The sequence below is a fragment of the Strix uralensis genome, chromosome 4, assembly GCF_047716275.1.
Source record: "Strix uralensis isolate ZFMK-TIS-50842 chromosome 4, bStrUra1, whole genome shotgun sequence".
In the NCBI taxonomy this organism is placed as follows: Eukaryota; Metazoa; Chordata; class Aves; order Strigiformes; family Strigidae; genus Strix; species Strix uralensis.
Window position 1 is genome coordinate 46,546,537 of NC_133975.1, and position 144,179 is coordinate 46,690,715.

At 36.3% G+C, this 144,179-nt stretch overlaps 3 long non-coding RNA genes across 7 annotated transcripts; all 3 read right to left on the reverse strand.

Annotated features, from left to right (window-relative positions):
* Positions 1 to 7,291: 7,291 nt before the first annotated feature.
* Positions 7,292 to 52,280, reverse strand: LOC141942717 (uncharacterized). Of its 4 annotated transcripts, none has more exons than XR_012628719.1 (10): positions 50,666 to 52,280; positions 24,577 to 24,725; positions 22,018 to 22,077; positions 21,812 to 21,876; positions 21,610 to 21,701; positions 18,871 to 18,924; positions 15,473 to 15,676; positions 10,070 to 10,183; positions 8,898 to 8,967; positions 7,292 to 8,186 (listed from the first exon to the last, which is right to left on the reverse strand). It is a non-coding gene; the product is annotated as an uncharacterized LOC141942717 (long non-coding RNA). The 4 variants fall into 4 exon arrangements; XR_012628720.1 differs by having other exon boundaries at positions 8,846 to 8,967; XR_012628718.1 differs by lacking the exon at positions 8,898 to 8,967.
* A 1,084-nt stretch (positions 52,281 to 53,364) lies between these two features.
* On the reverse strand, positions 53,365 to 62,119 carry LOC141942719 (uncharacterized). The gene is made up of 3 exons (XR_012628724.1): positions 62,037 to 62,119; positions 56,557 to 56,611; positions 53,365 to 53,547 (listed from the first exon to the last, which is right to left on the reverse strand). It is a non-coding gene; the product is annotated as an uncharacterized LOC141942719 (long non-coding RNA).
* Positions 62,120 to 75,877: 13,758 nt separating this feature from the next.
* LOC141942718 (uncharacterized) lies at positions 75,878 to 109,572 on the reverse strand. 2 transcript variants are annotated; one of them, XR_012628722.1, is made up of 5 exons: positions 109,259 to 109,572; positions 106,550 to 106,635; positions 97,235 to 97,400; positions 77,542 to 77,628; positions 75,878 to 75,895 (listed from the first exon to the last, which is right to left on the reverse strand). It is a non-coding gene; the product is annotated as an uncharacterized LOC141942718 (long non-coding RNA). The 2 variants fall into 2 exon arrangements; XR_012628723.1 differs by lacking the exons at positions 75,878 to 75,895; positions 77,542 to 77,628 and adding an exon at positions 96,268 to 96,360.
* Between the last annotated feature and the right edge of the window lie 34,607 nt (positions 109,573 to 144,179).

Genomic DNA, 144,179 nt, shown 5'->3' on the forward strand with positions numbered 1-144,179 from the left:
TGTGGAACTTCTTGTGGGAATAAACATTCACAGCTGATTCACAAACAAAGAGTGGGAAAACACATGTCTATACAGACGCATACAAACATCTCTTCTTATGCAAGTGGACATTCAGAGACAGTTAAACCCCACAGAAATGTATTCTTCAATCTTTGACACCATATTCAGGAATTCACTCATTCTCACTGGTTTCCTCTTCTGTAGCTCCTGAGAAACCAGTTCCAAAGAGGTCACTGGTGTAAACACAGCAAGAGTTGTTAGAATACATGTTCTCTTGGCAAACCCTATTTTCCACTACTCTAAACCTGTTGTTTTGACCACCACTGCTTAATCCATCAATGCTTACTAACAGTAAAACATATCCCTTAATCTTTATTAAACATTCTTTTTCCACATTCTAGATGCTGTACCAAGTGAACATATGGCTCAAAAAAATTGCATCCCTTATATTCAGCATATAGAGGATTATGCTTAAACAATTTCTTATTTTCCAACTAGCACACACATGCTCCTGAAGTCATACGACATCAGACTTTTAATAGCCTTGTCTGTGAAAGCTGACAGTACTTACAGTCTGAAATTGATGCTACCAGGTCCTTGATATAGCATAGGCCCTGATAGTTGGAGCAGAAGTTTCAGTACCCTAAAACTCAGATAGTCATCACACTAGTCAAGCAGCCACGGGCAAGCACGCTAAAATATGCTTTACTGCCACCATGTTATGACATCAGGCTTTGGCGAGAAATACAAATAGGTCATTCTGAAGAATGTACAGTGCTTTCACCTTCAGCATTTTCAATGTATACCTACTTCAGTGGGTAGTGGGTTCTAGTTCCTTCTTTAAAAGGAGACACCTTGCCTTTAAAAAAGGTTTTATATGCTTGTCTCAGGCTGGTTATAATCAGTCATTACTGTGGAAGGATGGGAAGAGCTGATGATAATTTCTACACAGCTTCCCACATTACCTGTAGAAAAGATTGAGGCTGTCGTGAATCAGAAGTTACTCATCTGATTGGAGCTCCTGCAACAGTTCCTAGTGCTAATCTTAAGTAAGGTTCAACTTTGCAGATGACGACAAGTTTAAACTTGACAAATACTGTGTTATCCATAATAGACCATGAGGTTTTCAGAGTAATAACTTACCAATAATAGAATGGCAGTAAATAAAAACATACAACATTGAAAAGCAAAAAAACCACAGCTGTTTTATATGATCTTATATCTAAAAATCCTTACCTACTAAGGAGGTGATTTTCTTTTTTTTCAAAGAAGACACCAGGTCATTTTCATGATAAAAAATCAGTGTTTCTGTGTATGTAATATCTGATTGAAATTTATGAATTTATAACTCTAATTAATATTACAAGTTTGGTGCAAGGATGGAATGATTATGGTTAACTAAAAGCACACAAACACATCTTTAAGAAATGTAGCACTTACAGATATTGCATTTCTGAACCATTCTGAGTCAATTCTTGTGAGTGAAGAGAAGAATGTGAACATAATGAGAAAAAATCAATAGCCCGCAGAATTATTTCAGGTGAGTAACATATAAAAAAGTGTATTTTTTTAAAGTGTAATTCGCTTTGAAGGTTTTAACTGAACTGCAGAAGGTCATGATTTTTATTATGGTTACTTACAGGATGTTGCTAGAAAGTCACTAATCTTTGTTACTAACACCTATTATACTAGAGCAAAAAAGCTACCCTTCTTCATCTGTAGTTCTTACTGTAATCTGTACTATTTCTTTTCAAAAGATTTAGTTATCAATAACATATATTATGTGAAGAAATCCCAGAAATCTGGTACCATTACTGAACATTCTACGGTGTTTAAGATAGTCTCAGCACTTACTCTATAAACCCTTGCTTTCAGAGGTTTATGACTAAGCCATAAAAATCAGTCCATTGTATAACTTCACTTATTAACTCTTATTTTAGGAGTCCGTTCCCTCCCCCCTTTCCCCCTCACTAAATATCCAGAAAATTTTCTTTACCTAAGTTACAGAAAGTTATTTTTAGAAATACTCTTTTATGAGTGATTTTCTTCCAGTTCCTTTCCCTTCACAATTACACAGCATGATAACAAACCTTTTAATATAAATGTAAGATGATCTCTCAGCTTTCAAAGACATAGATTATTAATAACTCAATGATTCTAATACATTTAATCCCCAAATCCTGAGCTTCTATTTTAGCTTGCCTCATTCATTATTGAGAAATAAGGCCCTTAGCTGTTGCTTCTCTTTGCTGTTGTCACAAGCCTCAGCAGCATCCCCGCCTGATTCTGTATCAGCCTGCCAACATATATAGAAAGCTGTGAAACAGAACCACATTTTCATGAAATATTTGCAGAATTTCCACATCTTGGTGCTTGCCTTGTCACTTTGTATCTCTGTGACACAGACACAGGCCACAACACTAGCCTCACATAGTCTTAGCAGATTTTGGTGTTACCATAGCACCAGCATGTCTGTGTGATATCTGAGTGATGCCCTCTATATTGTGAAGAATTTCATTAGATTTCATATGGTATCAGAAATTCTTAGCATTTCAACTCCTCAGCTGCAGGCCACCCAAATGGCTGTCAGCCAGCCATAGCTACAGTAATCTCCCACATATATGTTCCTGCACACATAGGGTCTGGATCCTACATGATTGCCAAGCACTCAGATTCATATTATCCAGAATGCCCAGCAACTCTCTTTGGTTATTCTGTCACAATCATCACTGTAAGGCAGAGACTGACCTGATTGCTGCTGTCTCAGTCGAGAACTGCCCTGCAGGATAGTGCTAGTAGAACTACTGCCTGGCCTACATCACCCCACTCTTTGCAGAATATCTGCAAAGGATTTACTTGTCAGCAGCAGTCCATTCTGATCTTCTGAAAGAGCAAAACAAAGTGAATAGCCCTGAAATACACAAAAATCTGCCTGACCTGGAGTTATTGGTGAGGCAGGGCGAAGGGTGGGAGGATAAAAATGTTCTCATATAAATAGGTCTCATCAAAGACAGATGCTTATGTGGTAATCCTTGTCCTCTTAACTCTTAAGAGGAGCTCTTAGCCTTCATGAGAATCCATGTCATTCTTCTTCCTGGTGTTAGTTTGTTCAAAAAACCTCTAGAATGAATAAACTAACTCTTCACTGTGTCCAGCACTGGCATCCAAAGTAGGCGAGTTTCCTGTTTTGTGCAAGCTATTGCACACTTAGCCTCATTTGACAGATCTGGTACATTGTCACAAACGGGTTTTGAGAAGCAGTGGGAAAGTTCTTCGTCTGACTTTTAATCCATTTTTTTCTCCCTATCATTCTGTGATGGCACTGTTGAATAATAGGCAAAGACTGGTAGGGCTCCTTTTGACCAGCATTAGCAAGGGATGCATATGAAAACTGACCAAAGGGGCAGTGTGCAGGCTCTAGAAGAGTCTAGCTTTTTCATGTGTGCTGCTGGGTGAGAGCTGTGGAGAGACCCTGTGGGTCTGAAGAAGGACATGGCTGAGCGTTATTACACGTTCAGTCCCATTGCTGCATTCTTAAGTGATCTAACAGAGCACTGGTCCTTTCTCAAGGAGTATGCTGATGTAGTGTAATAAAAAGTGTATTGATTTGGCTGTCAAACACAAAGACAAACTCATGGACGTTCCCAGAAATAAGGCAAAGTTCTCTTGTCCCTTTCTGTCTGAAGAGAAGAAAAAACACATCACACTTCCAGAGAGAAACTTCCTGTTTTCATTCTTTCTTATTTACTTATCTATTTATTTGCTTTCATCCATTTCTTTTTTTTTTTTTTTTTTTACTGCTTTCTTCATGTTGTCTCAACTTTCTTCCCTGAGGCTTGATGCTTTCAGCTGGCCTGTTGAACCTAGTTCTTTTCTCAAGCAAATGATAACTGAAAGCAAGTAAAATCAGACTGTCTACTTAGTTGCTTATGATATATTGGCACTCTCCTAGATTAAGCCCTCTTAGGAAAGAGAGATTCATATGTCTATATTGTCCCAATGTTTCTAAATAACTATCTGGGGAACTGACATAAAATCAAATAGACTGATTGCTTTTAGTTTCTTTACCCTCTTCTGCTCATGTAGTTCAATGAAGAGTTTAAACTCCACCAGGAAGGGCATCAGATTTGTTTATAGTATTTCTAATAGCACACATATGGCTCAGTGAAAACCAGAAATAACAAGATATTCTAGACTCTCATTGCTTTTCACTTAGTGTGACCTACAGAGGCTGCACAGCTTGGATTCTTTTTGTAAGAGTATCACTAACTTTCAGAGTAACCTTCAGTAAATCTTTGAACCCCATTTTTCCTTAATTATGAAATGATGATAGTAATATTCCATAAACCACAAAACACTAAGTGTGATCATTATTATCTAATTAACTTCAAATTTTGTCATTTCCCTCCCAGAAATATATACATACTAAAACAAAACAAAAAAAATCTGCAATATTTATAACCTTCTTCAAGGCCTTTTCCCAGCAAGTGAAAGACACCAATCCACTAGTCTTTATCATGTGGAACAAGGATTCTACATTTACAAGTCATCATCAAATAGCAGGGGAGGAATCTGAAGAAAGTTACTGGTTTCAGAAGTCCTTGGATGAGGCCACGTATTTTTATTTAACTACTTAACAGGACACAAGAGATAGTTTCCATTAGATTATAGAGTCAGAACACTTGGTCTTCAATTGCATCTCCCATTCTGAGAGATTAAAATTACTTTGCTTCTATGGGAAACTGCTCAGCTATAGCTGCAAGGTTATGTTCTTTCTAAGAGCACAAGAAACCTCAACATGGGCATTTCTATAAATGGATGTGTACACTGGATATGTCATGTCTGTGAAAAAGGAAAATTAAAATTGAAGCTGATACTAAACTTTCATACTAACACTTCCACTGAACAATCAGATTTCAGGATGAAATGCAAGTGAAATAATTTTCTCTTAATTTTCTTATCAAGTTTAAAGTTCAACAAACTGCATCCACTGTTTAGAAATGCTAAAATTATAACTGGTAATTCTGGATCATTTATTAATGGCAGTCACTTTTCTAAAAATAATGTTATCCGGACTCTAACAAAACAGGAACTTTTTAATTATAGACTCAAAGTACACATCAGTTGGCTGGGATACAAGAAAGCATACGAAACAACTGTTTAATTTTTGAAACATTTTCCTAATTGCAGAGAGAATTAAAGAGACAAAGGAATCAAGTTTCACAGACAAAATTTTCCTGCACTAACATCAATAGACATTTCTCTTTTAGCAAGTCATCAACCAAAAGAAGCTGGTTCTGCTCTGAACCATCTGCTTTATTGTATTTAAAATTACATATAATGATTATATGTATTTGAACATTTAACATTTCTAGCTACCTTGAGAGAAAAATGCAATTTCTTAGCCCAACTTTTAATTTATATTTTGGCTCATGCACTCACAAGGGAGAGAACGGCTGCTCTGTAGCAGTTTTTGAGGCCCCCAATCATAAAGTTAGTCAAGATTTTGGAGAATTACATAGAAGAGCTTCAGGATTGCTTCAGCCTACACTGCCAGTAGTTACCAACTGAACATACAAGTAGCCACAAATGAGACCATTTTGTCCCCTTTGTCAGGGAAATGACTCAGAGCCTGTGCCCAATTCGATCAGATAAACTAAAGTTATAGTAGCCATTATTAGGGACTTAGTGTAGTTAAGAATGTGACTTTTAAATATTTATTTCTACAGATAAATCATTACTTTGAAGTCTAGCCAAGTCCAAAGCTATGTCTGAAAACAATATCAGGCATTATATACGAGTCTTTCTCGTCTTTATTTTCTTTATTTCCATTTTAGTTTGTTTCCTTCTCATCCTGTCCACTCTAAATATCACCAAAAGTACTTGAATAAAGGACATTTTCAAAAGAAATCCATCCAAGTGCATTGCCAGCAATAACGCAAGTCAAGTAGTTGCTAGCTATTTTATTTCTGACTTTTAATTCCAGCAATCCTAGAAGTACACCAAATCAAAACACTTTTTTCTTTTTTTATTTGAAATATCTCTGTGAACATTTTTGTTTCTAATTTTTACTTTGAGTAATGTAGTTAAATCAATGTTTAGTTAGGTGTCCTAATATTACTTTGTATCTGAGCAAAAGTATTCTTACTTTGAATTCTATTATGAGTTTGATGAAGTGCTACTGCAGATTAATAAATTTACTGTGAATAAAGGAAGTGCAGCACAGCACGGGGGTTCACTGCATGGATGTATTGATAGTCGGTAACTTATTTAATTACTGGTTTAACAAACTTTGTTGGTGAGTCAAAAGAAGCCAGAAGGTACTTTGGGCACTAATAAAAGCCTTCTAAGAAGACCTGCACATTATGGCTAGTTATTTGTTGAGATTGTGAAGAAGATTTGGTGCAGGAGTTGATGTAGTCAGGGAACTGTTCTTTGAAAAACCTTCTCATCAACTCAGGGTAGGGATGCTCCATGAAATACTGCCAACTTTTTGCATAAGGGGAAATTTCTATCCATGCATGCATGCTACATATTATTCCCACATTTTTCACTTTTTTATGATTACATTTAAATATTCTGTTAAATATTTCCTTGTCTTTATATGATTAGAGTATATTTCCAAGGGAGGAATTTCTTTCTGCTGCAAGGAAATTCCAGAGTACAGTTAGTTTTGCTGGGATGGTGAGGCACAAAGCAGTTTATTTATTGATTAGGAGCCAATAAGGGGTTTTGATAAGGCTTTTTGTCTGTTTCTGTGTGGCAAAAGAGCTACATATATGAGGTTTTCTCATAAAATATTTATTGGTAGAGTGTTCTGGACATTATATTTATTATAAAATGGTAATATAATACAGTAGTGGAACTATAATATTGTTTCACAGAAGAGAAAATAATTACTAAAGAAAATATATCCATTGCCCATTTTAGAGTGCTTAAGCACTGTTTTTTGGAAAAACGTTATGATCTTTACCCTGATATGTTGCACAGTACAAATGAGTAAAGGAGTTATAAAACTTCTCTGGATTAGCAGCTAAGGGGATCCCCTAATGATGTGTTGATGGCACAGATGTCACTACAACATTCACTTTTTGTCGCAATGAAATAGAAGTGAAAACTTGATGGCAGAGGCATACCACAGTGCCACTTCACTCTAGCTGACCTCTAACATGTGTAATGACACTTTGGATACACTTAGAGACTGCCATAATTTATTACAATGGTACCAAAATGAGGCTAACAGAAGATTGGAACAAAAGTTTTGCCCCTAGTTGAATAAATTCAAAATGTGTTGTAGCTGTTTCTGAATTTATTTTAAGATTTTACAATGCATAGTGAAACTGAATTAAAATTCTAAGGACTTCTCAGAACTTTTTCCAAAATAACATTATTTAAACATTTTGCTTCAAACATCATGTTTAAAGTATCCAGTGTACATAAGAAAGAATTAGGATAATGATGAACACATAATCTAAATGCAGGAACAGAGAGGAAGTTAACTAACACAGATTAATTTAGAGGATTAATGGGTTGTTTCCTCACTATATTTTTGTAATCTTCTAATGTGTCACAACACTCAACTATCTCAGGGAGAGTACTATTTTCTGTCTCATCTGAGAGAAGTAAAGAGTCACTTGAAAATGTTGCTTATAAAACTATATTTCTCTTTCAGGGATCTTGTCAGTGCTTTTACAAATCGTTGATCTCCTACTGCATATTTTCACATTTGATACACAATTATTATTTACAAGCAGTATGAATTCATTAGCTTTATGAAACTGATAGTTATTATGCATGAGTTGCTTCCTGTCCCCCAGGACTGAAATGAAAGTGAGATACTGCATCTCTAAAGGCTTCCCTAAAAAGAACATTCATAAGTAAATAGTATAACTAAGCATTTGTTAGATTGACACTAATGTATACTGAAACACGTCTTACTTAATTTGAAGAAAAGATGATCTGGCTCCTTAATTTCCAGTATCAGTCTAGAAGACCTACATGTAGTGATGAGCTTGCTCAGAATGATTTTTTTTTGTCTGTGACTGCAGACTTGTTGACACCAGAAGTCCTTCTCATATTGCTCTTATGGTTACTAACATATTTCTTTGTATCGAAGCAACATGTTTCTCAGAGTTGTATCAACTTTGAAAGTTTCTGACTGGAAAGTTTCTGAAGTTGGATGTTTTCTGAGGAGAGGAATAGAGAGAGATCTAAATAAGAAACCTGTCTGTTTCCAAACAGAATAAATATTTTGACATGAATCTTTCATGAAAATAATTCATTATTTCCACCATTGAGCAAAAATAAATATAAGCCATCACAAAAATTTTACAGCTACCTTTTCCAATGAATGGCCTTGCGACAACTGATCAGGTAGTTAAAAACAAAACCTTGTAGAATGGTTTTCAATAAAGTCACAGCTGGTACTCTCATTACAGGTACCAGGAAATAGTTTCATGTAACATGACTTAGTTTATATCTTAAAAACCAGTATGCTTTCATTCCAACTAAGACACTACAGTCTGGGGAAACTTATATTACTTGCATGAATCAAGTCTGGCTTCTAACTTTCAAAGCTTCTTTTACATATTTTTCCATTTTCCTTAGCTTATGTTCAGCTATTGCAGCACAGGAATATATTTGCTAAGGTAATATGAATCTTGAAAGCCAGGACTAGTACCTCCCATAGAAGGTTTAAGAGAAAAAGCCATTTAACTGTGTTTTTCGAAGCTGCACAAATGACTTAAGAAAGTAGGGGAAACTGAGTGTTTCTGACTGCTCAGTTAAGTTAGCAATTTTAATTAGGTGTACTAACATATTTCGTTTATGAGGAATGTCTTCTGACCTCATAACTAAACAGTGTGAACAAGATAAGCAGGAATATTTGTCTAGCAGACCTTGAGAGCATCCACCATCTCCCTGTCACATTCAAGAAAGTACCAGCCATATCTCCCAGCCTACATCCTCCTGTGACAGAAAGGAAACAAATGCAAGGGTTTGATGAGATATAGGGCATACCCCAGGTAGGTTCGCAGTCCTGATAAGCAGTGAATGTGGATTTGTAGGTCATCCACAGATGTCTTGAACTCTACATAAAGCCTTTCCCTACTTTCATCTTCTTTCTAATGTCTTTGCCTTACTCTAACACTCAGCATCATAAATATTAATTACTTACCATCATGGACACTCACTAACTCATTAATGATCACAGTATAATCACACTCAACAATTCAACAGAAGAGAACAAGCAAAACAAATTCAACATACAAATAAACAAGCATTTTCAAAAAACAGAAAAAGAAAAAAAAGTCACAAGCACAAAAAAATCCTAAATAAAAAGACCAGTTCAAAAGCAAGTAAGACATCCAGATAAACTGGGTATTGATAAATCAGTTTCACAGATTGACAGCTGAATGGGTTGACAACTGACCCTTATTATATAAAACAATGTTCTAGAACTAGTATTGCTAATCTTATTTCTAACGCTTCAAGCAGTATTAAAACTTATGCTTACACTGGTGACATACGCAGTCTCACAGGCACAAGGGCATGCTACCTGACCCATTCCTACAACGCTCATCACCTTCCTGGCCACCAGCCACACCATGTAGCAATGACAGGGAAGTTGTACTCCTGCACACTGCCTGCTGGGTGGCTGGGAGAGGGTACACATGCTCACGAAGCTAGAGAACTGATCTGACCTCAGGAGACACTCTTACAGATGTAGACAAAGGTCCATACAGAGAGCTTCTTTGCCTCAGGCTCACCACTATAGTAAGCTCTTCTCTCCTCCCATCAGCAGTCAGTGCTGCCATCAGGCATCCTCCAGGATCTTAAAAAGATCTGCAGCCAAGCATCTGCCATGGACTGTGATTCTGGTCTAGGTAACTCATGAGTTCACTCAGTCAAGTAACTCCTCATTCATCTCACCATGACCTTATACAGCCATCCTCAGTGCTTAGCAAACCATACCCCTCTGCTATTAGTTTCAATCAACCACCACTAAGATCAGCAGTTAATTTCCTCTTTGGTTACACCAAAACCTTACAGTTTCTTTCAGTTCTATTACCATCATTTTAAAGCTGTGGGTTACACATTTGTCTCTGGCAGACTTCAGGCATCAAGAGATAGGTAAGCAGCCTCTCCCACACAAATATCTTGAGTACTGTGGACAGTCCTGCACCTGAAGAAAACATCATGGAGTTAGAAAGGTACAGAGAAGGAGTAATTACCTTACAGAGAGAGGTGAAAAGGCTGGAATTCTTCCATCTGGAGAGAAGGATGATGGGGTATGCTTGAGGGTCTGTAAAATCACAAGAGTGAATGCAGAACTATTTATTCAACAACTCCACAACAGAACCAGCCAGCACTCAATGAATTTATTAGATCAGTTTAAAACAGTTAAAAGAAAAGATGTCTGTACACAGCAGCAAGTGACCTCCCGAAATTTGTTGCCTCAGAAGCCTCTTGGAGGCAGCAGATTCAAAAAGGAATTAGAAAAAATTAAAGACAACAGGTCCATAAACAGGTACTAAAGTGAATAAGCAAAAAAGCACCTTCTAATATCCTTAATCTAATAACTGTGGATTTCTAATTTCTTCAATATGAAGAACTCATTAATTCTTACAAGTTCTTACCATTCTTATTCTCTTCCTATAAGTTTTTATAAGGTTTTCAACACCTGGTTGCATAAAGCCCTGGGTAACCTGGTCACCCCTCATAGCTGAGACTGCTTTGAGTAGGAGGCTGTATGAGATAGGAGCTTGGATGAGGATGGCTCATGAGGTCCCTTCCAGTCTGAAATATCCTATGAATTTATGACTGCAATAAATTTAAGAATTCAGGAAAAATAAAATTGATAGCCTTCTGGTGCCAGTAATCTTTTCAACAGAAAGGCCTTATCACAGGAAAAAGTACAGCTATATTGAAAGACAGAAAGTTAAAATTCTGCTACAATGTTTAGCACATATTAAAGTTAATGGGGCATATTTTGAAACAGCTTAAAGTCCATTCATCCCCACTGTTATAGTTAAAAAGAATAGAGCATCAGTCATAACTTGGTGAGATTTCAGGTGTCTACCTGGAGAGCAAATCTTAGCCCACAGAACTGTTCCCTTTCATTTGGAAGGAAAACAGTTGAGCTTGCTTGCTTGACAATAACTTCATTAATAAAGCTCCAAAGTGAGAAACTTGCTTGTGCACTGATCTAAGGGTAATGTAAATGGAGAAACCAGGCCATTCATGAAATAAAACTCTTTCACATCTTGTGTAAGCAGGATTCATAAAGGTCCATCACTCTTGTTTTCCAGTGAAGGGATGAGATAATTCTGCTGTGTCCCATATTTGCTTTTTTCCCTCCCTGCTCATCTTGATGTTAAAAAGTTAAAACAGCACGTTTTACTTTTTTAGTTTTTTCATGAATAGTGCCAAGTAAAACACAAAATTCCTATAAATTATTTCACCTTTGGCCAATCAATGATTCTCATTATAATTATTATGGAAAATTATATGGTGATCATTAAGTTAAACCTTCATTACAATATAGCTGTAACCAATATTGCAATGGTCATAAATAAATCCTTTCAATTCAGTTACAAATTTTAATGATAAATCTGTGGGGAAGATAGACAATATAATTCTGGCTCTCTTAGACTTAACAACTAATCAAAAGAGATAATTCTCAGAAAAAATGTATCTTAAGTAGACTACTAAATTTATGTTTTAAAATGTATTGGATAACTTACTTCCAGGCATAGAGCTGATTTCACATATTCAGTCACAAAAAACCCTGACATAACAGCCTAAATATCACTGAAAGTAAAGAATCTGCTTTCTTTCCATTTTACTGTCACTTTACATTTGAAATGTACAACTTGTGAAAAAACTACAGACAAGTCACGTAACAAAATATGAGCCAGCATATGTCAGTAGCATGCTTTATTTTTTCAAATTAAATAAATCATGCTATTTAACTTCCTATATTATTCACAATAATAATGACTAGAGTTTACTGACAGATATGAAACTCTTGACTCATGTATAACAGCAACCTTTTAAAAAGTTCCAAGTATAGACATTGTAGAGTTAGGAGTTAGCATTGCCAGTTGTTCCTCTGCTTACAACCCCTGCACCAGAGGAAGCAAAAGCCCGTGGAAAAATTACAAATGTATATTCATCATTAGTAACAACTTACCCTCCCAGCAAATTTAATTCATGTTCCAGAGACCACCACGTACGAGTACTTTACAAGGAACAGTGATATTCAAAATCACAGCTATAATATACACGATTGTACGACTGACCTAGTTTAATGATCTTTCACCATAATACTGTAGACTTGGCAGTGTTGGCAGACAAGCACAGGGAAAGGTACACATACCTGCAGGGATAGCCAAAAAATGGCCTCTTCCATTCTCTAAATTTCAGATAAATCAACTATGTTTCTGCTTCTTATTCTAGATTTTGTTTGCTTGGTGGCTTCCTGAGCTCGTAGTAGGAACTCGTAAAATCTGAAATTGGTTCTAGAAAAATCCAAAGCTGCTTTCCCTTCTTTCCAAACCCATTCAGGCATCCTCACACATGGATTTGATTGCTGCTATTGCCCCATTCAGTTTGGAAAATGGCATCCCACACCTACCTTGCAGTAAAATGACAGAAAGTGACATGCATATTATCAGCTTAAATGGTTTTGCTGAACTTCGTAGTTACAGCATCTGTCAATAGGCATATTGCTGACAAGGACTTGTAGTACAATTCAATATGTCTCATGAGGAATGAAGGGGAAAATATTTGATTTTCCCCTTCTCTGCTGGAGTATTTAAGAAAAGCCAGACTTCATCCTAATGCTATGCAGCAGCCCACAGTTTACTCCACAGCTACAAGAAACTTCATATTATTCAGCTAAGTTTGAGTATGAGTCAGGGTCAAAGCAATACTGGATGACAGTGAGAAAACTTATGGATTCTCTCAAATCCAAAATATAATATCTCAAATTGTCTCATATTTTGAATACCAGCATCTATCCTTGCCATGTCAATAGTTCAGCCTAAAAGACTTGTGTCTGAAACATTCATATTAACCATTTTATTTTCCCTGGGAGTGAGTCACAAGCTAGTGGAGAAAACTGGTGTCTTTCCATTGATTTTAATGGAGCCATGACAGCTGGCACACACCTAAAAGTTTCATGACTTATCTCAGATTCCACAGTCAATATGCCTTAATTCACGAACAAAGTAAAAGCTTGTGGGAAGAGGCCATGCCTCTCTACTGCACTGTCTCATTACCAACACTTATGGAAGATTTGGTTTTAGAATTCATGACCTGCTATTACTTCAGAAAGAAATAAAGCTAAAACAGCAATGCAAAAAAAAAAAAAAAATAAAGCTGGTTTTATTACCTGGATTGTGTGTGTATTGCGTATTCAGCATCTTGGCTTCTCAGTCCAAAAGTATAGAAATAAACAGATGGCAAATAAAATTCTTAAAGCATCTTTAAAACACTATTGTTACATCCAGAAAAGATATATTTCCCAAGGTCACCTACGTCATAAAACGTTAAAGAGGAGTGAAGAAATAACTTGGAAGAACCTCTAACTAATCTCTCAAAGTACAGCAGCCCAAATTTTACAATGCATTTTTAGATAATCTCCAAATTTGTAGGATCAATTTGAACTAAATATTTTGACTGGACTGTAATTTCTGTTGTTTAATGAGGTAGAGAAATCTAGACTATATGTGTTTATTTTTTCTATGTCTTTTTTTCCCAGTTATGGCTATTCTTGAAGAATTCATTATTACGTAAAGGTTTTATATTTGAGTCAGATCTTAGGTCCATATCTAAGAGTGATTAAATTCCACAGCACTGAAACATTTAGCTTTACTTGCTTGCTTCCTTTAACAAAATCTATACCTATGACTTAGTTTCCTAAATTCAAGAAGTACAGGGACAAAAAGAAGTCTCAAAACCACAAAAATCAGGGTACAGCTGGAAGCCAACCCCATATAATGTTTCTAAAGTGGACAAGACAAAAAAATATTCTGTAGCTTAGAATGTGGGCTACAAGGAAAGATACATTTCAGGCCATATTCTGACTACCTGAAGTAAAATCCATGGAGTCAGTCGTCTTGTCTAAGGCCACATCCTCCAATACAACAAATATCCAGGATGCAGTTGTACTTGCATTCAGTCCAACTCTTCTCTTTCCCTATATCATGTCTCCATGCCTTCCACTTTGCCCTCTTCCCCTTCCACACAGACTTAGGAACTCACGCTTCAAAGTTGTAGTCCTTTAAGGTCACTTCCACCAAGTTAATCAGATACAGAACTGGTATACAATCAAATATACATCTGATACACAGATAATACAGAATTCTTCAGTGTCCCATCACACAAGTTGTAAAACACCCCTCAAGGCACAAAACGTGCCTCAACATCCAATCACAGAATAGGGCCTTTAATATAAAAGGACAAAAGCCTATAAAATGAAACATGCTAGAGAAGGAAGTCTGCAGTAATTAAGGATACTGCCTACATCTTGAGATTCTGCAATAGAATGGAACTTTTTGGTGAAAATACCCAGAGGATCCCTGAAACAAGACTGTATAAAGCACTCCAGAGTAAATCAGCCTGGCATAAGGGAAAATTCCTTCTTTTCCCTAATTCTGGCCATAGGTTTAATGTGGGCAGCAAATCAAAGACTGCCACACCAATCAGATACAGGCAAGTAAAGAGTTTCCCAGCATGCCTGGAATAACAGGCTTTCCGTGGCATCTGTCCTTGTCAACCCCTAAGGTAGCTCTATTCTTTCAAAGGAAAGCAGCACAAGCTCTTACCCCAGCTACTACCCCAGCACTTCTCCCCAAAACAAATCACATATCAAAGGAGAGGATATTCTTTCTATCTGGGTCAGAAACCTTTAAAGACAGCAGTAATTGAATGCAACACTGGTATGAGGCAAGAAAAAAAGAGTGATCATATCTCATTTCAATTTCTGTTTGGTGTTCATATACAGGATCTGGAGCAAGTTACACTGTGCCATCCAAACTAATTGACAATGAAGAAAGATAAAAGGAGGCACTAAAAACTATTGATTGTTCAATGTGTCGTTACAGTCAAGAAATGATCATATATCCATCTAAAATGCCATCTACTCCAGAATAATATGTGCAGCATTGACCACTGTGTTTCAAAAAAACGTGTTAAAGAACTGGCAGAGGTTCAGAAAAAGGAGTTCAAATCTCAGAGAAAGATTCAAAGAAATGATCAAAGGGAGGGGAAAATGCTCAGAAAAGTTGGAATTCTTTTACTTAAAAAGGTGATGGAAAAGGTTACTCTTTCTTATCATGTATACCCATCACAATAAAGACATATGCACTGACAGTTTGGAAATGGTTGGGAGCTTCTGATCTCCATTTCTTGCAGTAATTGAACAGGAAATAATTCAATTAAAGGGTGGCAAATTAATCATAAACACCTTTTCTTCTACACAGCAGAATAGAAGTCACTGTTCCTGGAAGCTGCTGAGATCAAAATCTGAGATCCAAAAGAACATATGTATCTGATGAACATCCTGAATTCTTACAAGTATCAATAACCTTTATTTTGGAATATGTATAAAACTTCAGGACTAAGGGTAAAAACTTTGAAACTTTGTATCCAGCAGAATTCAGTTTAAGACCTAGAGGAACAGAAAGAAAGAAAAAAAAAAAAGTAAATTATTTTAGATTAACCAAGCCAGAAATTCTCACCTTTTTTTTTTTTTTCTTTTTTTTTTTTTTTTTAATGTAGCTACAGATCCAGTAAACAATATCTTACAATATCTTTCCTAAGGTCAGAATGAAAATACTGGATGAGACAGACCTCTGTCTAGTCCATTATGGAAATTCCTAAAACAACGGAGATTAAAATTATCTAGAAAATAAGTGTCATTAAATTTTTCAACAGAAATAGATCAATAGCAACAATGGTACCTTTCAAGTAATCCTACTGCTTAAATACCCAGGTAAACTGAATGTTATGTGACAAGTTTAATTTTTTTATTAAGCAATACTTTTTATCTAATTTTATTTTTCCACTTTCAGGTATGATTTTTTTTTTTTTGCATTACAGTTTAACTATGTGTCATATACTCTACCTTTGCCTTAGCTCTATTTTGATGCAAACTTTATCCTGAAAGACAGCTTGCTGCATGATTAGGTAAATTATAATTCATGGTGCATACTTTATTGCACATACTCATCTATACATTGCAGATATTAGGCATTTCATTGTTTTAATGGCAGTATAGCTATTGAATAAAAAACAACGAGATGTCATTTAGTAGGTAAAGGAAACATTTATGGTCCCACTTCCAAAAGTTATATCCCAATAAATATGAAGAATAGGAGAATAAAGTGTCATGAATTCTACAGTCATTTGCTGATATTACGGTATGCCTGTGATAAACAAGGTTAACCAGACTGTTAAAAACACTATTTTCATACTCTTCAAAATCATGTGCTTTTGTACAATGATTCATTTTAATTAAATGTAAATTTAAAGTCTTCTTTTTCCATTTGCTAGTACATTACTAGAACATTTTTCATATGTCCATTATAACATTTTATTTCCCTTGTCATTAAAACATTAATTCTTCATCAATATATCTCTGTTTCCTCAACAAATTTATTTTGTTTAGATTTGTGTATTTTACTTATATGTATCCAAATTGGTTTTACTATTAAGAAAAGACATAAATAAGCTCAAATGCACCAAATTTCCCAACATTTTGCAAAACTACTTTTATTTTTCTTCAGTCACTTCAAAACATATAACAGCATCATTCCCTTTGGATAACTAGAAAGTTCTAAGCCTGCCTGCAAAGAATTGTATAGTCAAATTGACTTTGGCATGCAAAAACATCCCAGACACTATGTATTGTATTGTGGTCACCATGGACCCCAATTAGAGATTATTATTCCTGAATTACGGTTCATTTCTTAAATGTCAGATGAAAATATCAGCAGTTGGTGAGATGTTTATATATCCTGAAACATCTTATAAAAGGAAGCTTTTGATTTTTAAAAAAAATAAGAATGGCTGAAAGATTATTGTCACAAAACTTTATTCTTTATAGATTTTATTTGAAAGTAACTAAAGTGAAACAATCTCCCTGTGCAGCTCAGTTGGCATACAGTCACAGAATCATCAATGTTGGAAAAGACCTTGAAGATCATCTAGTCCAAACATTAACCTAACACTGACAGTTCTCAACCTCACCATATCCCTAAGCGCTATGTCACAATCTTTCTTAAATTAACATTTAAGCAGGTACAGCTTTGACTTTATATCATGCTGCATTTCTGAATGCTTGGTAATGTGGCATCAATGCTTTTTTTTCCTTAATGCAATATTATCAAACTTTAATTTTAAAAACACAAATACAGAACACCTACTGGCCTCTTTTAATTTTATTTTTTAAGGAAGCAGAGCAATCTCCCAGACTTGATATGTCATTAGAGAGAGAGGTGTTTTCTCACTTTTCCCCCCTGTTAATTTATTTTAAAAAATACCAATAACATTTACAAAATGTTATTGTATTGTTAACACATCATTATATGTTAATTTTTACAATTAAAAATTGAAAGGGTTTAATTTTGAAAACTTTATGCATGACCTCTGCTACTCTTTAGAAAATTAAAACTGGGAAATCGTATTCAGATATATTTCTTTAGTAATATTTTTAAGTTTTTCTATACATGCAGTAACAATTCTGCATAGTATTCACTGAATTTGTCCAGAATGCCATCATGCATAATCTCTGGATAAGCATGTGAGTTTCAAAGTGATCTTGAGAATTAGTCCGGTCACACTCACAGATGAGAGTTACAGAGTAGTGAAAGGATGAGAGTGTCTGCTCTCTCACAGTAGCTGTAATTGAGTCCAGACTGGACTAGTGAAAAAAACCTTGATCTCACTCTAATCAATGACAGAATTTTCACTGTAGTGATGAGACTACAGAGTGTTCATTGATGTAACATACACATTACACAGAGTAGAATAATATGCAATTTCCATAAATTGGGTTTGCTCTGTTTTATTCATATTACATTGAAAATTATTTCAAAGGTATCTTTCTAAAGATCACTACCTCTCTTTCCTAAAGCATTTTTTAGCAGCCCACTTTTCTTCCCCTTTATGTTCTTTTATTTGTTAAATAGTATTTCTGTCTCTGAGTGGCAGTCTCCATTGGCAGACCTTCCTGAGACTTTATTTTCACCCATATTAGCACTCAAATGCACTATGCAAGGTATAACCTGAATATAGGCAGTTTCTGCAACTGTAAAAGAAGTATGCCCAGCAGAAGTATGACTAACTTGGAAATTAATCACACCTACTTCTGTTGTACTTCCAATCTAAAACTTCCATTCTCCTTCAGATTATAACTCAGCAATTCAGGTACACAGGCATTAACATGGCTCAGGATTTTAGAGTCAGAATACTCAGCATGGTGGTGTTTTAAACTAAACCCTTTTACTTGTCACTTGAGCCAGATTAGGAACATACAGACTTGTCTGTTATTACACTGCAGGTAACACAAGAGGGGACAAGGTTTTCTTTGCTGTTGGGCTCTGCCAGTCTGCCTGCTGGCTCCACACCAAAGCACCTCTGCACCACATTCAAAGAGAACAATATCCCTCTGAGGAAGCTGGGCAAGGGCTTCTCAACATCTGCAGAGAGAAAGAACCATTTCTGCCACCACAGAAGTCTCAACGGGCTTTTGAATTTCACAAACGCATCTTCTGATTGCTCCTGCTACAAATACAGAGAAGAGCTATAGATCTGATGGAGAAATTGATACTATGGGAGAAAAGAACTAGGTTTTTAGCCTACCAAAAATCCAAAGGTTTGATACGATTGCCCTCTGCAGACATATCAAGAGGCAACCTATCAAAAAGAGAGAAATGTTATTTCATATCAAGGGTAATGTGGCACAAGAAAAAATGAGTATAAATTGGGCATGAAGAATTGAAATTATTCTAGAAATTCAAATCAAGTTCTTTGTTATGGGTCGCTGTTCTGAAATACTGGGAAGACCAAACATCAAATCTGTTTTTAATGTGGACTTTAATAAATTGATTAATGGCATTACATGATACAATTTCTTGTAATATTAAAAACCAGAAAAAAATAAAAAAGAAAGGAAAAAAAAGAATTCATGCTTAGCTAAGCAGGATATAAATAAGAACGTCTGATATTTCATTGTTTGCCTCACAAACTGCAATGATTAAAGTCGCTGATTCAGGCACCTGTACCTTCAAGTTGATCACCCTACTTGCTTTAAGACACCAATGTTTCAATTTGTTTATCAGTGTTCCTATTCTGATATGCATCATCTTCACCTTTTCAAGTAGTAAATATGCAGCACAAGAAGGATTCACATTTCCGTTCTGTTATCAATAATTGTTAAGTAATATAAGACTCTATATTTATTAAAGCCTATAAAGGTAAAAAACAGTAGCACTAGGTCACTCGCTTTCTATATGTAAGTGGATTTCCCCCCCCCCCCCCCCCCCCCCCACTGAGTGTTCTTATGAGAAGGAAAAACTAGATCTCACCATCTTTGATGATAATGCAGTACAGATTTGGAGTCTTCAGGAACTCAATTTAAAACAGCAAGAGTTGTTTACAGAAAGTTTCTTTGTAAATGTATCACTCCAAGCCCTGTCTTCTGATGTGATCTTTAAAATTGTCTTTTCCACTGAATATTTTGTCTTAGTTATATATGTTTACTATACACTAACGGTATAAATTATACCTCTTGCCCCCTAGTGTGTATTTTTCATATGAAAGCTCAATATCTTGGATTCATTAGGAATTAAGTAAATAAGTTTTGCAGAAGTACAGGAGTCCTACAGGCAGTATCCTAGAAACCAATTGGATTTTCTAGAGAATTATGTTTTTTCTATAGAGTGTGCTGAAGAATATATACAATTAACAGCAGAATTTTATACAAAAGTTGAAACAACACACTGGGAAAGGTGTCAGTTTTCTCAAATTCCCGAGGACATTTCTACAAGGTAACCACACAGCAGCATATTAAAGTAATTATTCTTCATTTATTACATTTCGGTCCCAGTACAAGTCGATTGCACTTTGTGATAAACATTCATTTCTTTATAACACTGAGTTTATTCAACATTTCAGACACATACAATCTTTTTGACCATGGTGTATTATCAATATTGAAAAGACTACATAGATTTGGGGGTCAATCATTCTCAATCTGGTTCAATGATTATATCATAAAAGAAATTGGAGATAGTTTGGTGACCAATGAGTAGACAAAATTAATTAAATGAGAAAGAAATTTTAGTAATATATGTAAAATTGAGTTCAGAAGGGAAACATGTTTGAAGATGGCTATAAAATGGAAGTATAGGCATATATCAAGCATTGTTAGAGACAGTCAGTTTATCAATTGTGCTAATCACATCCAGAGGAAAATTATCTAAATAGGTAAGTAAACTATACTGGACACAAAACATTGGACTATGTTTATTAGCTCAGTACACACTATCTCATTGGTCTTCAGCCATGAGACAACCTTTATTTTTGGCACCTGTAAAACTGCCATTTTATAAATCACAGTAATCCATAAAGATGAAAACAAACATATGTATGATTAAATAGGGAAATCTTGTATAACGAAAATAATGGAAACAACTTTGTTCAATAGCTGATGCCTATACAGATGCTCCGACTCAAAGGAATAATTACAATGACATAAATTATGTAAATTTAAAGACAGGCATATAGAAGCAGAGATTTCTAAAATTTTATAATTATATAGGAAAAAAACTTCTGAAAATAAAATTGATTTTCAAATCTGTAGACCAAATCTAGAAACAGACAAGTTGGTAACACAAATTAAAAGCTCTGAAAAATAAGACACATTATAATTGTTACATGAATTGTATAATCTTCATGCAAATTTATAATCTAGCTTTGAAATTGGCATTCATTGGCACTGAGACAACTAGTAATTATCTATAATGCTTACTGACAAGTTGGAGCATTAAAACCACTAGGTGCCACTTTTTTTTTTTTTTTATTCTCTAGGTCACACAATATAAAAAGAAAAACTCTGCTTTCCAGCAGGTTTGAAATACATGACAGCACCTCTTTAATGCATATCTGTAAAGGTGACATACATTTCACAGAACATTAAATGTACCATTTAAATCTATTCATTCTTAAGAATACTGATTTTAGAGTTGAGATGTCTTTTACCCTATTGCCAAATCTGATCTTTGTTTTCTTTTCCTTGGTTTGGCGGAATAGAGATTGAATTCAATCTGTCTGATATAAGACACTTTTCATCAAAACCTATTTTAATTGTTCCTTTAAGGTACCTGAAAAAGTGAGACTTTTTTGGTTCTTAAATTAGTGGCAATATTGCCATTGATCTCAATGGAGACTGAAGAAAGGAGTGTCATTGACTAGACTCTTTTAAGAAAGAGGAAAAAAAAATTACACAAAATCCATGAAGTATTGACAAGTTCTATATTGATGAAGAAATATGTGCTTCACACACAAAGAAGCAAAAATAAATTAGGATCAGCATCTCACCTGTCTCAGGTTTCCAGTAATGATTATCTCCAATCTATTTTTATGCAGTGGATAATGGAACTGGGGCTCAGTATCCTGTTTTGGATCCTTGGCTTAAAGATTTCAAAAACACAAATGTCTGAAATCAGTATAAGTCCTTAGTGATACAGGTTTTTGTACAGAAAGAGCTAAGTATCGTTAGCACTTAACCATCAGTACTTACATAACAGTTTTCAGTGTTCAAGGGCACATTGGCAACTGTTTCAAATCACCTGCAAGTTAGAGGTACTGCATGAGAAGGAAAAAAAAAAAGGGGGGGGGGGGGAGTAAGAACAGCAAAGATTACATAAATTCACAATAAAGTATTCAGTTATATAAAGAATATATTCAAATCATAGAGGCCTATGAAAAAGATGACTGTAAAAGCACCTGGCAACTTTTATCTCTGCAGACAAAAGTCTGTGCATTTCTCTTGGTGGTAAATTTTACCTGTGGGGAAAAAAAAAAAATGAGATTCAGTTAAAAATACCTTTTTTTCAAGATTGAAGAATAGGTTAAGTCAAGTATGTCAGCTGATAACTGGGACTGAAGAGAAAAAAATAAAGTAATTTTACATTGTTTAAAAAACCTGTTTCTTAATTAGTTTATAACTGTATTTTGAAATGAAACAATCTTTTAGAACCACTGGTGTAAGTAATAAAGTCAAAGTGATACCTTCCATCAGCAGCCCAGATTGCATGTCTGACTGTCCCCATCTTAAAGCTAATGGAGCAAATGCTCCACCTTTACAGGGATCCCCTTTATTGTATTAACAGCCAGTGTAACATCAGGAGAAAAGCACAGCAGTAATAGCAGTATTCCTGTCTTGAGAGGCAAGAGGATATGAAGGAGGGGTGTTTCTTGTTATGGAGGAACATGCTCCTGCTCTGTGGTACAACCTGACTGTCACTGTTACATCTCTTTCAGCTGAGGATTAAGCTACAACAGAATTTCTCTCTTTAACCAACCTTTTCCTCTCCCTTCCATCTCCTACCTCCATCTACACGAAAGGTGCTGATCAAGTAACTGACAGAACTGTGAAAGAAGAGAGCAAAAGATCTAGAGATTAATGTATTGATCTGTTCCCTACTACCAACGTTTTTGTTAATTTTATACCATTTGACTTGTTTTATCTAGAAAACACCTTCCCCATATTATCTAGCCTAGGAAAGTGATGTTACATATTCATGTACACATATCACTTCACAGGGGTTTCAAAGGTCTTTACAAATTGAATGTATAGCACACAAGAATCTTTTCAGATACCGGGGAATTGCAGTTAGTTTTAGGGTAAATTTCAGAGACTATAGTGATTTTGCACAATATTACGTAGTAGGAATTGAAGACTGCATCCATTTGGAACTGCAGGTGAAGTTAGGTAAGGAGAAATTAATTACCAAAAATGGAATTTTAATAGAGTGCTAACAACTCCATTCTTGTAGAACAATACTGACATGCTTTTGCTTTTGTCACTCATGTGAAGAACATAATCAACTCTATAATATGGAGCCCCTTACTCACTGCTGAGTCATAGATTCAGAATTGACTCAAATGTGTACAAGGTTTTTTAAAAAAAAATCTACCACTTGATTTTCTTTGTGGTTTTACCAGGAGGAAACCAGCCTCTTTGATCACAGGGTTGTTGCTTTTTTATTTCCTCAGGAACAGGCCTGTTTGATTACACAACTGAAAAAATACAGACCAAAATGGATTTTACAAATGGAAAAAACATTTTAGATGAATTTCAGCGGTTGAGCCCAGTTGTCTGTTGCATCACTAACATTGTTTTCTTTGTTTTTGGAACAATCCCAGAAGGAAATGCTTTCTGTATGTACAGCACAGGAGCAAGATATGACTAATGAGTCTGTACTGTCTTTTAGGGCTGTCATAAGATTGCTGTCAACAGTAGACTCATGATCTGACAGTGAGTGCTGAAAATCCAGGATCAGGTGAAGGACTGGGGTTCAGGACCTTCCCACACCTAATCAAATTAATACTCTGATCGACATGCAGACATGTCCAGTTTGTCAAGGTAGAGAACAGGAGGGTTAGCCTGCTGGTAGTTTAGTTGTAAAGATTGTTCTGGCTAAACACTGCAAACTCTCTGTACGCCTTACAAATATCCATATTTTTTTATGTGCAAGGAATTAGTTGTGATTTTCCTACAAACTTTAACTGTAATTTAAAAGACATCAAATTTCCATTAAATAAGTCAAAACTTTTGTTTTGTTTTGTTTTGTTTTCTTTTAGTTTTGCCTTTACCTAAACTCAAGAATCATTCTTCTCATCCAGAGCAAGAGCCTTTGGTGCTGATGAATACTGTATCAGAATTTTACACTTAACATTTCATAGAATGTTAAAATCACATATTTTTTTTTTCTGTCTCTGAGAAAGCCATAATTGTAGTTAAGCTGAAAATTAACAAAATCTTTAAACATTACCAGCAATTATACTGAAAAAAGCTTCTTGTTTTGGTGGTAATAAGCAAGACCATGAAAGTCCCAGGCATACTTTTTCAGATCCCTTCTGGCAGTTATGCTGTCTGAATTAGATACAGCCATTGCAATTATCCTATAGATTATAAGTACTGAAAGGAAGCTACAGCCTGAATACAGACAGCATATATGATTTAGAGACAGGGCTTCCAAGATTGAGTACCAAATAACTGGAGCATCTACATCATGTTTTATTGGTGTTGAAACAGAGAGGGTAATATTTACCCCATCACCTATTCACGGGAGGTGAAGACAAATATATCTGTGTCCCTGAAGTCTAGAGACTTGAGAACAGCTGCAGAAGAGCTCAGAAATAGGAGGAGTTTGTCAACTTTCTCATTAACCAAAACCTGAAGACACATTTTCACATATCAGAAAGAAACGTTCTGAGATTCAACAGCAGAAGCTCTCTACTAATTTCTATTCATCCCATCTTCTGATGGGATTGTCTCACCATGAAGAAGCTGTTGTAATCCACTCCTGCTAAGTGGGACTAGGACCCAGCAGATGCCCTTTGTCTCTGTTGTGCCAGGTCACGCGGGTACTTTGAAGCTGGTGCAGAGAAGGCTCCCAAAGGAACAGTGTGCTCAGGGATTCACATCTCTTCATGAATTTTTAGACCCAATTAGAGCAGGAGGATGAAGCACAGAATAGAAAAGAGGCTGTTACGAGTTATTATACATCATAATAGTTGCTTCTGCTTCTGCCTTTCATAACATATAACACAAGATAGCATTAGAATATTATTCAACTTTCCTATACAAATCTTAGGATCAATACTACAGCAATCCAAAGAATCTATAACTATCTACTTCTGCTATTGTCCTTCAAGATTTTTACATATTTTCCAATCATCACATTAAACTAGCCTATTAACTTGATCAGTTAATGTTACAAGTACTTTTCTGGCCACTTTCCCACTGCCTTGACACTCTTCTAAAAGAATAAGGCAAAACTTTAACAAAAAGCTATGTATAAAATATAATCGGCCTATCACTGAGAGTTCAAATTACTTTAAGATGTAATATTGGACTGAGTCGGGGTCTTAACACACTTCAGCTAATGATACCCACTGAAATCAGAAGTAAAATTCCCACTGACTTCTTAGGGAGGGGAATTAGTCTGATGCTAAGCAGTTTTAGCAGATTAACTACAACTACACCTTTCCTCCCATAGTCTACAATTTTTTCTATTCCAACTGCTCTCCTGCCTTTTCTTCTCCTTAGGATGAGTTGCATTCTCTGACCTACATCAGTTTAATGTTATTTCACTTGGACTGTCCCTAATCTAATCTAATCTAATCTTTTAATTCATGTTTAAATTGATAATCAGATGTTAAACATCAATACATGACTGTGCATGATGAAGGGTATATTTTAAAGTTGTTATCTTCACTGTCTTGCATGTTCTCTCATCTCCCCATCTAAAAACTAAATTAGAATAATTAGCAATCAACACCCATATGGAATTTACTTGTGACTGACAGGTGAATTGTGCAATTTTATGATGGGTGAACTGATATAAAATGGAAAAGAGAGAAGACTATCAATTCTGTTCCCTAGGATTAACTTATCAGTGAATAAATATTCTGTAAGAGAAACAGCTCCATCCCAGTTTAAAAGATTTTTCTGCTAAATAGAACATGTGAAATAATTTAACTATCTAACATTCAGATTAGGCCCCTAGTATGGATTTCTGAACAATGCCACACATTCATCTTTCCTAGAAATGCTACTACTGAAATTTTTCTTCAACCTCCTGTTTTCTGTCTTTCCAATTTAGAATTTTGGTACTTCCAGTTAAAAAAGATCTTCATTTTCCTGGAACTTTTGATTCTGGACTGTCCAGATATAAACCTCAATACAGCACACCTTAATTAATTTTCTTGTTTGAGTTTTAGGTTCACATTTTCCAAAAAGTGAAAGCCTCCACATTTTGGGCTTGAATTCACAAATGCAAATGACTCTCTTAGAAAATGTTAGACTGAATGCAAGGAAAGTAATTTTTCTTTACAATTACAGTACAAGTCTCATATGTGCAGTATACTAATCTTCACTTCATTACACAACTGCAGTTATATAAAGTACTTTACACCCAGAAAAACAATAATTTGGATGTGATTTCATGCAAAAGAACAATTGCATCTACAAGATATTTTCTATTTGAACTAAGTGCACTCTAAATGGGTTTAATTTTGGAGCTACAACTAGAAGAGCTGCTGTTTAAATATTGTTTCCTAACCAAAACTCTACAGTACATATCTCTTTTTTACCTAAAATATAACAACGGAAATTAATGTTTTATGTAGAATGCTTGTTATATTCTATTGCCTCTTGTTCACAGTTAAGTACAGTCGGGGAACAGAGTGAGATGGAGCACCCTTGTCGTCAAACCCAGCAAATAAATATAGTTACTCAACTGACAGGAGAAGTATTGGTCCTTGCCAGAACTAACCCTAGCAATTTTCTGTGGATCTATTGGGAGTCAAAAATAAAGTCCTCCATAGACAAGTAATTTCCAGAATTAGTGTAAGATTCAGGAAGAATTAGGAAAAAGATTTTCTGGGATATACTCAAGTGAGATATTGTAAGATGTGTTAGAGTTAAATCTATGGCTACAGAGTGAAAAATGAGATGCTTGTTCTAAGTCAAACCTAGACTGGATTCAGATTGGAGATTTTTTCTTAACATTCTTAATCACACTTGAAGCCAGAGCTGAGTCATGCACACTTAAAAGGCAAAATTCAGAGCACAAGAGGTAGAGACATATAATAGATCTGTCTCAAAGTCTGTATCGGAGGTTTTAAGATAGGTTTGTATCAGAGAGTTTCAAATTAACTGGAGATAGCTTCCTGTAAGTTCTTAAACTCAAGAGAAAAAAAATGGAGTTTGTAGCAATTAAAATGATTCTACAGGATTGTAATAGTCAAGGGTTGGATTTTTTTTTAGATTTTTACTAGCACTGTATTTGTTGGCCTTATTAACATGCTGGAAAAAAACATCTTGAATGCTAGAGAACTTCTTAAAAATCAGAAGCTTTTGAGAATGGCATTAAATCCCCTGACAGTTTGTGTGTTTGCCTTTTGATTTTTTTCTTTTAAAATTATTCTCTTTCAAATCTGGATGAAAATTGAAAGACCTACTTATTGAACATAGGGCTAACACGGGACAAGAAAGAAGTCAATAGAACTGAAGCTGACAGACCCTTTGGTAAGTAAGTTCAAAGAAGAAGGTTTAAGGCAGAAAATAAGGATACACTATCACACAGACAAAAGGCTATCTGCTTTCAATGTCTTCTAAACAGGTTGATGTAAGTGGTGCACCTTTTTCATTGGCCTTCTCCAGAGGACGCAAACTGGGAAAGGAAAGATTAAAAAGCTATATTTCTATCTAAATAGCCCGGAGTTATTATATTTGTGGGGAATCTTCAGGGTCTGTGCTGACTGAGTATAGTTAAAGAAAACACAGGAAACCAGAAGAGTAGAGCTGTTGAGAAAAGCTGATCTCTTAAAATTTATGATGATCGTCAATGCCCAGTGTGAACACTGTTTGCTGTTGCCACCGCAAGACACAAACCTACTGGCAGTTATGTCAAACATACACTCAAGGAGAAAATGTCCACGGAGAATGGGACTGTGTCCTCCAACAATTTTACTGGGGGCCTGTGGTCACTCATAGGCATGTAGATCACCATAGGTCAGTAATCAAAAATCAAATAATCACTGAGGACTAGTTTGGAAAAAAAAATCTTGTTGATTACTGTTGTTTAACTGAGTCTTTATGCAGTAGTGCGAGTATAAGATAATTTGGTACATAGACCTAGAAGTGGAGTTCTGCAAATCTTCACAGCCATGCAAAACAATTTCAAAATCTAAACATGGAAAAACATATAATCTATTATTTAAATCAACGAAGTTCTGTTAGAACCTATCACATATTCTGGTGTATGACAAATATCTACTGAGCCTTAGCTGACATATATGTGACACAAACTTTTGCATAACAACTAACTCCAAACAGCTTAGACAAGAGCCTCATAGTTATATAACCTTCCACCCCACCTACCTATCAGCTATTTGAGGCTTAAGTGCTGCAAAGGTCATACACTTTCTTCTTTAATGAGGAATAAGCTACCCTATGTACACATGTGTTCTTATTCAGTTAATTAAATTTCTCTTCAATTGATTTACTTGTTGACATATAATATCTTGAAGACCTTACAAGCTATACGACAAATTGCGAGATGTGCACATATAAAGAAACACACTGTTGGCAGGAGTGAAATACAAATTTCAGGGGTAGGTAAACAGCAAGATGCATCACCATTTTTAACTCCAGGCTTAAGAAAAGATGGATTTGAATATGGGCCACAAGCACTATTGAATTTGTCAAGATAAATTATAAAATATAATACTATTACCTTTGGGATACAAATAAGAAGAATTAAAATGGTGAACTGGGCACAGTCAGTGCTGCAAAAGGAGTAAAAGGCAACATTTTATATTCTCCACACCTTCTAAAATTTAAGATGACAAAATACCAGAGGAGAAATTTACACAAAAAGCAGCTGCACTTGAATAGACGGATGGGGTGCGCAAGCATGATCAGAAGCTGTCTGCATAACAAAGTGGACGGAAAACAAAAAAATATTCTACTGGAAACAAACTCTACAGAACAACTGTACTCTGTGGACACTTAGGTGATGAATTAATGGTTTGCACATACAATAAATATACTCTCAAGAGGCAAAGTGGCATGAACACTACAGGTCTAATTGAAAGGTTTAGAAAGGGTATGAAACCTCCAGAACATCATGTTTCCACACTGCTGTAAGGAGTCATCCAGTAGCAAAAAGAATTGGATTCCTTCATCCCCATTTCCAAGACACTTGCAATTTATCCATCTCAGACACCAGGCATGCAAACACCAGATTTAAGTCAATTGATTAACTACGCACTACTTAAGATCTGCTTTGAGTTTCAGTGCAAATACAAAGAGGGCGTAAGGGTTATGTGAATACTTTTAACCTGACTGCTCAGTGGGTCTCCCATAGCAGAAATCAAAGCTGAAAGAAGTGTGAGCACAGTATTTTAGTGAGGCACAAATCAGTCCAATGGAGGCTACTGATTTGTATAGTCCCAAGCTACCAAACTGTCCTTATTGGGAACAATAGGTCATCTGCCTCAGGAACTCATCAGGAGCCAAAAGCTGCTACCCTAATACAATTCAGTGGCTCTCACGGAGTTCTGAGTGATGGAAACTTGTGCAGCATACAGCAATTTGTTTTACAGCTCCTTTGGTAATTCAGCAGGAGCCAAGAGCAATTGCTTTATACAAAGGCAAGATGATGGCCCATTAATCAGTAAATCAGTGCTGTCAAGGTGGAAGAGTGACAATTTTTAAGTTATTGAGGGTAGCAAAATACCTCACACTAGCCATGCCTTTTCTTCAATTGAACTTTAGGACCAAAAGCATGTGTTTTTGAAAGTCTGAATGGATGAAAAATACAGGAAGAGTGTACAAAGGTGAGGAGAAACATTTCTCTTATGTTGAGAAATTGTCATGGGCAGATTTCTAGGAATATTTACAGAAATATAATTCCTGCAAAAGCAGTAGAAATTAATTTCAGTCATTATTGGATGTGAGGACACTCACTACACCAAACCACAAAATTGCACATAAATATCATAGTAGATGGCACCTAATCAAAATGCCAAAATAACCTCTCAGACTAATCATTATTTAAGATAATTATCACAGAATCATAGAATCGTCTAGGTTGGAAAAGACCTTGAAGATCATCCAATCCAACCATCAACCCAACATTAACAGTTCCCAACTAAACCATATCCCTCAGCGCTATGTTGACCCTACTCTTAAACACCTCCAGGGATGGGGAATCCACCACCTCCCTGGGCAGCCCATTCCAACGCCTCACAACCCGTTCTGTAAAGAACTACTTCCTAATATCCAGTCTAAACCTTCCCTGGCGCAACTTGAGGCCATTCCCTCTTGTCCTATTGCTTGTTACTTGGTTAAAGAGGCTCATCCCCAGTTCTCTGCAACCTCCTTTCAGGTAGTTGTAGAGGGCGATGAGGTCTCCCCTCAGCCTCCTCTTCTCCAGACTAAACAACCCCAGTTCCCTCAGCCGCTCCTCATAAGACATGAGCTCCAGAACCTTCACCAGCTTCGTTGCCCTTCTCTGGACACATCGAGTAATTCAATGTCCTTTTTGTAGTGAGGGGCCCAAAACCGAACACAGTCATCGAGGTGCGGCCTCACCAGTGCCGAGTACAGGGGTAAGATCACTTCCCTGTCCCTGCTGGCCACGCTATTTCTGATACAAGCCAGGATACCATTGGCCTTCTTGGCCACCTGGGCACACTGCTGGCTCCTGTTCAGCCGGCTGTCAATCAACACCCCCAGGTCCCTCTCTGACTGGCAGCTCTCCAGCCACTCCTCCCCAAGCCTGTAGCGCTGCTGGGGGTTGTTGTGGCCCAAGTGCAGCACCCGGCATTTGGCCTTATTGAAGCTCCTACAGTTGGCCTTAGCCCATTGCTCCAGCCTGTCCAGATCTCTCTGCAGAGCCTCCCTACCCTCGAGCAGATCAACACTCCCACCCAACTTGGTGTCATCTGCAAACTTACTGAGGGTGCACTCGATCCCCTCGTCTAGATCATCAATAAAGATGTTAAACAGGAGCAGCCCCAAAACTGAGCCCTGGGGGACACCACTCATGACCGGCCACCAACTGCATTTAACTCCGTTCACCACAACTCTTTGGGCCCGGCCGTCCAGACAGTTTTTTATCAGATACAAACCAAAACTAAACAAAACAGTATAAATCCAGTGAAGAAGATTCAAAAGCTTTAAGTTTCATCAAGGCCCAGCACAGAGTGAAGATTGTCATTACAGTTCTTTATACATTAAAATAACCCAAGACATGCCATGTTAATTTTCACTGCTAAACTATTCTCTTAGCTGGAGGGTTCAATGCTTAGCAGCCTCTCCCATTGCTCTCGTAAACCAGCCACTTATTTAACTATATTCCAACATTCTCTGTGCTGGCTTGCAAAACAGCAAATACTGGGTGCACCCAAGCCTTGATAGTGTCTGGTAGTCACATACAAGGGGACCACTGACCATAGTGACAGCTGCATGACAGCACTGTTGGTTTACACTTCGTTCCTCCAGGAACTGCTGAGCAAATCACTGAGAAATAACATCACAGCTGGAAGTTGCCCATGTCACTGCATGTCTCTGTATGAGATTCAAAACTGCTACAAATCTTATTTAGATCTCATGAAAATATTTCCACAGACAGCTGGTGAGCACTGCCTGATCTGCATTTTGTTTTTCAATGAATCACTGCACTGAACTCAACCAATTCAGGTTGTTCAGAGCTGATAAAAATGCTCCCAACTGTATTACTGACAGCTCTTTTTTGTAGTAAATCCCTAGACATGAAATCAGGGTAAAATGGAAAGGGCCAAACAAACCACAGACTTACCTTGTCGGCCTTAAGATTCCAGGACCACAGGAGAGGCAAATTTCATGTGAACCCTTAGGTCTCCTACTGCAAATGTGACCTACTCTGTACCTTCCTGTTGTATATGAGGCAGAGTGCCAGGTGTCACTGACTGTTTCACAGATGGCACAAAAACCAGCACTGTACGTTAGCCACTTTTGTTCTGTCTTGCTGTTAATGAATGTGTGTGACACCTAGTTTTGCTATGCTATTCACAAAATCTATGCTGACACAGTAGAAACAGCTGGCAAGACTGCATCCTTAGACATGTTGCATATATTTTTACCATCCTCAGATTAAATTTAAAGTTAATTATATTGTGCCTCACCTGATTTATTAATCCTTTCCTTACTATTACTATTGTATTCATAAACATCCAGAGCCCATTTTAAGTTATAAAAAATGTTTTACCTCCTTGTGCTCCCTAGATTTCCAGCTTGTAAATTAAAAAGTAATATAGCAGCTCTTCATTCCATTCTGAAGAAATTAAAGTTACAGCATTATGATTACAATTATTAATGAAACCATTTCCCAAAATTACTTTTTTATGATGTACATGAAAAAAAGCATATAACAGCATAACAAATAGATGAAACAAATGTTGAATGGAGCGTGCCCAGCATTTGATTCTGATAATTAGAAATACTGAAGAAGAGATTTATCAAACTAGGGAAAAAACCCATGATGTTAGAAGCCAAAGTATCTTAATATTTGCAAGAGAAACACAGAACAAATTCTTCTGCTGTTACAAGCTTTGTGCATAATTTGGGTTTCAACAGGCATAGTCCTCAAAAATGAAGGGAAACTTCATTTAAAGGGCTGCAGTTTGCATAAGAAGCTGTTGTCTTTAGAAGAGATAGAAGTTTCACTGGATGCAGAGACTCCATTGAGTCGGTTTTCCTCATTATGATGGCACCTGCTGAAAGACTTTATTATATTATGTTCTATCATAACTGCTTTCTCAGGAAGGTGAATTATGGTTTGTGGTACAATGATAGGTAGTTAATCACTGGTGGTATTTTGTGCTCAGTATTTTCTATACATCAGTGCACTGCACTGTCAATGGTTTATTATAGTGACTGATTTGATTTGATGAAGTGTGATGATTTATTAAATATTTTTTAAAATTTTCAGGTGATATTTCAACAGTTAGTGACACATTCTGTTGCCATTACCTTCAGCTAATTAGCACTCCTGGATATTTTTTTTTTACACAACTGACTGAAGATGAAACACAACACCACCAGGAAATTGCATGAAGGATGTGACACCAGAAAGACTGCAGTTCAAATGCTTTGGACTGAATTCAAATGTGGTATTTTAGCCACTGGAATTCTACTGGGGAACTGAAGATCCACTGAATGTACCACACCTGAATTTGGTTCCTTAATATTAAACTATGATGCTGCTCTTGATTCTTTCTATAGAAGAGCTCCACTGCCTGGGTAAAATTCACCTCAGCACAATAGGTCAACACAAAGCCTATGATTAATTGAGCCCCACTTATGTGTTACTCAAAATAGCACTATAACCTAAATGGTCTTTTAGTGACCCTCTATAGAAAAGTAAATTGTCTTCCCTTTGCCCCCCCCCCCCTGACCAATCTCTCTCTCTGGATATTCAGAGGTGTACTTTTCTGAATAACAGTTTGGATTTTTTTCACATTAATTGATATAACCAGATAATCTAGGACTAAGGGCATCAAACAACAACGATCAAATGAAATTCTCAAACAGGCAGGTTCAGTATTTGACAGGGGAATAAAAGGAAAGTGTTAGCAATATCGTTAATAGCATTCCTGTCAGTAGCAATAAGAAATGTGCCGTCATGACTAGCAAATACTTCACAGCTGAAAATATTTTATCTCTCTCTCCCATTTCTACTTGTATCTGTATCATCAAATGAACTGTTGATCTCAAAGGAAACATGATCAAAGCCTAAGCCTGGAGTGTGCATCTTATCTTCCATATATACTATGTCATTTTCTCTAACAGTTGTTGTAACTACATTGTGTTTTGTGTTACTTTTTCCTTCAGAAATGTGTATGAATAGATTGTTACCTTATGCTTCCATTACATTGCCTTTAAATTGGCTTTTCTTTTCCTGTTACCTCTTACACTGGCAAGAAAAATAATAAGTATAATAGAAACTCAACATACTGTGATCAAATCCCTGCCCTTTCCTGTTCCATTCTTGCTTGTTCAGTTTTGCTCAATCAAGGCACAGCATCATACAGTCAATTTTATAATCCCTGGGTATTTTCCTCTAAAGCTGCAGAATGGCCACAGGCAACATACTTAAATCCACAAGCAGTATCAGACACTTGATATACCAGCTTTATAGATTTTTAAAAAATAAATATTCCACTAATATAATATTTCTTTATTTGGATAGCATTTAGTTAATAAATATACTTTATTACAGTAACATATTCTCAGCTATGTTTATATGTAATATTGATGACATTTTATAGATATAGGAAACCTTGACCTTTATTTCCAAACTTGCTTGTAATATTTAACAGTAGACAATACAAATAACATATTTATGCTCATAGTACATTTATTTTTATCACTGTAATATACTCTCTGATGGTGATGTCACTGCTATGACGTCTTTTACCAAAGTCAACACCAGGGTTTTTTTGTTAAAATTATCAGTGAGGAGGAAAAAACAAACAAACAAAACAAAAAAACAAAGGATGATTGTGAAACAAATGCTTTTGTGATTCCTTTTTGTATGACATGAAATGTCAGGGAAGGGATTAAAGATAATGTTATAATTTAACAAATACAAGAAGAACAAAGATCCTTATTGTTTTAAAGCTAATGGTAAATTATCTTTAGCTCAGAATCAGTTTCCAAATTGGAAAAACCTCCAAATATTGCATATACTTCTGGTCCCTTTTCATTTAAGAAATGTGAATTTAAATTGGAATGGGTTTCATAGCAGGACTAATACAATGATTAGATGACTGGAAATATTTTTTTTAATTGAAATATAGATTAAAAGAACCTGTATTGTTTTGTCTGCAGAAATGAAACTGGAAAGGGAAGCTGAGGAGGTCTGCAAATATTGTAGGGACAGGAGTGTACATTAAGATGAGAGATGAATTATTTCAGTTACGAGACATAATGGTCTATGGTCACACTGATATGAAGTTTCCTTGTAATAACTCCGTAGATATGAAAGGTGTTTTCCAGGCCTCCACAGACAGAACTTTTAAAATGGAATTTAAAATAGTTAGGGAGCATTTATGCTCTTTACAGATGAGAGAAAATGTCAGAGAATATAAGTGGATCATGGAGTAAAAAGGAAAGCTTGTGTTTAAAAGCCTTTCCTAGCCATCTTTTTCACCTCAAAGGTAATGTTTGCAGGACACTGAACTGCTGTTTGAATGTCTAATCTCTCCTGCTTTAATTTTGTGAAAAATTACAGTTGATGCTTTTCTTTTTTACTGTAGATCTCAAGTTTATCACAGTGCGTTAAAAAAACATTTTGTTAACTGTGATGAGGGAGAGGTAAATGTTTAGGAACATAAATGTATGTGTGGAAACCTGAGAGTGGCGAAGGGGACAGAGCTAAGTGCCTCAAGAAGTGCATTCCATCTTTGTTCTTTACATGATCTTTTTTTCTCCCTTTCTAGCTGTACATAAAAAATTTGTAATCTTCATCATCATGCCTTCCTCCCGCCCATACACATATGCTCTCAAAGTTTTGTTTTGATGTTAGGGAGTCAGAGCTGCAAGAGGAACCAACACGAACACATCAGTCTCCATCTCACACTCAGTGACAGAAATCCATAACAATTTGCTAATCTTACAAGCAGAAAAAAAACCCTTTCTTCCCTTCTAATCCATGAACAGCTGACAAGTTTCCCTTTTCTCCTACTGTATAGTGGTGTGTGCGGCTGTGATAGAAAAAAATTACCCATCCAACTCAATGTTATCCACAGCTTATGTTTATTTACAGGCCAAATTATCAATTATCAGCTCTAGTAAGTTTTTCAGTCTCAGCATCAGTGCTCATATGCCTCACAAAAACAGAAGGAGAATTGTTCCTGAGGTCACAGGGACAGATTGCACAAACTAATTTATAAAACAGAGAGACATAAACCACCAAAAAGCAACAGTGTGCAATTTCACTGAACCAGAAGGAAAGGCAAACGTAAAAAGGCTTATTTGAATCTGGCCCAATAATTGACTTCTTCAATATGGTAATTATCAAAGATATCCATGCAATCATTCCCCTTCTTGATATATTCTCTATCAATTAGAAACTGAAGTCAATTCGCAGTACTGAAATCATTACTGTTTTTACCATTAGAGACTAGTGTGAAGTGGTGTCTCTAATTTTCCAATAGCAAATTGAGACAAAAAACTAGTAACGCAAAACCACTATTTACATAATATAGTCCCACCAATTTAAAGCAAAAATTCCTCTCCAAAAGAGTATGAACAAACTCAGGGTATAATAGATTTAGCAGTTCATGCAACTGTATAGGAAGCATTTTTCCTCCTTAAAGGTTTTTTTTTTTTTTTAAATTTCACATAATTTAACCACTTTTTAAATTAATTCCCTTCAAGAATGTTCAACACTATAGTTTTTATGGCAGAAGAAATTACTTTTCTAACTTACTCTATAAATAATGTAAATAAACATATTTTAACATTGGATATGATGGAGTACACAACAAATACGGCAAACACTCCAGGAATAGAATAAAATCTAGCCAGGTTTTTTTCAGTGAAGAAGAAAGTACGTTTTCTTTGAACACTGTTTGACATTAGCTTGATGAAATCTTTTTTGGATAAATGATTTGGACCAAGAGGACTCTTTTTTCCCCCCCCTGCAGTTTACCACACATGTATTTTCTTCCCTGTCACTGCTGTGGCTCTGAGCATTACAGCTGTCTAGGATGCAAAATGCCAGAAGCTAATTTACTGCTCTGCTTAATTAAAGTTGCTTTTACCATTGAAGGTAAAAGAAACTAGATCTCTGTTAGCTGCCATTAAAAATGATAAGATATTTGCATTTTTGTTCAGAAGTGCCCTTGCTCCCCTAACAGTTGCTGTAACCCACTAGAGAGATTTTACAAATTATTCAAATTTCCCCACGCAATTGCCAAATATCAACACCTGCTGGTTCACAAGTAATAGACTTCTGCTTTAGCATGGGCACCACAGTTAGCATGTAACTAAACTAGGCATACAGAAAAAAAGGCATGTTGCTGAAAGACTGACATGTTCACAAAACTCTCAGATGCAAAGACGCTTAAAGTTCCATGTTACAATCCTATTTTTTATGTTGAACCTCTCTGTCCTTAATAATAATAAAAAATACATCAATATGAAAGTAGGAAGAAGATACAGCAGGAAGGCATTAACATTTTCAATTCATTCCTCCCTGAAATATCTATCCAAAGATCGATCTTTCCAGAATTATTGCAGTTTGGTATTTTTCTTGATGCTTCTTCTCTTAGGCATTTGTGGGCTTTCAGAACAGTCACTAAATGTGTGGAACAGGATGCCTCCACTCACAGATGTATAATAAAAAGGGATAGCAAAATACAACCTGGCAGTAACCTCTCTGCATCATGTTCTTGTTGAACACTGATGGTATTAGAACCTAGTCAGCAAGGATCTGCCCACACATCCTAAGGCACTGTTGTTAAGGTCAACTGGAAAATAAATTAAAGCAATTCCAGCAGAAAAGGAACAATATTCAGAACATTTGTTCAGATTAAACAGGAAGGAAATTTATTCTCTGGATTTGTTTTTACTCATTTCTTGACACTAAAAATACTGACATTTTATGATATGTTGTTACCTGTTGAGAAAGCAGGAATGATGATAGGTTTGAGGGATTACAGAATCCAAACTGCTTGATCTGAAAGGGTTATGGTGACCTATGGCCCTTCTTGTCTCCCACTTGCCCCAGAAAACAGTATGAATAACAAACACTGCTTTACAACTGCAGGTCATTGCAGGTGTTTACAAGGCAAAGAAATAACAGCAGAGCTAGAATCTGAAAGTAAATAAATCCAGAAACAGTCTGTGTGGTAAAACTACTGCAGAAGCATGACTGGAAGATCACTATGACAGGCACATTTAATTAAATCACAAAGAAATAATTGCATCTCATTTGTTCAATTCCTTTTCTTATTTCTGCTAGCAGAAACACAAATGTTTACTATTATTTTAGCAAAACATATTTTAAAAAGAATGGATGCTCACTGTATGTATACCATGTCAAAGGTGATTTCTCTGATAGCAAGAAGTTATTTGATTGAGAAAGAGTTCTGTAATTCAATAGTTCAGAGAGAAGTAAAATATAATTAGAAATATAGGCATATTTTTAGAGAAATAAGGATCTCTATGAGTTATATTTTTAACGTATTTTATTTTCAAAGCCCAGGCTACTTACTAGTCTGTGAATCTATGTGAATCTCCACTGATTTGCAGGGTATCATGTTATCCCTCATAGGAGAATTAACTACAAAAACCTAAAGCTCATCCATTGCCTCCACAGATCACAATCATACTTGAACTATTCTGGTGTAATGGCAACAGTAAATAAAGGTTCTATATTAAGTGCTATTGCTCTTGAGAATGAAGTGAATTGCTTTTGTTCCAAACTCTTCTAACTGTCAATTTAAAATCTCAAGCTTGACTGCCTCAAAGCTTTAATATTCTACCAGAATTTTTATAGAGTTCTGAAACTTTTCAAAAACATAAAATATTTAAATCCTAATATGGTTAAAATACCTAATCTGAAAGTCTTTCTTTTTTAATCTGATGCAGTCTGATGGACTTTTTTCATTTTCAAATACATATTTTAATGCCAAATTGAAGATATGTGATAGCTTTCCAAAATTTAGGGACTGTTTCCCCAAAGTTCTTTACCTGTGTTGTAATGTAAGCACATTTATTTTCACTGACTTAAATCAAAAGTAATGAATTTTTAAGCAAATAATTCTTGTGTTTCTTAAAAAATGCTGAAATTAAATTAGAGCCATCCTTAAAACTAAATAATGGTTATCTGTGGATGTTTAAAGAAAATGTCAACTTCCCTCTAGATCATTTTAAATTTATGTCTAAACTAAAAGATTTATCAACACAGTACAACAAGGTTGGACAAGAGACCCAACACACATTAAAACTCTGAATGTGTCCTTTTTCACCTTGATTTCCAAAGGTAGGAAAGCTGTGCTTGATCTTTGAAACAGCTATGACACCTTCTGCCCAGGTTTACAACACAGCTGGCACAGAACCAGAAGGACAAGCTGCCATATACTGGAGTTGTAAACTGACTAAACTGACCAAATTTGAGGTAATAGGTATTTAAATTCCTCATCAATTCCCATGTTTCCACCTTTCCCTAATCTTGCCTAATGTAGGGTTTAAAAGTCCTCAAAAGACTTCGACACTGTTCCTGAGCTGCACTGTCCAGATTCTATTTTTGAATTTTCTGACAGCTGTATGAGAATTGTAATTCTAACTTTTCTATGGTAGTTAGAGTCCATGGTCCAAAATGTTGCAGAAATAATCTATTATCAGTTCACATAACCTACACAGTATCTGTCAAGCTTTTTTGGTTTTAAATTAATTCTACTAATCCCATAAACTTTAGACTTCTTCCAATAAGTTTGTGCACAGAGTTTTCCAAGTTCTTGTTCCCCATATTTCTCCTTCTCTTAATACAGCTGCAATATGTGTTGATCTGATCTCCTTCTGTCTAACCACCAGGATAGTCAGTCATATTTGTAATTGTGCTCTTCTGCTTCAGTCCAAATAACCTTAGTATTCTTTCCACTTTGGCCTAAGAAACCTGAGTTTGAATTGCTTCACACAAGATAGGGAAATGGTCCTGTGCCTCATACTGTTTCAATATGTATTCTAACCCCTAGTTTCCAAACAAAAGAAAATGTGGCTAGGAATCACCCATTTTTAAAAGAAAACCATTATCTTCCTCTTCAGTTTCTTTCTCCCACTTATCCCTGCTTCACTCATGGTTTCTGAAAGAAGATAGATCAGCATTTACCTTTCAAAAGGGTTCATGGGCCACAATGTGAGCATGACTGGGTATGTGCTGCTTCCTAGTCTCCTGCAGGTGTTAAATCCCTGTAGATTTCCTAGTCTTCTGTAGGAGCTAGATTTAAGACACATCTGCATGTAGTATTTTCCATTTACTATTAGAACATAGTTTACTTCTGAGACATCTAAGACTAAGTCAACACTGTTGATTCAACAGTTTTGAGATATCCAAGCTATCTGTGAAGAAGTATAATCTGAAGATGTTAGGACAGATGCTGCAAGCAGAATACTCATATCATCTTATCCTTACTGGTATGACTTCTAAAATCTTGTTTGCTAGTACGTAGTCTCCTATTTGAGTTAGTAAAAGTCACCCCCAAGTAAAACAAACATCAATAAAAAGGTTACTAACAGTACTTCTTCCTCAAATTTGTTTCATAATAACAAGAAAGCTAAAATACAGCACATTGAATCTAAGCCTAAACAACTCAGTGCAGCTGATGATTACCTACAAGTGGTGAGATGACAGCTCTAACCAAGACAGAAATTTTGAAAGGTAAAGTAAATCCTATAGTGAATGCACAAAATCCTTGTTTATTTACTTTCATAAAAGCATTAAAAATTAATTAAAACAAAAGCAGCAGATTTACTGCTGGCAGAGTCAGACACTAGAAGGCCCTAAATATGCAAAATAGGAATAAAATATAGTGGACTCAATTTCATGTTATTTGTTATCTATTTGTTGCCATTATGAAATAACCCAAATAGAATGAATTAAAAGCAAAAGATGAGCACATAGGGCTTAACAAGATTATGAGAGGAGAATGAGGGGTTTAAATGATGGGCATGCCAAAACTATAAAATATTCACGTTTCTGCAATACCAGAGTGCACAAGACAATTCTTTGCTTAATGGAGTTTTCCTTCTTTGTAATTACTTCAGTGTCTGGGTCCACAGAGAAAATACCTCTAGTACATGAGGATTTTGCCACTTCTTTCTTCATCTTTATGGTTTATTGTTGCTTGACTCTAGTTTTAGTAGTCAGTGCTCTACTTTCTACTGTGCATGTTGGCTGGGGCCTTCTCTTATGCAATGGTATGAGCAAAGGCAAATCTATTATAGTTCTTGAAGTGTTTTCTCTATAAATCAAAGAATTTCACTAGATTGAGAGTTGAAGTGATTTTGACTTTCTTAATTTTCTTTCTTAATAATTCTCTTTATTAGTTACAGATACTTTTTAAAAGTGTTGACTGTAGCCTGATTCATTATTTCTCATTAAATCTTGCTCTGCTTTCATGATATTAAATAACCACTTCATTTTAGTATTGAATGAAGTGATCTTGCTATCTTTTGCACCCCAGGTTAAGTACAAATACTGGCAGGTTCTTATTGCATTTGTAAGATGATCTATATTAATATTTAAATTAATGAAGAGATCTTCTCTAGCTTGCACCACTCAAATAGCTGCCTCCTCTCTTTATTGTACCATGTGCCCTGCACAAGCCAGCTCTTTTGCCTTATTTACAAAGGAGGCTTTTGCTACAAAACCATCTGTGAACTATATTCTAAATTCATCTGTACTTACAGAGGGAGAAAGAATAAGAACAGTGGAAAGCTGGAAGATGGGAACAAGGCTCATTGCTGATAACTCCATGCTGCAACTATAGACTAAATTTCAATCATTTCAGACAATTAACCTGCTCCCCAGTAGCAGAACACTGGGATCCAACTTCAGCTGGATACTGAATGTAGATGTATACGCTACAGGGAGTTGACAAGGTTCCATATGATCTTGTGTGTATACCAAAACTATGCAACACGCTGACTAGGAGCTACTTAGGAATTTGATCTGAGAATGATTGAAGAGAGATTTCAGTTTCTTCATAGTTTAAATTTTTCTGTGTTTTAAGGGTTTTTTTGTTTGTAGGTTGTTGGGTATTTTTTGTAATTTTACAAACATTGCATAAAATATGTTTTACAAACATTAAATTCTAAAAGAAGATTCTTTGTATATGGAAACTCAGGTTAATGCAGTATCACATTGCATTTCCCTATGGCATAATTGATAGAATTTACTGTGTATCAGAAGTGACTACAACTTCTCCTAAGCAATGTGATGAAACTAGAAAGCTACTACTACATTGTAGTAAAACTAGCCCAAAGAGCAAAAGTATATGCAATCTGAAAAAATGAGGGTCAGAGGTACCTGAACATAAATATCCAATCCTAAGTGAAAATAGAGTACTAAAATAATAGATATCTTAAAATCAATCTTAAGCAAGAAAAAATGTTTTGATTCATTAACTAAAGTGGACAAAAACATGGTCCTGAACTCTCTTTACAGCCTCCATCAAAAAAAAAAAAAAAACCAAGATTGCTTTTCAAAAAGTGTTTAGCATTTCCCCTCATTGCAAGGCTTGTCTGAAATAAAAGGCAATATAAAAAGAAATTACTAGTTACTACTAGGCTCAGTCAGCATTTTCCAAAGGGGGAAAACACAGGCTTCATCAAAGTATTCCCTATTACATCATCATTTCTCTAAAGCCAATGAAGTAATTCTTATTTTGCCAATGGAACTTAGTAGCAACTCTGATCTTTGCATTTCTAAATAATAAAGTGTAAAACATGCAATATGCAGCTCTACCAGACTATGTAATTTGCCTCAGGGAAAATAGAGTTGCAGAGTTTTCCCATAGATAGTACTGTTCTGAGCACAGGAATAGATATGGGATACTCAGAGCACTACTGTTCAAGAGGAAACATATGAGGATATATCCTACTCCACTCCATATTTTTCTTGCTTTTTATTGATTCATGGTGCTACTTCTCACTTTTTTTTTTTTTTTTGTCATTTATTTTTTTGCATAACAATGTTCAAATTCTGGCCGTATCTCTCTTCCTAATCTTTACACCTCCAGGTCTAGTGGTTTACACTCTAGATCCACTACAAAATTCTTTTTCATGACTTAGCATTTTATTCTCCTTCACAAAATAGTAATCTGAAGTAGTGAACTATGAGGAGTAGATTACAGTGGAATTCACAATTTTAATGATGATCATAAATCTTGCTCTGTGGTGATGTAAAAAATCACATATCTCCAAGCTGCAAAATGACCAGCAAAAAATTAGATGAAAGTGATAAATACATTAAAATAAAAGGAATTATATTAGAAGGAAGCTTCAGAAGGATAATCTCAGTCAGAGGAACCTATTTTTGTCAGCTGTTTTAATAATGTATCATCAAATCATTAAAGCCATATGGCTATGGTTGCAAGGTTTAGATTTTTGGTTTTGTTACCAACTAAAGCTGGATTATACACTATTGCATAAATTATTTGAACAGACCAGCAGTATTTGTTGTATAAATGGAAATTATTATTTCATGCAGTTAAACAATAATGATGGCTACCCTTATATGAACTGAGCATTTTCATATGCACATTTCAGATGAAGGTCACCTTAGTGTTAAGCTCTATGATTTTATTGCACTGTAAAACATTATTTGTAGAATCATTTAATAAATGAAATGGAATACTACCTATAAATAAGGCTGATAATTCTCAGAACAGTAAAACCAAAAAGTTCAGAAAACAGTGTGATTTATATTTTCTATCTTTTTACTGAAGCTGTGGACCACAAATCTACTGATACAGAAATCTAAATGAAGATGGTGTATCTCTAATAAATGGTCAATTAATTTTCAGCTAGTTAAATTTAACTTTCTATATTTTATGTTTTCAACAACAGATCTTAAAATCAGAATTACCTGAGAAATTTGTGGTTTATAATATTTCTATTTTATGTTCCTCTGTTGACAACTGCTCACTAGAAACAAACTTTGCAAATACATATAGCTCTATAATCAAACAAACCAGTACCAGCAAAGTAACTTTTTAACTTTAGTACTAAAATAGTATAACAGCAGTTGCAACAAATAATTTATAGTTAAATAGATATTTCAATTTGGTCTCTGGATATTATTCAAACCTTGTTGCAATTCTTAAATATGGTGACATTTTAGAGGGATTAAAATAAATGACATTTCATAATGACTGATTAAACAATCAATTAAACAATACTTTCTATTATTGCATAGAAAGTTAATATTTCTCTATTGTTACTATGATTGGAATAAAGGCTTTTACAGCTTCACATTATTTGAGATTGTTACAGGACTAATGGCAGGTTCAGAGTTTTCGTAAGAAATCAGACTCTTCAGACACCTTTGAGGATTGCCCTAATCTGACCTGCCAATAGAGTTTATGACTACATGGGATTTCTACTCTGTTATGAAAGCAACATCTGCTTCATAATGTAAATCAGCAAGTTATAAAGTTGTACATTAATGTGAGAAAACATCCTTTATTCTCCTGTAGTGACACAATGTAGATTGTATAATCACATCTCTCTCAGTACTATTCCATGGCTCATTCTCATTCCTTTACTGTCTGAAAAAAAAGATAATCTTAAATAGCCTCCCAAGAATTACATCCTTTACACTCAGAAAACGGACTCAGTACTTTCTGCTTGAGATAACATCTTTAGCTGACAATATTTTTTTAGTTTTATTGTCAAGCTACAAAATACAAGAATTTTAAGAACTGATCTTTGTTTCACATCTGAAAGCAGAAGTAGATATGAGTATTAAAGATCTTGTTGTCAATTCTATGATGTATATATGTTTGGGTGTATAATCTAGCCATAGGAACAAACATATATGCATGATATACTGCCACAATATGATGTGCAACAGCAACAAAAATTAACTTCTCTGAGTTCACGACTATGTGAAAAGAGTGAACAGAAAAAATACCACATGAAATTTAGTAAAAAGAATTCACCAATACTTTACCCAGATATAGCAATCATCTTTTTTTTTTTTTTTTTTCTGAACTAATGAATTTCTGGAATTCAACCAATACTTAAAAATAAGCCACCACCCAAATACAATTAAAGTGGATTGTTTACTTAGCATAAAATGTAGACACACCACTTCAAGGTTTGCTATTCTGAAGATGCAGAAGAGACCATATTGAAACCAGAGGCTTCAGAACATAACTACACATCTATTGTGTCAGGAGAAAAAAAAAAAAACAACAACTCTTTTTTTGTGAGCAAAGGTAGAAGGAACTGAGACACCTCATATTTCCCATTATCTTGTTCTCAACCTGCAGAAACTGCTATTGTGCTAGAAGAGGCTGAGACAGAGAGGTAGAAAAATACAGGAAAGAGACGAGGATAATTCCCCTTTCCTTTTATTGTCTTCCCCTCAAGGAAGCTGGTGGCACAAAGTTTGTTATCAACATCCATTGCGGAAAAATGTTCCAAAAAATATTTTAATGGCTTTGACTACTTTCAGTAGGAATATAGGTTTAGAGGTACCTATTGATCTGAGCAACAAAAGTACATTTTGGTCCCAAAGTGAAATCAGAATTTATGCAGAACTGGGGCTCAGTAACTATTTAAGTCAAGTCTGCAATGGAAATTCCACTGCCTTTTGGTATCTGAAAGAATATGAGTAGCAATAGCACACTACAGTCCTCTATCCCAAATATTTAGCTTGTGACAGGCAGCAAGCATCTCTAGCTATGTTTTCTACCATTTTAACATGTTTCAATAAACAAAACAAAAGAATATAGCAATTTGTTGTGCATACATCTGCAACCTTCACCTATGGGTAAAATACCCAAAGTTTGGCAGGATGGTGAAAATGTGACTTTTTCTTTTCTTTTTTTTTAAAGCTAAAATTAATTCTATTTTTAAAAAGAGAATGATGGTTAAAAGAAAAAGAAAATAAGCCCAAAATAATAAGTGCAGTCTATTTTCATTGCTTTTTCACCTTGTACATCTGAATGAAAAGACACTAAATTGCTTGGAGCAAATACTTATCAATTATATGTCACACTGTCCATTTAGAAGCAGTTTTATAAAACACATAGAGAACTGAACTTTCCTTTTACTTCTAAAACCTGTATTTTTTTGAAGTTACAATTAACTATCTTATTGTCTAAGTTTTAAACTACATGAAATCATAAATCCTCTCTAAAGGGCCTTAGAAAACCACTAAAATGTAAGAATTTCCTATACTGCTTTTTAATGTATTCATAATAAAACTAGGTTGGTAAAAAAATACTTAAACTGGTTAATATGAAGATCTGGATTTTTTTTTTTTTTTTTTTTTTTTTTTGATATATGGAAACAGTTCCTCTAAAGTCAATATTCTCCTAATAGCATAATATTATGTTCCCATTAAATCCTCATCTTAGATCCACCCCAAAACATAAGTATACTCCTTTGGACTGTAGCAATGATGGTTTTTATCTGGTAGGGTTTTGAGAGTGCACAGATGGCTATTATAGATTACTAAAATGGGACTGTGTAATAACAGTGCCAGCTGTGTAACAACCAGTCCATCTCTAAAAGAGATTGCAAATTCCAAGAGGGAATTCTTTCAGAAAAGGTCTGAGAGCTGCTTCAGAGGAGCTGAGACACTACATTAGGAGGACAGAATTCTGGTTTTACACAAAGAACAGAATGCTTCTAGCATATTTGCCATTAAAATTGTGTTTCAGCGAGTTGTTTAGGGAAATGAAAGAGCTGAAATACTCTCCTTTATATTACAGTGATTATACCATTAAACACTCAGCTCTGATTTGTCTTAATTTTTCTAATCTGACCATAAAAAAATTAACTCCAGACAGACTAGAGCAGTGGAGTTACTAGGAGGAAAGCTGATTTCCAGAACATTAGTCCTAGCTGTGATATCTAGGTCCACAGTGCCTGAAAACTATCTCTTGAGGAATCTTTGCTGGTTCATTTGAAAAGATAGTGTGTCTTTGCTCTACATCTCATTGAACTGAGGGAGGGCAGGAAAAAAACAACCACATTCAGAAGTTGGCCCCTGAATTCTTAAATATTGGGATCATTTTATATTTCTTTCAGGAGGCAGCAACTCCACACAAAACTGGTCATCTCTTTCATTTTTTTTTTCCCATTCCTTTTTTTCTGGCTCACTGATACATTTAGCAATTAGAGGTTCACATTAGGCTAAATGCCTTTTTGTTAATTACTGAAACAGTTATTGCATGTGTTTGGTATCCTAGGGTTCAGTTCAGTATGGATTGACAGTAATAAGTATCTTGCAGAGCATGTGTTTTGATATCAGCCACAATTAATTAAAGTAAAACTTTAAATAATTCTGTCATTATTATAAATACAGGGACATCTTTACAAAGATGTCAATAATGTCACATAAAACTTTGCACAAAGAAGAAGTCAATATTACAGTAGATACCACTTTCTGGTGTCTCAGCTGAAACACTGAAGACCAAAAAAAAATATAGTCATTTTTTTTCTCCTACATTCAGATTTAATCAAAATTCTTACTCTATACTGAAGCAGTGTAGTATTGTCAGTATATTTACTACATTTATACTTAACTAAATATATGAATCAAGCAAAACATCTTCCAGTTTTTTTGGCTTCTTTCCTCTCTCACAAAGAACTTGACTGAGTCCTTACTCAATACAAGGAACCTGATCCTGGGAAAAGATCAGTATTAACAATAAAAACGACTGGGTTAAGGATCCAGTTCTCACAAGGAGCTTAATCAGCTGAGGATTTTACAGTTTTTACTGTTTGCTTGAAAATCTGAAATAAAATTTGTCCTCACTGAATTTAAGGAGAGTTTTTTCATGAGATTTGAATTGAAACATCGTTTCACCAGAATTTGTCTCTTGAGATGCAGACTTCTTCAAATCACCACAGAAAAGTTGGTCTGAAACATGCACTGTAAACAATTAGCTACAGAATTCAGCACTTTGTGTTTTCTCATAAATGTGGAGACCCTACTCTAACATCTATGAAACGTTTACCTGTGCAAATCCATTGAGTTTGCACATAAATGTTTTTTTCTGCATATATGCAGATACTCCTACAAACATACATCAATTCAACAACTGTTTGTCAAATCAAAAATTCATTCTCTATTATACAATAATAGTGCACACAATTAGCAATTAGGAGGACCAATACACAAAACTGAACAGTTATGAGGAATTTAAAATTATGATAGCCACACCCTGGATAGCTCTTAGTCTAAATTTCTTTCTTCATTTATGTACTATCTAACACTATTTCTGGGCTATTTCACCCGTAAGTTGATCATTTTAATGCCAGGTACAACTAGTCCAGTTGTTTTCAAATAGGAAAGTAAAATGAGTAGCACTTACTTTTTAAGATACACTTTTTAACAAGTTTTAAAGAAGTTAAATCTGCAAGGAAAAAAATATTATAGGTAGAACCAGAGTGGGAAAAAAAATAGTATTGTCAACAAAAATAGCTGGGTTAAGGCCATAGCATGACAGTATGATTCTATCCTTTCAGAAGCTACAATTCATAAATGTACAGATAAAGCTAAAGGTGGAAGACACAAACAAGTTTAAAACCTCTTCATCAGATCATATATAAAATATATGGGTTGAGGGAATAGAAAATGTTCTTCTGGCTGGCTAAGCAGGGGAATTGCTTCAACTACCATCATTTCCTTCTAGTAGCAGAAAGAGTACTAAACATAAAACCTTACAATAGTTCCTGCAGCAATGTCAGCTGGAGTTCAAGTAGTACCAGAAACTGCTGAAGTGTCCTTTACAAGGTGAAGTTACTGTCCTGTTAATGATCTGTTGTGTTTTCTTGATAATGTCATTTGTCCTGGTTTATGCCTGACTTATACCATTATTAAGGAATAAAATCATATTTGTAACAATATAATATTTTAATACTAGTCTTTTTCCAAAAGTTCATATATTTTCAGTGAAGGAGGTCATTCTTTAGTGCTTCAATTAGGGTAGACTCTAGCTTCTGAGATGAGTTTTTTTGTTCAGATTTAATGGCTCTTTTATAGACAATTGTATCATAAATTGTTTTAACTATTCTGTTTGGTCCTTTTCTTTGTTAAGAATTATTATTGTGCCTCTGGCTTAGGAGCTTTACTTGCTAATTCTCCAGTTATCTTACATCAGTTTTAGGGCTCCACTTCCTGGAAGACTCCTAAGATTTTATGTGGTGACATTTTTCACGCTCCAACCTTCATATGTGAGGTGGCCTCTTTCCTAGTTTGAGGTGTATTGTTTAACTAGGGCATTAACATGACATACATTGAAGATCACTTTAAAAAAAATCTAGCGCACTCAGTCATTTCCTTCTAATCACCCCACAGAAGGAGCTATCAGAGCTGAAATTAGAAATAATTTTTTGGAAGTTGCATTAGATTCATGCCATTAAAGTATGCCTTTTTCTTTTCATGCAGGTGCAAAACAGTCTTTGAACAACTCTCTAATATTCTTAAAAAGTGTTTTATTCACTGGATATAATGATAAAAAAACCTCAACTGATTTGAAAACCATCATCTAGTACATTCTCTAGCTAGGACAACTAGATAGATGATAGCAAAGATAGATAGATAGATAGATAGATAGATAGATAGATAGATAGATAGATAGATAGATAGATAGAAGCCAGCTAGATAATTAAAAGCTGGCCAATGCACATGAAGGGGAAAACGGCTCTCGCAACATTTTTGCAGCCTAAAAGGTTGAAAAACACTGGGTGTTCCAATAGAAAATCCACCTAAATAAGAAGCCTTAAGAGCAACACTATTTTCTGTCCACTAGCTTCATTCATCTCCTCCTCATTTGCTTAAGTGGAAGAAGGTTGGAAATGAATAACTTTTGGTAGACTTTGAAGGAAACACCTGTTCTGATAAAACTGCTTTCAGGAAGAAGCAGGGTGGGAGACATAGCATAAGAGACCATTTCACATGATGCATAGAATTATGACTGAACTTTCCTAACAGCAAGAGAAGCTTCTGGCCACTTCTAAATTCATGACATCAGTGAAATTTCTCAAATCATTGCAACAGAAGATCAGACCCCTCATGTCTTTGGGTGTAATTACCACAATAGTATAACAGGATATACTCTGTAGAAAATAGATTGGAAAGGTCAGGGCTAGATTGCTGATTAAAAGGCTTTCCATACATTTTCACTGCATATTTTTTTCAGCAGAAATTCATTACAACTTGCCTTATCTGCTCTTAACATTCATGAAGAAGGGTAGGATTTTTTTCTACAAGCAAAACAGAAACAATCTAGAAAATATGCATATCAGATATTGTGCTTTTACATAGGTATTGGTGCAGTGGAAATAATAAAATGGCACATATTTAGTAAAAAAATAAGTTGTTTGCTTGAGGGGAGGGTATTTTTTGTTGTTGTTGTTGTCTTTTATCCCAGAAAATGCAGTCACTATCCTATTTATGTTTGGCTAGCTGACCTTACATAGTTGTTTTCCTTCATCTATCATATGACTTTTAATGGCTTGGCAGAGCACAACATTTCTAACGTATTTAGAACTATGTAAACACCCACTTCCTCTAGCTAGGATTTCTGATTGAACTTGGCTGGTATCTTTTGCAATTTCATGTGTTTATATATATATATATTTATAAATACATATTTCAAATATGGTGTAAATTCCAATTATCTTTTATCCATTAAAGCCAGTTAAGGGCTCTGAGATTAGAATCAGCTTCCTCTGTGATAATTTTTACCTTTTTTTAATGTACATTTCAAACTCAGATCAAAAAAAACCCCAAACAACATAACAAAACTTTCTGTTTTGGTACTTTCATTCTTATTACAAAGAATATAATGAAAAAAAGAATGTATGTTTAGAGGACAGAGACTACATATAACAGCCCAAGAGGTGTTTTCTTACAACTTGCTCAACAATATTCTGTAAGTACCAGGTACCATTTTTATTTAGACAGAGTCAAAAACACAGGTCTCATCTCCCTTTGGAATTCATAATGACACTTTATTTTGTTGTGGATACTTTAATTTTTTGTACAGATTTATATGCAGGGCTTTTAAAAAATTATAAATGTGTCCAATACTTTATGTACCAAGGTATAGATCTCACCTTAATAGTCTCAACTGGGCATAATGTAGATCCAAAACACCATCAGGAGCAGAAAGCAGAAATAGGATCCTAGGAAAAGAGTCAACTATTTCCTAGGTCCAGTGGTTAACATTTTTGAGCTGGAAAAGACTGCAACATATTTTAATGAGTTTAGAGCTTTGGCCAACACTCCCAAAGTGCTGTTATTCCCGATTTTACAAAATGACCGCAAAACTCTCAAAAATGGCACTAACTGCAGTGACAAAAAGTCTCCAATTGTATACTTATTTTGTTATCTTGGGTAACAAATTTACAGAACAACATTAATGGAAAAAAAGAATATATGCTATTGTCTGTGACAAGTTTGACAATGCCTGTATGCACCTAGGTAATGCTAAAAGCAGTGACCAAAACATAACATCCTGCAATAAACACCATCTATGATATTGCCTTTTGAACAAAAACTTCCTTCAGCTGAACCAATAGTTCTTCCTTGACTTTAATTTGTAGTTAAAACAAGCAAAGCTATGTCATAAATTGATTGTTTCAGTGATATTTTCACACATATACACACATACGTACACACATGTATCACAATATCCACAGTGGGACTAAATGGTACCATAGATGGCCATTGTAGCAATGGAGTGAAATCAGAAATAGTCAACCTTATCGAGACATTTCTTTTTTCAGCTGCCTTGGACCAAAACAAAGCAGCAACTGCTGTGGTTAATTCCCAGGGGAAAAAAAATCCACAAATCTGAATAACTTCAAAACTTACTGTACATGTTTCTTTGGTCCCAATTAACCCCATTGCCATAGCAAGATCAGCAGAACCAGGTAGATTCAATACAAAAAAAAAACCCACAAACTTTCTTGAGAAGGAAAAAATGAAAATAAGATAAATTTTCAAAACATATATGATAAATTTTTAACCAAATCACATTTTTTCCTAATTGTTATGTACAGGGGCATGATTTTGCAGAAGGTGAACCAGTAACTGACTGCAAAGGCAAGTGGTGAGGCACCGATTGTCTAGCTTTTACTGTACACATCTGTGCTAACACTTCTGCCAATGCAGCATTAGCGTTCATGATTCATCAACTCTCCTGGGTGGATCAGGAAAGGAGAAGGCATCTGTTTGCAACACAGTTGACAAGTGAGACTGGGATCCTGCAGGAATATTTTCAAAAATATACTCTTAAGAGGCACATATACTTTGATCCTTCCCCTTCCACCTTGACTTTTCTCCATTCTTTCCTCTCTTGCAGCATTTTACTAGCGAGTGATTTTATATCCTCACAGTAATAACAGTATGCTTTCCCAGGGTCTAGCAGTTTGTGGAAAAGCAAGTGCTTCAGCCCAGGAATAATGAAGGGAATGAACAGTATTACAGCACTGCACGGTGTCCTGCAGAGGCTCCAGAGATGTCTTATTCGGCAGTGTGCACCAGCAGCAGCACAGTATTGAGTTCAGATCAATCTGTCTTGCTTCTCAGCAAGGAAAATAGCCAGGACAGAATATCATGCTGTCACAAATTTAATCCTTTAAACTAAACTACCAGAGATACCTCTACTAGACACAGGACAGTGTACTCCACCTATCCAGAAAGTACAAGCAATCTCCTTCAACAGTACTATCTGCAAAGGTGCCACCTCCAGTACTAATGACAAGGCACTGCATAGGAGAAGTCATACCTTTCTTTCTCTTCAGTCATATCTCTTACCAACAGTACCTGTTTAGATTACCATGGCCTACTTTCTGAAAGCACTTTCTTTATCCTACTTTAATTTTTTTACATCACAGAAGACCATGGTTATCTGACATAAGAATAAGGGAACCCAATATCCAAGTAGTTCATATATTTAAGGACTTTACAAACCTTTGTTGTTTCTTTTCCATGTGTGGCTAGGATATCTTTAGAAGTAGCTCGTAAATGTTCAATAGACTTTCATTTTAACTAGTAGATACTTATTCTTCCAAATCAATTATGCATTTTTGCAAACAGTAGAAGATTTGGGAAAGAATCACATAAGTTTTGCATAGTGTGATGTGTGTCCTCCATTGGACCTAAACCCCACAGCAAATATCTTCCATAAGTGTTGGCAGGTCTAAGCTAGAGCCATTGTTCTCATCTTACAATACCTGAATAAAAATGTACTTTCAAAAACTATCTATACCTTGCTTGACAATTTTATTGTGAAAGAACAGAACAATCAAAGACATTTCCTAATAAAACTTTTTTCATATGTTAATCTCCTCTCCCCCAGCCTTTGACAGCTCATTAAGATTAGTAAGTATTGGTAGGTAAAAGTAGTTAGGAGAAGCTCACAGTTGCACCTCTGGTTTAATAGCAGATTATTTTCTCCCATGAGAATCCTTAGCCTGTTAAGGATACAGAAGCATGTGCCCTACTCAGTTTAGGGTTTGGCTTCTCTTAGGCAATGTGAGAAGGTGCAGATGGCTTTTATTGTAGTCATCTTTTCTGAAGGATGAGCTGTTACTATCAATGATGATAAAATAGTCTCATACTGTTATCTTTACCACCGTAGAGCTGTAAAAGTCAATTAGAAAAAACTGGTTACGTAAATTATGTTCTCAGTTTCTATCCCTACAGAACTCAACTGGTCAAGGAGGATGGCAGCCAGAATGAATCTTTTCTTCCTGGCAAACAGAAAAACCCTACTAAATGTGCAGTCTGCACTTACCAGACAGGGAATGTCAGATGTCAGTAAGACCACGCTGCAAACTGAAAGCCAGTAGAGAATGATCACTTGCCTTTTTGAATCACTCAAAATTCATGGTGAACAAATGGAGTCACAGACACTGAGCTTGTAAAAGCCTTTCAGATTTACACCATCATTTTTTTCTGGTTTATGATAGATATAAATATAGAATCTCACCTACAGAGAGAGAGAGAGTACAATCAGAAAACTAAAGGGATTTGCAAGAAAGACTTCAGGATGAAATTTTCTTTCCCACTGACCACTCTATAACAGACAACAGGTTATAGATGACATAGAAGCATAGAAGATTCTTTTAAGAAGCTGGTAATACTATTGAACTGCTGTGCTTTAAAACTAACAGTCCCATGTGCATACAAAGATATTCTTGAATCTATTTTTAAAAGCAAAAGTAATGAAACTCTTGGTAAATGTACAAGTTTTATATTTAATAATAAATAATAGAAAACATATAACTTTCAAATTGCAGTTAAGTGAAATATTTGCTAGCTAGTAGAGCAGGTATCAAAATTTTCAGTTTAATACCCAGTTTTACTACAGCAAGTACAAAAATCCAGTGATAAAGCAATGAAATATTAATTTATGCACATAAGCAACAAAATTTTTTATATGACTTTACCAAGAGCCCAGGCACAAAAAAGTTGTAGATATTTTTCCTACCAGTAGTATTTTATTCTAGAATATCAGCTGCTAAACATTTATTTCAAAGGTGAGGCATATCACACTAAAAACTTACACTATACATCAAAGTTTCTGGCCGAGTTCTTAGGTTTTCCATTTTCTAAGGTTATAAATAACTGCAAATGTAGTAGCTTCTACCATCTTCCTTGATTTACTTCCTTTCTCCAGTAGTGACTGCCAGTTTTTGGACACTAGTTTTAGTCATTAGATGACAAAAAAACATATGCTAGATTTATCTCTTCTATTCTTTCTCCCATATTCTACTTTTTCCACAAAATGCAACTTATAGCTAATGACATTTTCTTCATTTTAATGAAAGTGACAGGCCTAGTTGCTACCTCCAGCTTATGTGAGAGATCATGTGGCTCTAAAGAGTTTGTGTGAAAAGAGGACCTCAGTCAAAATATTGTTTGCAATTATATTACTGTAGACTTCTTACTAAGTCTGCTGAGGTGAATTAAAGAAAAACACTGGCCTCTCTCATGGTGCATCTTCTATGACACTGGCCTCATATCAGTCACCTAAAATGTCTCAGTTGTCTTAAAACTAATTTATGATTAACTTAGAATGCACACCTCCAGAAAACAGGGCTATCACAAATTTCACTTGATTTGATTCAGTGAAGCTCTGCAAGATAAACACTACATATGTGATTTTTAATTCAGATCTATTTCTAAGGCACATTGGATAGTGTTGACTCAAATAATTTACAAAGAGGGAATAAGATACATAACCAGTATGAAAGGAGAAAGATACACTTACTCACATTGCTACAGGAAAAAAACTTGAATTCATATGCTAATGTTTTTTATTTGAGTAAAAGAACTTGAATCTAGACTTACTAACTTTTCCTGAATCACCTAGTAAAAAACTGACACCCAAAGTGTTTGTCTGGCAAAACATACTTTCAGGTAGGGTGTGATTCTGAGAGAGTCTAAAAAGTCCTAGACTCTTTTAATCCTTGTAACCAGTCACAGAAGTATAACCCTGCACATAATCTAGGAAGTACAATTTTCTAAGGTGAGTCTTAGATAAGCAAAGTTCTAGAGCATAATTAATTGAGAAGTAATCTTAAAAAGTATCTGTCTTTTTGCAGAAAAAAAAATCCCTTTCAGTACATCAGGATGAGTATTCCACCATAACATGAGCACTATAGATGGAAATTCTTCTGCAAGACCATTTCCTCTCAGACTTATATTGTCTTTCAACAATTTCTACACGGTCTTGATTTCCTCCTTGTTCTTGTTGAACCCATTTCATTTTGTTTTGCAAGTATTTTGCTGACTCCTTCCCAGCAATTTTTTTCCATCCTGAAAGGATTCTATGCTGATCAGATAGGAGCAACCTAAGCTAACTTTCACAAGAGCTTGTATAATAACAGCATTTGGCTCACAGATTGTCTCAGCCTATAGCCCTGTTATGACAGCTGCTCCCATGACAAATGATAGGAGCTTACAAACAAGGCAGAGTTGCAAAGGACAGTGGATTTCAAGGAGCCATCCACTAAGTTGTTTGCAGATAGAGCAGCTATTTACAATGTCTAGCACAGTATTTACAGTGCAAAAATAGATATGAGATCCTTCAGTATTCCCTAGCCATACTGATGTTCTCATCTATTCTCACTCTTGGCTCCTCTTCTCTATCCTCTCCTCCTCATTCCCCACAACACCCACACATAAGCACACATAAAACTCTCTTCTGTTTGGAAACACTTTTCTAGGAAGTTTCATGAGGATAAATTCTGGGTAAAGACACAAGATACAAGAAAGTAATTACAGGAATAATAAGAAGAGTGCTTGTTAATTGTTTGTTGCATTGGTGTTGGATTACAATGAAAACTTTCTACTACTTCCTAACTACAGTACCATTTAATTTATAGGTGTAATAACAAATCTTCTGACATGAAATACAATCTAATTTCCATGGAGTAATTTATTCTTAATGTTTTAACTACCGTACTGACTATATTTTGACCAAGTCTGTACATATTGTTCATAACTGAATGATAAAAAAATAAAAATTTCTAAATTGTCAGCTAGTTTATACACATAAATCTTCAACAGGAAATGCTACATCTATACACGAATGACCTACAGTCCAAAGAAAGTTTTAACAAAAAAAAACCTAAAATCACTGATTGGTAGTTAAAATCCTAGAACAGCCTTGAAAGTCTGAAAAACTTGTTTCCATTTACTATACTATAAGCTGCAAAACAAAACATTACTTGGGTCTGAGAAACACAAAGTGGTCAGATAATCTGAGAACTCAATAGGTCTGCAAAACTTCCCCCCTTTAGGAAACACTTGCTAGGATTTAATCTTGCCCTTTCATCTATAATTTACTATATCTCAGACTAAGCAAATGCAATATTATTTTCCAAGCACAAAGAGATTTCTAAAATGTGATCAACCACAGGATTTCATTCTGTTTAATTATACGAGTAGTCACTCAAGGTGAATGACACAGAACAAAGAAAAAAATCCTTACATTTCTGCACTTCACGAAAGGACAAGGAGATATCTCGAAGATGACCAAAAGTATCCTAAGGACAAAAAAGTCTTAGTGTAAGTCCTTACTTTCCATACTTGAGTGACATATTGATTTCCCTTTCAAAGCTTTCAATTTTCTAGTCACTGAAACAGAATTAGAGATATTTGCACATTGACATGATGATTATTCATATACCCTAACTTTAAGAGTCTATCTGAGGCTGAAATTAAGATATTAGTCTCCTTAGACCTAGATTGCAGTCACTGGAGAAAAGGTCATTGTTTTGTAGAATTCAGAGAAACAGAATGAATCTCCTATTCTGAACATCTGGAGAAGTGAAGAACAAGTCCCAGTGCTGCAGGAAGTTTAGGGAGAGCAGCCTAACTTAGCCAGCCACAGTGGTGATGTGAATATATCCCCATTATTTTCTTTCCTCACAGCATTTTACATAACCAAATGCTTTTGTCAGCATACCCGTGACCTCAAAGACCAGACCGAGAGAAGCTGTTATTGACCACTGACATTCACAAATGTGGCACAGCAGTACAGATATGGGAAATTTTCGTGATAACTATATCTTTTCCTAATGCAAAATTAAAAGGAAGCAATAGCAAAATGTTCTGTGGAAAACTCTCTGCTTAGACCAAGCTCTCTAATTACATCATTTCAAATCAAAGTAAGAACAGCCAGCAGCTCAGGTTCAAGTATCTACACTGAAGCAGTTGGAGTATAGTCTTGGTAGATTATGGCATATTCCAGGTAGGTAGAGTTACTCTCTTCGGACCAATGCATAGTTAATTACCTATAGAAAATAAAGAACAGCTTGAAAACAACATATCCCAGTACAGTCGATTGCATGGTAGGAATGATATTCATCTATGATGTGGACTAAACATACAAATCAAATCTTGACTTTCAGCCTGGCAGAAACTTTAATTAAAGAAGCATCTAGTTTTCTAGGTGCAGCTAATCGTATAACTAATGCAATTAATAAGTACTAGAGAATGCCTCCACTGCTCAAACGTCTCTGAAAGCATTATGTAGGAAATGAGATATTGCCTGATAATGCATTGTTAAAGGCAGAAAAATATGGTAACTCATAACATAGATTCCTTGCATAAACTGAAAGGAAACCAGATTACTTGGTCTTAATACAGACAATCTAGTTAACTTTCAAGAGCTGTGGTACCGTGAAAAATATTTCTCCTCTTTCAACATTTCAGGCTGTCTGTACAAAAAGCCATGAAATTGTACAGATGGCAGAGTTTCACCTTGCACTTGAAGGCAGCACAAGATCAAGGGGAAAGGATTTATCTGTGGAGAGTTTTGTATGCTCTCACATGCTGGTGTTTTTTCTCACACACAGACAACTGGTACAGTGATCAGTAATGACATTTTTTTCTGTACCTTCTTATCAGGCATTCTCAAATCATCAGAAAACCTGGTGGGATCTTTTCCCTAATCACAGCCAAATTTGAGTGACCATTTCCCCACTGTATTTCATTTGCAACTGTAAGTTAACCTTACATTAATTTTGCACATCATCTCATGTGGCCTCATCAGGACTTTGGATGGCATTGTGACTTAGACTTGTTTACTGACCATACTCTACCCCAGACTACAAATCACCACTGAAAATGCCAAGTCCTTTTCTCCCTGGTGCATATACCAGAGCACAAATCACTTACAGATTCACCATGCTGATACACAAAAAGTCTTAAATGTGTTTTGAAAAGTAAATTACAGCAACACTGATTGTCCTTTGACTTCCAGCACTGTAAATCAAAAATAACTCTATTTTAGTCAGTTATACTACACAGATATAAAACTGGCCTAAGAGAACTGAAATTAAAAAACCCCACATGTTCTCTCCCACATCTCTGTGTGTGTGTGTAATAAATCACCTGGAAATGCCATGTTTTACCATAGGTTCTAAGGTGAAAGCCTCTTTTATAGCAAACAACACCAAAGTGCTATCAAAGCACTGCTGACATGTTTAGCCCAACAGAAAGAATTATCTGTTGTTTATGGATTTACTATAACAAGGAAAAGTATTAAAATTATTATCTCTTCATAATTGATTATGTTACAACAGACTCTCCCAGGGTGCATTAATATTGAGGTAAAAACCATATGTAAGTTTCTCGAGAATTTCCTGGTATTAAAAATCCTGCTGGAACAATCAGAGAGGCAGAATGGGATGCAGTATGTTCTTCAAAATAGTACATTTAGCTGCCCTGGTTGTGTCTGTGCTACTAGCATTTTCAGATACACAATGACAGTGTGTAGCTAATTGCAGTCATTGGCACAAGTCCAGCCAAGGATTTTGTCAAATGCTTTTTTTTCCATTAAATGAGCAACAAGAAGTAATGCGAGTTCAGAAAGTATCTGGCATTTATGCAGATAGGTTTTTGTGCTTTGCTATTTGCATTTTTTCTCTCATAGGTGGTGCTATAGCAACGGAAGGTGTGGTAACTCCCAAAAAAACAGAAGAAAAAGCACAGTATTCACGTTTTTAAAACATTAGCAAGCAAGCAAAAGTCCCAATCAGATATATTCATTTTTAAAATTATACTATTTTTTATAAAGAATTAGACTAATTTTTAAGAACTGCTTTCATAATAATTATGCACCTTTTGTTCATTATTTTAGCCACTAAACCAGAGTTAAATCTATATGTCAGTTCATCTTGGCCTATATTTGCAGAGTAATTAGTGAATTGAAGTGTTCTGATGCGGCTTTTCATTTGAAAAAATTTAATGGTCTTCCAAGACTGACAGGCAAAACTGGGGATCTCAGACTTGTGGTCATTTCTGTGGGAAAAACATAAGGGAAGACTAAAGGAGCAAATTTGGTTTTCGTTTAGAAAAAAAACTTTTTACTTTGTTAGGGAGTAGATAGAATTATTTACCTTGCAATGTTTATGGAAGACTACTAATAAAACCAAGAAGTACATCTTTGTAAAACTCACGAATATAAAAGGGAAATGCAAAGCATTGCTACAGAAGAGCTGAACGCCCATACAGAGATGGTATGTTACTAATCCCTAGGAGGGCTTTGATACTAAATCGGTTGTACAGAATCAACCATCTCTTCAAACACAGCTATCATGGAGGGAAGAAAATCTTAAATGCTTAAATGAGAACTCATAGAAAAGCATAAAGGATCACAGCATGCTTACAATTTGCAATTCCAAATCTTTTCACACCTCCTAAAAGCAAAACTCTGCAGCATCCAGACTGATAAAGTGGAAGGAAAGCAAATATAAAATGCAAAGAGATCGTTAGGATAATGACTTCATTTGAACAATTTGGTGAACAGATCAATGATTTTTTTAAATTATAAATTAAGTCAAGGCTGCATAACAAAGTGAAAAGTGACATGAGAATGCAGAACTCTGTCAGAGCTGATATTGTCAGGAAGGCAGAAAGAAAGACCAAAACTGCCTGAACTTTCAAAAATGAATATGACAAGTTATATTTATTAAGAGCATTAATGACCCATTCGTCATTCTACCACCAACTCAGCAGGGAGTTCGAATCTTTATTTGACATACTGAAACAATAATGACTAAAGACATTCACAGCTTTTACTGTTGTTGTTCTTATCTGGTATTGAATGGGAACAAGTATAAACTTTGCATGTGAAAAGAAGGATAGTAGGTAAGGAAAGTAACTGAACTGACCCACATTTTATGCAACTGGAGGCAAGGTCAGTGTTTCATTTCACCCTTCTGTTTAAAAATATATATGCTGAATTATTAATACCATACATGGTGATGTTGTCGCTAGAGTTGTGTAAGTAAAGTATGCAGAAGTTGTGAGTACTGGGCATCATCCAAACAGGTATTTGGTTCAACCTCTAGTTCAACATGTCTTATTACCAGAAGAAGGTAGAAAATTAAGTCAAAGTTGTGTCAAATAAACAAGAAGAAAATTGATATCAAGTACTATTTTAAGACAATAGAACTATTAGAATCACAACCAGTTTAACTAAAAGACTGCAAAATCCAGTGACAATTCATAATCCACTCTTGTCCTAAAAGACATAGATAGGTTACTTTACCCTTAGAAGGGTCCTGGTTTAGCTAGGATAGGGTTAAGTTTCCCCAGCAGTGGGGGGAAGCTCTAGCCAGGTTATTCATATACCATGCTGACATCACGTCCTGGCGCCAGAGCGCGGGAAGAATCAGTGACCATGTGGGTTGGCGCAGCCGGTTCTCTCACTGCTGTATCGGTACATACCTTGCTCTGTTCATTGTTATCACTGTTATTGTTATTGTTGTTGTTGTTTGTTGTGTTGCAGTTGCACTGTTGTATTAAACCTCTCCTTATCTCAGCCCCGGGGCTTTGTATTTCACTCCCTTTGTTGGGGAGGGGCAGCGGCCGCGTGGTCTTGGATCCTGGCAGCGACTAAACCACCACGGAAGGTTAGCTAATTACTCAGAGGCATTTCTGGGGGTTTTGAGCTTATACACATGGAGAAATTAAAATACAGTGATAACACCCATATAAATTGGAAAAAAAAAAGTTGTAGCTGACACTTCTGTGGTGTTAAGTACCTCTGAAAGCATGTCTAAGAGGAAGGTATATCTATTGCTTGGTCAGCAGAATCATAAAAAATTGTAAACCCAACCAAATAAAACTTCAGTGTAATCATGAAAGTTTGCCATGGGGCTCAAACCATGAGATTTCTATGCCTTTTTGGAAAAAAATAAGCTTTTGAGAAAATTAGTTTAAAGTCCTTCCTGTCAAAGGAATTTATTATAAGCCTGATAAGTTGGACTGCTCTGCTTATAATGATATTTCATTCCTTTCTTAATGTTTTCCAGCTGACTGCATGAAGATCAAATATTAGGACCAATAAAACCTACAATAAAAAGTTCATAAAGAAGCAATCTGCTATCAAGAAACATTAAGTATGAAGCAATGCATGACAACATTCCACGCCCTTGCAGGACAGGGAGACCACACAGGCCTATGCCAACATGTAAAAAGAAAATCTATTCTGACCAATGATAAGGGACAGCACTACGGCCTGCTCATACAATACCTGATATACATGGAAATAATACTGGCCTGACCAAGAAGAACCAGAAAGTTCTGTCAAAGGATAGTGTGAGCAGTGTGTGGTGGTGCTGACCCCCTGGGCCAAGTTACCATGTCGGGAGCCAGCCAATATTATGCTATTGTCTTGGCTACAAGTGCAGTGAGCTGAGATGATCTGGCACTTTCTTGTCATTTATACAAGTGCAGTAAGTTGGGATGCTTAGGGACAACTTGATCATACCCAAACCCCTGCTGCCTGACAGTGAGTTTGGATGATTAGGCCCTCCCTGACCATACCTGGAACTCCTGTTGCCTGGGAACAGTATGTATAACTCCTGTGTCCTGGATCGTAGCCTGCTCTGGAAGGTACCATAATTACCTGACAAGAATTGTGGCTGAAATGAAGAATTACTGACCAAACTCAGTTACCTTGCGATCCTAAATGAGACCCTTTGACCTCTCCAGGATCGCAGCAGACTGTGACCCAGTATCTCCCTCTCAGCTGGGATGCCTCTCAGAGCAGATTTTGCAAGGATCTTGAAGAATAGATTTCACAAAGACTTCCAAGATCATCCACTGGTAGATGCTGACAAAGGGAAAGGGTTTAAGATTGTCTGCTGACAAACACTTATGAAGGAAAATAGTAATTCATTACGATTAGCTTTTGCAATATTTCAATGATCAATTGTTACCAATAATTTACTATCATAGGTTAACCTTTATATCTCTCTGTGTGTGTTCATGTGTGTTTGATTTGGGAAGCCCTATAGTGTTGATTATAGCAAATGTTATTAAATCACCCTTAATAATCAGCCAATGACTAAGTGTTGTTAAAAATCATTCAACCTAATCCTGCGTTTTACTGTAATAGCGTTGATAAATCTTAAATTGCTGCTACCTCAGAAAACTGTGTATGAACCATAATCACTCATTCCTCAACAAATTAGCATAACAAGTCAACAAGATATTTTCCTTACCATTTATATCAATTCCATTAGACAAACCATTGACCAAGTCTGGGACTAGATTTGGATCTAGCTGCACCTAGACTCCTCTCTGAGAAGGAGTTTAGAAAGCAAGGGTGGCCAATCTGAACTTCGTGACTCAACAGGAGGGTCTTCTTACCCTTTATATTCCTTTCACTAGGCATAAATCATTGATCAAGCCTGGGACTAAGACTGGATCTAGCCTCACCTGGCCTTCTCTCTGAGAACAAGTTTAGAAAGCAAAGGGGTCCAGTCTGAACCTCGTGGCTCAACAGAAGAGTCTCACTTACCTTTTTACATCTTCAGTCCCTGTATAAATCATTTAAAATCAATCCTAACTTAAATTTCCTTTATATATTTCTTCTATGTAGTAAATAATAGAACGAACCCTACCACTGAAGTTTGTTAAGTCACTCTCACAAATTCACATTAAAATCACTTTTGCTAATACCTTTGACAGTGATTCTTTAAATGTTCTAAACCTCTCATCCACAACACAGTGTTAACATACATTCCACCTGCAGCTCCAGAAGATTTTCAGGTGACTGGGTGAAAATAGATGGAAAGCAAATATCAGAAAGTCAAACAACAAAAAGTTAGGAAAGTCTGTAATTAAGGCTGCACGTTTAAATTCATTCATCTGTCTACTCTGTATTTCTGAATTACGATACATTTAATTATATAATTACATACATTTCACTCATTCAATAAATAGCAAGTCACTGCTTTGAAGAGAACGATCTTGGTTTCATTTCCTTCAGGAGCTGGAAGGATTATGGCAAATCAAATAAGATACTGCACGAGAAGAAAGAACAATCATATGGCTTAAGAATTTTTACACTCTCCTGGAATATTGGATTTTACCCTGTCTCTGAAAGAAAGCTCCTGGAGGAATCTGGACAAAATGCTTCAAGTGAATCTTTTAGAAATCCTAACTAATCAGTCCCCATTATTTGGACATAGAAATTTGAGACCTGATGATAAAAATTGCAAACCCACTAAACACTTACTTGTGAAAACTATGTCAGTGGGATTTGATTGTATAAAATTGAATGTCAGTGTTTTGATTTTAAAAAATGTTCTGTCCAAACAAGTACCATGCAAGATTCTGAAATTTTCTGAACTAGAAATATCACTCCATGCACCCTGGATTAGCAGACAAAATAACTAATGTTTCATGTACTTTAATAAAGTTGATAAAATGGAGCCAATATTATATACTTACATCATATAAAAAAACATATGAATAAATAGAAATTCTCTCTTCAGAACAGGGCTTAAATATCATTCAGTACTTTAGATTGGGTTTGCATATTGAGAAACAAAGATAAAATAAAATATTGAAGCTGAGTGTCTGCTGCTTATCCTGTGCACTGAACAAGTCTTGAGGATGGGAAATCCAACATGTTATCATGCTCATGCCTTCTGCTTCAACAGTTTTTCTAAGTAGAAAGTGGCTGATAGACTTAAGGTATTAATAATGATTCCATTCAGTGCATCTCTTGATACACACAGGATGAGTTAACAATCCCTTCTTATCCTTAAGGATTCCAAATTGTTTACTATCCACTCTACTCTCTAATTTTGCTTCCAGCCAGTCTTACCAGCATACAAACTTATTTTTGTAGACTCAAATGACATAGGCTAAGAGACTTGGTGCTTGTTCAGTTTTAAATTTTTTAATTTCTCCTTAATTTTCTTAATATAGTTCAGTTAGACGTCAAAGAAACATGCAATGAACAAGCCATAAAGATGCAATCTGTACTGTTTATTGGACCAGGCTTACAGTAATTTGGAATATGAACTGAATGCTAAAAAAGTTAAATTGTCTGTAACAACAATTCAAATTACTAACAGTATTTTACCTAGAAAATTGAAAACTATATATGTATGTATATGAATTCATAATATAAGATGTTTTCTACTTCGAAGGAATGCTTCAGATTTGTTTTCCTCAGGCGTAAAATTGCCACTCCTGAATATTTTAAATAGTTGTGGGGAAGCTAACAGAGCCCAAGGTTAGTGAGCTTCACACACATGCACACGCACACATAAATAAAATAGTGAAACATATCACTTCTCAATTATAAGCTAAAGTTATTCTCATACTTATATACTTATACTGTGGTAATGTATGATACCACAATCTTTTCTATCTAAAAAAAAAAAAAATCTGGATTATTACAAATTGTTGAAATAAGATAACATGGATCTGGCTGATTTTTGATCAGAAATCTTAGTGAGTTCTGACAAGAAGTTTGATCCATATGATTTAATTTTAATAGAAATCTTTTACTGGCTTATACAGGAATTTTGGTTCAAATTTAAATCTAGATCAAGATATGGCAGTTGATAGAAACTGCACAGAATATTAATATACTGCACATTGACAGTGTGTTTGTTCCTGATGTAAACCAAATTTGCTTCAGTTTTTTACCAGCTGAGAATCTGACCAAAATATGTTGACAAACATTGAATTCATGCTGGGAGCCATCCACATACACCCATGACTTATGCTGTTGATACAGGTATGCTATCTTTCTTACAGGAAAAATACAGGGAAAAAAGATCAAATAATTGCAAACTTTTTCTTAGTTAAGTTAAAAAAACAAAACAAAACAAAACAAACCAACAATACCTTATGCTACATTCTTCTCTTGTTTCATTCTCTTGTTTCCTATTTCAGGTTATGTGTTGAGGAACAAGCATACCTGATTACATGCAAGTAGGAATTTAAAAAAAAAAAATCTTTCCTGTGCAATAACACATAAGCACTCCTTGTGTATTTGCATAAAGGTCCCTGTGGAGCAATCTGTACTCTGGATCTACTATTAATCTACTTTGATCTGAGAGCTAACACACTTGGCTCACCTATGAGTTATCTCTTTCTCACTCAGATGTCAGTGGTGCCAACTTCCTGGAAGAATTGAGTCTCCTCCTTGCCTGAAACAAGTCTAAACCTAGCCTGGAAAAAAACATTGCTGCCAAGGGAACCTGTGGATGGGCAATAAAGGTATGGTTTAGTGCAGTCTAGGATTTAAACACTTCAGTGTTGCACTCTTCTGTTTCCCAGTAAACAAACCTGAAAGAAGGGATTCCTTGAAGTAATACAAGGTGAGTATCATATAGAAAAAAACCCAAACTGCTACTCCAGAGTTGTGACATACTTCCAGGCAACAGGTAATAGACTACTCCAGGTCCAGGTGGACCTGTCCAGGATAATACTGTCAAGACATGTCCCTTAGGAGGTACTGATACCTCCTGGAGAAAAAGAAGGAAACATTAGACTGGGAACTATGTAGAGCTAAGGAAAAAGGACAAATTCAATTAACCCCTGCCAGAGAGGGTGTATTTTCCCTGTTGCTTCATTAGCAGTTATATCACTTTCAGTGTATATTGGCAGGACTTCAGCATAGGAGATTTTGGTAGGCAGTGGCCAGTTTTTGCATCACATTACCTTCTCAGCTCTAAAGCAGAAAGCCAACAGAGTAGTTTATAATAATGGTGGGAATAAAAGCAAGCCATATGATGCAGAGTCATCTACTGTAATCTTGATTTGTAGAACAATTAAATGCATTTCTTCACTTGACATTTGTTCCCTGGCATATATTTCGTATTGCTCTGCCATGCAGCAGAAAAGTATATCCAGATTTCACTGCATCTGGGGTATGGTCAAATGAAAGCAAAGTGAAAATTGTAGATGTAGAAATGAAAATCAACAGCTGAAATAAAACAACAGAAGTATTACACTGAAATCATCACCAGTTGGAGGCTTGGTGGCTGCTGTGGGATGAGTAATCACAAAGTCTAACACAACAATAGACACCCTTACTCTCTGAGACTCTGTCAATGCAGTGAAATACAAGCATACTCAGAAACGTTTCCTGATCAGATTAAATTCATTAGTGTAGCTGTAACCTCAGTGTATCACCTATGAACCATGGCCAAAAGACTGAAATCTTCTTGCATTTGTGCAAGTTTTAGCTAGTGTTGAGGTGTAATAATAGGCATTGTACAAAACTTTGAGGTCCAGAAATTATGCTTATTCAGAGAATCTGTCTTATTCAGTTCACTATCATCTTGATTACATGTTGTGTCATAGGACATGGCTATAATATTCAAACAAACAAATAAACAAACAAACAAATAAAAAACCCCACCAAAATTCAGAGTTACCCAAGTTGGCACTGACTGCACAAGTCAATTAGAAAGAGTACTGTGATGGCACTGGCAAAACTGTGACTGGGGGTGAATGCCCCTGCTCTGGAAGTACATCATTTCAGTGCACGTCACTGGCAGCAGATCAGGCACCCCTCCACAGAGAACTGTGTTGGTTTAGGCGGAGCGAACAACACATACAGCTGGCTTGAAGCACATACTCCCAGCTAGCTTGGAGCATCTTTGCACTGTGCTGCTAGGATGTTGTGGGAGAAAGGCAAGTCGACATCGGCCTGTCAGGTCTGCGCAGCCCCTGAGAAGCAGCAAGGATTTGATGAGAAACAGGCCTTGGGAGAAAGATAAGAAATGGCCGAGTTGTGCCAAGGTGGCAGGGAAAAACAACGGACAGCTGCAACACTGAACTGTGGAAAGTTACCACTGCATGAACAGTGCGTGAACAAGAAGTTGATTGGTCTGCACAGTGCGTGTTAGAGTGGTCTTATGCTGATAGGAGAACAGGTAGATAGCTGTCTAATTGCTGATCTGCTAATTATGAAGTAAGAGCTTTAATCATAGCATAAGTATGTACTATTGTAATAATAAAGGGTCTTTCCTTCTGCACTTCATGAAGAGTCCGTGCCTCAATTGTCACAGTATGCCCATGGTTTCCTTACAATCTTCATCTTGCCTATAACTGTCATTCTCATTGTTTCTTGAGAGCTCCAGGAAGGCTCAAGACATTTCAAAAGTTTTATTCCAGTTTCTTGGAGGCAGGGAACTTCTCTGTGTCCACTAAAATAGGTTCCTGAATATAAGTGAATTTTCTGAAAATCAGGGGGTGGATTTATTAGGCACTACTCTCCACTTCAACTTTATAACGTGAACTTCCAGGGCTGTGTCACAGAGAGTTTGCATCCTGAGATTACTTACTCCGTCTATCCTCACATAGGCCATGGTAGTAGAATAAAGGTTACATTACCTCTGCGTATGCTGTGCAGTAATGTGATCACTATTAGAGCACTACACCCAGGTATGACCTTCACATTTCAGGAAGAATATCATTAAATTGGAAAAAATTCAGAGAAAACCCCAAGAACAATTAAAGAATCATAAACTTTGGGTTATAGAGAAGTTAAGAAGTTCATTCAGTTTAGTTCATTAAAGAGAAACATACAACCTGGATATAAAAGTCAAAGAAACCAAATTCTTAAAGATATCTATTCTATTCCTCAAATCAAGATACAACGGGATCTGTATAAATTCTGGATTAAAATTTAATATTTGCTTATTCATGGGTTGGTTGTTTTTTTTTTAACAGACAGTGCAATCAGCCATTGGGATAGTTTACGTTGTACATCAGTGAAAATAAGACACTCAAGACTTGAGGGTATTTTTCTAGAAGCAGCATCTACTCACCATTGTGGATCCTCCAGTCAGAAATAATTCACAGAAGGTCTATAGCTTCTGCAGCAAAGGGATTCACAGCAAGAGGATCATGATGGTTCTGACATTTTACCTCAAAATTTATTAAACTAAATAGTAATAAAGAAACATTTAAAATTTTGCTGAGGTCTCCAGAATGGTATACAAATACATCCCACAGTACAAAACAACCCCATGATTTTCTGTTACTTTTCCAGAATGCCACCTATACAAGGTAATAGAGGTTCAGTATCTGGGCTTCAGAGTACTACAGCTTTGTGTAAAACAGAGATAATAAAGCTGTGAAACAACTTACTACATTTCATAATTTCCACCAGTATATTAGAAATTTCAGTAAGGAAAACTAAGCAAACTACCAGCAATTTTTGTATCCTCTTTTTCTATCCATGAGCAAACAGCCAAACTGAAATAAATCCAATTAATCTTACTTGTGAAATAACCTGTGAATTTCTCTCTGTGAGAAACGTTCAAATGTGTTTACTTGTGGGGGCACTCTGGCTTTGAGCACTTGTCTAATATATTTCTTACATGCCTGCAAGAAAACCTGTATTAAAGTAATTCTAATGTGCCTAGACAGATACGTGGGGTTTTGTTTCTTTTTTTTCTTTTTTTTTTTTTTTTCCAATAGTTGACATCTCCAGAAAAGCTCATTTTGGAGCATTCCCAAAGTACTTTCTCAAGCAACATTTAAATGGCCTCTGACATTTTTGAAGATAGTGGGTTTTTTTGTGAAAAGTGGTAAAACTCCCTCTTTTGGTATGCAGCTGCAATCAAGAACTTTTACTCACCATAAAACATGTCAAAATAATGGATGGCATTCCCAGTAAAGAAAATTAATTTAAACAAGTCAGGTAGAAACATATACCTTTCTGCAGAGAAAAGATTCTTTGAGACATTCAGCTTATTTATTGCCTTCATAGGAAACCATACTACATAATTGTTTGGGACTGGTTTATTTTCCCAGCATATGCCTTTGAAATAAAAAAAAATTCCAATACTTCCACCAATAATGTTGCTTCTTTCAACCTGTGTGCAAAAAAAAAATCCCTTTTGACTTCCAGCTGGCCTATTAGTTAACCAGCACAGCTTATTAGAAAATCAATAACAACATGCCATTGCTGATACACTTCCCATTTACGAATGTGAATATACAGGGATTCCAACTACTTCATTACTGAATTTATTTGTTGGAAAGATTCTTCAGTGAGTAATGCATTAGGCTGGCGTGAAGTCTCTCAGCTCCGCATGTGCAGAACACAAATAAAAGTGGGAATGAGGAAAAGCTGCTTACTACCTTTCTAGTTCTTTATTTATCAGACTCTTCATTATTGTATGAAACATTAACAAAACACAGTATTAAAAACCCACACATATTTCTATATAGTTTAATACATCTCCCTCTAACAATAGAAATAAAGCAACAAAATTCACCCACCCTAACTCTTGTAATCGCTGGCAGTATCAATTTTGTGTGTTACTGAGCTCAATAACATGAGACACACAACTACCTCAGGTATTATAAAACACAAAGGAGGACAACTCTGGTCAGATAAAGACATTGTTAATACTCAATAGCAACAGAGTAATTCTAGCCAAACTAATGTTCTCCTAGCTGTTGCAGTAATCTTTTTCAAAAAAATTCTCTAATGCCACTACATCAAAAATGAAAGCAACCTTGACTCTTAGATTAGACATACTTTGAAAAGACAGTAAGGCGGGTTTTAAGGTCTCATAAACAATTCAGGTGCCAGACAAAACAATGACAGTTACTCAACATGTTTTAAGTGTTATGATATCAGTAACCAATTTGGAAGATCTTAGAATCAGAGAGTGATTTAGGTTGGAAGGGATGTCTGGAGGTCAAGTAGTCAACCCCTCACTCAAAGCCAAATTGATAGGATCAGACTGCTTGCGGCCATGTCCAGGCAAGTCTTGGGCTTCTCAAGGATAGAAGTCCTAGAACTTTCCTAGGCCCTTGTGCCAGTGCTTGACCACCCTTGTGGTAAGAAAAGCTTTCCTTTATATTCCTTTTCCAGCTGTTAACTATCACTGGCAGCAGCAAGCCACCAGAAGAGGTTCCTAGAAAATGCAGCTCCCAGATATTTCCTGAGGCAGGAGCCTGCAAACTGCTGTGACAGCTGCTCCCTCCCCTTTAACTACCTCTGCTGTTTTCCTATGTTGCATGAGAAAAAAAATACCAATAAGGGGCACAGTGAGACTTTCAAATGCAGGATGCTATTGACTAAACTTTCATTTTATGTATTTGCCTAAAGTTGTTTGTCATTATGCTTAACTGAAAAGCATCTTGTCTCAAAAGCGGGTCTCTGGACCTGTTGATATTGTAGCTACTTTTGGTTCTCTGTAAGCTCAACTTTTTCCTGAAGCAGTTTGTATTTTCTTTATATGATTTTCACAGACAATAGCAGAGTAGACATGGTACATTGCTGCCTAAGCTGAAAGATTTCTGTAACATGTAAGCAATGCCTCAAAATAACTTTCTCACCTGTACTTAGCAGCAATCAATTCAGTGATGTAAAGAGCATTTATGTGGATCTGGACACTGACAGAAAAATTATGGGGCTGTACTGTCTTTGCTGCAGGACTAACACTGAATGCAGAAACTAACATTGAAATTACTAGGGGGGGGAAAAAACAAACCAAACCAAAACAAAAACAAACCAGTATAATTGTATTTAGATTTTTGTCACAAATAAAATGCCCAGAAAATTCTGATCAGGGTTCTTCTGCCCACCCATTTATTCAGGTCCCAGCACTCTGGATGTGTATATTCTCAGTTTAATTTTGTCACTAGGTGTTGGAACATTGTTTCTTCTTTTGACCTCTCTGACACATTCCCTGACCGCTGGCACTCCCTCTTTTTCTTCTTTACAAGAAGCAGGAGATCCACAACCCAAGTATTGTATGTAGGCCAGGTTACAAGGCTGATCCCTCAAGGTTTACTAGGACCTTAAATTATTCTAGTCATGTGACGATATTGTGTTAGAGCTCAAATCTTCAGTGATACTTCAAGTAAAGTAAACAAGTGGGATTTGTACCTGTTCACCTTATTCCACTTAGTTCCAAAAATACAAAATACATAAAATATAAAACAATGAACCCTGGAGAAATCCAACTTCATTCGTTTTGACTCTTCTCTAAGTTACAAAGTGTTTCTATACATTGTTGGTCTAAATAAGCTTCTTATGTGGCCAGTTAATAGCTCCTCATACTTATTAATGTAGATGATTAACTCTTAAAGGCTCATCAAGTCTTCAAAGTTCTTCTTGATTTGAACTGTTGATTTCTAAAGCTCAGACTTAAAGGAAAAAATAGTATATAAATTGTGCATACAGGGACACTGACATCATCACCAGAATGCTGCCTGTTATTTACTCATTCATGGACAAAACTAAACTGCAGTGATAAAGTGGTGGAGCTGTATCTGTCCCAAGGATCCCAGAAATCTAGGCAGAAGGACTTCCTACAGAAAATGGGTGTATTTTCTCCCACAGTAATCCAGTGATTCACCAGCTAAGGGGCTCTTTGACTGAGCCAGTGATCACTTAGAAGCAGTTGCAGTGAGGTCCTAATGATCGCTTTCAGATTAGCATCAGTGTAATCTATTAGAACCTGACTAGAAAGTAGTCAGAAATACCAGAACAAAACAAAACAAACAAAAAAACAAAACCAAAACAAACAAAAAAAAAAACCAAAACAAAAAAAAAAACCAAAACAAAAAAAAAACCAAAAAAAAAAAGAAAGAAAGAAGGGAAGAAGCACACCAACAGTTGCTGAATCATGTTATCATGTTCTGAGTAAAAACATATATCCTTGTTGACCATAGGAAAAATAAATGTTACAACAATCAGCTTTGAAGCTAAAATAGGGGTAGACTGTATTCTGGATATAGCTACTTGTCTGGAGATGGTTTTCAGCTTGCAGTTTTTGGTAATGCATATGCTTTTTTTCCCTATTTCCTAATGATTTCCTTGCTTCATCCCTTCATTGTTTTTGATACATTGGTGGCAATTCGCTACTTCTTGCTGATTATTTTTATCTTCTGATTTTTAATGGCTTAGATATCTTAGAAAATTAAGTTCATATATTGTGATTTATGACCAATATAGTTATCTATCTAGTGACTTATAGTTGCTTTTCCTTGGTAGTCCAAAGTCCGTGTGAGCGGTTAAATGCTTGGATGATCTGTTCAGATACCGTAGCTGAGCAGGCTACATGCAGTAGCCCTGTATGTGGTTCTTTCATATCTTGCTAACAGCTCATGACTGACAGTTCAAATATGGAAGCACAAATTTCTTCTTTCAGCAGCAAGAAATATGCCTCTGGCATCTTTCTTTTGCATTTGCCAGTCATGAAACTGTACACCATACAGATTCTGAGGGCAGCAGAGCAACAGTGGCACCACAAGTTAGAAAAATACCGGTATTCAGGGATTTGAAGTAGAGGTCTGGTTTCAATGAAAATAACAGTAAATGCTTTGCAAACACTCCATGGACTGTATGACAGTGCTCTATTACACCACTGCCTTGACTGTTTATGCTCCAACATCTTAGTTGGGTAGACTTCTTGTTGCTTTGAAATTAGTGCAAAATCCTAATTTCAGTACAATTTGATCTGGATTTACTCTCTTATCACATAACTGACAACACACACACCATTTCTTTGATAAAACTCTCCAGATCTTTTCATCATCTTGCCACAATCATTTTAAAAGAAAAGCCATAATAAACCAAATTTTTGAAGTTGTGGTTTTAAAAAGTCTTCACTCCACACAGTCAGCAAGTCTATGGGAACAGGCTGAGATCTCCCAAGCTGAACCTCACAGATTTTATACAATTCATATTCCTCAAATTCTGATACACGGGAGTCAGGTGGCTAAAGGGACGGGGCTGCCTATAAATCTAGGTAAAAGGTGTTCCCACATCACACTTTATGCTGCACTTCCTCTACTTTCTGCTGCACTTTTATCTGGAACCAAACAACCCTATGCCCCATAGAGGTCCTTCTGTGTAAATTTCCAGAAGAACCAGTGGAGCAGAATAACCTCCTAGGTGTTGGCATAAACATTTTCCTCTGAAAGAAAGCAAGCTTCAGTCTAAGTCTCCTATCTGTACATGGATCTTAGGAAGTAATCTGGTCTGTAGCACTGATTTTGTTAGTGCTCTTTTTTGCCAAGGATGGAAACTAAAAAGATCTGCCCATCTTCAAGGAACCTACATCTCCCCTGATAGTGCTCAACTTTTCCCCAACGTTTGCAGAATAATATACTGTGATGAAAAAATGCTATACTAGACGAGGGATGGAATAAAGTTTATGAGAAGGGAGATAATATATATACACATAGTAAAAAAAAAAATCTGAATACCTCAGAAGAAGTTCCTGGGTCATCCTCTCTGGGTACTCAAGGTGCTTTGTGCAAATAAAACGCTCCAATATCTGTTTGTTCCACAGTCCCAGAGGGAATGTGAACTATGTTTTAAAAAGCAGATTTGTCTGAACCTTATGTGATATAAGGTGAAGTGCTTTCCTCAAGTATACCATGGAGTCCTGATCTCTGCACTGCAGAACAGGTCTGCTGTTTTCATGTATCACTGTGGGTGCAGATACAAGTTAGCAGGTGTGCGTAACAGAGTGCTCCATCCACAGACAGCATAAATTTTTAGTGCTTGGGAAAGCCAGGTTAGTAGAGACAGAGACAAAGCAAGCAACAAAGCAAATAGATTTAACTCTTCAGGTAACAATGCACAGGAGAAAACTGTGAGCAGAAGTGGATCATCAAATTACAAAGCACAACTACTTAAGCAGAGGCCCAAAACAGTTCTCAAAATAATTTCTTATGCAGTACTACATGCTGTATCATAACATGCATATTAATTTTTCCAGCAGAGTAATTCAACAATATTTTCTATGCCATGTCACAGATCAAAGACTTGGATATTGTTCCCATTAAAAATAACTGTGGTAATTATTTTTGTTAACATTCTAATGAGCCAACTATGTCATTTTTTGTTGGGAGCAAATGCATAGCATTATTGAACCTTCTTTGCATTTTCCTCTTTGGTAGAGGTAAATGGGATGATTATTTTCTTTTCTGTCAGAAAATAAGATGAACTGAAAAATCTGTTTATACTATAAAAGCAGTGAAGTAATAGTGCAATACAATGTAGTCCATGGAACATTTGCAGAGCATTTTCAGTTATTTCCATGAAATCAAACCTCTACCTTCAGTCCCTAAGGACCATTTTTTTAGTATGTTTTGTGGTGCCACTGCTGCTCTGCTGCACCATCTGGTCTTAGAAGCCAATCAAGAAATAAAGCAAATTTTTGAGACATTGAATACAAAGCTTCTAAATACCAAGAGCAGAGAAGAACAATCTTGAATTATTTCCATATTTCTTTAGAATCTCCCTCATGCTTAGACAGTTCTCCATGGTGAGTCCTGTTGGGATGCAGATGATGTACTTAACATGCAGCAAAGGAAGTTATATGGAGTAACTTACTACTTATAATAACAATAAACTCTACTGCCATAAGGATTGTAATTCTTAGGGAAATAATGAACAGGGTAACAAGAAATCCCCACATAGTTCATGATTTGCAGGTCTTTCCCCTGCTTGGATCTCATTCCAGAGCTGCAGGACATAAGGTAAGGGAAACTCTCTTCTAAGCAGCTTTCTCCTTGCGCTCCTTTCCAAAGTGTGCTCCTTTCAGTTCCCGCATGCCCTGTATGAGCATATGGAACCACACGCCTTACAAATAATGCCTAAGAATGCCTCACATAATTTTTTTCAAGTGTACAAATAAAACTAAAATGTTCAAACTAAGGTGTCAGAAAACTTGGGTGCTAGGAAATCTTACCAGCTCTGAAGTCAACTAAAACACCACCCTGCTGATTGACTGACCTTAGGAGGTCAAATGACAGTGTTGCAATCAGTTGTGAAAATCATTTTATATGGAAGAGGCATGTCGGAGTTCTGAAATAAGATCTCTTTACAGAATAGAAAGCTATGAATTTCAAAGTGGTATCCTGATGACTTTTGCTCACAGGGGAATAAATGATCAAACACATATCAATAGCTTTGATCTATGTAGTGCAAGTGAAATGACACATTTTAGCAGTACTACTTTAAAAAAAAAAAAAGAGGGTCTACATGTAGATTTAGTTCATTTAACGCTTACTATTTTGTCTTTCCAGTTAACACAAACTTGTGCGCACAACGGCCTGTTACAAGTAATCATTGACTCAAATATAAATTAGTGTCTTTGAAAAACTCTTCAGCGTATGCCTGATTTTGTTTGCTCTTGCTATCCGTAAATGTCTGTGCCTGCAGATTTTATATTTACATGTTACTCACGTGTTTGTTATGTGGGCTCATAATGGCAGGCAATCAGAAAGTGTCAATATTAGTGTCTACTAATATGGTAATAATATAATTTCTATATTTCTCAGGCAACCAGTATATACCAAGTAGTACATAGTAACCACTGTTCAGTCTGTTTCTCAGTATTGACTAGAATCACTTGATTACAGCTGATTGAACATCAGAGACTTTCTTTTGCACTACATCATGACTCCTTCACTGTGCTCTAACTTGAAATTCTTTAAGCAGAGAAAAAAAAATCTGTAAAAGCTTACCAGAGATCACACAGTTTGGAAGACTACGCCACAGTCTCAGAAGATCTCTACATAGAAAAAGAAAAGGAAAAGAAAATCTCCATTTAGTAAGTTCACCTTTTATGCAATATGTCAAGTTCTCACGCCAGTAACTGTAGAGAAAACTCAGTAGGAACTTAAGAGCTGTAACAAAGAAAACCTCAGTCACTACAAAGACTTATAGTCTTCTTATAGTTGAATGCTCATGCTTAAATTGTGCGCACAAAGCTTTTTGCTCTTTAAGTTGCCACAGATTGCCATGGGAACTGAGGTCAGGAACTGGGAATGGTTTTTAGTGAAGGCTCATAGAAAAAGATAACTTTAAACTTGCATGACAGTTTCCCTCGGTCTTGTTACTGATTCTACACTCTGTCTAGAAATCTGGAAAATTTCTCAACAATGAAAGGATTCTCTCTACAACTGAAACTTTTAGTGACTATACTCTACTTTTAATCTCATCCCTTCCTTTGGAGCACCATTAAAAATTGCTCATCAGAAAATTAAAGTACAATTTAAACAGAACATGAACTGGAGTCTTAAAACTTTCTGACAATTCTCTTCCAGTATAAATCAAAATGTTTATGAGGCTCTAATTTAATATCACAAAAGAATTGAGTCTCTGTGCTCAGTCACTCTGATAATTGAAGTGGTGATTTTATTCACTTGAATTCAGGAAAACAATACAGTCCTAAGGAATGGATGTTTTGACCCAAGACAGAGCTGCAGTTCATGTCTAAGTGTCACTTTCTAAGGTGCAGCCCAACTTTAGCCATCAGTGATGCAGCCAAACTCATACATGTAAGGTGGGTAGTTTCTTGAAATTATTGGGATTGTTCAGGAAATGGAAGCCCTTATGAGCTTTAATAAAAGCTGAAGCTATCCCAAGGACCTACTGAAAAGGTGGGAAATGAATGTTTCTTGCATTTTCTTCTTCTTGTGCTGAGCCTGATAGAATCAAATGCTTGGAAACATCTCTCTTTGGAGACATTATATTGTCCTTGGCTTTTATTTTAAAAGCATAGGAATTCAAATACAGAATTATGTTGTCAACTTCACTCTTTCTTCTCAAGAGTTTCTCAACAACAGTTCATTTCAATGAGATATGTCACCACATTGAATCTTTTTAAAATCAATTTTTTATTAGTTTTTCCTTATCAGTTGGGTAGATAGCACCCAAATTTCAAGTCTGAAGATGTGCATATCATTTCTAAATCTCAAGTTAAGAAAACAGTTCTTAACTCTGAGGAATCCTTGAAACCACAATTTTATACTACACAGAAAATAACTTTATTAAACATCAGCTGCTTCTGGGGATATCTTCAACTGCAAGTTGAATGAGTTCCTAATAAAAGTAATTTTATGTGAATGTGCAGAAAACTGGGAATTATTAAGTGGAAAGTAATGATCACCTTTCCACCAGAAGATGGATGACAAGAAACAGTAGTCAATACCCCATTAGCAAGTCCATTATAACCTTGGAATAGAAACACACTTTATTTTAGAAAGCTAAAACAATTTTAAGTGAATTTTACCAGCTGAATAAATGTATGTACTAATCTATGGTTACAAAAGTTAAATAAATTAGTCATGCCATCACTTCTACTGCACAAAAAGTTAGTAACTTATTATCAGACTCATTATGAAACTCTTCATTATGACTACACACACTTTTTACCTTTAATATTGTGTCAGCATTTCCATTACAAACACATCAGGGGTTACGATTCAATCATTGCAGAAATTCTGCTTTGGATCCTTCATTCTGGAAGACATTTTTATAGATGGCTTTAGCATAGCTCTAAAAAACTTATAGAAGTGCAAAAATAATAGTTGTTATTTGAGATAATTACTTCGGGTTCAAAAATTCCTCTGCAGCTACAGACACTCAAGTCTCTAACCAGCTCAGATCAAAACTGACAGGAAAAGCCCAACCAAATATTTTTCAAGACTGAAATATTGAAAACATGAGGTGATTGTGAACTCCTTACTTTTTTCTCTAAATAAGTTAACTGATAGGAATATGTTCCTTCATGCAAAATTCTGGTATTTACATAGTATCTAGATTTCAATGAATAAAATGAGAAAACTAGATTTCATTTTTGCTGATCCAATAGGATCTGACTCTCATTTCACATATGTTGTTTGTCAGTGGAAATACAATATTGAACTACCTACTGACATGATTTAAATCTTGTCTCATTCCAGTTGAAACCAGGAATATCAGGTTCACAAATTCAGGTCTCTCGGTTTTTTTAATTTGCCATAACCAAAAATGTATCTTCAGTACTCATATGGGGCTTATGAGTTCAGGGGACTTCCACTGTTTGAGAGAAAAGGATACAGTAAGTCAGGAAAGCATATTGCACTGTGTCCTCCAAACATGTTTCCATTTAGTTTTGTCTGGGATTGTCTGTCATGGAAGAGTATGTTATTGTTCTTTGTTTTGTGAGTCAGAGTGAAAAACAAATTCTGCATTTTCCTACATGTCTGAAAAGTGAATGCCTTACTCCATTAAAGAGTTTTTCTAAAACAAATTGAAAAACTCTTGTAGTCTAGCTCAGTTGTGCAAAATATAACTCTACCACATATGAATTTCAAAAAACTAAGGGAATCCAGCTGCACTACAGCTACTGTTAAACTGAGTTTGATGTTGAACTTTTCTAAGTCCTTTACAAAATTTTACATGCCTATTCTTATCATGTCAAACTTTTCCACATCTCAAGATGATGAATAATGACAGTTGGCTCTATCCTGGTCTATTTGAAAAGGAAGCTTCAAGTTAAAACCTGTTATAAAGAGCATACCATGAAAGGCTCGTAATTCACTAATCCATAAGATCACTTGTGTGACAGTTACATATGTGAATACATGACCGTGCTCTCTTAAGCAGGAAATCTGAAAAAATTTCGATAGAGGGTGAAGGTCTCTAGAATAGCACATGTTAAACACTCCCTTGCTAGAAAGATTCAAACACATGTAGAAAAGCTAGACAGATGGATTTCTAGCAGCTCACAGTCACATAGTTTAAGGGAATATATTGTGATTACTTCACCTTCAGGTACATCTACTGAATCCAATTTTGAGCTCTGTTCTTGACGTATAACTGAATAGAATATGCAGTATACAGCTCATATCTACCTGTGTTCAGATTTTGTGTTGGATATATTCACAGACATAGGTACACCCTTCTGAAAAAGGTTGTTACTTTGAACAACTGTTTTACAGAAAGTAATCGAACTATATGTACTTTGTTGTTCAGACAATTCTAGTGACTTTTTGAGGCATGATTCCTCTTGACAAAAGCCAGCCTGACTTAAGTCCATCATAACCCATTTTTCTGGGTTATTTTCATAAAATCTACCAGTTTGTCTATCATAGCCCACAATAATAAAGGTTATCCCACTCCACACTGCATCTCTAAAAGGCTTTTACAATGACTTCCAGGGAAACTAAGCACCTATGAAAACAGAGGGAAGACATTTGTGGGAACAGAAATGTGATTCTACTCATGCAAAGAAACAAAATGTAAATGCTTTTACTTCACAATGAAGTCAAAGGGGGAAACCACAGGAACCCATGTTGGGATGCTATATCATATATAATTATGAACTGCTACATTTAAGCCCTTGTGAAGTCAAGAAACTCAGTACACATAATGTGATAGTAGCCTTGATGATTTACCTCAAAAAAAAAAAAAAAAGGTATGCCACTCAACTTGTTAGACTTCAAGGCTCTAGCAACTACGGTCAAAATTCAAGTTAACCAAAAATTACATTCTCCTTCTCTCTCTCTATCTTCCCAAACCAAGATCAAAACCCAATGAAACTCTCTTCCTTAGCCTTCCACTCTCTAACGCTAAAGCCTGTTGTGATCTCTCTAATTCCTGGATACAGAGTAAAAACCTCTCCAAAACCATTTTTTCACAAACATCCTGTATATCTTAAGAATCTGCTTTTGCATCTTACAAGTGTCTGAATCCCACCGTCCATATCAGGAGGTTCTTCTGACAGCAAGAACACTACCTCACATCCCTGCAACAACCAGAGTGTCTCTCTGGCTTTGAGATCTCTAATGCCACACACAGTTTCTCAGTCCAGTCCACCCACAGCTTTTTCCAGTAGTCAAAACCTTGGAAGGGAAGAAAATGGAAAAGTGAGAGAACTATTTTTCTTCATGGCCCAAAATAGCAGTCTCCACAAAGATTCAGCAAAAATGTTATGGTTTAAGTCTTGGTGGCAAAAGTTGAACATAGTTTGTAAGTGGAACCAAAAATTTAGTGTTAGTTCAGTTAACATCCAAATTATTCAAAGTAAAACAGTTATCATTAATTCAGTTACAATAAGATCAATGGTCCATTAATTAAAGAAAAAAAAAAAAGGTCTTTAATACTGTCGTCAAAGAAAACTTACTAATAACCACTCTTTTTCTCTTGCATTATGTTTACATTTCCAGTATCCCCCTAAGTCAGAAGGCTGGTGACTCCCACTCTTACCCAGGCAGAGATGTCCTGTGAGGTGTCACTGTGAGGTACCAACATCCATAATTATCCACCATGAGCATGACAATACTGGTGATGAGGCGCTCTTTCTCCTACACTTGGATCCACCTGAATCTATTTTAAAATGTTTTCTAATCACAGTCTGTTGGGTTTTTTTAGTTGGTTCTCAGATGAAGTTTTAAAGCTGTACGATAACCTCCCACTGTCTCAGTTGGCACAAAGTGCTGTTGTTTGCTGGGCTACCATACTATCTGTTATGCTACACCTGATAATCTACTCCCTAGGTATGTCAGACTTTTATGATCTGTGGTATTCACAGAGCTTGAGTTAAAACAGGGAAGAAAGAGTCAACTGCTAGAAAACTGTTAAAAGCTCAGGCCCAAGTCCTGTCAGGTCAATAAAAAACCTGTCAACTTGAACTAGCCACAGCAAAATTTCTATTTACTGGGCTGTGAAAGATAACAGTTTGCTGCCTGAATTCTGGTTTCCACCCTCCCCTCACAGGTTCCAATGGCCAGAAGACAAGAAAAGATGGCTAGAGAAAGCAGTGGGCAGCAATCCTTGCTTCAAAATATCTCCAATATAGAAGGTGTAGATTATGATTACAATTCTTTTTACTAGGACTATGTAGTGATTTCTGAAAGAAAAAAAAATAAAATTTCCTTTTTCAGATCTTGTTCTTACAATGTTTCAGACAATCCTATTTATTTTGCTTTCCTTCCTGTTGGAACTGAAAAGACTCTAGGCTTAGTTTTAGTTTGGTGATTCAACATAATCTGCTACTAAGAACTTTTTTTCCGATTGTGGTGTTTTAATTATGTATAATCACCATGACTGTTTAGATATCCATTGTTGTTATTTTTTCAGCATGACTGTAGAAGCTACTAAGTAAATGAAATAAAAATCAGAAAATTAAGGGACTAGATAATTACTGTATTCCAGTATTTCATAGGCTCAAAACAAACTTTCACTTTTCAATTTCGTTGTGTCTCAATAAAGTATTATACTGAATAATTAGATATCTCAAGGAACTTTGGGAAGAGTTTTAAGGCATTACAGATTCCTACTTATTAAAAAATTATCATTGCAAAATACAGTGAAGGTTGAATGGTTCTCAGACTCATTATTTATTTCATCATTTGTAATTTTTTTTCCAGCTCACTAGCTAGAAAGTGCCATGCAGAAAAGTAACTTATAATTGCATGAATAGTTACCATTCCTTCACCTGAACTCAGTGTGGCTCTAAAACTGTTTATGTGTTCTAAAACTTTGTTTATGTCTTAGATTAGCTAAGTGAAAGCTCACTGTAAAACAGATTCATGATAGTAGCACATTAAAATTTATGTTTTAAAAAGTTTTTTGTAGACTACAGAAAAAGCTATTGAACACTCTCACCAAAGAGTCACTATTTTGCATGACAACAAGATAAACCAATAAAAATATTTTTTAAGTTGAGGGGGACGGGAAGGCTGACTTTTTTAAGATAAGAGTCTGTTGCAAATCTTGCAACATTTGCAGAGTCATTTGAAAGTGATTGCAGAATAGTGTTTCTGAGACACCTCAGAAAACTAACATGATGCAAGTTCGATTATGTTTCTTTCTATCTCTTGATATTCTTGCTTCTGTTATCAAGCAGAAACTGGAAATTGATTTCATCAACTCTCAGGCTGAAAAGGATGACCTCTAGATACCAGGTAATGATAGTAACATCAATTCCCACTCTTAGAAAAGCAAGAGCATCAACAAGAATGATAACAGGTCTCAAGGAAGGAAATAAAATATCGATACTGAAACCCATTGGTAAACTCTACAGTGCTTTTAAAATACAAACTAATGTGACTAACACAAATAAGAACGTCTGATGCACTAAATTAATCTTGTAGGTCGTGGGAGTCTTCCTTACCTCTGAGCTCCAATGCAGATCTTTTATCATAGATTTGCCTTTGTTTTACTTCAGCTTGTTTCCCATGGAAACCAAGCTGATTTAATAACTTTCCCTGTGCCATTGTCAGTGTCTGAATATGTCTTCAATCTCTTCCATATGAACTGAATGATTTCAGAATAATTTGACAGAGGTGAAACAGTCTTAAAAAATAATTGCATTTCTACAGTTTTCATGAAAATAAGCATCCAGGTAGAGAAGAAAGATCCCTTAGAGGATCTTTTATTTAGATACCCTTCCTTAGAGAAAGTCTGCACGATGACCTTAAACCTTCCTAGACTCCATAGTCAAACTGTCCTGAGACAAATCTGTAGGAAAAGAGGCTGCCTTAGATTCTACATTTCAGGAGAATATTTCTTATTCAAAAGCATCATAACACAATTCTTAATTTCTGCCACTTGTTCTTTTCATTCCCATGCTGTTTCCATGTCATTGTTTAGCCCCAGCCAGCAACTAAGCCCCACACATCCACTTGCTCACTTCCCTCTGGTGGAATAAGGGAGAGAATCAGAAGGGTAAAACTGAGAAAACTCATGGATTGAGATAAAGATAGTATAAGGTAAAGCAAAAGCCACACATGCAAGCAAAGCAGAGCAAGGAATTCATTCACCACGTCCCATCAGCAGGCAGGTGCTCACCCATCTCCAGGAGAGCAGGGCTTCATCATGCGTAACGGTGACTTGGGAAGACAAACGCCATCACTCCGAACAACCCCCCCCTTCCTTCTCCTTCCCCAGTTTTATATGCTGAGCAGACATCATATGGTATGGAATATCCCTTTGGTCAGTTGGGGTCAGCTGTCCCAGCTGTGTCTCCTCCCAATTTCTTGTGCACCCCCAGCCCACTCACTGGTGGGGCGGCATAAGAAGCAGAAAAGGCCTTAACTCTGTGTAAGCACTGCTCAGCAGTAAGAAAAACATCCCTGAATTATCAACATTGTTTCCAGCACAAATGCAAAACATAGCCCCATACCAGCTACTATGAAGAAAGATAAGTCTACCCCAGCCAAAACCAGCACATTCCAGAATAAAAAAATATTGATAGATTAATAGATTTACTACAACTTCTACTTTAAACCCCAGCACATAAATCACAGAAACCATTTTCTGTACTAAGGAACTAGATTAAGAAAAGGATGGAGGATCCAAATAAATCTAGGCCTCTTTCCTAGCATGAGTGAAACAACATTTTTTCCTTTGGTTTACCTCAGGCAGTTTAAAAGAAAATTAAACCAGTGAACCATTCTAGAAAAAATGTTACTATGTATATTTCTCATCTTATTAGTTCTGTTACTGTACAATGTACAGACAAGCCTTACCCTGCTCTGCTACTTTCATAAGACACCACTTTATGGTTTTACTTTTTCCTCTGAAGTATGATGTATTTAGCAATAGTTGTTTGCCTGTACTCGACTAAATGTGGAATGAAACATAAACATGGTTTGAAAGCAATAAGTCAGTCAATATAGTAGAAGGTGAAGACTATGAGATGTCCCTCTGAGTTTTCTCTTAAAAAAAAAAAAAAATTGTCAACAACTACGTACAAGAGAAAATCACCAATTTTTGTACACATCTATTGCACACCCAAGGAAATTAACTAAATATTCAATAAGAACTTGCATAGAGCACACAACACAGCTGTTGAGCACAACTTGGAAGTTCCATTTTTCTGTAGTATTTAGGTGCCTTTGGTATTCCACAGACAAATTGTGTAAGTGACAGACAAAATGAGGAGTTATCCAATAAGGACAAGCTGTAAATCAGGTGTGTCTTCCACAGAGGGATGTAGATTTACGTGGTTTTGGGTTCTGATTCAGAAATTTTACTGGAAGAAAAGGCAGCAGATGTTTATGCACACATAGAGAAGTGATTTATAATTGTCTTTCGGCAGCTGATTATATAGGAACTGCTTATCTTCACATGTAGTGCATCAAGTGTATCAACTGAGGTGTATGTTCTGTTAGAGAATTAAGCAAAGAGTATGCCAAGAACAGCAGCATTGACATTATATACAATTCTGTGCAGCGATATCTGCAAAAGAAGGGTCAAGATCAATTCCATTAACCAGAAAGCATCACTGAAATAGATTTTAACCCCTTGGATGTAATTACTCACAAAAATTTCCATTAGCACCACTCCATCCTTTTGATGAATTGAAAGCCATTAGCTACTCAAGTTTTGCAGAGACTGTAAAGTTATCCAAAGCATCTAAGGGTAGATACTTTGTGTTGGACTCAACTGAGACACCACATTCAGCCAAAACCAGTTTTAAATATTAAAAGAAACAAGAGAGTGAGGAAAACCAAACAAAACGTGCAATGGGGTGACATCTACTTACATTGCCATTTGGCCTCATATTTATTTGCAGATGCTCATATAAACTTACAACAGAGACCAAGCCATTTCAATTCTCCCTTTTACCCTTTTCCCAGAATCTTCCTGGAGGAAGAAAATTACAACTCCCCCATGTTACTGAGTCATAGTGTGCCTTTGTTTCCTGAGATGTGCATTGCCTACTTTGAAAGTATAGGTTTCAGCTTTGTTTACTAACAGATAAACAAGCTACAGCTACCAATTCATCTCCACAAACTGGCTTCTTGGATGCCTTGTGGAAAGCTATATCCTAAAAAGTGAAGAGATTTAGGAACAGGACTACAAAAAGCCAGACATGTACACCTAGTTCAATACTCTGTTTAAGAAATGTATAACAAAAATCACAACCCTCTAATGCCCAAAATCTTTAATGAACTGCTTTAAGTGTTTCAGGTCTGTTATGTCCAGAAAAGTGTGTTGAACAAAGAGCTATACCTGATGAAAATCTGACTTTAAATTTTCACTGAATTCTGCCAGGATGAAAAAATAATGAATTCTGCTGTGTATGTTGCTTGCAGGGTTTTTTAACCTCTCCTATAGAAATCAGAAATCATACCATTTCACATGGAACACAAGGTCCCTCCCCATATCCACATGCCTATCTAGTATTTGAAGATGTATACACCCTCTTGTGTGTAGTGTCTTTTTCTACTTTAACCAGTGAAACTTGAATTATATCATGAAAAGTGGAATATTTTATGCAGGAAACCCTAACAATCTGCCTCATCTCAGCAAACTGTTTTTTCATAGTTAAATACTAGTAAATAGTAGAAGTAAAAGCAATTTCTCTCAAGCATAAATAGGAATTCCTTCCCTGTTCTTCTGCATTGCCTCTCAAATTTTGCATTAGTGCACTAACCACTGAGCTGCTGGGCACAGAGCAGTATTTTTACAATATAATCAGAATTTTGTGTGAATGAAAAAACCTAGGCATTGGCTTCTAGGGAAAAAAAGGAGTGTCTAACTGTGTGTAAAAGGAGGCATTTAAAGATCAGGGGAAAAAAAGGATTTAAATATAGATGCTTTATTCAGGCATTTCTTAGGGATAGTTTAAGCATTTGAACCCCTTACCTATACAGGCATCTATATCCCTACATTGAACAACTTTACACCTATCTGAGAATGTAGATTCTGTCACAAAGACAAGATACTAAAAATTAATTAAATTAATCTTCAAAACTGAACATTGTTGCAGACATAGCCATTAGTTCTTCACTTCTTCATGGATGTGGAACACACACAACCTGTCTCATTGCAGTACCCGAGAGTACCAATGATATCAAAAGCTCTAAAAGTGGTCCATCAGGGCTGACATACACCAACTTGAATAGGAGGTTTATCGGCCTAATTGAGGAGCACAGCTATAGCTAAGCAAATCTGCAAAGTTTCATCTCAGTTTTGAAGATGTGAGGCAGAAAAATAAGTCAAATTTGCCACTGTATTATGAGAGAAGTGACATATTTAGTCCTCATTAGTTTATGTTTTGAAGTATGCTGTGAATAAGAGAAGTCTTATATAATGAGAACGTCAGCTATTTGAAGAAAGGTTGTCTCCTTTGAACTGGGCAATTAAGGATTGTCTGGTATTTCTGAGGAACATCAGCAAAACTACTTAGTGCAACCTAAATCTCAAAAGCATATGTTAACCCAAATATTTAGGTATTGGATGTGTGTTAACCTAAATAAGAACCATCTTCTCTTTGTCAGTATAATGTACACTAATTCAATACATTTGAAAATTAATTTAAATGTCATTACTTTAATAACACAGTTGGGGGGGGGGGGGGGGGGGGGGCAGGAAAGGCTGTTAATAGTCCAATTTTGGTGAACTGCTTATAGCCCTCTACTTTTACTAAATTCACCAGCAGTAAAATACTCCAACATGAGTCCTTCACATGGACTGCAATTCTTCATGAATTGCTCCAGCATGGGTCCCCTGCAGGGTCACAAGTCCTGACAGAAAACCTGCTCCAGCATGGGCTCCTCTCTCCATGGGTCCACAGGTCCTGCCAGGAACCTGTTCCAGCGTGGTGGGCTTCCCATGGTGTCACAGTCTCCTTTGGGCATCCAGCTGCTCTGGTGTGGGGTCCTCCACAGGCTGCGGGTGGATATCTACTTCGCTGTTAACCTCCATGGGTGCAGGGGCACAGCCTGCCTCACCAAGGGCAGCAGGGGAATGTCTGCTCCGGCACCTGGAGAACCTCCTTCCGCCCTTCCATCCTTCTTCACTGACCTTGGTGTCTACAGGGTTGTTGCTCTCACATATTCTCACTCCTCTCTCCCAGCTGCTGTTGCACAGCAACTTTTCCCCTTCTCAAATATGCTATTACAGAGGTGCTACTACCGTTGCTGATGGGCTTGGCCGTAGCCTGCAGCAGGTCCGTCTTGGAGCTGTCTTTGTGTCTGTGAGACATAAGGGAAGATTCTAGTAGCTTCTCACAGAAGCCACCCCTGTAGCCCTCCCTGCCACCAAAACTTTGCCATGCAAACCCAATACAGACAGGAATCTTGGCATTAATTCTGAATCTTAATTGTACAAGTGTCTAAAAAGTAATTCCAGATTACATTGCTGTAAGAGATGAACTCTGCCCAGTGTTTCATAAAAACAGTACTTCTGACACTGTTTACACTATGACATGTTCATAGCAACTAATTCTGATATTGTGACCAGTGTGTACACTGCTCTCATACCATACCTTGTATTTGCTTCTTTTTTCTGGCATAGTTAAAACTTAATTCTTAGTAACATTTTTTCCCCCTTATGGAAAAGAACCTCTAGCAAATCTGAAAATCCACACAATAAACAGCAGCAATAATTCAAATGACATGTCTAACAGCATTCAGTTATGGCATAAATATTCAGTAGCAGTGATCCTGACCATTAGTAACAAATGGTTTTGTTAACTGTGTTGACTTTAAAATAACACTGGGAGAAAAGTACTGATAAAAAATTAAGAGTGGCCTATATATAATGTAATACTTTCGAGTTCCTCAGTTCTGAAGACTGAATAATGCAGCATGGTCAAAGATTTGTATATACCCAAAGTAGAATTATATTCTCTCATAACATCTTCTTTGTCATTTAATGTCTATCAGAACAGTATTCACAGGTCCTCTCTGGTAATTTAAAACTAGCATTTAGGATTTCACTTTCAGTGCTTTCGTGTACTCTGAACTGCCAGTTATCTTATTTCTCCTTTATCATGTTAATTTCAAGACAGAAGGCTTTTGCTCTTAGTAGCCAGTGTAATTTCACTGAATTCAAGTGCTTTTTTAAGAGGTACACAGGCATAATAGACCACAACTTAGTCTACGGCATATTAAGATTAAAAAGTGTGAAGTTATACCGAAGTCACAATAGTAGAGTGGCATTTCAGATGTGCCTCTATGTTAGTCTTACTTTCACTAATTTCAAATTATTACACATCCCAAATTAAAAGCTTTTGACCAACAAATGCCATGTGACAATTTCCTCCTGACTTCCTGGAGGTTTCCTCTGCCCTTTTCATATGTTAGCCTCTTGGTTTGTGCATTGAGTCACAACGTCTCCTTCCCTATCTCTTCAACCTCTTCTCACAATTTCTCCTTTCTAAATGGTGGGGGTTTTTTTTACATTCTCAAATTTTAATCTTATATTCCCCACATCATTTTATTTTCATTATGTCATCAGTGTGACATGAGGCAAAAAATTATGTCACATTGTATTCTGTAGATTTTTCTTCTTTTCTGAATTTTCTCCTAGTCAGAAATCATTACTCAAACTGCTCTGCCTACTTATGTCAGCCATGCTAGCAAATGATTTAGACTATTTAGGTTAGGGTACAAGGTAAAAGGAGAAGTCTTTATATCATGGTATCAACACAATCAGTGTATTGTCTTCTAGTCATTAACTCACAGTGACTGAAGATTTGGACTGAGATGTTAAACTCCTGCATGGAAATCAAGTGCTCTATATCTTAAGGTATGCTTGGATTGTATGATTTAAACTCAAATATAAATAGTTCAGAAATTATCCTCCTTGATCAAGTATACTTTTTTTCCTAGGAACAAGCAAGTCTCTGAGCCATAAAATTCCTGAGACCTGGCACCCTACACAACATACCACAAAGGGAAGTGAAGCTTCAAGTTGACTCACACACTAAAACATGTGTCTCAGGAGAGCAGTGGGGCTGCAGAGAAGCACTGTTTGAACTCAGCTGTTGTAAAAGTGTCTAGAACTAAAATCTATGCAAGAGCGTCAAGCTGTTGAAAAAGAGGGGGGAAAGTCTGATAAAAAGACTGACTTCAACATGAACAGCTTATCAACTATGGAAAAAAGCAAGTCAAAAAAAACGTCAATACAAAAGAACAAAAACATGTCAAAATAGAGGGGATGTATCAGAGCTCAGGACTTGTCTAGCTTACACTATCGAGAAGCTCTTCCTATACATACCTCACAGAGGGCCCTTCCTTACATAAATCGCACAGCATATATAGTATACAGCACTAACTGCAGTTACACATTGTAAATTTCTCCAAACATATAACAAGAAATGTGAATATAAAAATACTCATCAGAACAGAGGCCCTATCTGGAGAACAGCCCATTGTGCACTGGTTGGTCCAGTTCTCTGGATTGATCCTGAAATAGTTCCTTCCTTGATGACATAAAGCATAAAGCTATGCTAACTTGCTATGATCGCATGCCTTTCTGTTTCTTCCTCAAATGCTGTGTACCTTTAGAACTAATGAAAAAGCAGTATCATAGCAAGTAAGCTACCTTCCTTTAAACTATATGCTGAAAAAGCTCTTTGGGAGACTTTTTCTCCTGTTTTTACTTACTTCAGAATCAGTCTCCGTTAAATCAAGTGATTTGCACAATGTCCCTGCTGAACAGTGCAGTCAGAACCATAAAAGAATCACATCTTCCTTAGTCCACTGTGGATTACAAACATCCAAAGCCTACAGTTCTAGTAGTTAACATTCATTCTTGAATACCATTTAAGCAAAATTGATGAGGTTTGAATGTATTAAGGACAAACCTACTTCTGTTAGAATTCTATCCCAGGAGTCTTACTAGGTTATAATCAAGCCATAAAAGGAAAAATGTTTACTTCAGAAATGAATTATATTCTATTCAAAATCTAAAAAACAAACAAACAAAAAACCAAACACTACCCAAAAACCTAACCTGTGAGAATTCAGAAAAGCAGTTTTTATGTGCCATTTTGCCTTCATTACTGAGCACAGACTTTAGTATTATTTTTTTCATCAAATCTAAGATCCAAATTTTGATTAAGAACACACATAAAAATACTGTAAAGAAATAAGATTGAAATTTTTCTCAGTGATAAATTGCTTATTTTAAAAAGTTATTACAGTTTTAGTATTGAATAGAAAATGCATAAGCTCCTGCAAAAAGATGGAACTTTGCTGATGCAGAGAATTTGTGATTACATTTCTTAAACATCATAGTCACTATTTTGCTATGTAAGACACTGTAAGAGCAAATATGTGAATGGTAAAGCTAGAGAAGATTGCTCTTGAATATAAGAGATGAGCACAATTTTCACTCACTGAAATCCTGCTGTGAATGGGCATCTGTGCTACCACATGAATCCTGTGCTCACGGCTACCTTATGGTCTTTTCTCAGTGTTGATTACCAAAGAAATTGCTTTAGGTCAGAGCAGAATAAATATAACTTGCCTTCAGCAAGATGACCAAAGTGTAACAAATAAATAACCCTTTTTTTTCCATCATTGTTTCTCTTTTCATATATATTCTTGGAGCACATAGTACATGATACAAGACTGCTTAGGTCTCCTGCCAGGTCTTAACTGCACAGGAGTTTTAACAAAATTTTCACAGATGAGGCAACTCATTAAGTGTTTCCAAACTAAAGATACCCTAGGATGAAATGATAATGTGGTGAATGGCGTTCAATCCAGTTGACAGCTGGTCACAAGTGGTATTCCCCAAGGCTCAGTACTGAGGCCAGTTCTGCTTAATATCTTTATCGATGATCTGGATGAGGGGATCCAGTGTATCCTCACTAAGTTTGCAGATGACACCAAGCTGGGCAGGAGTGTTGATCTGCTTGAGGGTAGAAATGCTCTACAGAGGGATCTGGACAGGCTGGATCAATAGGTCAAGGCTCACTATATAAGATTCAACAAGTCCAAGTGCTGGGTCCTGCACTTGGGTCACAACAATCCCATGCAACACTACAGGTTTGGGGAAGAGTGGCTGGAGAGCTGCCTGGCAGAAAAAGACCTGGGGGCATTGGTCGACAGCTGACTGCATGAGTCAGCAGTGTGCCCAAGTGCTAAGAAGGCCAGCAGGACTAGGGAAGAGATCGTCTCCCTGTATTCGGCACTGGTGAGGCCGCATCTTGAATACTGTGTTCAGTTCTGGGCCCCTCACCACAAGACAGACATTGAGGTGCTGGAGCGTGTCCAAAGAAGAGCAGTGAAGCTGGTGAAGGGTCTAGAGCACAAGTCTTATAAGGAGCAGCTGAGGGAACTGAGGTTGTTTAGCCTGGAGGAAAGGAGTCTGAGGGTAGACCTTATCGCTCTCTATAACTACCTGAAAGGAGGTTGTAGCGAGATGCATGCCAGTCTCTTCTCCCAAGTAACAAGTGATAGGATGAGAGGAAATGGCCTTAAGTTGCACCAGGGGAGCTTCTTGACAGTGTTAGGTTTACAGTTTGACTCAATGATCTTAAAGCTCTTTTCCAAACAAAATGGTTCTATGATTCTATAAGTGCACAACTACTTGTCAATATTTGGTCCATTTCTTTCATCAAAATATGCAGATCTGAATGAGCTGGAAGAATTTTCATATTGTTACCCAATTCAATAAATTGTTTCAATCAAAAAAAAATTTAAAAATTACAAAACAAACAAAAAGATCAAGAAGTTGGAAACTATTCTGTTAGCATTTCCAAATGAATCATTTCAACTTTGCATGGCCTTTCATTATAGAATTGTTTCATTTTTGTTTTGTCTGAAAACATGGTCACCAGCTGAAGTGAGATAGTGTGTTCTGAACTGCACTAAGGGTAAATCAAGTCAACATAAACTTCAGCTGCCTTCTTAGAAAAAAAGTAATTTTAAGCAATTTTAGGCAGTAAGTGTAGTTTTTGTTTTAATATTTTGGAATTGCAGCCACTCACTTGAAACATTCAGGTCTTTAAGCAGTTTGGTTGGTTTTTTAACTTTCAGGGCTCTGGCATCTCTCAGCTCATCAGTTCTCTTTTTGCATTGTAACTCTACTACACCCTGTATGTATACTCTTTTGTTGGATTAACCCTGGTAGCATTCTTAGCACCAAATCTCTCATCTACAGCGAGCTCTTTGAGTGCACCCTGGTATGCCTAATCATGAAATTTAGTTAGCACTTGGTCCTTAAATTATGCTATAGAGGACTACTCCTGGCACTTTAGATGACTCCCTGCACTAGAAATAATCTTTCAAGACTTACTCCACAAGAAAGTCCAGTATGGCTACCAACACCACTATCACTATCCATGCCCCACTGCCAGAAGAGCTTCATGTAGAGTAGAGCATGTCCCCACAAAAGCTTTGTAGCATTGTCAATTATGTGGTCTCTTCACTGGTAACTCTTCAAGGAAAGATATTTTCTGGCATTCAGAACATATCCTTCCCAAAACGCTCCACAGGATCACACTATACAAGAGGAAATTAGTTCAGCAATATCTTGCCTCTCACGCAAAACTGAAAGCTCTCTGAGAGATGGAGCCACATGGCTGCACTCATAGACCCACCAAGATGACATTCACCTTTGCTTAGGTCCCAGGTCTGACTCTCTCAGCCAAAAACTGAGACTTCCATCTGGAAACCAGCAACCTGGCCAGAGTTTGTGGTGACCAAGTCCAGTCAACACTGCTTGCCACACCCATGCATATGTGCCATCTCTTTCTGCAGCCACGTGTTTGTGGTTACCCTTCGCCCTAGCCACATGCCCCTGTACATGAAACACCAGCCAGAAGAGTTTGACCTAGTTGGTGCCCCTGTGCACCCTTCACGTGACTAACGCTCCCACAGGGCTTTGTAGCCCTGGCTGTGAGCACATGGATAAACACAGAGGAAGGTGATTTGGATTGTCCCAGGACCATTCATCTGTGCCTTTGGGATGCATAAGGCAGGAGCCTGCAGTCCATGCCCATTACATCCGTATGTATTTACTGTCATCCCCCACCTCCCAGCTTGACTTATGCATGTCGGTCAGCCTATGCAAAGCCCATTTTTCAGGAAGATTTGGGAATGCAGTGCAAAATTGTCTTTCTGTGAGGGATTCCTTAGAGAGAAGTGTGTGAGCTGCAGGTGTTTTCTGCACACTCCCACCAGAGGAGAATTGGCTTCCCCTGAGAAGGTCAGTCCAGCTATCCACCGTCACTAAGACATGACAGTCACAGGCAGGCTCACATTGCTTGACAGTACATAATTTTTCAAGACTTCCTCAGGGACAGTCCCTGCAGCCTGGCAATCCTAAAATAGAGTACCCATTGCCTGCCAAATGTTACCCAGCTCCTCTGCAGAGATATCTGCAAGAGCTCATCTAACAGGTTTATCAGCCTGAGCCTGACATTTTGGAAAGAGCAGGAGGAAATCCTGAAAATTAATGTTGCCAGAAGTAAAAGCATGTATTGGCTTAGGAGCTATAATGAAACAACCTTTAGAGAAGGTCTACTGAGGACCTGCTGGGCACCTTCCTGGTTGTCTGGTGAGTCACATTCTGTTCTTCTTAGGATATCAGGAGTTAAAATATGAATCTATGGTTATGAGGGAGTGAACAGCAGAAAAGAGGTCCCCATAAGGGACTGTTACATTTATAAGCATTTGGCTTACTCTGAGCTTACTTTTGCCCCAAACATGGTCAACTCTCCCCCTCCTTTCTACTCTTCTAAGAGGATTCCAGACCATATTTCAGGACTAATGACCATGAGGGCCGTTCCAAAAAGCCTGTGAAATACCAAAGACTCATCATCACTCAGACACCCATTTTGTTTAGCAAAAAAAATTCCTGTCTGTACCTGGTTGGTCTGGTTCTCCCAAAGAAGTTCTGTTAGGAAGCAGACACTTCAGTAGTACACGTATTTTTGGACTGATAAGCTTCATGACCATGAGAGATTGGTTCAGCAGCATTTTCATGACATGGTAGCACCTTCCTTATCTCCAGATGCAGGTTATTACAGGCAACAGATTATACAAAGCTATATCTGCTTTATCCACACCTTTAACTGCAGATCGCTAGGTGCTCTGATATCAGTTTTTAACAGGGGAAGGTGTTCTACTTTGTAGTTTTAGATTAACAATATTGACAGCAGGTAACAACACACACCCCTTTTCTGCAGTTTTGGTATTTGACGGTGCCAAGGAAAAGATTAAAGGATGACTCAAATGGGTTTTTAATAAGCCAGATAGGAAGTGGCTCATCTCATACCCCTAAACTGAACTCCATTGTGAACTATTATATAATGTAGGTAATATCTGATGAAGATGCAATTGATGTGCACAGCATAGATTTATCTGTAAATACATAGTTCTAATAATGAAGAGAAAACAGCAGCCCAGAATGAATACAAGGTGGAGAGGGATGTTTGTTTTTCTAAGTGCAAATACCTCTACATTACTTCAGAAGCCATTTTTTCTTGAGTTGTCTACAAGAACTATTGTTCTTAAACTACTTAAACTATCCTCTATTCTTGATGTACGGAACAAAACTTTAATTCCTTAGTATCAGTATTCATGGTATATACATTTTTTTTTTTTTTTTAAGATCTTTTGCAGCTCTGCATCACCTTCTTATCTCCCTGTTATGATAGTCTTCTGTAGCTCTTCAGGTATCTTTCATCAAAATCCTCCTTACTAAAATACTTGACTGCCTAGGGATAATAGTCTGTTTTACCACCTAGAAGATATCATGGTTGTCATACTAGGAATCACCTCTCATTTTGTCTTTGCAGGGCAGGTCTGTTTGCTTGCTTTGTATCAGATGGCCAGGTATATAACCTAGCTCTGTAGTCCTACCCATTCACTTTTGTCAAGTGGTCTCAGAACTTGCATCTCCAAGTACCCAATTTTTACCTCAGATGGTCTTTTCTGAAAAAGCATGCATTTGCAGCTGAAAACGATGATTTCATCCACTACAGGCTGTTTGCCAGGCACCTTTTGGCAATGGCAGTAAGTGGCTTATAGTCAGTTTCAGCTAACACTGACCTTCTGTAAATAATGAAAACAAACTATTTTTATTCTCAGAGACTAAGGCCAAAGACTTTTTTTCTCTATTTAATTTTCCTTTAGTGGCAGTGATGCATAAGCCACACATCTGCAGGACTGTCTTGTGAGAAAGGATCGTACCAATAAGTTCCTTACAGACATCTGTAACTACAGAGCTGATGGTCTCTTTTTAATATGACCTGCCAGCTCACTTTGCTGTACAAGATTTTTCAAGTATGCTATCTTCATTTCAGCTTAACATTTTCCTTAGTATGCGTTAATTTAACAGGTCCCACCTTTTCCACAGCTGCTCAGTGTCTTTAGTTATGCTTTTCTACCATCCTTTCATCATATTCAGACATCATCTGCACACTTTAGCACTTTCTTGGTAAGCCTTAGCGTGACTAGTGGTAGCCTGAGGGAAGTGTCTCCTAAAATGCACACTGAATGACTGTACGAATGGGAGCATTTATCTTCTGGTTTGTTTTTCTTTCTAAAGGAATCTGATGGAAACCTGAAGATATCTCGAAAATTTTAAAAAAGAAATAAAAAAAAAGAAATCCAGAATCAGACTTCTCGTCTCATTGACAATAAAGCAACCTCCATTTATTGCACATTTATCTAATTCTTAAGTATGTATTAAAAAACAAAATATTGAAGATTTTCCTAGAGACACAAAAAATGCATCCTACATGATAGCTTTACTATACATTATTCCCAGAGCTATCCATGTTTTGGGGAGGTTTTTTTACTACTTCTTGTTTGGTTGGTTGGTTTTTTTTTAATCTCTGCATAAAGATGAAAAGAACTTTCTTAGGGGCATGGATCATAACTCAACTCGACTTTTTCAGATTCTGTGCTATATGCAATTAAGAACTACTTTGTCCACTGGGAGATATCGTCAAACAATTTCTCAATTGTTTTGTTTTTTTACTCTCCAGTAAGACCACACATTGATGCATTCTTAACTCATATTTTTAGTCCTGATACTATTACAAAATGAACATGTTATAAAATCCTTCAGGACCTGGGAGTCCAAAAGGTGTTCCTGGCTAAGACAGGTCATCAGATATCATTTTTTCATTTTACTACAAACTTCCAAACAGACTCAGGCAGCTAATGGGAAGATGTACCCTTTTATCCTTTTGAAGAAACATATTAGTGTTTTGGGCTTTCTGTGAGTAGTCTAGTACCCAATTTATAATGATTACACACCCCAGGGAATGTGACATATTGCTGTTTGCTGCACTTAGCCTGTAGCTCAAGCTAGATACATATTTCTTTGCAAAATCCCCACCATCAGATAGGGATCGTAGTTATAGGTTCTGGCATGATAAAAATGAAGGAAGGACACAGTTAATCCACTTACATTACAAGCAAATTTCAAAATTCTTTCTTCCTTTCTCCAAGTCCAGCATTCACATCTCTAGACACTTATTCAACCCTTACAGTCAGGGCAGGTCTGAAAGTATAAAACACCACACAGGAGACCTAACCTCATTAACGTAGTTAATGTCATCTCAACTACTAGTATATGAAACACTTTTCATCAGCTTGTTCTGGCTAAGACAAAATGAACAAAAGACTTTCCTCCCTCAAAGGAACTCTATTACAGCTGTTGGCCCCCTCAGACTTTAGTAATAGTGTTTGGAGGTGGCCCTTGTTCACACCCTATGTTACTGATGGGCTAAGAAGCCTCCTCAGCTCCCTCAGTGGAAACACATCTGGATGCCATCAGCATATTGCAGGTACTGTTACTCAAATGTCTATGCTAGACCTCCTGACACTGCATATACCTGTTGCATAGGAGGAACAACTAACTTCCTTCTGTAAAAGTAACCTCCACAGTACCATTTAAGAGTTTTCCTCAAAATACGGCTTTTGTCTTACTCAAGAACAGAACTTCACATAACTTCAAAAAGTTTTGCATAAAATCTTGTGTAACCTCAAGCTTCTATACAGAAATGCAAACAAATAATGTTTCAGTTTTACCTGTAAATATATGTGATTTCTAAGAAGTAACAGTAATCATATATTTTCAGAAAAATCACTAATTCTAATGCAAAAGCAGATCTCCCTATAGACAGAATTTTCTCTCTAGCAGCCAGGCTAAATAAAATGGCCAGCCAGGCAGGAAAAGGGTCTCTCTCACTTCTATGCCATCAGCAGCGCTTGGCTTCTGCTTTAGCTAAAGGACAGGAGCAGCAGTAATAATCTCTCTCTGTGGAGGAGAGTGTAAAAGCCTAAGCTGTTGTTGGAAGAAAAGTAGCGAAAAATTTCTGCAAAAAGGATAAGTGTTTTAAGGGGGGAGAAAGCTTTTTTTTTTTTCCACATACCTGTTTTAGGAAGTTCAGGAAAGGAGTGAAGAATATTCTCAAGACGAGCCTGTCTTTCTGGATCTTCGGGGATAAAACAGAACTGATCCAATCTCTGTTCAGACATGAAACAATCTCTCCCTGCAGTCTTCCCTTTGCATACACACATACAACCTTCTTCCTTCCCCTGTTAGTCAGCGACAAGAAATTGAGAAATAGGTAAGTGTGTGTTGCGATGACAGGCATCTCTGCTTGGGAAACTGCAGGTCTTGGATACTCTTTCTCCTCCATGTTGCAAACCAGTTTGTAGGATATAGCTGTAAACCAAGCTCTTGAAGCTGATTATGAAGCAGGATATGCAGAATTTTCATTTTTAAAGCAAGTTGACCAATAAAGGGTGCTACTGCTGGAACAGTTCTGTCAGTTTTTCAACTGTCAGTTTTTGACACACTAAGAACTTTTCTAAATGCATCTGGAATGGTGTTTGGAGAAGTAGCTTTCAACATGCACTTATGAAAGCATACACACACAGACATGTATTTATACACACATGTATGATCATGTACTTATCCATGCTCTCTTTCTATAATATAGACAGAGGAGCCTATCTGTTTCTTCATACCTGCAGACAATGAGTCTTATGTGGTGCTGATCCAGATGTATCTGTAGATTTTTGAAAATGCCAAAGTACCCTGTCAGTCAGATTTCCTCACTGACAATGAAACTTTAGTATCAGCCAAGGTTAAGACAGTTAGTTTCAAATATATATGAATATATTGCAACCACACTTCATTTGTCATTAAATAAAAAGAATGTATGTTTATATCTATCTTTCTAGATATCTATTCCATACAGATATGCACACACCATCTACACAGCAGTCAGAACTAAAAACCACATTGATTATGTTAGTCGATAACCTCTTCCTGGCACTGGTAAAAGACAACCTGATCATTCTACTTCCTCTGTTTCTGGATATCTGTGTTAATAACCGTAAGACATTTCTGAGATATCTCTGGACCCTAGAGGGAAAGAGCATTGACAGGAACCTGGGAAGTCATCTCTCTGTCTTGCTGAGAGTATCTGAGTAACCATGGTGCGCCAACACTCATCTACCAAAATGTCATTTTCATGAGAAACCACTGTTCTTCAATGTAGTGTATGTCAGTTGGACAAGCTGCTATATTTCAGCATGTTAACGATATTGTCTTTATTCTGTGCTGCATAGCTAAAATGGAATAATAATATTTTGTTCCCCTGGTTTATTTTAGAGTACAAATTCTCAGTGGGGTACGATAAACCAAAAATTAGATGGCTTTCAGTGCCTGAGCTTAAATAATAAAAGCCAGGTTAGATATGCAGTGTAGATTTATCAGTAAATTAGATAGAATTTGCCACAAAAGGACTGTGTGAGTAAAATCACTACCTCATTAGAGTTGGTCCTAAAGCTATAAGTGTTCTCCAGATGCTCTTATTGAATATTCTAGACAAACAAACAAAAAAATCTAGTTGTGCTTTGTCTCCTTTTATTTAGTTTTTTAAAAGACAGTCACAGAGCTTGAAACTCACATTTCCAACAAAAAAAAAACCAAAAATAAATTCAGCAACAAACCCTATCATATATGGTCAAGACCTTTCCTGCACATTCCATATTAAAATAGCCTTGGGATTTAAATGTGTTATCCTATGCTGATTAAAGTCAACATCTTTAAACTGCAAATGAAAAAAACCATGGTGCAATTACTACTCTAAGATGAAGAACAAGCAAAACAAAGAAAAAAAAATCTCAAAACATTTTGAAGGAAAAATAAGCATTAGAATGACAATAGCCAACCAAGATCAGTTTTCCATCTGCCAAACACTGTTTCACAATGAAATAAAATCTGCTGAGTTCATCAAAGTGGAAAGTGCTTTACTGCTACATCAGGCTCCAGATCCCTGTGAATCTCATCACAAGAAAAATGAAGAAGTATGTAATGAATTAGCTGGGAAAGGGATAACTGGTTGTCATTTCTGTTACTTCTTATAGCATCTTAATCTGAATAAAGTATCACAGAACCCTAGCTGGGCCTAAGATTAGAAGGAAATGTCTATAATGCATAGTTTAGAAAGTCAGATTCAGCTGTTAACAGCTAAGACAATTGCATACCAAGGAAAAAGATGAGGAAGAAGAAATATGTAGTAGTAGCGCATAGTCAAGCAGCATGATTGCAGTGTTAGTCTCCACAGAGGATAAACTGATTTGTTACAACTTTAAAACTGGTTTATATACATGCTGGCTCTTTTATTAGGATAGACTGTAAAGTTTGTTATTTTTCCATTCTCACTAGCATTACAGAGACCCTTGTTTACAAGAGGCTCTGCTGTTTTCACCCTTTGCAAAGGGCGGGGACAAAGCTCTCTTTCAGTAAAGTGTCAGGGGTGGAAAAAAGAGTATTAATTGCAAGTAAAACAAATATTGCTGTTAATACTATTGCAGGAAGTTGTATAGTCCCATCTAGTGGTCAAAAATTACTTCACTGCGTAGAAGAAACAAATACAGCACCTAAGCAATAGTCCCATCAGATCTGTAAATGTTATTATCTGTTTAAGCATTATACCAGCATTCTCATGCTAGTATAAGTTCCAGACCCACTATATTTTGTTATACAATATCCTAAGGCAGAGCCATACAGAGTGAATGCTCCCTGTCCACAGCTAATTCCTGTGAAAACAGATACAATTGCATCTCAAAACTGGATTCATCTAAAGAAAGAAGCTATCATTGATTTTATTTTGTAGCTGACTCTGCTCCTTGAAAATATTTTCTTATAGTAAATATCACTCTCTAATGGTATTCTGCAAAGTGTCAACTGACGGTAGCATCATAAACAGCACTTTACAGATATTGTGGATTATATTACTATTGACACAGTCTTAAAATGAAGCAGAATTCCATTTTTCCTGCAATTGCAACATCTCTCTTACAGTCTCCAAAAGAGCATTTCAAGGAAGTCGGAGTTCTGCTGCTAGAAAGATGTATGCTTTTATTGCCAGCATGCGCATGCAGTATTTACAAATATTTAAAAATCTCTGGAATTTGTTGAAAATTTTCTGGAAATTGTTTTGATAAATGTCAGAAATACCCTTCCTTAGTAAGCTATTAAGGAAATTAATTTCTACAGCATTCACAGTTTACATTGTAACAGGCCACCATTTTGGAAACAACTGGTTGTAATACAGCTAGGTTTCTGGTAATGGCCTAAATCAAGGGCTAATGTGTAAATTGCACCATCTCGAAAGGGAATGTGAGCGGCAACAAAAGTCTGAGGCAGTTATTTTACTATTTAGGAAAAGTATAGGAAAAAGTTTGGTAATTGTTTACGTAAGTAATGAAATGTGTATCATGGGCTGGGTGAGAGTAATATCTTTTTCTCACAGAGTTGCTACAACCACTGTGATTGCTATCATCACTGCTGCTAAGGAAAAGGGCCACACATCCACTGCAATGAGACCTGAAAGCAGCCTGAAGAGACTAGAGCAGCAAGGGATTATAAAGTGCTCTTACATATGAAAGTGCACTAGATACCAAAATGTCCTGTTATCACTTTGCAAAGCAAAGGTTACATTGACTTACCCCCTCAGCAACTCTGCCCACTGCACAGAGAGCATGGCCAAGGCTCAGTGCATTTTTTCAGCATACACCTGGTCACCCACTCTGAAAAATGAGATCTCATTTACTTTTACAGTCCTGCAAATCCATGTATTGTCCCCAAAATATTCTTGTCATTCATTGTGTTGTGTGTGTACATTGTCCAAGTAAAAAATTCTGCAATTTTTTTTTTTTAAAAGGCTTACAAGGAATTTCATTGCAAGTACACCTGATCCCTTTACAACATGCAATACCTGTTCAATGCCAAACCACTGCATTATTATGTTGGCTGGATGAGTTACACCCAGTCAGCAAGAGATCACTTCCCAAGCCTGGGATATGAGGCTGAAATATATGGGAAACACAAATGTATTTCAAAACTCGCATGATTTATTTAACTTTTTCTGACATTTCAGAGCAAGCTTGACTGAAATTTTACTCAGTTGTATTCAGAATACAAGAGTAAGTTTTCAAAATGAAAGCAATCTACCTGGGAAAAAAAATATTTGGGTGCATCAAGAAATCTAGATACCTGTGAAAACCTATGTATCTCAGTTACAGACAACAGTAGGAGGAATGTTGCAATGCACATTGCAGGATGTTAAAAGCTGACATATGTGGTAAGAAAAAGTCCTGACCTCCTCCTCTATGGTTCTGTACTGCATTAGGGTACTCTCTCTATGTTCACGGGAAGAGGGTTGATCGCCTATGTTAAGATTTTTTGCTTAGATTTTGAAGATTGCATATTTTTCGCTCATTTGCAAATAAATGTATTCTGTTAAGCAGTAATTCTGAAACTGAATGCCTTTCCATTCCATTTTGATTGTATCTTTCCAATTTAATGACCATTTGAGGTGGCATGAGGTTCCACATCTTTCCGTTTTTTTTTTTTCCCAAAAGAAGATCTTACTAGTGAAATATGAAATGGCAAAAATTGCTCCTTTCTGATAGCTTTGGATCTGCAGATATAGTCTTTTCTACCTTCACCACCTTTCCTATAGTTTTTAAAATGGCAGTACTGAAGAAATCTAGTAAAAAATTCATCAGCTGAACTAACTTAACTCCTCATTAGCCAATGTTACTGCACTGGTGACATCTATTTACACAGATCCATGATAAAAATCCACTGTTTTTACAAGCTTGCTATGCTAGTTTTACCTACTAGAAATTCATATCCTCCTCTGTACTAGCATGCAAGTAGTTTTAGTAGCACTCCTCACCAACATGCTCTAATCCCATATATTAAGGCCACTAGCAATAACATTCAATAAAATTATTCTCAAGTTCAGGCCTCCAGAATTCCTACTAGTAACTGCCTTTCAGAATGTTCCTTCCCTTTTCAATGTTACCTGTTTAACCTTCCTCTTAGCTAGTCCATTATCCATACCACAATTTTGCTATATCTTCTCATGTTGAAATGTCTTTGAGACACTAAATCAAATTCTTTTCTGAACTCCAGATAAATTAGCTCTATCGCATTTTCCTTGTCTATAAAATCAATTGTTACCAAGGAAAGACACCATGTCGTTGTGATATGCATTCCCCTCATAAATCTGTATGGTCTTTTTGCCATTTTTCATTTAACTCTACATCTTTAGTTAATCCATCTTCAAAATGTCTCTCAAAGTCTTCTTACAGTTGAACTGTTGTGGCCAATAGTTGTCCACGTCACTTTTCTCCTGCTCTCTTCAACAAGACTTTCTTATTCATATAACTCCCTCTCTTATTGCAATTCCCTGACTGGTATTTAGATGACCTGGCAGACTGTGTCCAAAACCCATAAAACTGAAAAACACGCCAGCTTCTTAATCCATTAAAATAGCGCAGAGATCTTATGGAGGAACAGGTGGAATAAAAGAGAAAAAAAAGACCTTCTCATAGCACAATACTGACAATGTGCACAGTGTTATACAAATTCTAGTTGAAGATACCTGTTAAAATAGAAAAGGGTTTTTGAGCTTTTGTGGAATTCCAAATAAACACTGCTCTTGAAAAGTTATGGTAATTGTGCAGTAGACTTTAATGGCTCCTTCCCAGATGCTACACTGTACCTGTACAGTAAATCTATCCTTTGGTAGTTTTTAATGAAGGATTTTTGACCTAAACAACAATGTATAGATGTAAACAACAATGTAAATCACAGTACAAGAACATTGTATGTTGAACATACAATGAACAAGGCTCCCTTCTGAAATAGTTGGGTTCCAGGAAGATTTGGTTTATTAGGTTCATAAGAGAACATAATTAGGAGCATTCAATAGAAAACCAGTCGCTACTCATACCTTATCTTCAGGAAAATGCCCCTATTCAAAAGCAATGCATAGGTTTAAGAAAGTGGGTCTTAAAGGTATACTTAAGACACAGGTGCCAAAGAGCTCTCCTAATTAGAAATAGACTTAAATGTAAGTTGCAGTTAATAGGCAATAACTCATTATTGTATCACTTACCAGACTTAGGATATAGTTTCTCTTGTTCAGTTTCACTGTTTACATAGTTAAATATTTTCTAACAAATCTGCTTCACTGAAAGCAAAACCCAATGCTGTATAAAAATTTGAGATAAAACAAGAAATCTATTCATTCTCAAGGTTTAATCATTCTATTTAGCTCAATTATAACTGAAATGGTTAACATAATTAGAATTAAAGGAACACACCATGATTAAAGGAATAAAAAATTACCTGCTTATTAAAGTTCTTTGAAATTTTATACACACACACAAAATTGAAAGGTTCCCTAGCCTCAGTGTGAATTTGACTGTCATGTAATGAGCAGAAAATGTCTGCATAAGTCACTAGAGAGAAAAACAGAAAACAGAAAATATAGGCACAAAAGAATCAACTATATAAATTTCAGTGCTGTCTGTTGCCAGGCTAAATAAAAATCGAATTAGGATCAGTTTGCAAGCAAGATGAGTTCTTCAGGCATCACAACAGCCTAAACTACAAGATTTTACCAGCCAGAGACCGAAGTCTTGATTTTGGCATAGGCATAGTAAAAAAAAAAAAAAAAAAAAAAGATAGAATTGCAAAGAGAATTACAAATATCTCTGACACTAAAATATTTCATGAGGTGGGAGCTGGGAGGGAAGGATGCAGAGTTACTTAATATTTTAACTTTTCATTAGCTTTTCTTCCTCTGAACATCACCTCTAATAACTATATCTTGAATGGGACACTGAGAATAAAGGAAGGACTTCCTCTCTGAGTAGCCCTGGGACAGGCATTGCTGCGTGAAGTGGGCAGAAGGCAAAATAGCAGTTTTTCTTCTTAGGTCACTAGCTTGGAGGCCACATGGGCCATTTAAAAGACTGACATCAGCAGCAGAGCTCTTTGGCGTCAGGAACTCAAGAAGGTTATCTTTCTCTAATTGCTCCCTAAGCATCACCAGAAGGAAGATAGCTTTTCATTACTTCCACTGTCGCTCTGCGGTTAAATGCCAGAGCTAAGACCTTTACTTGTCATTGCATTCCCATTTCATCCTATCATTCTTTAACGTCCATCCCTTCTGATCTGGTCTTTCTCTCACTTTCCTTTTTATAGATGTGAAACATTTGGGTTGGGAGAGATTCCTGTAACCAATATGTATTTCAGAATATATTAGGTGGGCATGGGTCACCATAGAATTACTAGGTCTTACATTCATTTATTTTTTTTTAGAACACCTATGAGACTTGATACTTACCTGAAGGTTCATGTTCTTTACAGACACACTTTTATGTTATATGTTAACCATATTGTTCATTTAGAAAGCAGAAAATATCTACATTTCCAGTCTACTACAAAAAGATTAAGTATCTCTTAAGAGCTCAGATATTGAAAGGAAAACACAAAATACTAGCATGTTGTTTTCTTTAAAAACTGAGAATGTAAGAGGCTTTATTTAATCTTCAGTACCTTGAGCACTGCAGTCTCTGTTTTGAATTGTCTTGCATATAACTTCCTAAAAAAGTAAAGAAAATAATTGTCCTCATAAATGTCTCTTTATTAGGGTATTTTCAGTGTAGATCCCACTGCAGTTTACAAAGATTTGAATGTATGAATGAGCTTATGTGCATAGGTAGTCTTGCTGCCCACACATTTTCAGGATCAAGCTTTTTATCCTAAAGCAACAGCTTGAGAAAACAGATTCCTAAAAACATGAATATATTTTCACTTCATTTATTTACACTATAAACATTGAGTAAGCTTTATGAATACAAGAAATTTGTCTGTCCAAACAGGAGTTGGAAGCCTCCTCTCTTTTCCTATAATTGCTGCAGATACTCTAAGGATTACTTAAGACTGTGGGGCTTGGGAATTTTGTTTTTAGCAAAGTCATCTTCACCAAACATTAGAAAGTGGGGGTTTATGTAATCTAAACAGATTATAATTCATAACTAGTTATAAGTAATGTTTGTCACATTTGCTGTTTGTATGTGGCAGTCACAAGGACCAGATGAATAGCAACTGTCTGGTGAAACAGTGCTGTTATTTTATCTATTCTCTCTAAATTCTATCTCCCTCCTTCTCTTACCATACGGTTTCATTTTTAATTCTTTTCACCTTTGTATTTGGTCAGTGATGATCTCAGTAAGTCTTTGGAATCACCCACTTATTCCAGCTGCCCTTTAAAGTCACAAAAGTATACTTCTGTCACATAAATTAGTAACTATATAGTAGAATTTATTGTTGCAGACATCCTCGGCTTCCAGAAGGTCAGTAGAATTAAAAATAATGATAATTAACATGAATATTTTTATGAAAAAAAGGTAAAGCTTTATAAAACAAAAGCATTTGGAGGGAATATTAATCTTCATGCCTCAGGGCATAAACAAACCTCTAAGTGATGGGTTGCAGGAAGAAACTTTTTCCTCAGGGCAGATTTTATAATTGCTTACCACATGTCTTCTTCCAGTTTTCTTTAAAACATGTTATAGCGCTGAGAGTCACTGCTAAAAACAGAACACTAGAGTTGACGGAGTACTGGATTGTTTTTGCATGGTATTTCTTATATTTCTCCTACGTCACTCTAACACTGCTTTCATTTAGAGTTACTGGGTCCCAGATTTTACTAAACAGATCTTAAGATGACCCTTTTCTCAGCCAGCTTTTTTTCCATTTTATATTTTGCTATATGGTTTATGCAGAGTAAGTTAACTTCAGCTAACTCATTTGCAGTACTGACAGCCTCAGTTATGTCTTTCACCTTATAGCCTCATTCATAAATTCTGTTTCACAGCTACTAAGTTCTGATGTGTTTTGTCTGACAGTCTGTCCTTTCTGGTTTGGTGTCTATCTCTCTTGTGGCTTTTCAAGACTTCCTGCAAGCTTTTCTTCCTTCTGAAAAGAATAGTTGGCATACTAGCACTACTTTACAAAAAAACCCAACCAACCAAACAAACAAAAAAACCCAAAAAACAAAAAAAATCGAAAAACAAAAAACCCCAGAATTTGTTTGCTAGAACAGAGTTTGGTAGAGGATCCTGGTTTTGTTTCTAGGAGCTGTATTTTCATCATACTGTTACTTTTACAGCGAAAAACTGTTTTAATCCATACCAAATTGATAAAGTCGATTAACACTCAAATCACCAATTTTAAGTTTGTGAGCCAATTAAACCAAAAACTACAAGGAAACACAGCTTCTCAAGAGTTCTGTGCCAAGTGTTGTGTGATCTGAAGGGAGAAAAAATAGGACAGTGGAGCCAAAGAAATCAAATATACTTACAGACTGAACTGGATGGTCTGGTTCTGATATCCAGAAGGCCTTTTATTCTTATGAACTGATATTGTGGTATACAAAATTGAATTTGTCTGTAGAAAATAAAACAGGGAACAATGTAAATTGACCCACATAAAAATAAATGAAATAGCTTTTTGTTTACTGATATTAATTTTATATGCAGTTTTTTCATCCAGGGCATTTGCTTTAGGATACTATTTCAACTAATGACTTTCAGTATTTGTGATAAGTATGGTCCAGTCAGAAGATGGCAAAACATAATGTGTTATGATAAACATAGCTTTTTTTCTTTCCACTGCTTTTTAATCTGCCAGTGATTCCTGAGTATCAGTCAGATCTTTACTGGGTTTCTTAGGGTTCTGTATGCAGTTCAAGTCTGGACATTGTTCTGTAGGTTTACTTACCTTGGTTATGAGGTTTCCTATAAACATTAGACATACAGAGTTTATCACAGAAATGTACTTTATTCTGTCTATGATTTAGTGCAACTAAATGTGCATAGAACTAAACAAAAATGATGATGTTTACTGTCTTTCTGTGATTGTATTCAGTTTGGTAGGTGCTGTGAATAGTAAAACCCCCATACGTACAAGAACAAGTGTGAAAGGGCCAGACTGAAGATACCAGTAATAAAGTAGTTTAAAGATAAATTGAGTGAGAATGTTGGACTTACATTTTGAAAATTAATCCACCGTTCATCTCTAGCATTCATGTTTCTATTCCTTTTATTTAAAGTAATAGGAAATTATGATTAAACTTTAAAGGTCTTGGATCAGAGACTCAGGAAGGATAAGTATTCCTCTAGTTCAGAAACAGACAAATATTCTTTCTACTTAACTAAAATATGGTTGTACAAAAAACTGCTTTTTTGGTGCAGCAGTTTAAAAATAAACACACATCAGATCATTTCAGGATTTATTTTTTTAATCTTTCCCTGAAATTTTTGTTTAGTTTCTGACTTGTGGGCAAAGCAATGGGAAAGAAGGCTAAGACTCGTAAAGTTGCTGGAAGTAGAACAGCTGTCACAGGACCTCAAGAGTTCGCCAGTTCATGCAGAGGGAAAGTATCTGAGTTCAGGCTTCCCCAAATACAGGGCACTCAGAGGAAGATGATGTTCTCAGTCTCTTCTTATGACATTATACCAATAATTAAAATATCCCTAGAATCCTTATCTCTTAATGAATGTCCTCATCATGAAATTAGACATGAGCCTCAATCACATTTCTGTACTGTGAATAGCGTAGGGCAGCCTCAGTGCATGCTTCCACCTTTCTCAAGCTCACTCAGTTCCAGCCAGAAACTCTGATGAATATTGTTAGTGCAGAGCTGGGACCCACCTACCCAACAGTGCTGAGCTCATACCTCTCAGCAGCAATTACAGTGCAAGCTCAGCTCAGCATTGAGCTTGTTCATGGGACTTCCTCTCAGCTCAGAGCAGAAAGAGAGCAGAAGACTGTAAAAATAACCTGTCTTGCTTCTCTTCTCCATGTAAACCTTTATAGAAAATGGAACAGGTTTGTCCTCAAAATCTGTTCTAAATCTTTTTGTTTGTTTTTCTCCATCCACAACCCCTCTGTGAGTCGAGATCTTCTTTGACACATGTGCATATTACAGTTATTTGAAACCTGCCTCCTATGAGGGTAATGGTGCTTGTCCCAGTCCTCTCAGACTCTTCCCACTTACACTTTTCCACTCACTTTCTTTCTGAGCTTTCTTTCTCTTCCATCAAATTCTGATTCAACTTAATCTCACCCCTGTCAACCATACTGTGAAATTTGAGGAGAAATTTCATGTTTTTAGAATTGAATCCCAAGAGGCAGAAGGAAATAAACCTTCCCTAGTAATTCTTTTATTCATCTACTTTAATTGTTATATATAATTCAATAATGCAAAATTAATTGTTTCATAAGTTAAATATAATTCTTCTAATGACTCCTTTTACTGAATGTATCAACATTTCTGTTGTAACTCTGCCTTCTGAGTCAATAGTCTGAATCCTTAGAAATTTACTATATGTTGCTTTCCTATAGTTCACAGCTAGGGAAATTAATTTAATTTTGTCCAGACTCAAAGTAAATGTTTGACTAAATGCAATTAGTAGTTAGTTTACTGATACCTGAACAAACCTAGGACAGGATTTAATTACATTTACAGAAATTTAATCTAATGGATCAGGTTGATTTTTTTTCAAGTATTTAATGGACCTTGCCAGGATCAGTACAAGAAAATCACCCAAAATAGTAAAAAAATTTCTTCCACACTGTTACGGAGGCTTCCAAATAAGCAACCCACCAATTTAAAAAAATAAATAGATTTATTTTTTCCATAAAACCACCAGTCAGCTCTCCGTAGATTACAGATCCGGATGTCCACAAGAGGAGAACAGAATAACTTTCTGGGGTTTAACAATAACCCGAAATACTTTACAAAGCCCCACTCCCCGGGGGTTTAACGACAACCCCAAACGAAAACTTCACTTCCTGGGGTTTAACGGGAACCCGAAACGTAAAACAAAGCCTCACACCCCAGGGGTTTAACGACAACCCCAAACGAAAACTTCACTTCCTGGGGTTTAACGGGAACCCAAAACGTAAAACAAAGCTTCACAGCCTAGGGGTTTAACGACAACCCCAAACGTAAACAAAACTTCACTACCTAGGGTTTAACGACAACCCAGAACGCTCTATCACTCACCTAGAAAGTGAGGGCTCTCAACCTCGAGGACCTGCTCAGGGCAGCGTCCCGACCCAAAGTACCTCGAGGAGTTTCCTTGGGCAGCGTCCTGACCCAAGGGGAGAGTCCTCTGACCGCAGCGTGCAGCTCCAGGGGACGAGCTCAAAATGGCTCCCCCAGGGGACTCCATTTATACCCAGGCCGAATCTGACCTGTAGTCAATAGCGGCTCCCATTGGTCAAAAGGTCTCAGCTACCGCGAGACCCTGAAAACAAAGACAGCCAAAAGCTGCCACGTTTCAACAGCCAGGAAGCTCTGTTTTCACTGGGCGGATGCACCTGCCACACACACTCCTCTTTGAAGAAGCAACCTGTATAGCTAATCAATAGCTCTATAATGTTTGTACAATAATATGGAGGAAACCTTTCTTCTTTTTTTTTTTTTCCTAGAATATCATCAAGACTGGGTGCTGTGTAACAATGATGATGTGCTTGTGGAAAATAGCTGTATAACGGACACATCAAGGCAGGATTTGCCACCTTGACTTTCTAATTTAGTGTTCTGCCTCCAACAGTGTCCAGTACTGAACGTAGCAAGTTACAAGAATTATTATAGCAGATAAGCATGTGATAACTTATTCATAGAATATTTTTTTGAATATATTTGACTTACTGTTCTGAATTACAGGGAATTATTTCCAGTCTATCTACCAAGTATAACTATGCTTAACCTTACCACACAAACACATGTATTTAGTCTCTTCTCCCAGAGTAAGATTGTAATTTTACTAATATCACATGGCAATTAATTCATAATTCTACTATTTTACTGAGAAAACAGATTGTTTCTGGAGCTACATATAAAGAGAAGGATATTTAGTACCTGTGCAATTGACTGAATATGTTCCCAAATTTATATCATCTGTAGCATTCACTGTTAACAAACCATGGCCATCCCATGCTCTTATACTGGTCTCACATCGCTGCCTTTTTTTGAACCTTTTTGATGTTTCTAGTAATTTTCATTCTGCCTTAGAGGTGTGCCTCTTTATATCAGTTTCTCAGGCTACAATCTTTAAAGTATAGTATTTTGGCTCAAGTCACTTTTTGAACTCCAGCATGAAGTACTTTTTTAATGTTAGAATTTCATTTTATCTGTCTGCTCTGATCTCATGACCTCATTTAAGTAGGAAAAAAGCCTCAGTCCTGTATAATTCAAACTTTTCAATCCAACAAATTCCTGGGATTTGAAAATAAAGATCAATAAATTTGCACACTCAAAGATAATGGATAAATAACAGATAAATTATGTTCATAGACAGTAGCGAACCTGGGGAGTAAGAGAGGTAAAATGTAGTCTTAGCAAAAGAAAACTTTAATCCAACATACTTAATCTAACATGATAGATTTCTCTTTGGATTTATTGTTATAACATATGTAGTTAGACAAACCAATCTTTAATTTGAAAAGTATTTCCCTCATCAGATTTTTTTAGGTTTACATATAACACTTTCATAATAATCCTTTATTATGATAAATGAAAATTCAAGACTATGATCTTGAGGTTCAAACTTAATTGTCTCTATAACAAATTGCTATAACAATCAGAATTAGAAATTTAATATTTTATATATTAAATAAGTAAAAAAGTAAAATCTTTTTTTCTTAAAGTTCTTGTAAAATGCAAATGCAGTTTGAAAACTTTTTTAACACAGACTTTTTGGAAACCATTTTTTTCTTGTGTCACATTTCAAAATATTGCCTAGAAAGACTCTATGTTCCTGCAATCAGGATGTGTTGTAGATCTTTCATTTTTATAATATTAATTATAAAATTGTACATTACAAAAAAAAACAAGTGTTGCCTATACTTAAATCTTATTTATATCATATTAATAAAAATATTACCAAGAACATGTAACACCTTTTTTAGCAATTTCTCTTTACTTGAAGGAAAAAGTTTAATTTTATCTTCAAGTACTCAGCAATTTGGCTTTCACTCAGAGGCACACCTCCTATGTTGTCACATGAATCACATAACCGCTCAACTTATCAAACACTTACTAGATCTTGATAGCAATCTATTGTATTTTAGAAGTAAAATAAATTCAGATTCCACTTCTGTTTCCTAAATTATTTCATCTAAGATGACATCTAAGACTGATTACAAGAAGGAATGATTCATAACATGGTGAACAGCTACAATTCATATTGCTTAGAAGATTTTTGATTTTGTAGTCTTTTTTGTCCTGGACTTTCCTTTGGATCAGGTACCATTAGTTCTCTCTAAGGCAACTTAAACCCAGAAAAAAAAAAAGAAAACCTGTCATTGATTCTGGCTAAATTGACCAACATGTGAATGTGGTTTTAGTTTGATCGACATCAAATTTGTGAAATCAGAATGTCCAGTATTATTAACGGTAAGAGAAATATTGCCTGAGAAACACTTTTACAACCACTTGGATACTTCTGGTTTACTATTCAAAAGTTATTCTGAATTTCTTCTTGCCTTTAAACTATTTCAAAGCACTTTCACGTTCTCAGTGAAGTTTTGCTCTGCAAGCAGTAATAAGAAGCAAAGGGCAAGAAGCCAATCTTTTGAAAGATTTGTGAGATGAGGAAGCAGGTGACTGAGGGAAGAAAATGGGTAAAATAATCTGAAAGTGTCCTGAATAAGAAAAAAGAAACAGGAAAATTACAAAAAAAAAAAAAAAAAAAAAAGGAGATTGAAATGTAGGGTATTTGGTACAAATTCATACATGCAAAGATCCATGCAATTATCTATATACCGTCACACATATACCTATCACATACACACAGGCACAAATATACACAGACATTGCTAGAGAATAACAAAAAAATTATGCAGCTTCATGGGTATTTCATCTTTCCCACTTTCAGATGTCTTTACTGCTGTCTCAATTCCAAGAATGTTACTATACTTCGGCTTATATTATGTTCCTTTAATTGATAATTCTCAACACTTTAGTAAAAGTGTTCATACATGATTACATTTTATTTATGCAGGGAAAAAGGGGAGATGAGATTTTATAGATCGTCTAACTTCAGTGCTATTTCCTGAGGAAAAAGAATCTCAGTTTATAAGTAAAATCATAAAAGTAATACTAGAGTGATATCCCATTCTTTGCTGATTGTTTCAGAGTATGAAGATCCAAGGAATGTTGGTACAAAAGCAGATAAACCAGCCGCACATCTGAGTATCATCAAAAAACTACAAGAGAAAAGAACCAAAGCTCTAAACAATAAATGCTCTGAGATAATGCTGTTATGTAATTTCTGACAGCTGCATGGATACATCATGTAACACTGAGTCCAAAGCAGCTATATAGAATACACTGGAAGTACTTGTTAATTGGCTAAAGCCAGCCTTAATTAGAAATATTTGTCAATTATGGCTAACTATGCATTTCTAGGTTGGCTACCACAGTATGTAACTGTGGATTAACACCAGTTACAAAACTGTGAAATTTTTATCCTTGAACCAGAATAGAACACAGAAAACAGTGCTGATGAAATGGTTAAGTGACGCAACAGTTTGTAGACAGGCCACAGTAGTTGCCAGGAGTCTGCACTGGCCTCAGCAAGAGTCACAGAGGAGAGGGATGACTGAACCGTGTTCTGCCAAACCAGAATGAACCATCCCGATGCCAAGCACACGTGAAGGAGGCAGAACCCTCACCAGGTGAAAAAGTTACAGAAACTGATCTATGTAGGCACAGAGAACAGCACAGAGACCCCAGAATGACATGTGGTAAAAACATTTGCTTCTTCTGGAAACAGAGAAGAAATAGTCATTTTTAGTTGAAAAATGCAGTTTTTCAATGGTAGACTACTTGTCTTCATAGGAAGCTCAATTAAAAGCTCTTACAATTGGCTTCAGTCTAGACACTGCGCAGACAGAAATTCTTCAACACAAATTAACTTACAAGAATTAAAATAATGGCAACCAGGATCCCTGCCCTTTTACCTACGAAGTGCAGGGCCTCCTCCTGAATTCTCTTGTACCAAAGTATTTGAAAAACTGTATGGAACACTGATTAACTTCAGTGAAATTACTTTTCATTAACCCCTTTTGACATTAGAATATAAAACACTTTAATGAATTAATACTGAAATTAAAGTTAATTGATACCTAGAAGACATCTCCTTGAAAAAGATTTTATAGTTTGTTCCAACAGACACCTTTTATTCTAGTTATCAGATCTTTCTTCAGACTGCTTTTTCTCTGTATGAATATGAAAGCAGTTTTTACAAGGAGCTGCTAAACAATTTCTTTATGTGACCATAGCAACATCCTATGATAAAAGCACATTTCCCTGAAAAGTAGAATTAAATTGATCCGTGTTACTGGTGCTAAATAGCAGTCATTCAAATAAATAGTCTTATTCAAGTCAAAGAGATTACTTTTGTGAGAACCTAATTTCGGTAAATATATACTTTTAAGTTTTATATGCTTTATACCAGAAGCACCATCTTAAATTCAGGCCCTCTTAAAATGAAATGGGATTTTATGGTCAGGAAGTGGAAAAAACAGCAGCATGAAAGGTAATGAAAATTACAAAGAGCTAATACAGTGAATCTTGACCCTTTCATGACAATTAGCTGAAATAAGTTCAGAGAAAAACTGGTTCCCTCTTGTTGGAATGTAACAAATTCATGAATTAACTTCTTAGTTTACAGGAAAAGCAATAAGATCAGTGTGATTGTAGATTATTTAATTATGTCACAGACAATGCTAATCAATGCACCTAAATATAAGTGAAATATAGAACTAAGATTGGAAAGCCATTTTTCAAAATCGCAAACTGCACTGTTAAATCACAAATTTATTCGCAGCTAAGGAGTGCAGACTTCAAACCAATATATCTAACTACTGACGTTTATTTATGTGCAACATCAATGTGATTTAGACACCTAAATCCAACAGGCACTCTGAACATACCAGCTTGAATTACAAGCTTTTTGAGCAAGATAAGCCCTGATGTAATGCAACCACATTGACAAATCTAGAATTTTACTTTATATAAGGCATGGCATACATCTGAGCTGAAAGAGAATCAGAGCAGTCACCTGTAAATAATAGTACCCAGACCTGGAACAAGGTGCTTAAAATAATATTTTAGGAATAAAACACTGAAAACAACTTCCATTGTCATCACGTCTAACCCCTTGTTACCTGAGAAAATCTGTATTGTACAGCCCAGTCCATTTCATAAGCGGTCTCTCATCAAATTGGTTAGATGGCATAACCAAAGTAGACCTAAAGAAAGGCTACTTCAAAAACTCATTCTTAAGGCTACGAGTTCCCTACTATTCTAAAGTTTACCATATCTGTTTTCATTGTCCTTGATCCTTTGTCTCTTGTGCATTTGCTCTTTGACCTCCATGGTATTTGACCAGCATTGTTTCTCCTTCTGAAAAATTTCTAGCAAGCAATTATGCAATCTATGAGCTAGATAGAAAAAGACAGGCTCTTTCAGCACTCTGGTAAAATGAGCTACCTGCTCCCTACTTTTCTGATTACTCCAGCAGCCTTTCACTAGGCTTCCTCTTGATGACTAGAATTCAACAAAGCATTCAGGTCAAGGCCATAACAGTGAGTTTTGGTTTTGTAATGGTTTCAGTATTTCAGTAGTTGAGTGGAACATTTTCTTTCTATTTCCAGTAAATTCTTGAGATTTATCACATTAAAAAAGGCAAATCTATGTGTAGCAGCAACATTATTGGCGGAAAAATGGCAGTAAGCAGAAAAATTTAATATACCAGACTGGAAGTACACCTTTGTCAAGATGGTTTTCTCTAATTCCAGTTGGTTTCACAGAGAGAAGGAAAGTGTTAACATAACTAACATGTTGTTACAGAGGGTCTCAAATAAACAACCAACCACCAAAAATTAAAAATTTATTGTTAACACAATTAACTATCTCTCCATAAATTACAGGTTCGAATGTCTGTGAGAAGAGAACAGAACAACATCCTAGGGTTTAATGACAACCCAAAATGCAGAACAAAGAACTCCATAGGGTTTAAGGACAACCTGAAATGCGGAACAAACCACCACTCGACAACCCAAAACGCTCTATCACTCACCTGACAAGTGAGGACTCTCAACCTCGAGGACCTGCTCAGGGTAGCGTCCAGACCCAAGGAACCTCGAGGAGTTTCCTTGGGCAGAGTCCTGACCCAAGGGGAGAGTCCTCAACCACAGCGTGCTGCTCCAGGGGACAAGCTCCAAATGGCTCCCCCAGGGGACTCCATTTATACCCAGGCCAAATCTGACCTGTGGTCAATAGCGGCTCCCATTGGCCAAAGGCCCCAACTGCCATGAAGCCCTGAGAACAAAGGCAGTCAGGAGCTGCTACACTTCAGCAGCCAAGAAGCTCTGCTTTCGTTGGGCGGGTGCACCTGCCACACATGTCACTGTAGTACAGCCAGTGCCCTGGCAGCCTGCCCCAAAGAGTACCCAGTTCTCCACCGAGTTCTGCTGCTCATTCAAGTTGTTCAGTGGTAACAGCCCCAGAGCTGCTTTGATCTGTCATGCTTTCACCAAAAAAAATGAAACAAACAAACAAAAAGATTTTAATTTCACCAGTGCAAAAGATTGCCATTTGTAACTGGATCAAAGAATCTATTTTATGTTCAGATACTGCAGCACTTGGCTGATGCCTAAAACCAATACATTAAAGGCCTGTCCTCCACTCATAGAAAACACTGGAAGCTTGGCACAGGATAGAGCCATGGACCCTGAAACATCTGACTGAAACAAAACAAATTACCATACTGTGCACCATTAAAAATTAGAGCTAGAACAGACTTGTTCCTTAATTTTTGCCAAAGTTATTGGCTCACAGGGACAGATGGAGTCCTACTGGTTTTGGATTAAAGAGTGGTGTGACCACTGATGCCACAGAAAATGAAAAATTTTTGAGATACCACAATGACATTTTGTGCTGTATCTACTGATTCCTTTAAGCTTGCAGGAATTAGTTCTCCAGACTGACTTGCACAACCGTCTACCTATAAAGTTAATCAAAGCAAAACTGACTCTATGCAGCTGAGCATCTCAAGTAGTTAAAAGGAAAAATTATCCTTTCCATTTAGTTGTGATACATAGAAATCATAAGAATATCTGACATTCTGATGCAGACTAGATATTAGGAAGCATTTCTTTACAGAACGGGTTGTTAGGCGTTGGAATGGGCTGCCCAGGGAGGTGGTGGAGTCCCCATCCCCGGAGGTTTTTAGGAGTCGGGTCAACATAGTGCTGAGGGATATGGTGTAGTTGGGAACCGTCAGTGCTAGGTTAATGGTTGGACTGGATGATCTTCAAGGTCCTTTCCAACGTAGATGATTCTGTGAGAACTTCCTCCCAAATCACTGCAAAAAAAGGAGAGAAGAACCTTAAATATGGTAATAGCTGCTCTGCATACCTCCAGAACATATTAACAAAATCAAAAATAGCTGTTTTCTATTCACCCCAAAATCTATACTACCTATTTTATGTATTCTATAGTATTCTCTTTGAAAATTAAATAATTTACTCCTTGGATATCTTTTAATATAATCTGAAGGAATGTTTTTATTACTCTCACCTTGAACCCAAAATCTTTCATTTAGTTGTATTATCAAGTGTCTATTCTTATGGCCTACGGTAAAACTCAAATGCATTGTCTCAGAATGGAAATGGATATGCTGAGGCTGTACAAAACCCACCTAAATACACTAGATTGGAAAAGTTTGTGTCTCAGACTTGACTCCAATAAAGCAATGAAAAGAAAAAAGAATCATTCTTCCTTTCTGGGATACCTTCATGTATTAAAGAGAGATTAATATTTTAAAAAAAAAATTCCAAAATTTGGAATTCCATCCAATTCAAAACTATTATTTAAAGTAAAATAGTCTCTTTAATCTCAGAAAAGTTTGGTGTATAAGGTATTAACAAATGCTTTTTCTTTTCACAGTTAATTTATTCATTACCACTATTTTTTTTAAATATTATCTTTCTTTCATCAAATAAGACTCTCAATATGCTTAGATACATGAAAAGGAACAAATCTACTCTGAACAAAAGGTTTTCTTATTCAAAACATTATTATTATTATTTAAACTGGGGGAAATATACATAAAAACAAATCTGAGAAAAAATACAAAGCATTACTGAGAAAGTTACCAAGAAACCACTGTTTAATGCCAAGTAAGAATAATATTGTCTATCCAGTTAGTGAGCCTATGTGAGAAAAGTATCTTTGTTAAATCATAATACACTATCAGATATGAAATTCCAATACAAGATGCAATTTTAATTGTAACTATCAGCAGATGAAGCTACAGAAATAACACGAAATGCATGGCACAGTTGCTGGAGGCATTGGAAACAGAGATAATTTTATAGCACAGTCCTTTCCAGAGACGAGCTAATACAATCAATAAGAAATATAGCTGACCTTGCAGTGTCTGTAACATTCGATAAATATCTAGTACAATCTACTAGCATCTGCTTAAAATTAATCTATAACAACACCTTATTGTCTAGTAAAATGAACACATCTGACGTGACCAGCAATATCACTGCTCCCAAATTTACAAAAGAGAATCCTAAAATAGCTAGTTGAACAATTTCATGTCTGTACTGTTGGTAAATAAGCTCAGAAATAGTGCCAGTGTAATTAGTTTGTTTAAGGTCTTTTAAAAAAGTAATAGCAATATCAGTACACTCTCTGGTGTTGCTACAGTAACACCAGAGTAAAAGCAGTTTATTATTAATCACTCCTGTAAACATATAAGGAAGGAATACACACACACACGACACAGGTTTTTACATTTTTAACCACAGCAGATTTAAACTAGTAGAATAAATATCAATCAGATTTAAAACTATTTTTAGATCCCATTTTTTTAACTGAATATCTTCCTTCCAGAACATTCATTGGAGCAAAATCTCACAGGGAAAAAAAAAAGCAAACACACATACAAAAACCAAGGTATCAGGGTGAGAGACAGTTCTTCTAGTTAAAAAGTAATATATATCCTGCCATATGTGTGGCTGAATAAGAATGTCTGAAACATTACAAGGGCTATTTATGCTGTTATTTGCAAGCTTCTGCATTCTAGCTTTACAAGAACACATTCAGATATGTTTACATAAGGTACATGACTTCAAAGGAAAATTTTGCAATATTTCTTACAGTAGCAAGGAATCATGTGTTAATGAGAAAGAATAAGTTGTTTATGGGCTGCAGAAACATTCTGACTGCAAAATATATATTAGTATTAATAATAATAGCCAATACTTCAGCCATGTTCATTGCAGCCAAAATGTGATCTCTTCTGTTTTATCATTGTGCATAACAATCAACTCACTCCTCCATTAATATTACCAGCTTTGACTTTTTTCCCTTTGGTTTTTTGTTGCTATTTTTCAGTAATCCATAATTCTGAGAGCATTCCTTGCAAAGACTGTAAGGACATAATTTAACCATCACTCAAACTCAATTAATTTTTCACCATTCTATAGAGCTGGTTTAATTCAATGTACAATTATTCATATGATAATTTAAGTAACAAAAATGCTAACATTTGAAAATGTCTCAAAAGAAACATGCCAGTCCTCCTCTTGCTCTATTCACTACAACAGATATCTCAATGTCACTTGATTTTCATAAGAGTTCTGCAGCTGTTTGCACTTTCATTTTCAGAACTTGGAATTAAAGAACAAATATGCAAAGGTGGTATTCATCTTTCATAGAATAGATAAAGCCCAAAATATTTTGGTAGAACAGGGCCTATTTTCTTGAATTACAAACATGTTTATGTTCTTTCAACTTAGTATTACTTCTTGCTTGTACTTGTAGCACCTCTGCTATGTTTTATATTATTCCTTGAATCTGTTGCAGACAACCCACCCAGAGAGCCAGACTGCTCCACGAAACATGCCCTTAAACACCGTTGGTCTGTTTATTTACAGATTGCCACTAAAATTTTGCTTTTAAAAAGGTCACTGTTCCTTCCACTGTTTTAGAATCTATTTTATATTTCTAGTCTATCGGTAAAGCTGCATTATTGTTACCACCATTTTTCTCTGCTTTTTTGTGTTATCAAAAATTCTTAAAATATATGCTTTTGAAATCATATGATTAAATAAGACTACAAGACTCACGTTTCTTCTTTTTTTTCTTTTTTAAAATAGAGTAAATCCTGAAAATAGAAAACCAGAATTATTTATGAAATAAAACCAACCATGTTTGTATTTACCTTAAAGTTCAGGATATTCATGGCAGCATTACAACTGAGAGGTCTAGATTTGTGTGGAGATAGTTGGGGTTTGGGGGAGGAGGTTGTTTCAGTTAGTTGGAGGTGGGTTGGCACTTGGAGTTGACAGTAGCAGTTGCACAGTATGGTAATATTTTTTAATAATATTGAATTTTCCTGTATCATATAGATACAACAACATTTTCCAAGTAAGTGAATAAATTTTTATTCCCTCTTCCCTCAGAAAAATCACTCCATATAAGCCTTGTCTCTTGATCTGACATATGGCTTTGGCTGCAAAAAGACCTTATCGGAAGCCAAGCCTTGCTCTGAAGCCCTTCAGGGAAAAGCACTGAAAGCCACACCATCAGCTAAACACTCAGACCTAGATGTCACTGGGAGAGGAGGTAAACAAAATGTCTCAAGATGATTTGAGGACAAAGATAATGGTGAAGAGTGGGAAATTGCTTTCATCAATATTAATGGAAAACACCATACTGAAAACTGAGCTGCTCACATATTCTGAGTAAAAGATTGAACTGTATAGAGGTGACTAACTTAAATTACACTGGTTCTCTTTTGTGTAAACAAAAGCACCTTAGTTGTTTAGTCAACTTTAGTTGACATGCAAGGCTGACACTATTCAGCAACAATCTCAGCAGCTGAGATTGTTGAAATTACCTCTTCCCCAGGAGTTGGAATGGCAATGGGCCATCAGGAAATACAGGCCTTTCAGCATCACAAATCCTGACTAGCAGGTAACAGGGCCACCTATTTTCGCTGCCAGCTCACCACCATTTTCAGGAGACAATATTTACCTCCACTGCAGGGAAATTAAAGCCCAAGCAGAGCTTCAACTCAGAAACATATGGAGGTCTAAGCAGCAGGCTGCAGATTCAATCTCTATGAAACATGCACAACATATAGAAATTGGCAGCTGCTGCTTTACTTATAACCAGCTGGGACATTTGAGATCATCAGGTTGTATTCACAATGAAAAAATTCAGTTGACACGGGATTTTTGTCTGTCCTAATGAAAGTACTGGAGTGAGTAAGAAAAAAAATAAACTTCCATCAATCCTCACATCCATCTGAATTTAAATTCAGATCCTAGGTATAATGCTGGCAGAACAACTGCACTGGACTACTCATTTGCCAAACCAGGAAAAAATGTGAGTATGAGCCATGAAGCTAACAATTCAGGGAAGCTGAGCTTAGGCTGCTAGTGAACCCTCTGCAGCAGGGCTCCAGGAACCATGCTCCAACATGCAACACAGCAACTGTCCAGCCAGGAGATGAGAAGGTACAGAGAGGCTGCCCCAGATATGACAAGAGATCACAGACAGATTCCTTGTCCCAGCAGTCAAGGTCACCTGCATGTGTCACTATTTATTAACCCATAGGGCAATACTGAATTGGAGTTCCTACAACAGTGGCATCTCTTTCTCAGAGAGAAATAAGTTTAAAAGATCAGCTTTTTGCTGATACACTGAACATTAAAATTCAGTCCATTCCTTCAGTGGAGCATTTTTCTGAAGACCTCTTCAGAACCTGACTTGCCGTTTTTGCTCATGGATTAGAACACTGCTGTATGTGGAGAGCTTAACAATAGTAATTCACAACATATTTATGAATGAAATTCATTTTTAGCATGATATCTTAAGTAAGAAAGAGTTGTGCAGTCAACACACTCCACATGCACGCCCGTCTCTTACCTCTGCGTGTACATCTGGCACTTAGCTCACCTCAAAGTAATTATTTAATCTATTGACTAATCTTAAAAGAATTTGAAATAGGGGTGTGGTCTCAGATTCAGCATCCAAAGAGAGTCTTAATCTGCTTCAATTGCTCTCAAGGGATGCTGTGAGCCATCACATATAATTAGAAATAGCAGAAGACAACAACATGCACTCAGTAATGAGGCACAGAACAACAGGCTTTTACAGCATGACCTACTTTCTTCTTCACTGTTATTCAGGTGTGTTGTCCGTTACAGATTTTGGGGTAAATAAGAACACTGCTTTAGTTTTGAAGGCACTGATCACGAAAAAGCATTTTGATTATGCAAATTTTTTTTTTGCACTTTTTATATGGAGAGTTTTAAAGCATTTAACTAGAAAAAGCTCCCAGTGAACTAGGAAAAACATTCAACCTTAGAGACAGTGCAAAAATATGGAGAGGGTTAGGTTTTAGGGTACATAACTTTTGCTCATACCAATACCACAAAAACCTCACTGCATGAATTTATTAGGTAGAGGGACAAAATGGCCATATCATTTTGGTGTAACATATGTGAAGAGAAGCTCATATGACCTCACAAAATTCTATCAAGTTTGAGGTAAAAAGTATGATCAAAAAATTAAGTGTGAAGCATTGCCATACAGTGATGAAGATGGAAGAGAGAAATGGAGATAAAAATGGGGGGTGATGTGACTGAATCTTTGATATTCAAACTCTCAACTGGGAGAATGATATTCAAACATAGTCAGAGTAGCATGAATTTAAAAGACCATAAAAATCAATGGTGTAAGTAAAGAACAGGGTTGATTCTACAAGCTTTAAATATTCTTACTAATGGATCATATGCTATCTACTTTCCTACATTAATGATGAGCCAGTTTTACTCCCAAATGGTAACGCTGAGTCCACTTAAGACTTTCTGAACAGAGCTAAGAAAAAAAATTAATTTCCCTGAATATTTCCATATCTCCTTCATTAACCACAATGTGCCCCCCGCAAAAAAAAAAAAAAAAAAAAAAAAACCACACCAAAAAAACCCACACCCAGGGGAAACTAACAAACCAAAAAAAACCACAACAAAAAAACCCAAACAAACAACCAAAAAAAACCCCAGAAAAAATATCCTTTTGGAAATCTTTATTTCCCAAGTGGAAAATTTCCTGAAAATGTCTATCTTCCAGGAAGTTGGATTTCTAAAAAAAAAAAAAAAAAGTAAATTGAGTATGGAAACAAGTCATTAGTCTTTACCCATTCCAGAGCACAAGTCTAATATTATTAGGGCAGGTAGAGAGAGAAAACACGAAACAGACAATCCATGAAGTTCTGGTCCTTAGAAAAAAGTTCTGTAGTGTCCACATAATTCAAGAGTTGCCCTAGGAAAGTTGCAATTAATGAAAAGGTGAGTGCTAATTACAAAGCCTGAAAGAAGGAAGTAGAAGGCTCCCAACCATCTGCAGACTGAGCAGAAAGCTGATTGTATACTAGTTATTGCTGTGAAATTAGTTGACAAAACCAAAAAGGAAAAAAAAATACAAAAGAAAAATTTATTTTTGAGCAAGAATATATTCCTCCAGTATTGGGGTTTTTTCAGAGATTTTAAAATTGGTGTCAATTATTTTGAGGCAAGTTTCTAAACATAACAGTTCAAAATCAAAATTTAAAACACTGCATTTTATCTTCTTTTTACTTCTCTCTTTCTGCATGAAACCATTCTTCTCAGCCTTCAGGTTACCAACAAAAAGATCATAAATTTTATCCATCCTTCTTCTATCAGCTTTTACCAACAAATGGCATTGTTTCAATTTTATTGGAACCTGTCCCACAAGCTTTCATGTATGCTCCATTCTCCTCTTGGTTCTAAGATAGAGTAGGAGGCAGAAGTAAAAATCTTTGTGTCATCATTGTACCAAGAACACTAAAGCAAATATGTTATCACATAAATATTAGTGTAACAAAAATAAATTAATACATATTCTTTTTCAAAGGAACCTATGTGGCAATTTCCATTGTTTCCTAATTAATTTAGGCAAATGAAAGAATATATTTGTCTTTTGAATAGTGTACATACATATCTTTGATGGGTTTATTACATGTCTTATGTAAGCTATATTTGAATTAACAGGTATTTGAATTTATATTTAAATTAATATTTATTTAAATATATATTTATAAATATATCCATTAGATATATATTTTTAAAAATTAGGAAATGTTCAGTATTAATTTCTGCTAGGAGAAAGATCTTTACCTAAGAATTAAAATGCCAAATCTCACACATGCATGTGGTAAGAAAATACAGGCTTTCTTATTTGAACTGACCTTTAGATCAGTGACCTCCTCCTTTTGCCCTAAGCGTCTGTCAGACAGGCACTGTCACAGAACACCATTGCTAACCTTCAACCTTCAATTCTTCTCTCGTACTGTGCACTATAGTTCAGGTTACACCTACCATCCCCTGAGCCATTAAAAAACTCACAGATTTTGCCTGCGGGGCACTTATTGTAGCTCTAACTTTCTTTTCTCTTCAGTATTTCAAAAGCCAGATGGTACGGCTAACACTCACTTTCTCTCATGTAGTTTTCTTGGATAAGAGTGACTGTCAGTCTACATAGTTTTTAACAGTAAATAATGAATTTATTCAGTGCTACAGAAAAACCAGGCTGAGTTTTAGACAGAACCAACAATTTCAAAACCTGCTCAGTTTTAAAACACTTGCAATTCCGCTTGTCAGCAATGAACTCCAGATTGCCAACCTGTCATTTCAAGTGAAAAAAACCCTTTGACATTCTTGAATAGTGTTAACGGAAGCTTTTTTTCTTCTTTCTTCTCCTTTTTTGTCGTTTTTGCTAGTTTATCTTGTGGCCACTACTTTATTAGAACCTGACTTTAAAGTTCATTCTGGTATTCATTAAGGATAAAGAGATATATGCAATGGCAACCTCCAGTACACTGCCATCACTGACACTGATGGTACTTTTGCCTAGCAATTTAATCTCATCCTGACCAGCCATCAGGCACCTACATGCAATTAATAAATAAAATAAAAAGTTTTAGATTAATTTTGTGTCAAACTGCTTTACAAGCAAGGACACAATTTCCTGACGAGTCAGATTTAAGCTTTGCTCACATAGGAACATCAAAACCCAAATAACAAAATTAAAATGTAGACTCAGACAAAGACTTGTCATAAAGATACAAAATTTTTATCATGTGTGTAGTCAGACTGCAAACAGATATGATATAGGATTTCATGACAAAATTGAATGACGTAGACCTAAAGAAGGCGAGGGATTTTATACCAGCCATGATCTACAAGTAGAGCAGTATTCTAAGACTTCAGGACAGTAATTATGTTGAACAACTGAATGCTTTCACTTTGCTGCATAGCTTTTATCTAGGGACCTATGTTTTCCTTGTCATTTGGCAACTTTGTGTCAAATCAACTTACCCGCTATATAAATTAATTGCTATGCCATTCTGAGGTATATTTATATGAATAAAGAAAACTGTTGAATTTATTGGATGTCTGAAGGCACAGGCACACAAAGTGAAATAGATGTGCAGCTGGGGAACAACAACAAAAAAAAATGCACATAAATTAAGGATCTAAATTTTTCACACAACTGCCTGCACAATGCCTCTGTATATCTCCCTAATATTACTTAACTAAAATAAACCATATAAAGATAAATACCTAGGAAAATATTTGTTCTTATTTTGCTCTGATTTTAGCAAACTGGACAGCTGGCATGAAGAGAAATGAATAAAACTTGTGAAGTTGTATAAACTGTGGTAAAATTTGCAGGCTGGCTGACCAGTTATCTATTATCCTTTCTTTGGGGAAAGGACTCTATCAACCTGCATTTCATACTAAGATGAAAGAGCAGGCGTGCTTTGTGCTGTTGTTATAGTCTATGTGTGACAAGTTAGTTTACTTCTGCTAGTGTATGAGGGTGTGTTGTCATGTACTAAACCAAAGTGCTTTGCTTAGAAAAGGCAATTTAAACTGTGAGTGGGTACCTCTAACCCAAATGGGAGCCTGCTAGCTCTCCATCTAGGCTGCCACATTCATTGGGAGCCCTGGGCCTGCATCTTACCATTGCCATGTCTCATTACAAATGCCTTTGCTGAACATCTCCAGCTGCCAAAGGGCAAGGGGGTGGTTAACCCAGGGCTGGTAAGACCAAAGTTAATCACCATAGTTCCTAGGGTCTCCAAGTTCAGTTATAGTAGATAAAGACCATAGGGAAACCACTGAAGAACTGGGCAGCAATGACTAAGCTTGTCCTCTTGTGCTTTGATTGCTCCTTGCTATCTGCTTGGAGTCCAAAAGTGGATTTTTAGCAGAGCTGTTTCTCCCTGTACTTTTGATTAAGGGAGGTACTCTGAACACTGCCTCTGAAATAGTTCACTGATAAGGCTAATACAGGCATAGGACTCCAGGGCTTTTAAAAAGATTTTTTAAAGTCCAGTTTACAGGAGGCTGAAAGCACAGCTTCAGTACAGAGAACACCAGAACAACAGGCTGGGAGAGAATTTTTCAGCCACTGCAGGAAGACTGTTCCCCTCTTGCCCGCTGAAGTTCACTTGATTTGAAAATGGAGCAAATACAGGATAGTTATTACAAATGCTTCATAAATGGAGGTTTGAGATAAACGAGAAGTGGAATTGAGAGTAGAGGGGTTCTCCCTTTTCAGGGAAATTGAAAGCAGCTAAATTGCACTGCTTCCAGGTTTCGGCTTGGCTTTCTTGTGGGGTTTTTGGCTTTTGTTTTGGGGTTTTTGTTTTTAATGTGAAATACAGCTCAGAAAATATGGCCTTGTGTGAACCAACAAAGTATATAAAGAATAATGCCAGGATTTTTTGTAAGTATAGTTCATCCCACTGTTATCATTTGCTCTAAACACTTTGGGGTAGTTTGTTCTGCATGTCTCACTTTTCAGCTCAGAGAGGCTGTATTTTTCTTTCTCTAAGAGGAGTACAATGACTTTCTAATTATCTGAGAGACAGATGAAAGTTATTGTAACTGGCCAAGTATACAAATTCATGCCCTAAAATGTTATTTATCAATTAAAAAAAAAAATCTAAATTTAATTTTTAAAAAACTTGGACTGGCACATCTATAACTCAGTTCATCATCTGGGATGGAATGTGAATATGGTTTTGTAGGCACAGGTACACTTTAATCAAAGATATGATAAGAATGTTCAGAAAAAACATACTTTGCTTTTCCTTTAGACTCATGTTAGAATTATAATCCCAGTTATTTGCAGAATGGAAGCTTTAAAATATCCATTGTCTGGGTAAAGCAAGGCAAACAGCTTCCTGTTTTGATGGGGTTTTTTTGAATATTATAAACAATGTTAGTCACAACACTTAGAATTACTTCTAGAACATATCACAGATTCTCAATTTCCTATGTTACAAAACTCTACATTCAGACAGAATTTTCTCTCTCATGGAATCTATCTAGAAAAGAAAATTCTTCACCAGAGCATGCCTGTACCTTGTCATATGACAGTGGAAGTGATGGTTTTGGTCTTGCATTACCCTCCAAAAAAGAGACAAATATCAGTAATAGTCAAATAAGGAGATTTATGTCTTCCTAAGCAAGTAAACATAATTCTTAAGGATACATTAGTAACACCAAGATAGTATCTTCATAAATGTCCACACAGAAAAATAATATTTTTTATACAGTATGCTCTATAGGTTTAAAGTGCAATTTATAGGAGTGAAAAATGCAACTAAGCTTCACACATAAGACATATTTTAAAACAAGCCACTTGGAAAACCCATCTAAACTTCACATAGAAAAACAATCCCTGATAGCATTTAAGTATTACTAGTGTCAGAATGTTAGCTCTGTGAAAATGGCTATATGTGGTAAGGTTGGCCACATCTATTTTTTTCTTTTAAAACATTTTTAACCTCCAGAACCATACTCTACCTAGTATTTAAGAGTAATTAAAAATTTTGTTAACATAAAACCTCCAAAATAAAACCAGCTGTAAAATGCTCACAACTTAAAAAAAAAAAAAATAGAACACCATATTTCTATTCATGTCCTAAAATAAACATAGTAAAAAATTAAAAAAAGATGAAAACAAAAGTATGCACATTTAGATTATATATGTCTGTATATGAATTGCGTGAAAAGTTTAAGTACACTGCTAAAAAACCTATGCTCTCCATGAAAAGTTCTGGAGATATTTTATTGAAATATTCTCCCAGTTCCAGCTACCCAACAGGAAAAATGACAAAGTATCAGCAGACAATTAGCTGCTAATTGCAATAATGGAACTAATACTGAAATCAATTCAACAGGATCATTCTTATCTTCTCATACTCTGTTTTCTTCAAAAACAGAAAAGTTTAAGATTCCTGTTTCTCTACTCATTTTGTATCAATCAAATTTAATACAACTCACATGATTTTTTTCTAACTTCAAGTTATATTATTTTTATATTTCAAATAAGGTTTATGCTGCAGGTAGACAAAGAAAATGAGCAACAGGAAGAAAAACAGAAAAATCACTGACCAGTAAAGAAATGTCTGAACTAGTTTTATAGTTGAAGTTTACAGAGAATTATAAACGTCTGTGGAATTATAATCTTGAAGATGGGTGGAAGAAAGACTAAGAGGAGGCAAGGTTCAAGAGTACAAACTAGACTGAGAATTGGAAGGCATTTGTTGAAATCCACAGCTACAAAACTTTTTCCTATGTAACTGTGACACTTAATGTAAAATCCACCAAATGGACATGAGTTATTCCCATGCAGCATGTAGGGATTAGGAGTAATACTCAGAGATGTTGCATTATTCAATGCCCCTAGAAAGGGTAAATCTTTGCAGGACAATAAGAATATAAACACATAAAGTATCCAAAGGGAGAGATGAAAGATTCAGATGACTAATCTGGATAATTTCCAAAAATGCCTTAGACAATACTGCCTCCCTACAAACCTGTAGATATGCAGTCTCAGTTGTACTAATGGGCAAAATGCTCTCGGATAGCTCAGCTATCGATATCAACATGTTTTCTCCCCAAACCCCAGCTATGCTATCTGATTTCTGGAAGACAGGATTATTGTATTAATCCAGACCTGATTTTTTTCAGAATAAATGTGAATTCCACAACCTATGTGAATTCCACAACCCACAACAGCGAAAGGCCCAGGCACAACCCAGAAGCAGAAGCAGCTTGCAAGAATGGATCCTGGCTTCCCTTATAAGTCATTCTCCTCTCATCATTTTAAGTAATGAATAAATGAAGTACAAAAAAAGAGTGCCCAAATCTTACTACTAATAAGCACAAACATAAAAGGAAACAAAAACTTGCTAACTGTGCATCTCTAAATCCAATCAAGGCTGAGAAAAATCATTACTTCAAGAAGTAGACTTTAAGTACATTTATACATGCACCGTTTCTTTTTGGAAAGGTCAATTAAATGTCAAAGTGTAACTAAAAAATGAGAAATTATTTAACATTCAGCAGTTACAGCTTGCCTGTTGGTATACATTACATCTAATTATGCACTTCACAATCATTTCAGAAAAGAAGTTCATAAAACATTTACAAAATATGTTCAGCACATTAGTCATAACTAGATTTTTAAAAATACTTTCAGAAATACAATTAATTGGAAATTGACTCTACTTATTTAAAGTGTCAGCAGACAAAGGAATAAAGTGTCAGCAGACAATATATCTGCAAAATCCCTGGAATACACATTGTATCTTGTAAGATATTACCATGAACAAATAAAACAGGCCACCACATATTTATGAGATTTTTTTCATCCTTGACTAGTTATATCTGTTATTAAAGGATTTTAAAAAATAATAAATACATTCCTGTGAAATCTGCTTTATAAAAATGCATATTTTGAAAATTGTGATGCAGCTACTAGCAAACTAGCAGTAAATGCCAGAGGAAATCACAGACCACCGAATGTTTGCTATATGGTAGTCAATAATACTGTCAGTATTAAAAAAATATCTCTCCTGTGTTTTCCTACTTGGAAGTATCCCACAAATCATAGACAAAAAGATAATCATGTATTTTATAAATCATTCTTTTCAAAGTTACACTGTGTACAAAACATATTACTAAGAACCAGATTCTCATACCCTCATTCTCACTAGACACCTTCTTTTTGGTCAGTCATGCAGCAAGGTGACATTAAAACAAGAGAAAGGGTATATGAAACCTTACCACCAAAGAATTAAACCAGTGCAGCAGCAAGACAGCCCTCAAATGGGTCAGCAGGAAGCCAATAAGAATGTAGATACTTATTAATCATCAAAATAAGTTACACCTGCATTCATTTTACTAATTGTAATTTAGTATTCCTGGATTTTTCAGAAGACAGATGTTTCCTTTCTAGCCATTGTGAAAATAATTTGTTCATCTTTTCAGTTTTGTGCTTCTGGAATTAATCTAACCTTACCCTAGAGAAAAACCTCTACTATTTTATAGAAACCTACAGGTAACAAAATGTCTTTAGGTTGTCAACAAGTAGACTCCTGAACCTCCAAAGCAATGTCAGCTCCTGCAAAATGGCCAAGAGTACAGTGGTCCCTCAGCAGTCTCTGAATTCCCCAGGATTGTGACCAGCAGCTCTGTGAATTCATCCCACCATTGCAGAGGGCCCCTGGACTTACTGGAGCAATTGTTCCTAATTTGCTGGAGCACAATATTAATTACAATGAAGAATCTAGTTCTGACTGACCACCCCTGACTGACTGACCAATTTTAGTTGCTATACACATATAGAGCCACTAATCACAGTCGTTGATTCTCACATTTCATTGTTCTACCATCCCTTCTACTTCTTCATTTACATCAGACCTGTTACACTGCAATTTTTAATTCCTTTCTCTTCATTCTCTAGTTCTTCATGACTCCACAATCTGTTTCCATGACTCTTTTCAGATAAAAAGTACTTTTTCTTTGTGACTGTATCCCTCACAAAAATATATATACATTAATATGCAAAAAGGCAAAACTTGATTGATACTCACATCTGTGTATGATTTCACTCTTATTCCTTGCTTGTTTTCATCTCAGAAGGATTATTACATTGTTTTTACATCATCACTCTGGGTAGGTCGAAGTGCAGAACCATGTCACTTTCATAGAGGTATTGAAGAACGTTGTCTATGGGCACTATAATAGCAACAAAGGTGTTCCCATTAGTGTGGCACATTGGTTGCTCACTGGATATTAGAGCAACAGAGCTGTGCAAAGCAGTCAAAGCCTGAACCAAGAATCAGTAATATGTGGGAAAGGATTCCTCAGTGAAGGGAGTGAGAACAGTGCCTTGATCATGAAGTAGTTTTAATTATGCAGACAGTTAAAATCTGTATTCTTCCATATCTATGTTCATGAACATCAATAGTGAAGTGAGTTATTTTGTTAGCCTGCACACCAGTCAAATCCATGTGCATGTCACGTGTGAAGATTTGGTAGTACTGGGTGCCTGTAGCTTTGAGTTTCCAAAATATCACTGACATTTTTCTATCTTACTGACCATAGCCGCCAAGGAAGCTATTTAGGGCATAGTCTCAGTGAAACCTTTAATTTTATTGTTTGTTTGTGTAAAGAATGTCTTGCTATGAAACTTCAGTATGAATTTTAAAAGGTATAAAGTTGACAAATCATTAAAATAATGATTCTAGTAGAGCACAGTGGTGAATAGGTATGCCCACAACTGACTGATAACTTGCATACAAGCTAGTAAAATTGAGACTATATTGATTGCATTTTAATTGAGACAAAAGAGAAGGCCTTTGAAGAATGCAGAGTCTAGTATCTTTATATTGGTGGATTTACTGGTGCACTTAAATGTAAGAGCAATTAACTGTTAAGTTCAACTTACTGAGTTTGAAGCTGTTTGGTAGCCAGGGAGAAAATTTTGCATTGATTTCACCAAGTAGAAGCAAGGTACCCAAGAGCTTCCCACACCAGCAAGCAGGCAAGAGGCATACGGAAGCCATCCATTGCCAGTTTTCCACCTGTTCTTTTCCAGTGGCAAGCTATGTTAGCTTGATGGCAACTTTGACATATTTTAACCTTCAAATCAGCAAGATCAGATTAACTGACTTTTGCCACAAAATTAAAACCCTGTAGAAGAACAAGCTGAGCAAGGGTCTCTGTAAAGACTTTTTCTGTAAAGCCTCTTAGAAGTGACTCCTGGTCATTGCATTTCCCTTCATAGCATGACTCAGTTTCTACTCTGATACGTTACTAGTGTCAGTGCTTAAGGTTCGTTTCATCAGATACCAAGTGTAATGAAGACCGAATTTATAGATGGGGTATTTCATGTCAAAACTTCATCAACAAGACACCATTGGCACAACTTGTAAACTACAAGTATGCATTGGGTTTGTCAAATCATTAAGATTTCCAACCTTTTGAGATGTACAGCATCAGTGCAGTGTTATGTGAAGCAGACATACTCTGTCCTCCAAATCGTCACATATACAGGATTCTACACACATCTGTTAGCTATACAGGTGTAAAAGTTATTCTAACTTTAAAAGTCTTAATTAAAGCTTTTAGACTCTCAGCCTCTTTGGCTGTTGACTCCTAGATGCTCTGTGTTGGAAACAATTGAGAGCTATTCCTTCCAAACTCTGAAAAGAGTGCAAGATTGCAATCATTATTTTTATAATACTTTAGCATCTGCAGTTAGTCCTCATGATCAAAGATAATCTCATCTAGTCATTAGTTTTGGAAAATATTATTGCAACTAAAAACACTATATGCAGAAGTTTACTTTTGTACATTTTGGGTACACAGTGCTCTTTATCTAAGAAACTTCACAGTTAGGTGGCTATAGTGGTTTGCCAGCTAATGATCATATTATCCAACCACTTTGCAATGATATTACATGCTTGATTAAAGAGCTGGATGTAATATGTGCTCAGATAATGCATGACTTGACAAATTTATTTCTTGCATTTTCAAAATATTGTTTCAAAAACCCTTATACCCTCATATGTGTTTTTAACTCAACATTTTTTTCCAGTATGACTTGGGCCTTGGGCTTAAGCAGTTAACCATTCTAAGCATTCACCTTCCCTTACTTCAGGCTCCTGGCTATGTGAGCATTGTCTCTGTTCCCTGAGTGGATATCATTATATTCGTAAGCAGCACAGCTTAAAGCAACATCTGGCTAGTGTGCCTATATTATTTACAGCCTTCTGTTAAAGATTTTAACTTTTCCAAGCAAGCCTAAGGTGACATGAAATTATAGTTATGTTTCCCATCAAAAAATCCAGAAAAAGAAGAATGTCCAATTTCTGTGAGCATCTGCCATTTACTGCCATTATATCCATCTTCCTATTGCCACCATTTTCTGGTATTACTGTTATTATCCCCATTACAAATTTGCTACTATTTTGTAGGTAGTATTCTAATGTATCAATGCCATAGGCACATAGATAGTTAATATGCTGGAAATGTGAGAGATAATAACTGACCATGCAAGCTCCTAAGCCATATGAAAAAGCATAAGCTGTTTACAAGAGGCTAAGAGCTAGACAGAAGACTATACTTCACAAATTAAGAAGGCAATTTCTGTTCTGGTCTTGGTTCTGCTACATGAACTTGGACAATCACAGCTTCTATATATATTGGTTTTCCTGCTGTGTCATGGTTTTTTGCTGTAGAAAACAGACAGGATTCCTTAATGATTTGCTAGATAAGCAACAAAATTCAGATATAACTGCAGTGCCAAGCAAGAAATTAATCTGAGGTGTTTACTGTGTTGGACAGTCACACATGTCCCCACCCCCTAGTATCAGCCATAAGGCAAGACTATTCTGTGCTATGATAATCAGTGATACAGCTACCTGCCAACACCATCATCTCCCAGAGGCATCAGAAATTTGGATCCCAGAACCGGATCCCATATTCGTTAAACAAGATCTGTTGCTGGTGATATTCTAGCCCCGTGATATAATTAAAGAAACACAGACAATTTCAGAGAAAAAAAAAAAAAAAAAAGCTGTTTAAAGTTGTCCTTTTCACTACTGTTAGATTGTCTGCTATTTGACTTACTTTTACTTCACTCTTTATGATTTCCAGTTGTTTAGCAAATATATATGGTGCACAAATTTCAACTTGTGGATTGCTTATAAATGGCTGACTGTAACAACTTTGGTTTAAATAGGTTTTATTCTCATGAATATTCAATCATTTGTTTTTTCACATCACATTGTTTTCTTTTTCTGTCTGGGTGACATAATCATTTGAAATGGTTCTGCTTTCTTTCACATCCAATGCTATTTTACTCATAAAACTTGGATATGTGCCCAAAAATGCATTTTCTTGAATAAATTTCCCTGCATAAATATGTGGGAGCAGGGGGGACACTCTAATTAAAAAGCCCATATATGCAGTCAAGCCCAAATTGCATTGGGAAGGCAATGAAATTGCTCCCTTGCTGCATACTGTGAAGTGATCTAAAAATGGAAACTGCTGTGTTACTCAGTTAATGGAACAGGTTACAGTACAATTCAAGACCTTCCTCTCTCATTCAGAAATGACTGTGGCCTGACTTTGAGAAAAGGATTTCTTTCTCCTGAAATGCACATATAGAAAGTGATTTATTCTCCATTCTCCATTACAAATATGTATGGATCCCACTTTTAAATCTACCAAAACCTGAGATAATCACAATGGAAAACACTGGGAGATGGCTGATTCAGATCCCTTCATGTTAATGCAAAACTCAGAGTGTATTTCCCAATGGGTCATTTTACATTTTTCTGTATTAAATTTTGCCTACTCCTTCACTGTTACCTGGGTCTTGTAAAGTCCTTCCATGAGTCTACCCTGTCTGCCACTGCCCCACTTATTACCTCGAATAACTCGGTATCATCTGCACACTTTCTCACGCTTCATCTCTAACCAAGACATTCATGTTTCTCTTTCAGCCAACTACTAATCTATGCTACGATCTTTCCTATTGCCCCACCAATCCCTTAAAAGCCCTTGCAGAGGGTTTACCTTTTGGAAACTTCAGTACACTGTTTTAGCAGACTCAATCATCCCATCAATATGCTTGCTGCTGCCTTGAAAGGACTCCAAGAAGCCTTACAAGAGACACAACCTCTGCCAACAAGAGCCATGCTGAACTCTGCCACCCCTGAGTCTGACCAACTCTGCCCTTCAGCAGAACTTCTGCTGATCCATCCAGCACAGGAGTCAGAATGGCCAGTCTGCAGTTCCCCACAGTGCTCCCACCAAAACTTTTTGGTTTTTTGATGTTATAGTTGCCAGTCTCCTGTCTCTGGATATCAGGGCTGTTCCAGAGGGTGCATACTAGCATCAGTAAATCAGCTACTTCATGCTTAAGATGTCTTTGAACTTGTATGCAAATATTATGCAACTCTGATCATTTTGTGGGTGTTCCATCTAGTTGTACCACAGTTTCTTCTGCAGTCAGTGTGTTTACAGACAGATCCTATGCTGAGCCCTCTCCTCCTCTGTTAGAGCCTTACAGAGTGCGAAGCTCTTCATTTCTTCTACAATAAACATCAATGTATAAAATTCATTTAGCTTCCCTGAAATGGCCTCAGGCTCCCTGAGTGCTTCTTTTATAATCTGGCTGTCATGGCACAGGCCCTCTGGTAGGCTTCTTTCCAAATATGCTGGAAAAACTATTTAGTTTTAATTTTGCTCCTTTAGTTAGTTTTTTCTCACTTTGGCTTGCTGAATAATAGTTTATATTTAAGCTGCCAGAGTTTATGATATTTACTTTTTCCTATTTATCTTATTTATATTTGTATTTATTTTATTCCTGTTTATCCTATTTCATGGTTGTCAGGCACAACCATTTACAGAGTCCTTGCCCATGATCATAACGATAATAAATGTAAGGGTCTGTGCTAAACTATGCTATAGAAAATAATTTTCCTGACCAGTCCTGTAGAATGAAAATTGCATCTTCTTTGTGGTTATTGTCATCATCTCAGACAATCACCGTAATGAGCACCCCTAAGCTTTTTCTTTGTTTCTGCCTACAGAAATATTTCATCTTTGTCTAGTCTTTCCTCCTATTCAGTCATGGGAGAAGAACTTGCAACCATGCAGGTTATTCTAGGTAGCCTCACAGAGGGGATAAGTAGCTAAGAAAGCTGGGTCTGCAGTTTTTCTACATAATTTCAGTGAATCAGAATTTATATATACATAGAAGGAATAATTTAAGAATATTTGCTTACAATACTTGGAAGACCCTGATACTACTTATCTTTTTGCTTGCAAAGTCTGCAGAGATGAAGATGACATTTCTCTGGAGTTACAGTCTTTTCGCTGTTACATTTGTAGAGCTCAGTATGATTCCTGATAATTCCTTTGGGATGCTACAGTAGAACCAATAGAGAAGCAGTAAAAGTACAGTAAGGAAAGACACCACCTCAAACCTAGTTGGTAACAGAGAAATACTTGCATGCAAGAACTTTCAAAATAACAGTCATGAGATTTGACAAGGTCAAAGAAGAATAGCTAAATGTGGTCTATTCTACTAGGCTTTATTCAATAACATACTCTTTTGTTACTTTAGTATTTCCACTGGGCTGATCCAAAGAGCTTCAGATATCACCTGCACATTTACAAAAAGATGAGCATACACATCCTGGATCCTTGCATTTGCTCCAGGAATATATACAGTACTTACAATTAAAACTATGATAGGTACTCAGGATGGAAATTTGTTTGTGATTGGCAGTTCATGCATGCTTGATATGTACCAAAAGTTCTTCAAATATCTTATAAATACAATTCATGCTTTGACAGTTGAGGTTTTTCGTGCAAATTATTTTTAGCAGTATGAGGAAAATGTTTATTACCTTAATTGTCATAGAAAATAAAAATTTTGGAATATAAATATAAATACTTACACTACAAAGAAACATCCATGGAATATAAAGTCCTGAGTGAGTCTTGACAATAATCATCAGATTTTGCTAGGTTTATTTTCTTCTACTGTAATTAAGATAATATCTAATAGCATAATAATGTGTCACAAATAGCCTAGACACTTTTTTAAATAATGAAGCAGCTTCAATAGTATTTCTGTAGGAAATAAACCCACTGCTACTGACTTACTTTTAGAGAGTTCATGTTTTCAAGATTTGATGAGAATTTGTGTTGAGCATTATTTTGAAATGGCTTCTAGATTTTTAAGGAAGCACCTATCCATACATTTTCATCCATCTTATAGATTTTTAATAAGTACGTAGCATATTCACTGATTGTTGGACTTGTCTTTGTGATTCCAGATGAAATAAATACCCAAAATAAGTATCCACCATCATTAATTAGACTTAATTAGAGTTTCCAAGGCAACCAGTCACTGTTGTTCTGTGCTATTACATTGACCCAAAAGGGTACAATTCTACACCCTACTTTGTTTTTCTTGATATACCAATCTGCTTCAGTATTTCTGTTCTAACCTGGAATCTTGACTTCTGTTTTATAATGATGTCTCTCAAAAAGATATTGCTCTTTGACAACCTTATCAAGGGTGTGTATATATATATATATATATAAAAAACTAAATTCTAGAGAAAGACCTGTCTGCTCTGAAATAGGACAGTCATTTCAGAGCAGGAAAAGCCACCAGCCAGTTACATATTTATCTTAAATATATAAAGGTGAACTTGGTCCTGCCATTTCCTAATGGAGAAGAGCCCTCTGGAATGCAAAGATAAGCTCCAGGAAAGGAAGGAGTTGAGCAATATTAAATTGTGTTTATTTAGCCTGACTTTTCTCAAAACTAGCTATACAGTTGATCAGACTTTGGCAGCATACTTCCTCTTCTCTATCAAATTTCCTGTAGTCTTACCCACATAAATCCAGGTCACTTATGCTCTGTGGCAAGAAGCCACACTGGCATAGATGGTCATGGATAGATATCCAATTCCTACCAACTCAATCTAATAGAAGCATCCCAATTTCTTTAACTAGATTGCCAAAGTTTTGGTATATTTAGGATTCACTGATTTCAGCAGCAGTGCAACTCTTAGCAAAGTCAAGCCATTTACGTAGAGTATCAAGAGAGGTTAAAAAGTCAAAATATATATACCAGAATTTTGAAAACCTTTCTTTTTCATGCTTTAAAAGTAAGTAATGTAAAACAGACATGCTTTTCCCATTGAAAGAAAACATTTTCTTGTATGAAAAAGACTAAAGCACCAATTGTTTCCATAAGACTGTTTCTAGAAAGATACCAGGGATACATCTGAGGCATATTTGGAAATGCACTCGCTACATGTTTATGTAGTCACCCCATAAAGGGTTCAGTATGCTGTCAGATTTAGCATTGCATATAGAAGCAACTGTCATGATGTCACCACTCTACATTACCTAAAGGAAAGGGCTGTTCTTATTCATTGGCAAATGTGTGCTTTAATGATAATGCTTTTTATTTCCCAGTTTTGTATAGTATCTTGTGATTTTTTGGTAACTATGGCAACAGTTCATTTTTGTTCTGAATAGAAGCGTATTGTAAATCCATGTGACTTGCTGGCATATAAATTAAGGTTGCCTGCTGTAACTAGTATGCCAGAGTTCAGTTTTCCCACTTAGCTTTAAATTGACATGTTCACTGTTGATGAAGAAAGTGCCTGTCTCTGCTGAGGAAAAAAAAGATTTGTCCTGAGGAGGCAGAAAAGGTCATTCAGTTCAGTGCACAAAACACAGGTGCTGATGACTACTGACAGAGGATTGAGTCAGTCAGGCTGAGCAAAGAAAATATTGGAATTACCTTTAAAAAGTGATGGCATGAATTCCAGCCAAGAGGAAAGAAAGAGAAAAAATAGAAGGATGAGAGGTTACACTACAGCTGAAACTTACCTGCATCCCAGAGAGAGCAGCCTAACTCCTAGGTGCGAGAACACGTTTCAGGAGCACCGGCGTAGGCTGCGGTATGCAGAATCACCAATGCAACACCCTAGTCCTCACTGCTGACTGCCCTGCTGCCATTCTCCAGGCCAGTGTAACTTTGCTCCTCACAAAATACCTGCTAGTATCTAATTCCTCCTAAAATAAACTCCCCAAACTTTTATTACTACATTGTCAGGACCACATAATTCAACGGATTAAAGCATCTCACCAACATATTTTTCCCTTCCTAACTCACTCCCATCTGTTTCCCCTCTTTTGCTTTCTTAGAAAAGCAGGAGATTTTCATTCAAGTCAGTTAATGCTAAAAGGTACAATGATACTTCTGTCTGTATTGTGGCAGTTGCCTGCATTTCCAGTGTACCTGAAATTTCAGATACATCCCCTCTTATGTGGGCTCTGTTCTGGTCTCTCATCAGTATAACACAGAATCGTAGAATAATTCAGGTTGGAAGGGATTTCCAGAGGTCCTCTGTTCCAGCCTGCCATTCAGAGTGTGGAGTCAAAACTGATCTCAGACCATGTTGCTGAGCACAGTTTCAGCAGAGTTCTTCCTGAAATGTCTGGGTATAGATGAAAGAAGAAACAGCCTGCAGCAAAAGTAATGATTTGATGAAGGGCATTGCAGACAAAGGTTAACATAATAGTCATATTTCTTTTTAATCCAAACAGTAGCTTATCTTGAAATATTATCTCCAGAATTACTTTCAGAATTCCCTACCCAACTTCAGTACCAAGTTTCATGACATTACTTCTCCAGATAAAGTTCAGTGTGTGTATAAATTTTATGTGAATCGAAACCTGGAAGATTTATGCCCTTTGATCTTTGCAAGCCATTATTACACCACTATCTTCCCAAGCATTAATTAATAATGCTTCATTCATCAGGAAGCTAAGCTAAGCATATTTTTTCACATCCTCCCAGCTCTAGGATCCCAATTCTATTAAAAAAGCTTAGCACTAACACATCTTCATTTCCAGATGCTTAAGTCTCTTCACTACAGAATTGATGCAGCAGCATGTTTTAGTATTATTACTTTTCAGATTAAGCTAAAACCAGTATCTCTGGTTTCCTTTTCCCATCTATGATACTACTTCACCTTAGCTCTTTATTTGCGAAAAAACTAGCATTGATGTTTTAAGTAAATGTTTTCAACACAGCTAGACAAATCATTAGATCTCACAAATAATAGCAGCAGTTTCCACTCTGCAACATTACCATGATGTCAGATTGAGGCTCCAGAAGACTGAAATCATTATTTTCTGCATTTTAGATTCTGGCATAACTGTTCAGTGGAGATGCACTTATAATAGGCCAATGAAAGGTAGATAACACACAAGTGAATTTTAGGAAGATGGGTGATGTTGCCAGTTTTAACAGATCTGCCAATCTATGTATCATGCTCTCAGGGAGACCTCTGATTTGAACAGGTTTTCTTCAGAGTCAGAGATCACTGCTCCAGCAATTCTGTCTTAAATCTGACAAAGCTTTATGGAAATAATATCAAATCAACAGTAGCATCCCTTGCTCCAATTCACAGGAAAATGCCAAAGCAGGGAGAATTTTGCCCACCAAGCATCTAAGTGAGATAAGAACTAAAAACTCCCCTACATCCCTTCAGTGGGGTACAGCAACTGATAAAAATGCAGTTTCCAGTCACAGCAATTCATCCAAGAGGAAAATTAAAGACAGGAGAGAGAACATGGAGAAATTTTGGAAAGGCATAGGGATCCTATGCACAAAAGGGACTCCTGTCTCCTGTTCCCAAATGTCAAAATGCCTGAACTTGACACCACTCCCAGAAAACTGTTTTCCCCATGCAGTCTATGTGTGTACATCTACAAATCTAAGCTCAACTCCTTATTGTTTTTGAGAAGGGGCTAGTCAGACAACAGCCCCAGTGACAGTTGAAGACTGGGATTAATAGTCGAGTCCTGTATTCCTATCTTTGGCAGCAGACTGAGAGGACTGCTCCAATCTACCAGATTCCTCTATGAAGTAAAAGCAGCAATGTTTCTTATCAAAAGTATGTCATTCTTAGGAGTGGATGCTCAAAAGTCCCTCTCCATCATGTATTTTTCTAGATTTAAATTGCCCACTGGAATTTATGCCGATGCAGAATTTATGCTGATGCATAATTTATGCACAGTAAGTATAGGGTTATTTTAGGGTTTTATATTACTGCTCTGAATACCTTTCTTAACCACCTCAACATACCACACAGGCTATGCTAAATCATATCGGTCATTTTCTTAGTCCAACAAAGAAAGAGAAACAGGACCCAGATGTGACAGTTATCTGTACCATTAGTCAAGATACAGCAACATTACCAGCAGTGGGGCTTTTAAATTTGGATATCTATAAGTCATCTTAGCTGCAGTAGAGGAAAGCATGTTCCAAACCCCTAAAACAACTACAGAGAGAGAAGACGATGAAGGGAAAGTCTGGTTAATACTTGGTGCAGGGACAAGTCCCCAGAAGACAGCATTAAGCAGGCTTTGGAAATCTTTCTAAGATTCAAAGCTGAAAACTGCAAGCACACACTGAATCAATTAGACACATCAATTTAGTTTTCTAATTTTATCCGGTTAGGACATTGGATTTACATACTTTACACAATACATTTCCTTCTGAATCACAATTTCTTTGCTGAACATGACTCTACAGGACAAGAAATAAAATGAACATGCTTGGACCTTCAGGATTGCAATCTCAATTTACACTAAGACTCCCATTAACGTAAGCAAAAGTAAGATGAAATACAGCCTTCAGCACATTTCAACAGCTACCAGTAGGACTTACAATGCAGGGGGAGAGGAGCTGAAGCTAAAACGTGATTTAACCAGAAAAGCCCAAACTGCAAAAATCTATCATTGATTCATGTCTCAGTAAAAATGCTCCACGATCTTCTGCATCAATATGTGATTGGATCAGTCATTTTATTATTCTGAAGACAGTAAAGATCTATAGGTCAGGAATAAGAATGTTTGCTTTATATTTTCTTGAGAGGTGAAACTTCTTAACTGAATCTTACACTTAATCATTTCTAAATCCCAGGCTATATCTGCTGATCCCTGTTTCGATTTAAAATAAAATTCATTTTCTGGTTTGCTGCATGACTTTTATTTCAGATTTGACTTAGAGATTTATGAATGGGATATAGCTTTTCTTGCTGAACACTGGAACAATCTTGGTCCCTGTGGTGATTTCCACATTACTGCAAGTGGCAAGAAACACTCACTACTGTAAAATGATATGACAACCCTTCTTCAGAAGCCAAAACAAATTTTTGAAGGCTGAAGTGTTCAGGTGCAGGAGGGATGGAAACTCAAGGGGATCTAGCCCTTGCAGTATTCTGAAAAGTCGATGCCCGTTTTCAATTCATTGCTTCTTAATTAAGAATCAGAGAGAATCTAGGTACACAATAAATCATCGCTGATATGGAAATGGGAGGGACAGGGAGATTATTGATTGAACTCAGACTTTCCCCTGTAGCCACGAACACTGAAATTTGACTTTGACTCAGAGTAAAATGATTTCTCCTGAAGATAACTGCTCCACACTGCACTACACAACTTACCACAAAAGGCACTGTTACAGGGTTGGACACAGCACATCACACTGGCATGGCCCCTTGCTGCATGGCATCTCTACTGCTGGTCTTCCGGGTAGTAGTGCCTTAAATAACTCTAACTACTTGCACACCCAAACTGTTTGGTACCTCAACCTGCGATGCCCTTCTTGGTGCAAGTTACAAATACAGAAGAGCTGCTCTTTTCTACTTGCCCTAGTACGCAAGTACAGCTTGAGGGTTGAGGTACAAAACGGTCTGGAGCAAAGGCAAAATTCAAAGTGTTCAAATTCAAAACTGCAATGCTGAGAACCCTCCTTTGTTGCCTGCTTAACCCTGGTTTTTTTTCTTAATGCCTAGAGACATTCTGGTTTTGACAGAGTACAATTTATGCAGTGTCCAGCTCACAGTGACTGTGAGTTTCAATACTGTAGGATAAACACACTCAGTGCACCCCATGGACCTGTTTTCTTCAATGTCCATACCAAGATTCCCATGGGACCATGCCACAGCTCCATCCCTGCTAACATTCTTGAGTCTCCTTCCAGAGGAAAGCCTCCACAAAAGAAATGCATTTACTATGTGTAACGTACATCCATTTAATACACATGGAACTGTAGAAGTTATGTAGGAATTTGGAGTACAACAAATGCCAATGACTTTGAGGCCACATCACTTTTTTAAATGGGATTTGGTGAATATATTGTAAGGACAGTGGGGTAACAGGTCAGGTTTTTTGTTTGTTTTTGTGTTTTGGTATTCAGTGCCTGAAATCTCTAAGTTAGCCAGGTGATTTCTCACTAAAACAACACACTAGGAGCCTAACATTCAGGCCCTTCAATGCCATTAGAGATCTTACCCCTGTGTTCTTACAGTTTTAGCCTTGGACTCAGACATCTAGAAAAGTGACAGAAGGAACAAACTGAGAACTGAAAATTATTCTGTACAAATACATCTGAGGAAAAATTGTCAAATAGAGAAGACAAATCTGTGGGATTCAGATCTAAGTTTAGTTGGAAAACACACAACCCTCAATACCAGGCAGCTCAAAACAGTGGAATCAATGTTCAAAGTAAAAAATCAGATGACATTCTTAATAAATGAGTAACCAAACTACACCTTCAGAGATGAACCACTTGAAGGCTATGTATCTTGGAGATAGGTGTACATTAATTTTCAGATATTGTATATTACACAAAAATAAAATGGGACATTAATCACTAATTCACTGATGAACATAACGTGCTCACATTTTAATGAGGCAGTTGAAAATTTTACCTCTTTTGCAGTTCTGCTTTGCAAAGCACTTCCCAAATAATTATTTTCAAGTAACTTACTTTATTCTACCAGTATCTTCCTGACTATATAGCATTGCTCATATACTCAATTTCCAGAGCATTTCACTTCAAAATGAGATGAAGTGTGACTCATGTACACCTAGGAGCACTGAACCATTTGGCACTTCCTTCATCACAAAGCACAATCACTGTGTTGAAGACCTATCTTGCATTATTTCATCTGTTTCATAATATAGTAAATTCTTTTTTTTCCCACAAAACATAAGTAACAAAAATAACATAATAGAAAGTATCGCTTATTCAGTGTTTTACATCTTCAAATATTCTACAAGCATTAATCTTCACAAAATCCTTTACAGATAAAAGTACATACTTTCAGCACTTGATTTAAAATTGAAGAAGATAGCCCTATCAATCTTAGATACACGTATGCCTCCACAACTTTGAAAGTATTTGCTTCGCTTTGTATGTGAAGAAGGAATATCATATTAGCCTCTTTTTACTGCAAAGCACTGAGACATGAGGTCTAGAATTCAACACATTTCAGATTAAGAACCAAGTCAGTCTGGGGTCCCTGTTTAAAATGGAGATAAAATGTTCAGTCCAGAAGACAGTTCACATCCTCAGTTAACTGAGTTGTATTCTGGAAGTGTTATTACCCTCTGTTGATTTTAATAGTGACCTATGGTAACTAGGATACTTAGGTTAAGTGTTTAAGATCATAGTGGCTGAATCAAAGTCTATGGTGACATGCCAGAACATGTTTGGCAGAAGACGAAAAGATGGTTCAGCATCTTTCAAGACCTAGCATAGCCCACCCCACCTCCAAAGATGGACTTTACAAAAGCATCATGGAAAGTGGCCATTTATACTTCTTTTGAAAACCTCTCCCAGCATGACGGAATTATTCACTAAAGCACACAGGGAAAAAAAATATTGCACCCAGGACTGGACTGTTGAACAGCTTTGCCCTCATAGCTTGCCTATCCCTCAGACACCAAACAAATGTTAATTCAGGGCACTCAACATTAAGTAACTCCTTTCACATACCACCCTGCTTTACAAAGACTTCTGACTTCAGTATATTTTTGAACATGGAAATGGTAACAATGCTAACAAATAAATATTCAACCCATTCATAAGTAAT